This window comes from Protopterus annectens, chromosome 5.part0, assembly GCF_019279795.1.
Source record: "Protopterus annectens isolate FY-2018-M chromosome 5.part0, PAN1.0, whole genome shotgun sequence".
NCBI classification, from domain to species: Eukaryota; Metazoa; Chordata; order Ceratodontiformes; family Protopteridae; genus Protopterus; species Protopterus annectens.
The window spans coordinates 1,070,737,012-1,070,881,190 of NC_056735.1; positions in this window are offsets into that span (position 1 = coordinate 1,070,737,012).

The window sequence follows — 144,179 nt, forward strand, 5'->3', positions numbered from 1 at the left end:
CTATATCACATATCTCCCCCCCTGAAAACTCAAGCTAGTTTTTCAAGTAACTCTTGAGAAATGTTGCTTGAGAGGGTTGAGCCTATCTGGGAATACCTTACCCCATTCCCTGTCTTGAGACCCCATTTGCAGAAGTTTCTGCAGTGCCCACACTATGGCTATACATTTGTTTTCTACAGCTGCATAGCATTCCTCCCTGGGTTGGAGCCTATGACTATATAACTGGGTGCTCTTTTCCCTCCAAGTAAATCTGGCTAAGAACAGCCCCCACCCCAGGGTTTGAAGCATCCACTTGCACAACAAATGTTTTTCTGTAATCTGGACTGGCTAACACAGGGGGCTCCTCCCAAAGCTCCTTTAAGCTTCTGGAATGCCTGCACACATGCTGGGGTCCATACTACCTTATCCGGCTTGATTTTCCTTGTCAGGTCTGTGAGGGGAGCATCTATGGTACTATAATTGGGGAAAAACTTTCTGTAGTACCCTGCTGTCCTTAAGAATGCCTTCACCTGTTTTTTTGGTAACAGTGGCAGGCCATGTCTAAATGGCTTCCACTTTGGCAGGTTCTGGCCTGATCTTACCACTCCCCACTCTATGTCCCAGGTAGGAGACCTCTGCCATACCCACCTGATATTTTCTGGGCTTAATGGTCAACCCTGCCCTCTGTAGTCTGCCCAGCACCTCCCTGGCATGCTGAAGGTGCTCTTGCCAGGAATAGCTGCTGTAGATGGAAATATCATCTAGGTAAGCAAGGGAAAAATCTCCTGCTCCTGCTAGGATATGCTCTACCAGCCTCTGGAAAGATGCTGAGGCATTTTTCATCCCAAAGGGCATCTTTGTGAACTCATACAAGCAAATGTGAGTCATAAAGACCTCTCTCTCTCTCTCTAGCACTGGGAGTCAAGGGCACCTGCCAGTAACCCTTGGTAAGATCAATAATGGTAAGATACTTAGCCCCACTCAGCTGCTCTAGGGCTTCATCTGTCCTAGGCATGGGGTAAGCATCTGACTCTGTGTGACTATTTAATTTCCTGTAGTCCACACAGAACCTGGTACTGCCATTATTCTTTGGTACCAGCACCACTGGAGAGGCCCAGGGACTGCTGGACTCCTGGATTTCACCTAGTTTCAACATTTCATTTATCTCCTCCCTCGGAGAATGTTTGATTCTCAAAAGCACCCTGTAAGGGGTCTGCTTAATAGACCTTTGGGGTCCTGTATCCACATGGTGCTGCACCAGGTGGGTGCATCCTGGTTTCCCAGTGAACATGTCCCCAAACTCCTGTAACACTGCTCAGACTTCTCGAACCTAGGTAGGGGATAGCTGCTAGCACATTGCTACCCCTTCCAATGAGGTGTCAGTCCGAGCCTCACTGAGGAGATCAGTCACCAGATCACCCTCAGATTCCTCCTGCCATTCACTGCAAATACTCAGCACAAGGGCTTTCTTATCATGGTAAGGTTTCATCATGTTAACAAGGTACAATTTGTGCCACTGCCTCCTGCCTAACAGTTCTGCTATGTCATTAATATAATTTACCTTCCTTACTACCTTGTAGGGTCCCTCCCAGGCTGCCTGCAGCTTGTTATGTCTGACAAGAAAGAGAACCATTACCTGCTGCCCCCCAGCATACACTCTAGCTCAAGCATTCCTGTAATACCAGACCTTTTTCCTGCTGTTGGGCTTTTGCCAGGTTCTCCTGGGCAAAGCCAATGAGCTCTCTGAGCCTCGTCCTGAAGTTTAGGACATATGCCACAACAGACTCCTTGTGGGATTCACACTCACCCTCCCACTCATCTCAAATCAAATCAAATCTAGAGGTTGGAACCTCTCTGTAAGCAAACAATAGGTGGGGCAAATATTTGCCCCACTCCCTCTTGAATTGGTCTGCAAATGCCCATAGCATGGTACTGAGTGTAGAGTTAAACATCTCAAAATGACCATTAGTCTGGGGATGATAGGGGGTGATTTTTAGGTGCTTCACCCCACAGTGCTTCCACAGACAAGCCAGCAGGTTTGACGTGAAATTGGCACCTCTGTCAGTCAGTATTTCTTTAGGGAAACTTACCCCACTGGAAATCTCTAACAAAGCATTTGCCACCTTTTCTGCCTCAGTGGAGGACAGAGCCACCGCTTCAGAGTATTTGGCAGAATAATCTACTATCATTAGGATATACTTTTTCCCTGTGGAACCTGGGGTACTCAGAGGCCCCACAATATCCATAGCTACCCTTTGAAATGGCTCCTCAATCACAGGCAAAGGCATCAAAGGAGCTTTCACCTTGTCTCCTGCCTTGCCTATCTTTTGGCACTGCTCAAAAGTCCTGCAGTACCCTGTTACATCTCTGGAAATCCCAGTCCAATAACAGTTCTGCATAATATGTCTCTTATTAAATGTTTTATGCCCATATGACCTGCAAACAGACATTTCTTCAAACCTGTCCAATTCCCTCAACTCTCCACTGTGGGGATTTACCCACAAGTTCTTTCTTAGTGGGTGGTACTACAACCGTAGCATCTACGGGGGGAGCCTTGCTTCAGGTGGCCTGATCCTTTGGTGTAACTAAGAATTTATAGTCTTTTGGGGATTGGCTCCACGACATCCAGATTCTTCCATGCCCGATGGGAGATGAGGTCCACCATTTCATTTTCTGGAGGAACTACCCAGGACATAGCTGACTTACTCTGAAAGCTTCAAGCAACACTGAATTATCTTGGAAATGGGGTCAAAAGAACAGCCACCTTTTTGTCTCAAAAACTCAAGTATTTCACTGAAGGGCATGTCCTCAAAGGGGTGATTTGTGGACCCTTCCCCTCATTAAAGTCAGTGTCTTCTTTGAGACATTCTTTGTAGGGAATCTAAGTGCCTCCTCTTGCATGTACACTTCTGAGGTGGCTCTCTAGTGGGATGTTCCAGAGAGGATTCAGAAGTATGAGGTGAGTCCTGAATAAGGAGTTTCTCAATACTTATACAGGACAGCTGTCTCAAGACTTACTGTAGACTGGCTGGGTGCCCAAATGTAAAAAAATGTATAGGCTCCAGGACCACAGCAGACAGTTGTGAAATGGGTCAGTCTGAGGGAGGCCAGGCATGCCTTATCCACAGAGGCAAAGAAATCTCACTGAAGACATAGGAGAAGCAAGAACTGTCCTGGCAGGAGCCGAATATTGCTGCCCAGGATGGCTCAGAACATCATCATGCCTCTGCCTCATGTCAGAAAGTGGAGCCAAGCTGTCTATTGCTGAGGCTCTGAGAGGAAGAGACAGCTTCAGGGGCATTAGAGTTGACCCTAAACCCCTGGATACAGCACTGATCCTTCAGCTCTGAGATCCCTCTGCTCTGACAAGGTTGGAGGCAACTGGGTCAGAGACATCATCAGAGTCAAAGAAGGCCAAGCCTTTGGATCAACTGTAGACAGACTTAGGATTATCCAGTCCAATGACTCCAAAATCAAAGGTTGAGTAGGAGTCCGCAAATGGGTAGTGCCAATAGCAGGCTCATAAGTCCGACTGGAGATGGCAATGGTATAACTCACAACTGAATCTGGTTCCAGAGAAAATTTTTCATCATCCTGTCCACATCAGCTTTGACTATGCTCCTAGATGATCTGAGAGATGATGAGATAGAGCTGGCCTGGAACTTCTTCTCAGAGTCTCTTCGAGGAAGGGTGATTCGATCCTTGAAGTGATTAGCTCTAGGGTAAAGGATGAAGAGCAGTGAGCCAGAGACTCAGTCTTAGATGTTGTCAGATCCAATCGACTTGACAGAACTGACAGTTTGGAAATTTGGTGGAGTTGATCCCAGAACTGCAGAAAAAGAAGAATAACCAAGGGATCATTCCCTTCCTTTATTCTTGCTTGCTTAATCCCCCTTTGACCTTCTCAAGAGTTTTCATGGAAGAGAGAGCTCCAGCAGACACAGAAACAGAAATATAAGTGCTTGAAGAGATTGAAGCCAAAAGATCCTTCAAAACCAACTTATTGTCGGGCTTTCAACCAGGGTACAGTGGTTGAAACCTGCACAAATCTCACAGTCAGTATCTAAATGTGAAGAACCCAAACAGTAAACACACTCCTGGTGGACATTGTAGTTTGATATTTTGTACCCACAGGAAGTGCATTTTTTTAAAGCAGGTCAGCATCTCCTACATTATCTCTAAAATTAAGGAATAGGACAAAGAGACTAGAAAAGAAGATTACCAAAGATGGTAAAAATGAAAAATATTACCAACAATGGTAAAAAATTTGACTACCTGAAGTCAGGTAGCAGTTGGATGGAAAGTTAAAGAGATGAAGGCTTACATCAAAGAATGATACAGAAAATAAGCCATGTCTTTTTTTAATATTAGAGAGAGAAGGAAGAATCAGAAAAGAATGGAATATAAGTATATAAGCTATATAAGTAGATAATATAAATGTCAATTCCAGTGTTGAAAAATACACTTGAGTTACACTGACCCTGTCTATTCACTGAAGAAGCAAATGAGATATGAAGTTATGCTATTATTGAGGAGGATTATGGGAAAGGGAAGGATGTTGAGCTATAGATCCAGGTCTTTAGAAGTGGCTGATGTCAGATTTGAGGTTTGATCCAAGACTCATCAGTTGAGTAATGGACAAATAGACAGCATCAGATCATGTATGTGTCCCATCACATTCCTCTCCAGATTCAACCTCTTTTATCTTTTCTGGAAAAGAGGAATCACATCTCCTTTTACCAGAAGTCATCTGATAAGGAGGATCAATAGCCTGTATAGGACCCTGAGCCTGGCTCCTGTCCAGTGAAACTAGTGCATGAGAAGATACATTTTACTTTTCTGTTTCTTTTTTACAGGAATGCTTAGACAAACAGGATTATTAATAGAGGCAGCACTTTCTCCAGGGATGAACACAACATTCTGGTTAAGCAGGGACCCTTTCTCTGCTCTTTCTTCAAAATCCAATAAAAGTGTCTCTTCCTTGCCCACTGAGGGACCCCAATAGCCACAGAGGATGTGGCTAACCACCAGTCCATAGATGCTTTATGGGAAACACTGGAGGGATCCAGGGAAAAAGATGAGCAGTCTGAGAACCCAGCTTTGGCCAAAGCAGAGTAACCCATCTGTGGCTGAAGCAAAATGACAACCTGTTGTGGTGGCAAAAGCTGTTTAGTTAACTTTTTTATTTTTGTGGCTGGAAGAAAGACTGACCATGGGACTGGTAGTTTGTGCCTTGGTCTGACTGAAGATTATGCTTATTTACCAAGAAAACTAAGCAGCACAAGTTGGTAAAATATTAAAACTAGTATAAACAACCCAACACAATGCTATGCAGGTAGGTAGATGCGCGGCCGAACCAACCAAGTAAACAGCAAAAGGCCAGCAATGTGCAATCCAGAAGTAGAAAATAGAAAATAATTAGGTCAAATACATATAGATGGCTAAATAATAACCCTTTATTAGACAGACCAGTTTCGGCAACCAATGCCTTCTTCAGTGTATGAAAAATTCACCAAAAATCCCAACAATTTATAGACACACCCCACCTGTGAGACTGATGGAAAATGCAACCAGTATATATTTAAAGAGAAAGAACCCAAAATATAAACTGAAGTTATACATGATAGTAAATGCAACCATATCTTAACAATATGTGGCAAATGTAACATAAAAATAGGTAGAACATTGAAAATTGTAAAATAAAAAATAAAAAATATGTTATGAACTGACCCCAACACATTGAATTATATAACATAAAAGTAGATGCATATCACTTATGGTGTAGTTATACTGAGAACATATATCATACATGCTGTCATAACCATAAAGAACATCAGATCCAAAGCATGAAAAAAAAGGGCAATGAATGTCCCAACAGAAAACATGTGGTTAACAATTGATGATATGGCCGAATTCGAAAATCCGTGCTTAGTCCAGTGTTCCAATATAATTCCTTTTGCTATAATCGCATCTGGTATGTCCATATGCCTTTGGCTCTCCTCCATCGGACCCTATATGACACATTAAGAAGGCTATGAAAAAATATGAGAGATAGAGGCAAACAGATTACTATAAACCAATATTCATAAACATTCATGATGTAAATAAGATATACAAGTCAATATGTTTAAAAGCATAAAACATAAATTGTACCAACCTATATCCTCATATTTATAAATGGTCATTTAGTCCTGGAGGGAATAGGGCGCCCAATGTAATGATCCAATGTTGTTCCTTATGAGTAGGTATTTTATGCCATCCCTGGGGATTACTACGGTCCCCCAGAATTCTATCTATAATTATAAAAGAAAATTGTGCATCAGGATGTTTCAAATTGTGTGTTCTTGATGTTTGTATTATAGACCTACACCATAAGAGGTCATCAACCTTAAGTTCAAAGTTGAATATACTGCATATACAGTTTTCTGTTTTCTGTTTTGACATATGACATCTTTTCTTGCGGTGCTGGCTCTGCATTTTTTCCCTTTTTTTATAATAATTTTTGGATATACAGTTGGGAATCTTGATGGGATACAGGGGCTGATACCCATTATCTCTACATATTATTATTGAATATTGATTTTCTATTACAGTGTTTTATCTTGGCTTGTGGTCTCTGTTTTTTTGGTTTATATCATATATCCAGCATGGACCTGGACAGTATCCTAACTGGATTGTGTGCCGATCGGGAGGATATTGGGATATTTGGTATCCATGCCTTGCCAGGCAGCAATTCCAATGAATCAGGGGAACAATCAGCCCTGAATTGTGAATTGGCATTTAATTCCCTTTCCAAGGGTCTTAAAAACCTAAGATCAAACATATGGCACCTACGTTTGTTCTGGGCATATCTTCATAAAAATATAGCCCCTAGGGGTCTCAGAATTCGGCTACAACCATTGGTTGGCAGACAAGAAGATAGATTATCTAATGAGTGGCGTGAAGCCTTACAGAAAGGGTACATGCTTTTTGTCAACATACTGGCCCAATATTATGAGCGTATGATTGATACTAACCTCCAGGAAGTCAAAACTATGTGTTTAGATTGCAAAAGATTTGAGTCTCAATCTACATTTCAAGACTCTATTAAAAAAATATCACAGGAACTCACAAACCATGATAAAGTTACCAAAGATAGAAAAATAAAGAAGTTCAAAAGAGACTATATGGATTACCAAAGGGGATGTCCTTTTGACTTCCAGAGAACAGTGAGATTTATGGGTACCAGTTCTGGTTCTACATCTAATGTTCCCAGTAATAACTTCAACAAAAAAAGACCACAGTCCATTTTGAAAAATAGGGATCAAACCAGTGCCAGCACCTCAGGGGAGGATTCTTCATGTACCAATTATGATAGTTCCAGTAACAAGGATTCACCACATAGAAAAAAATCCAATAGAGCAATCCCTTTAGACATGGTCCCAGGCGTTGGGGTGGACGCAAACACAAAAGTGGCAAATATGCCCAATTCCCTAGAGGGATTGATCCAGAACTTCCTAACCTAAATCAGGGGTCAATCTAAATGTTTTGAATTTGTCCAAAGAAACATTGTCTGTACAGCATCTACAACTTCTCAATAAAGGTTTAGGTTTTATCCCTGGGTTTTTTTGCAATGAATATAGCATTGTCACTGATGTTATGAGCTTCTGTCGTAACCTGAATTTGAAATTGTTTTTTGCAGATCGAGACTCTCAAAGAACTGATGAGTTTAGATTCATTAAGTCTGATTTTCAACCACCTATGCACAAACATGTTTCTGTTTTCATGCAAGTGGTCCTTAGGGACCTACACTTTGAGCATAGGGAATATGACATAATGAGATCTAATCTTTCTACACAGGAAACTACTGCTCTAAATGAGCTAAGGGAGAATCAAAATATTGCCATCCTTCCAGCTGATAAGGGTGGTGCAGTGGTTGTGATGGATATGAGTTCATATTTGAATGAGGGCCAATCTCAACTGTCTGACAAAATATGTTATATGTATATGACCTATGATCCTACCACTCATTTTAAACAGGAAATAGACACTTTTCTCAATCCTGCCCTTGAGGAGGGCATCATAACCAAAAAATGTGTTTTTCAGTTAACTGTCAAGGATCCTCAGAAGCAAATCTTGTATTTACTTCCAGAAATACATAAGTCCATTACAAATCCTCCAGGCAGACCGATTGTATCAGGAATTGGGTCCTTGACTGAGCCTTTATCTGCCTTTCTTACTCATTATCTCAAACAACTGTTGTGTTTTGTTAGGGCTAGACTGCAGGATATGACCCAATTTCTACAGATCATACAGGATTGTCAACTTGAGCCTGGTTGGCTCATGTGCTCATTGGATGTTAAGGCCCTATACACTAGCATTCCACACTGGGCTGGCCTACAGGCCTTACAATATTGGTTAGACAGGGCTGCTCTATACTCCCCTGGGTTCAATACACTGCTTATCTGCATGACGGAACATGTCCTCAATAAGAATGTCTTTTATTTTCAAGGGCAATGCTATTGGCAATTGCAGGGTACGGCGATGGGAGCATCTTTTGCTCCCATTTATGCTGATTTGTTCATGGCATTCTTTGAGGAATGCATGATCTATGATCCACTGCACAATATCTATCTGGTGGAAATAGACATTTGGTGCAGGTACTTGGATGATTGCTGGATGGTGTGGCGGGCAGATGTCAGGTATTTACAGGAATTCATCGAATACCTCAATCAAAATGTATGGGGAATTGAGTTTACGGTAACATACGATCTTCAAAGCATCAATTTTTTGGATGTTACCGTTACCAGAAATACAGATCATACGTTGAATACGAGATCTTATCACAAATACCCCCAATACAACACTTTGTTGCATGCTTCCAGCATGCACCCAGGCCACACCATCCGCAACATCCCTAAGTCCCAATTTATGTGTATCAAACGCCTGAGCTCGACACAGGGTGATTTTGATAGGGATGGCTTGGATCTTTATCATAGGTTTGCCAATAGGGGTTACAGACATCAATACATTCTTAATGCCTGGAACTGGACTAATAACATTGAGAGAAACACTTTGTTACGATATCAATCTCAAACCAGGGATTGTTCTACGAATATCATCCGGTTTGTCACTACCTTTGGCAGAAATTCCAGTGTTATCAAGGGTATTAGTAATAGACATTGGAATATTCTCATGGCCAATGAATATTTGAGCTCAATATTGGATCAACAGTGCCATTTCTCATATAGGAGAGGCAGAACTCTTGGCTCTCTCTTTTCACATTTCAAACACATAGAAAGTGGGGGAGCGATATATCAACAATTGACTATGTCAGGGGATGTATTAGTGGGTACATTCCCTTGTGGCCATTGTGGTTCATGTAAACAAGTCAACAAAAGTAAGGAATTTACAAGTCGTAATACCAGTAAGGTGTATCAATGCAGAATATTTGGTAACTATAGCAGCAGTTGGGTGGTCTATCTGGCAACTTGTCGGTGTCAAGCTTTTTATGTAGGCCAAACTTCTAGACCACTCAGCACACGCATCAATGAACACAGATCAGACATCAAAACTAGGAAGGAAACCAATGCCTTATATAGGCACAATTTGAAACATCCTGATGCACAATTTTCTTTTATAATTATAGATAGAATTCTGGGGGACCGTAGTAATCCCCAGGGATGGCATAAAATACTTACTCATAAGGAACAACATTGGATCATTACATTGGGCGCCCTATTCCCTCCAGGACTAAATGACCATTTATAAATATGAGGATATAGGTTGGTACAATTTATGTTTTATGCTTTTAAACATATTGATTTGTATATCTTATTTACATCATGAATGTTTATGAATATTGGTTTATAGTAATCTGTTTGCCTCTATCTCTCATATTTTTTCATAGCCTTCTTAATGTGTCATATAGGGTCTGATGGAGGAGAGCCAAAGGCATATGGACATACCAGATGCGATTATAGCAAAAAGAATTATATTGGAACACTGGACTAAGCACGGATTTTCGAATTCGGCCATATCATCAATTGTTAACCACATGTTTCTGTTGGAACATTCATTGCCCTTTTTTTTCATGCTTTGGATGTGATGTTCTTTATGGTTATGACAGCATGTATGATATATGTTCTCAGTATAACTACACCATAAGTGATATGCATCTACTTTTATGTTATATAATTCAATGTGTTGGGGTCAGTTCATAACATATTTTTTATTTTTTATTTTACAATTTTCAATGTTCTACCTATTTTTATGTTACATTTGCCACATATTGTCAAGATATGGTTGCGTTTACTATCATGTATAACTTCAGTTTATATTTTGGGTTCTTTCTCTTTAAATATATACTGGTTGCATTTTCCATCAGTCTCACAGGTGGGGTGTGTCTATAAATTGTTGGGATTTTTGGTGAATTTTTCATACACTGAAGAAGGCATTGGTTGCCAAAACCGGTCTGTCTAATAAAGGGTTATTATTTAGCCATCTATATGTATGTGACCTAATTATTTTCTATTTTCTACTTCTGGATCGCACATTGCTGGCCTTTTGTTGAAAACTAGTATAAAGTCATTCTTCCCAATACAAACATAGTAAAAGTACTCTAATATACTTTTCCAGCCCCAAGAAGTAATTTAAATGGAATTGCTTCACAGAAAAATCAAATTTTAATATGTTAATAAAAAATGTGTTTTTTTAAAGTAAAGCAAAGTTGCATGACAGTCAATAAAAACACATATTCCTAGTTAAAATCACCAAACCTCCTCCTTCTTTTACCCACCATCTAAGCTCTCACCATCTCAACTTGCAATGACAGCAAGTCAATTGCTATTGCTTTGTATACTTACAACACTAGATCACTACACTGACTACCATAATATTCCCACATCATATCCCAGTGCCATCACAAACACACATACATTACATCGCAAAGCCCTCTTTCTCTCCTAGTCTCTCTCCTTTTCTGTACCAACATACATACTTAGAAATAACTCTAGCTCATCTAACTATCCCAAAATTTATTAGTGCTGGAGTTCTGGTTACATACTTAAAAATCAATCAAAAGAAAACTATGTCCTCATATTTCAAACAAATGTTCATATCTCTGGAACCACAGAGGTTACTAAAGAAATGTAAAGGGCAAACTCTTCAGCAAAAACTATTTTACAATGGTAGTATCCTTTAGGTTCTAAGTCTTAAACTGGATTTTATAAGTCAGAGTAAACCCAATAACTATTAACTTTTTTATATTTTATGAACAACTTGCAATATCTCAGCAACAACTCAAGGTACATACATTTTGTCAGCAGCATTGTGTTCATCCCACTGAGAACTTTAAAGTGAATCTAAGCAGTCTGTCTGTGCTACTTGTTTGCTGTGATATTTAAAAATATGAGCAAGAAATAGTTGATACCTACAGGCATCTGTAGGATTTAACTGCAGAAACACCTGGAGGCATCACTTAGCTATAATGAGTTAAAAAGCACTTACACCAAAGCTGACTCTGTTATCCTACTCATCTACCTAGCTTAAGCAGATTACTTTTCTTCAACTCTTACGGCCACTTTGCTTCCCAATCTTTTTGTAGCTTATGGCTTCTCCTCATAGGTTCATAGGTTCATAGGTTCATAGGTGTGTACTAGGCTAATTGCCCTGGGCCTTTACAAGCCTAGCCATATGATTACCTTGGCATTGTGCCATCTGACAGTTCCCAGTGCCTTTGTCGAGTAAAGCCACTGGAGTTAACCATGGGGTGAATTTTCTATTTCCCATCCACTCATAGAGATTTATCTTAGAGGGTCAGCAAGGTGCTCTGCTTGACATGTATGGGAAGTCTATTCCATAGAATGGGCGGTCTCTGGATTATGAACCTGTCCCTCCAGTACATTCTGTTGATTGTCTCTGGAGCATGTGTTGAACATGGATTGGGATTTCATTAGATGTAACATTTCTAACAGAGCTGGGTCAGACATGGCTTTGTAAGTCAAGCATAGATCGCCTCTAAGTAGGTGATATGAGACTGAGAATAGTTATAGTTTTTTGGATCTGTCCATATAGGACAAGTGTTTAAGGCCTAGGATCCTCTTTGTGAGGTACTTTTGCAGCCTCTCTAGTTGTTGCAGGTGTCTGGTGAGGTACATCCCAAATGGGTCATTGTACTCAATGACTGGCCTAATGAGGGAAGAGTAGAGGGAAACTATGACTGTTTTCTTCCTGGATGCAAAACCCATAGTAATGAGATATGCCACATAGAAGGACTTTCTGACCACAGTGGCAACGTGGTAATCAAAAGAGAGGTTGCTGTCAACCTGTGTTTCCAGATATCTTATAATGCCTTCTGTGTTCAGTGGACTACCAACAATGTGATAATTCATGGGAACTGGGTTTTTCCCAAAGGGGATGATGACACATTTTTGGCATTGAGTTAAGGCCAAGGTTCTGACACCACTCATTGGTCTCAGTGAGTCCATTCTGTAGGATGTCAACATCACTTGGGGAGTTAATCATAGCTCCCAACTTGCAATCGTCTGCAAACTTTGTCAGCCAAAATCACTTTGTGTTGGCCTGGACTTCACACAAGTAGATACCAAACAGGAGAGGACCCAGGACTAAACCCTGTGGGACTCCACTAGTGACTAGTCAGCAGTCTGACTTGGAGTCAGCTACTTTCACACTGTGGGTTCTGTGAGCCAGTTTGCAACCCACCTAGTGATATAGGGGTTGATGCCTAACTTAGTGAGTTTTGATATGATTCCTGAGTGGGAAATGGTATTACAGGCTTTGGCCAAATCAAGGTAGGCTGCATGAACCACCTTGCCTTCATCGACAGCTCTGTTGACTGACTCAAAGAAGTCAACCAAGTTGAGCAGGCATGATCTACCCTTCACAAAACTAAACTGTGTGGGATTCAGAGTTTGGAGATTCCCTATATCCTTGTTTATTAGGTCCATGATTATGCATTCTATAACTTTGCGTATCAGACTCATCAGGCTAATGGGCTGATAGTTCCCAGGGTCTGTACTTGTTCCTTCTTTGTGGAAAATGATGACTGTAGCAGTGCACCATTCGGTAGGGACAAAGCCTAAGGTGAGGCTGTGATTGAACAGGGCACACAGGTGAGGTGCCAGTTCATTCTGTAGTTCATGTAGAACACAGCCAGGGATATTATCAGGTCCCACAGAAGCTGTATTCTTGGCATTGGACAGTGCTGTATTAACCTGTGCAGCAGTAATACTGGGTGTCTGACAATCTACTGATATTGTGATTGGTCCTTGGGGGGGGGTGAGACGGGTAAAGTTGGCACTGTATCTGTCGGTCAATATATTGGCAATATCTGTTGACTCGATATAGAGGGTACCATTGTGCAGTAGCTCAGAGCAAATCTGGATATTGCCATGGAGATTCTTTACATAACTATAGAAGGCCTTGTGGTTGTCTTTACTATCTGCTGCAATTCTGTTTTCATAGCTAACTTTAGAGGATTTGATGAGGGATTGCAACTTTTTCTTGAGGCTGATAAGGGAGTTTTTCCAGTCTTGGGACTACACCTTATTCTGCATCAGTTTCCTCCTTCTGTTGTTGAGTTTGCTTATGGCAGGGGACCACCATATTCGCTTTCTTTTTTTGGAGGATAGCATCTTGGTTCTATTGGGTATGATGAGATCCATGCATTTCTGTATGTGTTCGTACAGTGCATTGGTGTATGATTTGGTGGTCATGCAACTATTCTCCATTTGCATGGGTGCCGTGAAGTTAGCCACCTCTGTTTTTAGGAGCCCAAAGTTAGCTTTGGAGAAGTTTTTCATGCTGGTTACCTTTGTGGGGTGGGTGGGAGGGATGTAGATTTCCAAGGTGATTCATTTGTGGTCAGATCTAACTAGGGAGGAGTTGACTATTGGTGTAGAGCAATGGTCACCCATGTTGGTAATGACCAGGTCAAGGATGTTGCTACATCTAATGGGGGTAAGAATGAGCTGGTCCAGGGCATTGCAATTAATGAATTCCAGGAAACGGGCAAGTGTATTGGTACATGAGTAGTTTTCTCAGTTAATAGAGGAGTAGTTGAAGTCACCCAGTAAGAGAGTGTTAGGTTGGACCCTAATATTCTCCAGGGTGCTTAGCAATGTGGAGTGTGAGTCTTGGGACATAGTTGGGGACCTATAGCAGGCTATGACCTGAATCGCTGTCTTACCCAATGTTAGCTTCACCTGAATTATCTCTGATGCGTTAGGTTGGGCTACCATTCTGGAGGTGTGTGCATCCTTTATGAATATGGAAACACCACCACCTTTGGAGCTTTGTTCCAAGTTCTGGGGCTGAAAGGTCTGGAATGAGTTATAGCCTGGTAGTGCAGGGGTGCTTTCTGCTGCCTTAAACCAGGTCTCTGTTGCAGCACAAATGTAGATGTTCTCCATTTTATGGAGTGCTTTGAGCGAGTGCATTTTGAGATTTAGAATTCTAGCATTGAGTAGCATGATCGTCAGTTTGGATTTATTTCTAGCTGTTACGGTGGAAATTTGGTCTTTGGAGCACTGCCTAAAAAAGGAACTATAGGGGTGGCAAGAGCCTTGGCCAATATCCAGAAGCTCAGTCATGACAGATGCAGGTGATCTCTGGCAAAGCATCGAGGTCTGTCATCCCAGGCAGACAGATACTGGATCCCCTTAGAATGACACCAGAAACTTTTCTGCTTGTACTGTGGTATCATTCTGGGTGATGGTAGGATGCTGCTCGGGGCTACGGTAATATCCCCTGTGCTACATAATCCAAGAGCTCCTCCATGTCTCTTTTCATGTAGTCCAGGGAGGTATGTCTCAGGTCATTCACACCCACATGTACAATGACAGAGTCATATTTGTACCTGTTGTTGAGGGACCAGAGTGCATGCATTATGTGGTGGATCCTGGCACCTGACAGGCAGCTGACTGTTACTTTCTCCATATTCAACCTATTAAGTGAGGCACCTATACCTAGTGTGTTAGGCATGCTGTTTTGCCTTAGGGGCTTTGGTTGAATGGCCCTCTATTTAGGAGAGTTATGTGTCTCATGATTAGTTTTGTGGCGGTTGAGTGTGTTTCTACCTTGGAGGTCTCTGCTTTTCGGTAGATTTTTATTGAGAGCCTCTGTGAAGGTGGGTGTGTGGTTTGTGTTTTATGTGAAGGCAGTGCTGGTATGTGTTCTGGAGGGCTATGTGTTCCATCTGGTGTGATGCAAGTGTTGACCTTCTCCTCTTGACCAGCTATTCAGGTCTTGGCTGGAGAGTACACGACATCCAATTTGGATATATAAATGCATCTCCCGCAAGTCTGAGTGTTGGGAGATAAAAACTAAAAATTACTAAATATTAAAAGCACTGCACCCTCACTCCCCACTGGCCCTTGTTTTCAATTATTAAGGAATTCCCAATATTATTCTAGCATGTCCAAAGGTCAGTTGTCAATCTCCTCTCCGGTCCAGCTGGTGAATCTGGGAATCTTGAGGCAATGTTACAACTGCCTCATGTACACAGACAACCCTCTCCTCCTCCCAACAAATTCCAACACATGTGAGAGATGCAACCATATAGCCAAACTGGAGGCTAAGCTCTCTCAACTCAGTACTGGCATAACCAGTCAGGAGGAGAAGGAAACCACACTCACTACAATTCCAGTCTCACATAGACCTACCACGACAGCAAACCAAACACATAATCACACAAAAACATACTTGGAGGCTCTAAATAAAGATCTGCCTAAGCAGCAGAGACCTCCAAAGTAGACACCCAAGCAACCGCTACCCCAAAACAAAACACGTGCAACACATATCTCACTAAGCCAGTGTGCCGAACAGTCACAGCCCTTAAGACTAAACAACACACCTGATACACTTGTAATAGGTGACTCTATCGTCAGGCACACTGACGTCCCGCTCACCAGGCTGAACAAGGAGAGGGTCACGGTGAGCAGCCCATCGGGCGCTAGGATCCGCCACATAACACAAGCACTCAGGTCTCTCCAAGGCAAGTACAAATATGACTCAGTCATTGTCCATGCTGGTGTAAATGACCTGAGACGTACCTCCCTGGACTACATGAAAAGAGACATAAAGGAACTCTCTGAGCATGTAGCCTAGGCCGGTATGACCCTGACCTTGAGTAGCAGCTTACCCTCACCAAGAATGATGCCACAATATGAAGACAAGATGATCAATTTCAACAATTGGCTTAAGTACTGGTGTCATTCAAAGGGGATCCAATGCCTGTCAGCTTGGGATAATATGCTCGACAAGCCACGATGCTTTGCTAGGAACGGCTTGCTCCTGTCACCCCTGGGCTTTCGGATATTGGCAAAGGCTCTTGCTAACCCCATAGTGCCTTTTTTAGGCAAGGCTCAAAAGACAAACCCACCTCCATAGGTATCACAAGGGATAAGAAACTAAGAGTAATGCTACTCAACGCCAGAAGTCTAAACCTCAAATGCATGCACTCGAAACTCTCCTTAGCATGGAGAACATCGATATCTGTGCAGTAACAGAAACCTGGTTCAGGGCTCCCGAGAGCACCCCAGCACTACCAGGTTATACCTCATACCGAGCTTTTCGGCCCCAAAACTTGGACCGAACCACAAAAGGAGGGGGAGTATTGATATTCATCAAAGATACCCACACCTCCAGGTTAGTGGCAAAGCACGAAGCATCAGAGACTATCCATGTGCAACTAACAGTGGGTAAAACTGCCTTCCAGTTTATAGCCTGCTACAGACAACCCTCCCAAACCCAGGAACCCCACTCGGCCTTTCTGAGAACACTGGAAAATATGAAGGCCTCTCCAAACACCATTATATTGGGTGACTTCAACTACCCAAACATAGACTGGGAGCATTACTCTAGCTCCAACACCCTAGCCCAAAGGTTCCTAGAATTTATAAACTCAAATGCTATGGAACAACTTGTTACCACTCCCACAAGAGGGGAAAACATACTGGACCTGATCATCACCAACATGGGGACTCTATGCTCCAGACCAGAAGTGTATCCCTCACTGGTAAGATCAGACCATAAACTAATCTCACTGGATATTCACATCCCGACCCCACCCCCTGCCCAGAAAACCACAGTGAAAAACTTCTCTAAAGCAAATTTCACACTCCTCAAAACCGAGGTGGAATCCTTCAAAGCCTCTGGGCCTGTGAAAAATATGGCCCAGACCGCAGAATCCTTTATAAACGCATTCTATGAACACCTTCAGGAATGCATGGATCATGCGATCCCAAATAAAACCAAGAAAAAATAAATAAAAATATTCTAAAATTTTATAAAAATAAAGAATAAAACCCGGCATTTGCAACAGCTGGAGAGACCACAAAAGTACCTCACCAAAAGGATCAAGGGTCTCCAACATATGTCTTATTCTGCCAGACTAAAGAAACTTCAGCTCTATTCAGTAGCATACCGCCTGCTCAGAGGTGATCTCTGCCTGACGTACAAGGCCATGTCCAATCAGGATCTGATGGACATGCTCCACCTCAAAAAATCCAAATCCATCAGGACCATGAGAGCTAAAGACTTAAACCTCGGCACAAGTATGAATAGGACATGCTGGAGGGATAGATTCATAACCCAGAGGCTTCCCATGCTTTGGAACAGGATCCCAGTTCATATTAGGCAGAGCCCCTCATTGACTCTCTTCAAGAGAAATCTTGATGAGTGGATGGGAGATCGTAAGTTTACCCCAGGGGTCACATCTGTGTCACTGCTAGACAGGGGCACAGTAAACTAATTCTATTATATAAGGGGACCTTCATTGTGTCACTACTAGACAGAGGCACAGTATTCTAGATTTATTCTGTACATTTTTGTACCATTTCATGGGGTGGCAAAAGCCACATCACTATGGCTAGGCTTACAAATGCCCCAGGGCAGATAGCCTAGTACTATACTATGAAACTATGAAACTATAAGACCCAATCCTCCAAAGGCAGATGTCCTGTCTGGTGGACCCCAGCCATAAACAAACTATACAATAGAAGGAGGAAGCTACTAAATGATAGAGCAAAATCCCAAAAAGGGAAGGCATCACTGATCAGTATTAGCAAAAAACTACAGGCACTCATAAAATTGTCTAAGGCCAGCTTCGAGAGAAAAATTGCACAGGACACTAAGGATAATCACAAGGCTTTCTTTAGTTATGTTAGGAACCTGGGTGGTAATTCCGAGATATGCTCAGAATTAGTGCAAAATGACAAAAAATACACTGAACCCACAGACATTGCCAACATCCTAGCTGACAGGTTCAGCGCAAACTTCTCCCCCCCCACCAAAAGGGCAAATATCTATCCCAGCAGAGTGCTGCCCCCCTGACATCTCAGATGCTCAGGTTAGAGCCACCCTCTCCAAAGCAAAAAACACAGCATCAATGGGACCAGATGGTGTCCCGGGCTGCATCCTACATGAACTCCAAGAACAGCTAAACCCAAACATAAAACTACTGTTCAATCTCAGCCATACTACAGGATATGTGCCCAAAGAGTGGCATACAGCAACAGTGGTCCCTCTCCATAAAGGTGGTGCCTCAACAGATCCTGGAAACTATCGCTCCATGAGCCTGACTAGCTTGGTCTGCAAAGCTATGGAAAGGATCATCATGGACCTCATAAATAAAGATATTGGGGACCTACAGACACTGGATCCTACCCAGTTTGGCTTTGTTAAGGGCAGATCCTGCCTCTTAAACCTGGTTGATTTCTTTGAAACAGTCACCAAGGCCAATGATGAGGGGAAGGTGGTCCACACAGCCTACCTGGATCTCGCAAAAGCCTTCGATAGAATACCCCACTCAGGCATTATAGATAAGCTCACCAGCTTAAATATAAACCCCTATATCACTAGATGGATTGCAAACTGGCTCAAGGACAGAACCCACATAGTTAGAATTGCTGGAGACATGTCAGACTCCAAACCAGTTACAAGCGGTGTCCCACAAGGCTCAGTCCTGGGACCTCTCTTGTTCGGTATATATTTCTCAGAGGTAAAGGCCAACATGGAAGGATTGTGGCTGACCAAGTTCGCAGATGACTGCAAACTGGGTGCCATAATCAACTCTCCAGCCGACACAAGTATCCTCCAAAAGGGCCTCATAGAAACAGACAACTGGTGCCAGAGCCATGGCCTCAAGCTAAATGCCAAAAAGTGTATAGTCATCCCCTTTGGCAAAAACAAAGTGCCCACAAATTACCACATAGGTGGTAATCCATTAAGTACAGAAGAAGTAATTAGGGACCTGGGGACCCAAGTTGATAGCAATCTCTCATTTGACAACCATGTGGCCAAAGTGGTTAGAAAAACATTTTATATAGCCCACCTAATCATGAAAGGATTCACATCTAGATCAGGGGAGGTCATCGTGCCTCTTTACTCATCCCTCATCAGGCCCATAATTGAGTACAATACCCCTTTTGGATGTACCTTACCAGACACCTGCAGCAACTGGAAAGACCCCAAAAGTACCTCACCAAGAGGATCAAAGGGCTCAAACAGATGCCATATGCTGCCCGGTTAAAGAAACTCCAGCTTTACTCAGTGGCATACCGCCTGTTCAGAGGCGATCTGTGCCTGACATATAAAGCCACGTCCAACCCGGAATTAATGGACATGCTGCACCTCAGAAAATCCAAATCCCATCGAGCTACGCGCTCGAGAGACTTGAACCTCAGCACTGAAATAAATAGGACATGCTGGAGGGACAGATTCATAACCCAGAGGCTCCCTTCACTCTGGAATAAAATCCTAGTCCAGGTTAGGCAGAGTCCCTCATTGACTCTCTTCAAGAGGAATCTTGATGAGTGGACGGGAGATCATAGGTTTACCCCGGGTATCACTTCTGTGTCACTGTTAGACAGAGGCACAGTATACTAACCTTGAAAAAGGGCATAGCAAAATAAATTGAAAATGGGTGGCGAAAGCCAAACACATTCTGGCTAGGCTTATAAATGCCGTAGGGCAGATAGCCTAGTATGAACCTATGAACCTATGAACCTATGAACCTAAGTGGAGAGGGTTGTTGGTGTACATGAGGCAGTTGCTACATTGGCTCAGGATGCCCAAGTTCAACAGGTTAATAGGAAATAGGTTAATGGGAAAAAGTACAGGGACCTGACCTTTAGACATGCCTGGAGGGGTAGGCATTAATAATAAGTACTGGAGCTGTTTCCTTATAGAATGATTAGTGCTGTTAGCACTTTTGTGTGCTACAACAATTGTTACAAGAAGTCCGGTAAAGTGCTAGACTAATAATCTAGTAAAAGTGCAGGAGAGGAGAGATCTAGCAGATCTAAGAGAAAAATTGAAGAGCAGACTTTGGCACCACTCGCAAGCTTACAAACAGTCCTGGATAGAGCAAGTCTGTATCTGGACTAGACTAGTTACAGGAAAGGTGGGAAACAAGCACAAAAGTGGGCTTTTAAACCAGAAAGTTGAAAGAGATGCCAAAACTGCCCAAATGGCCAATAAACTACAATTTCTCAGCCAGAAACCACTCCTCATGTGATAAATAGGCTACCTAGTGCTTACCACTCCTACTGATAAGCTAGAATGCTTCCCTTCAACACAGAAAGGCTTGGTGAGCTCAGAAGCTTACATACAGTACAGTCCTAGATACAACAAATCTGTATCTTGACTAGATTAATTACAGGAAAGGTGAGAAAATTGCAAACATGGGCTTTTAAACAAGAAAAGTTGATAGAGATGGAAAAACTGCCCAAATGACAAATAACTACAATTTTTGGGCCAGAAACTATTCCTTTTGTGGTAGATAGGCTACCTAGTGCTTACCACTCTCACTGATAAGCTAGAAGGCTTCCATTCAACTAAGAAAGGGTTGGGGGGCTCAGAAGCTTACAAACAGTTCTGGATAGAGCAATTCTAGGCTAGTTACAGGAAAGGCAGGAAACATGCTTAGAATATATATATATATATATATATATTTTTTTTTCCTACAGAAAAGCAGCTAAACAGCACTAAAAACAATTGCAGTGAAGAGCAAGCTAACACACTTGAGTGTGTACCAATATTACAGCAAATACAGTTTAAATAAATGTAATTTATTCAAACTGTGTTATGAACTAAATTCAATTATTGTTTTATTCAAATCTAAACATTTAAAAAGTGCCAGAAAAGATACTTATCAGCTGAGAAGTACACTCAGTCAGAATACAAGGAGATTCTAGCAAAATATATATATTTTTCTTTTTTTTTTTTTGTAAAGTGGAAAGGGAGAAAGCAGGAACAGAAGATAACTCAAGGTTAAGAGCCTGTGTGGGTTGGCCTTCTCAAATTTTCTCTCTGTATTACTTAGAATGAGTTAATGACACTAGACTGGACGGAGTGTCCCAGATCAAATTTATAGTATGGGAAGGCAACTGCAAAACCACCAAGTAAAAGAACAAGATACCAAAAGAGAGGGTGGGAGGGAAACTATTACAGCAACTAGCTCTAGCTACTAAATGAAAGTTTTAAACAGATAAAAGAGCAAGGAGACTCACTCATGCTAAGAGAAGGGCAGAAAACCACTCTAAATAACAAAGATGACAAGACATGATCAGCAGAAGATGGTTGCCAGAAACACAGGAAAATCAACAAACAAAACTACCAGGCCTGGATAACAGCAGGCCTCTATCCAGATTATGCTACCTGAGTAGAACACAGAAACCTCACAATAAATGCACAGAAAAGCACAGGCAGAGCACTCACAAACAGAAAATACAAGTCTCAGTATGAAAAAGCATTTTACAGTTTAATAATTCAGTAAAAATGCAATTACAGTAATGAACACTATTACACCTACTAGCTCTAGTCACTAAATGAAAGTTTTAAACAGATAAAAGAGCAAGGAGACTATAGAGAATGATTTTAAATGCAAACAAATCAGTTATATGATACTCGACTAGAACAAAGAAACCTCACAAAAGATGCACTGAAAAGTACAGATAGAGCACTCACAAACAGAAAATACAACACTCAGTATAAAATAGCAGTTTACAGTTAAGGAATGCCATAAAAAGGCAATTACAGCAATGAAAAATACAGTTAAAACATTATAAAACAGTACATAAATGCAGTGAAACAGTAAAAAAAGATTTTAAACAGTGCAAAATGTAAAAGATTAGCTGTTTAGGGCAATTATACATGTTAAAGAAGTGCAATTCAATGAAACAAATGTAAGAAATAACTTATTCTGCTCTTGAAATCTTAAGAAATTTCTGTTTTGTCCCAGTGATGAATCACCATTCCACAACTTGGTAAATAAAAGCACAGCCCCTGCAGACACAGGATTTATATACTGGAAAGGATGGAAGACTCTAGAAGCTCAAATTACTATCCAGTCTTGCTAGCCTCAACTCTTAAAACCAATTACTCAGGCTAGAGAATGTCAGGAAACCTTATTACTCTCAATACAAAGAAGACAGGACACTATCAGCAGAAAACGGCTGCCAAAAACACAGGAAATTCAAGAAACAAAACTAACAGACCTGGATAACAGCAGGCATCTATCTAGATTATGCTCCCTAAATAGAACACAAAAATCTAACAATAAATGCACAGAAAAGCACAGATTGAGCACTCACAAAAGAAAATGCAAGTCTCCGTATGTAAAAGTTTATAACTTAGTAACTCAGTAAAAATGCAATTAATGTAATGAACACTATTATAGATACTAGCTCTAGCCACAAAATGAAAGTTTTAAAGAGATAAAGGAAGCAGGAGACTATAGAGAATTCTTTTAACTGCAAACAAATCAGTTATATGATACCTGACTAGAACACAGAAACCTCACAAAACATGCACAGAGAAGCACAGATAGAGTACTCACAAACAGGAAATACAACTCGCAGTATGAAAAAGCAGTTTTCAGTTAAGTAATTCAGTAAAAATACAATTACAGCAAAGAAAAATACAGTTAAAACATAAAACAGACACAAATACAGTGAAACAGTTATAACAAGATTTATAACAGTGCAAAATGTAGTAAATTAGCTGTATAGCACAATATAAGTGTTAAAGAAGTGCAATTCAATGAAAGAAATATAAGCAGCAACTTATTCTGCTCTTGGAATTAAAAATAATTTCTTCTTTGTCCTAGTGATGAATCACCATTACACAGCCTGGAAAATGCAAACACAGCCCCCTGTACCACAGGGTTTATACACCAGAAAGGATGGAAGAATCTAGAAGCTTGAATTACTAACCAGTCCTGCTAGCCCCTGCTTCTAGAACCAATCACTTGTGCTAGACAAAGTCATGAAACCCTGTTACTCTCACTAACAAAGAAGACAGGACACTATCAGCAGAAGATAACTGCCAGAAACACACGAAAATCACCAAACAAAACTACCAGGCCTGGATAACAGCAGGCCTCTATACAGATTTTGCTACCTGAATAGAACACAGAAACATTACAAGAAATGCCAGGAAAGCACAGCTAGAGCACTCATAAACAGAAAATACAGGTCTCAGTATGTTAAATCAGTTACAATTTAGTAATTCAGTAGAAATGCAATTAAAATAATGAACACTATTACAGCTAGTAGCTCTAGCCACTAAATTAGTTTTAAACAGATAAAGGAGCAAGGAACCTCTAAAGAATGCTTTTGAATGCAAGCAAATCAGGTATATGATACCAAACTAGAACACAGAAACCTCACAACAAATGAACAGACAAGCACAGATAAAGCACTCACAAACAGAAAGTACAACTCTAAGTACAAAAAATCAGTTTACAGTAAAGTAATTCAGTAAAAATGCAATTACAGCAATGAAAAATACAGTAAAATGTTATACAACAGTACACAAATGCAGAGAAACATCAAAAAAACCTTTATAACAGTCATAATGTAGATTAGCTGTATAAAACAATTATGAGTGTTAAAGGAGTGCAATTCAATGCAATAAATGAAATAAATAACTTATTCTGCTCTTGGAATCTTAAGTAATTTCTGCATTGTCTCACTGATGAATCACCATTCCACAGCCTGGTAAATACAAGGAGAGCCACCTGCAGACACAGGGTTTATATACCAGAAAGGATGAAAGAATCAAGAAGCTCAAATTGCTACCAGGTGCTATTAGCCACTGGTCTCACAACTAATGACTCATGCTAGAGTAGGTCAGGAAACCCTGTTACTCTCAATAACAAAAAAGACAAGACCCTATCAGCATAATTTGTCTGCCAGAAACACAGGAAACTCAACAAACAAAACTACCAGGCCTGAATAACAGCAAGTCTCTATACAGATTATGCTCATGAATAGAACACAGAAATGTCACAAGAAAGGCACAGAAAAGCACAGCTAGAGCACACACAAACAGAAAATACAAGTCTCAGTATGTAAAAGCAGTTTACAATTTAATAATTCAGTAAAAATGCAATTACAGTAATGAACACTATTATAGCTACTAGCTCTAGCCAAATAAATTAAAGTTTTAGACAGATAAAAGAGAAAGGAAACTGTAGAGAATGCTTTTAACTGCAAACAAATCAGTTATATGATACCTGACTGGAACACAGAAACCTCACAAAAAATACACTTAAAAAAATAGATAGAGCACTCACAATCAGAAAATACAACTCTTAGTATGAAAAAACAGTTTAACATTGTAATTCAGAATAAATGCAATTACAGCAATGAAAAATACAATCAAAACATTATAAAACAATACACAAATGGGGTAAAACAGTACAAAAAGCTTTAAAACAGTGCAAATGTGGTAGAGTAGCTGTATAGGACATTATAAGTGTTAAAGAAGTTCAATTCAATGAAATAAGTGTAAGAAATAACTTATTCCGCTCTTGGAATCTTAAGGAATTTCTGCTTTGTCCCAGTAATGAATCATCATTCCACAGCCTGTTAATTACAAGCACAGCCCCCTGCAGACACAGGATTTATATACCAGAAAGAATGGAAGAATCTAGAAGCTCAAATTACTATCCAGTCTTGCTAGCCCCAACTATTAGAACCAATCACTCATGCTAGAGAAGGTCAGGAAACCATGTTACTCTCAATACAAAGAAGACAGGACACTATCACCAGGTGGGAGGATGGCTTAATTGCTAAAGTGTTTGCCTTACAAACACAAGGTGCAGGGTTTGAGTCTCACAAGGGATAATTGGCTAGGCTTAAAATGGCTCACAAGGGCAGTTAGCTTAGTAATGAACTATGAACTATGAACTATAAGACAACTGCCAGAAACACAGGAAACTCAACAAACAAAACAACCAGGCCTGGATAACAGCAGGCCTCTATCCAGATTATGCTACCTGAATAGAACACAGAAACCTCACAATAAATGCACAGAAAAGCAGAGATTGAGCACTCACAAAAGAAAATGCAAGTCTCAGTATGTAAAAGCAGTTTACAATTTAGTAACTCAGTAAATATGCAATTAATGTAATGAACACTATTACAGATAGTAACTCTAGCCACTAAATGGAATTTTTGACTAGAACACAGAAACATCACAAAAAATGCACAGAAAGAGCACTCACAGAAGAAAATACAACTCTCAATATGGAAAAAAACAGTTTACAGTTAAGTAATTCAGTAAAAATGCAATTGCAGCAATGAAAAATACAGTTTAAACATTATAAAATAGTACACAAATGCAGTGAAACAGCACAAAAAAGATTTATAACAGTGCAAAATATAGTAGATTAGCTGTATAGGACAATTATAAGTGTTAAAGAAGTGCAATTAAATAAATGTAAGAAATAACTTATTCTGCTCTTGGAATCTTAAGGAATTTTTGCTTTGTCCCAGTGATGAATCACCATTCCACAGCCTGGAAATACAAGCACAGCCCACTGGAGACATTGGGTTTATATACCAGAAATGATGGAAGGCTTAAAAAGCTCGAATTACTATTCAGTCTTGCTAGCCCCAACTCTTAGAACCAATCACTCCTGCTAGAGAAAGTCAGGAAAGAAAAGCACAGATAGAGCACTCACAAACAGAAAATGCAAGTCTGAGTATGTAAAAGCACTTTACAAGTTAGTGACTCAGTAAAAATGCAATTAATGTAATGTTCACTATTACAGATACTAGCTCTAGCCACTAAATGAAAGTTTTAAACAGATAAAGGAGCAAGGAGACTCTAGAAAATGTTATTAACTGCAAATAAATCAGTTATATGATACCTAACTAGAACACATAAACATCTCAAAAAATGCACAGAAAAGCACACAGAGAGCACTCACAAACAGATAATACAACTCTCAGTATGGAAAAAGCAGTTTACAGTTAAGTTATTTGGTAGAAATGCAATTACAGCAATGAAAAATACAGTTAAAACATTATATAACAGTACACAAATACGGTGAAACAGTACAAAAAGCTTTATAACATTGCAAAATGTAGTAGATTAGCTATATAGGACAATTATAGGTTCATAGGTTCATAGGCTGGTACTAGGCTATTGGCCCTAGGGCCTATACAAGCCTAGCCATAACAATTCCATGGCTATTTCTTCCCACACTATTTACTTCCCAGGACCCCTGTCTAGCAGGGTGATTGACTTGATCCCTGGGGTGAATTTCCTTTCTCCCATTCAGTCATCAAGGTTCCTTTTGAAGAGGGCCAAAGAGGTGCTCTGCTTGACATGTATGGGCAGTCTATTCCAGAGTCTGGGGAGTCTCTGGGTCAGGAACCTATCCCTCCAGCATGTTTTGTTTATTGTGATGACAAGGTTTAGATCCCTGGACCATGTGGCTCTTAGGGATTGGGATATCTTTAAGTGTAGCATGTCCAACAGCTCTGGGTTTGACATGGCCTTGTATGTTAAGCAGAGATCGCCTCAGAGAAGACGATATGCAACAGAATATAGCTGGAGTTTTTTTAAGGCAGTCAGCATAGTGCATCTGCTTTAGGCCTGTGATTCTTTTAATGAGGAATTTCTGCTGCCTTTCCAGTTGTTGCAGATGTCTTGAGAGGTACATACCAAATGTGGCATTGTATTCTATAATGGGTTCAATGAGGGATGAGTACAGTTGGACAATGACCTATTTTTTTCTGGATGAAAAGCCCTTAGTGATGAGGTGTGCCACATAGAAGGATTTCCTGACTGTTGTGGCGATGTGGTTATTGAAGGTGAGACCACTGTCCACCTGTGTCCCTAAGTCTCTTATCACACTTTCGGTGTTTAGTGTACTGCCACCTATGTGATAATTCACGTGTACATGTTTTTTCCCAAAGGGGATAACTATACATTTCTTGGCATTGAGCTTGAGTCCATGGCTCTGGCACCAAGCATTTGTTTCTGTAAGGCCCTTTTGTACAGTATCGACATCATTTGGGGATTCAATAATGGCTCCCAGTTTGCAGTCATCTGCAAACTTTGCTAGCCAGAGTCCCTTAGTGTTGGCCTGCACTTCAGAGAAGTAGATGCCAAACAAGAGAGGTCCCAGGACTGAACCCTGAGGTACTCCACTTGTCACTTGTCTGGAGCTGGATTTGGAGTCAGCTACTTTTACAGTGTGGGTTCTGTCAGTAAGCCAATTGGCAACCCATCAAGTGATGTAGGGATTAATGCCCAGCTTAGTAAGTTTATCTATGATTCTAGAGTGGGGAAAGGTGTCAAAGGCCTTGGCGAGGTCCAGATAAGTTGTGTGGACTGCCTTACCCTCATCCACGGCTCTGGAGACTGATTCAAAGAAGTCAATCAGGTTCAGGAGACAAGATTGGCACTTCACAAACCCAAACTGGGTGGTGTCCAGTGTTTTAAGGTTGCCAATGTCTTTGTTTATAAGTTCCATAATAATACATTCCATGGTCTTGCAGATCAGGCTCATCAGACTGATGGGGCGGTAGTTCCTGGGATCCAAGGTGGATCCCCCCTTGTGGAGTGGGATAACTGTAGGTGTGCACCACTCAGTGGGCATGAAGTCTGAGGTGAGGGTATGATTAAACATGACACTTAGGTGAGGTGCCAGGTCATTTTGTAGTTCATGAAGTACACAGCCTGGGATGTCATCTGGTCCCACGGATGCTGTATTCTTAGCTTCGGAGAGTGCATTTTTTACCTGTGTGGCCGTTATTACCGGAATTTGGTGATCTTCCAGTATTGAGATGGGCCATTTAGGGGGTGAAAGGGGGCTGAAGTTGGCATTGAATCGATCTGCCAGGATATTGGCAATATCCTTGGGATCAGTATATTTAATGCCATTCTGTTGTAGCTCAGAGCATCTCTGAGCATTGCCATTTAGATTCTTGACATAGTTATAGAATGCCTTGTAATTGTCTTTGGAATCTTTGGCAATTTTATTTTTGTAACTAGCTTTGGAGTATTTTATGAGGAATTTGGCTTCTTACTGAGGCTGGTAAGGGAGGTTTTGCATCATGGAATTTTCCTCTTTTCTGCAACAGTTTCTTCCTTTTGTTGTAAAGTTTGTCTATGGCAGGGACCACCAGAATGGCTTACTTTTTTTGGAGAAGTGCATCTTGGTTCTATTTGGGATGGCACAATTCATGCATGAGTGGATTTGCTCATACAGTGCCTTAGTATAGGACTCAGCAGTCAAACTTTCAGTTCCTGTCTGCATGGGTGTCACGAAGTTTGTAACTTCTGACTTGAGTAGCATGGAGTTGGCTTTGGAGAAGTTTTTTATAGATGTTTCCTTACTGGGGGGTGGGGTGGGATGTGGATGTTGAGGTTGATTAGCTTATGGTCTGACCTGACCAACGAGGGGGTGACCATAGGTGTGGAGCATCGATTTCCCATGTTGGTAATGACTAGGTCGTGGATATTGGAGCCCCTGGTGGGACTATGGATTAGTTGATCCAGGGCATTGGAATTTATGAATAACAAGAACCGTTGGGCAAAGGTGTTGGTACATGAGTAGTTTAACCAGTTAATGGCAGGGTAGTTGAATTCACCCAGCATAAGGGTGTTTGGTTGTATATTAATATTTTCCAGTATGTTTAGAAAGGTGTAGTGAGAATCTTGGGGCATGGTGGGGGATCTGTAGCAAGCTACAATATGGATTGCAGTCTTACCTATTGTTAGTTGCACCTGGAGAATTTCAGAGGCATTGTGTTGGGCAACTAACCTGGTGGTGTGAATATCCTCGGTGAATATGGACACTTCTCCACATTTAGTGTTTCAATCCTGGTTTTGTGGCCAAAATGTGTGGTAAGAGTTGTAGCCTGGTATTCCAGGGGTGCTCTCTAGAGCCTTGAACCAGGTCGCAGATACTGCACAGATATTATAAGTGTTAAAGTAGTGCAATTCAATGAAATAAATGTAAGAAATAATTTATTCTGCTCTTGGAATCTTAAGGAATTTCTGCTTTGTCCCAGTAATGAATCACCATTCCACAGCCTGATAAATACAAGCACAGCCCCCTGCAGACACAGGATTTATATACCAGAAAGGATGGAAGAATCTAGAAGCTCAAATTACTATTCAGTCTTGGTATCCCCAACTCTTAGAACCAAACACTCATGCTAGAGAAGGTCAGGAAACCCTGTTACTCTCAATACAAAGAAGACAGGACACTATCACTGGAAGACAGCTGCCAGAAACACAGGAAACTCAACAAACAAAATGACCAGGCCTGGATAACAGCAGGCCTCTATCCAGTTTATGCTACCTGAATAGAACACAAAAAACTCACAATAAATGCACAGAAAAGCACAGATTGAGCACTCACAAAAGAAAATGCAAGTCTCAGTATGTAAAAGCAGTTTACAATTTAGTAGCACAGTAAAAATTCAATTAATGTAATAAACACTATATCAGATAGTAGCTCTAGCCACTAAATGAAAGTTTTTAAGAGATAAAGGAGCAAGGAGACTCAAGAGAATGCTTTTAATGCAAACAAATCAGTTATATGATACCTGAGTAAAACACAGAAACATCACAAAAAAATGCACAGAAAAGCACAGATACAGCAGTCACAGACAGAAAATACAATGCTCAGTACAGAAAAAAACAGTTTACAGTTAAGTAATACAGTAAAAATGCAATTGCAGCAATGAAAAATACGGTTAAAACATTATAAACCAGTACACAAATGCAGTGAAACAGTACAAAAAAGCTTTATAAAAGTGCAACATGTAGTAGATTAGGTGTATAGGACAATTATAAGTGTTAAAGAAGTGCAATTCAATGAAATAAATGTACGAAATAACTTATTCTGCTCTTGGAATCTTAAGGAATTTCTGCTTTGTCCCAGTGATGAATCACCATTCCACAGCCTGGTGAATATACACACAGCCCCCTGTGGACACTGGGTTTATATAACAGAAATGATGGAAGAATCTAAAAGCTCAAATTACTATCCAGTCTTGCTAGCACCAACTCTTAGAACCAATCACTCCTGCTAGAGAAAGTCAGGAAAGAAAAGCACAGATAGAGCACTCACAAACAGAAAATGCAAGTCTGAGTATGTAAAAGCACTTTACAAGTTAGTGATTCAGTAAAAATACAACAAATGTAATGTTCACTATTACAGATACTAGCTCTAGCCACTAAATGAATGTTTTAAACAGATAAAGGAGCAAGGAGACTCTAGAAAATGTTATTAACTGCAAATAAATCAGTTATATGATACCTAACTAGAACACATAAACATCTCAAAAACTGCACAGAAAAGCACACAGAGAGCACTCACAAACAGATAATACAACTCTCAGTATGGAAAAAGCAGTTTACAGTTAAGTTATTCGGTAAAAATGCAATTACGGCAATGAAAAATACAGTTAAAACATTATATAACAGTACACAAATACAGTGAAACAGTACAAAAAGCTTTATAACAGTGCAAAATGTAGCAGATTAGCTATATAGGACAATTATAGGTTCATAGGTTCATAGGCTGGTACTAGGCTATTGACCCTAGGGCCTATACAAGCCTAGCCATAACAATTCCATGGCTATTTCCTCCCACACTATTTACTTCTCAGGACCCCTGTCTAGCAGGGCGATTGACTTGATCCCTGGGGTGAATTTCATTTCTCCCATCCAGTCATCAAGGTTCCTTTTGAAGAGGACCAAAGAGGTGCTCTGCTTGACATGTATGGGCAGTCTATTCCAGAGTCTGGGGAGTCTCTGGGTCAGGAACCTATCCCTCCAGCATGTTTTGTTTATTGTGATGACAAGGTTTAGATCCCTGGAGCGTGTGGCTCTGAGGGATTGCGATTTCTTTAAGTGTAGCATGTCTAACAGCTCTGAGGTTGACATGGCCTTGTATGTTAAGCAGAGATCGCCTCAGAGAAGACGATATGCGACAGAATATAGCTGGAGTTTTTTAAGGCAGTCAGCATAGGGCATCTGCTTTAGGCCTGTGATTCTTTTAATGAGGGATTTTTGCTGCCTTTCCAGTTGTTGCAGATGTCTTGAGAGGTACATACCAAATGCGGCATTGTATTCTATAATGGGTTTAATGAGGGATGAGTACAGTGGGACAATGACCTCATTTTTTCTGGATGAAAAGCCCTTAGTGATGAGGTGTGCCACATAGAAGGATTTCCTGACTGTTGTGGCGATGTGGTTATTGAAGTTGAGACCACTGTCCACCTGTGTCCTTAAGTCTCTTATCACACTTTCGGTGTTTAGTGTACTACCACCTATGTGGTAATTCACGTGTATATGTTTTTTCCCAAAGGGGATAACTATACATTTCTTGGCAATGAGCTTGAGTCCATGGCTCTGGCACCAAGCATCTGTTTTTGTAAGGCCCTTTTGTACAGTATCGACATCATTTGGGGATTCAATAATGGCTCCCAGTTTGCAGTCATCTGCAAACTTTGCTAGCCAGTGTCCCTTAGTGTTGGCCTGCACTTCAGAGAAGTAGATGCCAAACAAGAGAGTACCCAGGACTGAACCCTGAGGTACTCCACTTGTCACTTGTCTGGAGCTGGGTTTGGAGTCAGCTACTTTTACAGTGTGGGTTCTGTCAGTAAGCCAATTGGCAACCCATCAAGTGATATAGGGATTAATGCCCAGCTTAGTAAGTTTATCTATGATTCTAGAGTGGGGAAAGGCATCAAAGGCCTTGGCGAGGTCCAGATAAGTTGTGTGGACTGCCTTACCCTCGTCCACGGCTCTGGAGACTGATTCAAAGAAGTCAGTCAGGTTCAGGAGACAAGACTGGCCCTTCACAAACCCAAACTGGGTGGGGTCCAGTGTTTTAAGGTTGCCAATGTCTTTGTTTATAAGTTCCATGATAATACGTTCCATGGTCTTGCAGATCAGGCTCATCAGACTGATGGGGCGGTAGTTCCTGGGATCCAAGGTGGATCCTCCCTTGTGGAGTGGGATAACTGTAGCTGTGCACCACTCAGTGGGCATGAAGCCTGAGGTGAGGGTATGATTAAACATGACACTTAGGTGAGGTGCCAGGTCATTTTGTAGTTCATGTATTACACAGCCTGGGATGTCATCTGGTCCCATGAATGCTGTATTCTTAGCTTTGGAGAGTGCGCTTTTTACCTGTGTGGCTGTTATTACCAGAATTTGGTGATCTTCCAGTATTGAGATGGGCCATTTAGGGGGTGAGAGGGGGCTGAAGTTGGCACTGAATCGATCTGCAAGGATATTGGCAATATCCTTGGGATCAGTATATTTAATGCCATTCTGTTGTAGCTCAGAGCATCCCTGAGCATTGCCATTTAGATTCTTGACATAGTTATAGAATGCCTTGTATATGTCTTTAGAATATTTGGCAATTTTAGTTTTGTAACTAGCTTTGGAGTATTTTATGAGGAATCTCGGCTTCTTACAGAGGCTGGTAAGGGAGTTTTTTGCATCATGGGATTTTCCTCTTTTCTGCAACAGTTTCTTCCTTTTGTTGTAAAGTTTGTCTATGGCAGGGACCACCAGAATGGCTTACTTTTTTTGGAGAAGTGCATCTTGGTTCTGTTTGGGATGGCACAATTCATGCATGAGTGGATTTGCTCATACAGTGCCTTAGTATAGGACTCAGCAGTCAAACTTTCAGTTCCTGTCTGCATGGGTGTCACGAAGTTTGTAACTTCTGACTTGAGTAGCATGGAGTTGGCTTTGTAGAAGTTTTTTATGGATGTTTCCTTACTGGGGGTAGGGTGGGATGTGGATGTTGAGGGTCATTAGCTTATGGTCTGACCTGACCAACGAGGGGGTGACCATAGGTGTGGAGCATCGATTTCCCATGTTGGTAATTACCAGGTCATGGATATTGGAGCCCCTGGTGGGACTACGGATTAGTTGATCCAGGGCATTGGAATTTATGAATAACAAGAACCGTTGGGCAAAGGTGTTGGTACATGAGTAGTTTAACCAGTTAATGGCAGGGTAGTTGATTTCACCCAGTATTAGGGTGTTTGGTTGTATATTAATATTTTCCAGTATGTTCAGAAAGGTATAGTGAGAATCCTGGGGCATGGTGGGGGATCTGTAACAAGCTACAATATGGATTGCAGTCTTACCTAGTGTTAGTTGCACCTGGAGAATTTCAGATGCATTGCGTTGGGCAACTAACCTGGTGGTGTGAATATCCTTAGTGAATATGGACACTTCTCCACATTTAGTGTTTCAATCCTGGTTTTGTGGCCAAAATGTGTGGTAAGAATTGTAGCCTGGTATTGCAGGGGTGCTCTCTAGAGCCTTGAACCAGGTCTCAGATACTGCACAGATATTATAAGTGTTAAAGTAGTGCAATTCAATGAAATAAATGTAAGAAATAATTTATTCTGCTCTTGGAATCTTAAGGAATTTCTGCTTTGTCCCAGTAATGAATCACCATTCCACAGCCTGATAAATACAAGCACAGCCCCCTGCAGACACAGGATTTATATACCAGAAAGGATGGAAGAATCTAGAAGCTCAAATTACTATCCAGTCTTGGTATCCCCAACTCTTAGAACCAAACACTCATGCTAGAGAAGGTCAGGAAACCCTGTTGCTCTCAATACAATGAAGACAGGACACTATCACTGGAAGACAGCTGCCAGAAACACAGGAAACTCAACAAACAAAATGACCAGGCCTGGATAACAGCAGGCCTCTATCCAGTTTATGCTACCTGAATAGAACACAAAAAACTCTCAATAAATGCACAGAAAAGCACAGATTGAGCACTCACAAAAGAAAATGCAAGTCTCAGTATGTAAAAGCAGTTTACAATTTAGTAACACAGTAAAAATTCAATTAATGTAATGAACACTATATCAGATAGTAGCTCTAGCCACTAAATGAAAGTTTTTAAGAGATAAAGGAGCAAGGAGACTCAAGAGAATGCTTTTAATGCAAACAAATCAGTTATATGATACCTGAGTAAAACACAGAAACATCACAAAAAAATGCACAGAAAAGCACAGATACAGCAGTCACAGACAGAAAATACAATGCTCAGTACAGAAAAAAAACAGTTTACAGTTAAGTAATACAGTAAAAATGCAATTGCAGCAATGAAAAATACGGTTAAAACATTATAAACCAGTACACAAATGCAGTGAAACAGTACAAAAAAGCTTTATAAAAGTGCAACATGTAGTAGATTAGGTGTATAGGACAATTATAAGTGTTAAAGAAGTGCAATTCAATGAAATAAATGTACGAAATAACTTATTCTGCTCTTGGAATCTTAAGGAATTTCTGCTTTGTCCCAGTGATGAATCACCATTCCACAGCCTGGTGAATATACACACAGCCCCCTGTAGACACTGGGTTTATATAACAGAAATGATGGAAGAATCTAAAAGCTCAAATTACTATCCAGTCTTGCTAGCACCAACTCTTAGAACCAATCACTCCTGCTAGAGAAAGTCAGGAAAGAAAAGCACAGATAGAGCACTCACAAACAGAAAATGCAAGTCTGAGTATGTAAAAGCACTTTACAAGTTAGTGATTCAGTAAAAATACAACAAATGTAATGTTCACTATTACAGATACTAGCTCTAGCCACTAAATGAATGTTTTAAACAGATAAAGGAGCAAGGAGACTCTAGAAAATGATATTAACTGCAAATAAATCAGTTATATGATACCTAACTAGAACACATAAACATCTCAAAAACTGCACAGAAAAGCACACAGAGAGCACTCACAAACAGATAATACAACTCTCAGTATGGAAAAAGCAGTTTACAGTTAAGTTATTCGGTAAAAATGCAATTACGGCAATGAAAAATACAGTTAAAACATTATATAACAGTACACAAATACAGTGAAACAGTACAAAAAGCTTTATAACAGTGCAAAATGTAGCAGATTAGCTATATAGGACAATTATAGGTTCATAGGTTCATAGGCTGGTACTAGGCTATTGGCCCTAGGGCCTATACAAGCCTAGCCATAACAATTCCATGGCTATTTCCTCCCACACTATTTACTTCTCAGGACCCCTGTCTAGCAGGGCGATTGACTTGATCCCTGGGGTGAATTTCATTTCTCCCATCCAGTCATCAAGTTTCCTTTTGAAGAGGGCCAAAGAGGTGCTCTGCTTGACATGTATGGGCAGTCTATTCCAGAGTCTGTGGAGTCTCTGGGTCAGGAACCTATCCCTCCAGCATGTTTTGTTTATTGTGATGACAAGGTTTAGATCCCTGGAGCGTGTGGCTCTGAGGGATTGCGATTTCTTTAAGTGTAGCATGTCTAACAGCTCTGAGGTTGACATGGCCTTGTATGTTAAGCAGAGATCGCCTCAGAGAAGACGATATGCGACAGAATATAGCTGGAGTTTTTTAAGGCAGTCAGCATAGGGCATCTGCTTTAGGCCTGTGATTCTTTTAATGAGGGATTTTTGCTGCCTTTCCAGTTGTTGCAGATGTCTTGAGAGGTACATACCAAATGCGGCATTGTATTCTATAATGGGTTTAATGAGGGATGAGTACAGTGGGACAATGACCTCATTTTTTCTGGATGAAAAGCCCTTAGTGATGAGGTGTGCCACATAGAAGGATTTCCTGACTGTTGTGGTGATGTGGTTATTGAAGTTGAGACCACTGTCCACCTGTGTCCTTAAGTCTCTTATCACACTTTCGGTGTTTAGTGTACTGCCACCTATGTGGTAATTCACGTGTATATGTTTTTTCCCAAAGGGGATAACTATACATTTCTTGGCAATGAGCTTGAGTCCATGGCTCTGGCACCAAGCATCTGTTTTTGTAAGGCCCTTTTGTACAGTATCGACATCATTTGGGGATTCAATAATGGCTCCCAGTTTGCAGTCATCTGCAAACTTTGCTAGCCAGTGTCCCTTAGTGTTGGCCTGCACTTCAGAGAAGTAGATGCCAAACAAGAGAGTACCCAGGACTGAACCCTGAGGTACTCCACTTGTCACTTGTCTGGAGCTGGGTTTGGAGTCAGCTACTTTTACAGTGTGGGTTCTGTCAGTAAGCCAATTGGCAACCCATCAAGTGATATAGGGATTAATGCCCAGCTTAGTAAGTTTATCTATGATTCTAGAGTGGGGAAAGGCGTCAAAGGCCTTGGCGAGGTCCAGATAAGTTGTGTGGACTGCCTTACCCTCGTTCACGGCTCTGGAGACTGATTCAAAGAAGTCAGTCAGGTTCAGGAGACAAGACTGGCCCTTCACAAACCCAAACTGGGTGGGGTCCAGTGTTTTAAGGTTGCCAATGTCTTTGTTTATAAGTTCCATGATAATACGTTCCATGGTCTTGCAGATCAGGCTCATCAGACTGATGGGGCGGTAGTTCCTGGGATCCAAGGTGGATCCTCCCTTGTGGAGTGGGATAACTGTAGCTGTGCACCACTCAGTGGGCATGAAGCCTGAGGTGAGGGTATGATTAAACATGACACTTAGGTGAGGTGCCAGGTCATTTTGTAGTTCATGTATTACACAGCCTGGGATGTCATCTGGTCCCATGAATGCTGTATTCTTAGCTTTGGAGAGTGCGCTTTTTACCTGTGTGGCTGTTATTACCAGAATTTGGTGATCTTCCAGTATTGAGATGGGCCATTTAGGGGGTGAGAGGGGGCTGAAGTTGGCACTGAATCGATCTGCAAGGATATTGGCAATATCCTTGGGATCAGTATATTTAATGCCATTCTGTTGTAGCTCAGAGCATCCCTGAGCATTGCCATTTAGATTCTTGACATAGTTATAGAATGCCTTGTATATGTCTTTAGAATATTTGGCAATTTTATTTTTGTAACTAGCTTTGGAGTATTTTATGAGGAATCTCGGCTTCTTACAGAGGCTGGTAAGGGAGTTTTTTGCATCATGGGATTTTCCTCTTTTCTGCAACAGTTTCTTCCTTTTGTTGTAAAGTTTGTCTATGGCAGGGACCACCAGAATGGCTTACTTTTTTGGAGAAGTGCATCTTGGTTCTGTTTGGGATGGCACAATTCATGCATGAGTGGATTTGCTCATACAGTGCCTTAGTATAGGACTCAGCAGTCAAACTTTCAGTTCCTGTCTGCATGGGTGTCACGAAGTTTGTAACTTCTGACTTGAGTAGCATGGAGTTGGCTTTGTAGAAGTTTTTTATGGATGTTTCCTTACTGGGGGTAGGGTGGGATGTGGATGTTGAGGGTCATTAGCTTATGGTCTGACCTGACCAACGAGGGGGTGACCATAGGTGTGGAGCATCGATTTCCCATGTTGGTAATTACCAGGTCATGGATATTGGAGCCCCTGGTGGGACTACGGATTAGTTGATCCAGGGCATTGGAATTTATGAATAACAAGAACCGTTGGGCAAAGGTGTTGGTACATGAGTAGTTTAACCAGTTAATGGCAGGGTAGTTGATTTCACCCAGTATTAGGGTGTTTGGTTGTATATTAATATTTTCCAGTATGTTCAGAAAGGTATAGTGAGAATCCTGGGGCATGGTGGGGGATCTGTAACAAGCTACAATATGGATTGCAGTCTTACCTAGTGTTAGTTGCACCTGGAGAATTTCAGATGCATTGCGTTGGGCAACTAACCTGGTGGTGTGAATATCCTTAGTGAATATGGACACTTCTCCACATTTAGTGTTTCAATCCTGGTTTTGTGGCCAAAATGTGTGGTAAGAATTGTAGCCTGGTATTGCAGGGGTGCTCTCTAGAGCCTTGAACCAGGTCTCAGATACTGCACAGATATTATAAGTGTTAAAGTAGTGCAATTCAATGAAATAAATGTAAAAAATAATTTATTCTGCTCTTGGAATCTTAAGGAATTTCTGCTTTGTCCCAGTAATGAATTACCATTCCACAGCCTGATAAATACAAGCACAGCCCCCTGCAGACACAGGATTTATATACCAGAAAGGATGGAAGAATCTAGAAGCTCAAATTACTATCCAGTCTTGCTAGCCCCAACTCTTAGAACCAATCACTCATGCTAGAGAAGGTCAGGAAACCATGTTACTCTCAATACAAAGAAGACAGGACACTATCACCAGGTGGGAGGATGGCTTAATTGCTAAAGTGTTTGCCTTACAAACACAAGGTGCAGGGTTTGAGTCTCACAAGGGATAATTGGCTAGGCTTAAAATGGCTCACAAGGGCAGTTAGCTTAGCAATGAACTATGAACTATGAACTATAAGACAACTGCCAGAAACACAGGAAACTCAACAAACAAAACAACCAGGCCTGGATAACAGCAGGCCTCTATCCAGATTATGCTACCTGAATAGAACACAGAAACCTCACAATAAATGCACAGAAAAGCATAGATTGAGCACTCACAAAAGAAAATGCAAGTCTCAGTATGTAAAAGCAGTTTACAATTTAGTAACTCAGTAAATATGCAATTAATGTAATGAACACTATTACAGATAGTAACTCTAGCCACTAAATGGAATTTTTGACTAGAACACAGAAACATCACAAAAAATGCACAGAAAGAGCACTCACTGAAGAAAATACAACTCTCAGTATGGAAAAAAACAGTTTACAGTTAAGTAATTCAGTAAAAATGCAATTGCAGCAATGAAAAATACAGTTTAAACATTATAAAATAGTACACAAATGCAGTGAAACAGCACAAAAAAGATTTATAACAGTGCAAAATATAGTAGATTAGCTGTATAGGACAATTATAAGTGTTAAAGAAGTGCAATTAAATAAATGTAAGAAATAACTTATTCTGCTCTTGGAATCTTAAGGAATTTTTGCTTTGCCCCAGTGATGAATCACCATTCCACAGCCTGGAAATACAAGCACAGCCCACTGGAGACATTGGGTTTATATACCAGAAATGATGGAAGGCTTAAAAAGCTCGAATTACTATTCAGTCTTGCTAGCCCCAACTCTTAGAACCAATCACTCCTGCTAGAGAAAGTCAGGAAAGAAAAGCACAGATAGAGCACTCACAAACAGAAAATGCAAGTCTGAGTATGTAAAAGCACTTTACAAGTTAGTGACTCAGTAAAATGCAATTAATGTAATGTTCACTATTACAGATACTAGCTCTAGCCACTAAATGAAAGTTTTAAACAGATAAAGGAGCAAGGAGACTCTAGAAAATGTTATTAACTGCAAATAAATCAGTTATATGATACCTAACTAGAACACATAAACATCTCAAAAAATGCACAGAAAAGCACACAGAGAGCACTCACAAACAGATAATACAACTCTCAGTATGGAAAAAGCAGTTTACAGTTAAGTTATTTGGTAGAAATGCAATTACAGCAATGAAAAATACAGTTAAAACATTATATAACAGTACACAAATACGGTGAAACAGTACAAAAAGTTTTATAACATTGCAAAATGTAGTAGATTAGCTATATAGGACAATTATAGGTTCATAGGTTCATAGGCTGGTACTAGGCTATTGGCCCTAGGGCCTATACAAGCCTAGCCATAACAATTCCATGGCTATTTCTTCCCACACTATTTACTTCCCAGGACCCCTGTCTAGCAGGGTGATTGACTTGATCCCTGGGGTGAATTTCCTTTCTCCCATTCAGTCATCAAGGTTCCTTTTGAAGAGGGCCAAAGAGGTGCTCTGCTTGACATGTATGGGCAGTCTATTCCAGAGTCTGGGAGTCTCTGGGTCAGGAACCTATCCCTCCAGCATGTTTTGTTTATTGTGATGACAAGGTTTAGATCCCTGGAGCATGTGGCTCTTAGGGATTGGGATATCTTTAAGTGTAGCATTTCCAACAGCTCTGGGTTTGACATGGCCTTGTATGTTAAACAGAGATCGCCAGAGAAGATGATATGCAACAGAATATAGCTGGAGTTTTTTTAAGGCAGTCAGCATAGGGCATCTGCTTTAGGCCTGTGATTTTTTTAATGAGGAATTTCTGCTGCCTTTCCAGTTGTTGCAGATGTCTTGAGAGGTACATACCAAATGTGGCATTGTATTCTATAATGGGTTCAATGAGGGATGAGTACAGTTGGACAATGACCTATTTTTTTCTGGATGAAAAGCCCTTAGTGATGAGGTGTGCCACATAGAAGGATGTCCTGACTGTTGTGGCGATGTGGTTATTGAAGGTGAGACCACTGTCCACCTGTGTCCCTAAGTCTCTTATCACACTTTCGTGTTTAGTGTACTGCCACCTATGTGATAATTCACGTACATGTTTTTTCCCAAAGGGGATAACTATACATTTCTTGGCATTGAGCTTGAGTCCATGGCTCTGGCACCAAGCATTTGTTTCTGTAAGGCCCTTTTGTACAGTATCGACATCATTTGGGGATTCAATAATGGCTCCCAGTTTGCAGTCATCTGCAAACTTTGCTAGCCAGAGTCCCTTAGTGTTGGCCTGCACTTCAGAGAAGTAGATGCCAAACAAGAGAGGTCCCAGGACTGAACCCTGAGGTACTCCACTTGTCACTTGTCTGGAGCTGGATTTGGAGTCAGCTACTTTTACAGTGTGGGTTCTGTCAGTAAGCCAATTGGCAACCCATCAAGTGATGTAGGGATTAATGCCCAGCTTAGTAAGTTTATCTATGATTCTAGAGTGGGGAAAGGTGTCAAAGGCCTTGGCGAGGTCCAGATAAGTTGTGTGGACTGCCTTACCCTCATCCACGGCTCTGGAGACTGATTCAAAGAAGTCAATCAGGTTCAGGAGACAAGATTGGCACTTCACAAACCCAAACTGGGTGGTGTCCAGTGTTTTAAGGTTGCCAATGTCTTTGTTTATAAGTTCCATAATAATACGTTCCATGGTCTTGCAGATCAGGCTCATCAGACTGATGGGGCGGTAGTTCCTGGGATCCAAGGTGGATCCCCCCTTGTGGAGTGGGATAACTGTAGGTGTGCACCACTCAGTGGGCATGAAGTCTGAGGTGAGGGTATGATTAAACATGACACTTAGGTGAGGTGCCAGGTCATTTTGTAGTTCATGTAGTACACAGCCTGGGATGTCATCTGGTCCCACGGATGCTGTATTCTTAGCTTTGGAGAGTGCATTTTTTACCTGTGTGGCCGTTATTACCGGAATTTGGTAATCTTCCAGTATTGAGATGGGCCATTTAGGGGGTGAAAGGGGGCTGAAGTTGGCATTGAATCGATCTGCCAGGATATTGGCAATATCCTTGGGATCAGTATATTTAATGCCATTCTGTTGTAGCTCAGAGCATCTCTGAGCATTGCCATTTAGATTCTTGACATAGTTATAGAATGCCTTGTAATTGTCTTTGGAATCTTTGGCAATTTTATTTTTGTAACTAGCTTTGGAGTATTTTATGAGGAATTTGGCTTCTTACTGAGGCTGGTAAGGGAGGTTTTGCATCATGGAATTTTCCTCTTTTCTGCAACAGTTTCTTCCTTTTGTTGTAAAGTTTGTCTATGGCAGGGACCACCAGAATGGCTTAATTTTTTTGGAGAAGTGCATCTTGGTTCTATTTGGGATGGCACAATTCATGCATGAGTGGATTTGCTCATACAGTGCCTTAGTATAGGACTCAGCAGTCAAACTTTCAGTTCCTGTCTGCATGGGTGTCACGAAGTTTGTAACTTCTGACTTGAGTAGCATGGAGTTGGCTTTGGAGAAGTTTTTTATAGATGTTTCCTTACTGGGGGTGGGTGGGATGTGGATGTTGAGGTTGATTAGCTTATGGTCTGACCTGACCAACGAGGGGGTGACCATAGGTGTGGAGCATCGATTTCCCATGTTGGTAATGACTAGGTCGTGGATATTGGAGCCCCTGGTGGACCTACGGATTAGTTGATCCAGGGCATTGGAATTTATGAATAACAAGAACCGTTGGGCAAAGGTGTTGGTACATGAGTAGTTTAACCAGTTAATGGCAGGGTAGTTGAATTCACCCAGCATAAGGGTGTTTGGTTGTATATTAATATTTTCCAGTATGTTTAGAAAGGTGTAGTGAGAATCTTGGGGCATGGTGGGGGATCTGTAGCAAGCTACAATATGGATTGCAGTCTTACCTATTGTTAGTTGCACCTGGAGAATTTCAGAGGCATTGTGTTGGGCAACTAACCTGGTGGTGTGAATATCCTCGGTGAATATGGACACTTCTCCACATTTAGTGTTTCAATCCTGGTTTTGTGGCCAAAATGTGTGGTAAGAGTTGTAGCCTGGTATTCCAGGGGTGCTCTCTAGAGCCTTGAACCAGGTCGCAGATACTGCACAGATATTATAAGTGTTAAAGTAGTGCAATTCAATGAAATAAATGTAAGAAATAATTTATTCTGCTCTTGGAATCTTAAGGAATTTCTGCTTTGTCCCAGTAATGAATCACCATTCCACAGCCTGATAAATACAAGCACAGCCCCCTGCAGACACAGGATTTATATACCAGAAAGGATGGAAGAATCTAGAAGCTCAAATTACTATCCAGTCTTGGTATCCCCAACTCTTAGAACCAAACACTCATGCTAGAGAAGGTCAGGAAACCCTGTTACTCTCAATACAAAGAAGACAGGACACTATCACTGGAAGACAGCTGCCAGAAACACAGGAAACTCAACAAACAAAATGACCAGGCCTGGATAACAGCAGGCCTCTATCCAGTTTATGCTACCTGAATAGAACACAAAAAACTCACAATAAATGCACAGAAAAGCATAGATTGAGCACTCACAAAAGAAAATGCAAGTCTCAGTATGTAAAAGCAGTTTACAATTTAGTAACTCAGTAAATATGCAATTAATGTAATGAACACTATTACAGATAGTAACTCTAGCCACTAAATGGAATTTTTGACTAGAACACAGAAACATCACAAAAAATGCACAGAAAGAGCACTCACTGAAGAAAATACAACTCTCAGTATGGAAAAAAACAGTTTACAGTTAAGTAATTCAGTAAAAATGCAATTGCAGCAATGAAAAATACAGTTTAAACATTATTAAATAGTACACAAATGCAGTGAAACAGCACAAAAAAGATTTATAACAGTGCAAAATATAGTAGATTAGCTGTATAGGACAATTATAAGTGTTAAAGAAGTGCAATTAAATAAATGTAAGAAATAACTTATTCTGCTCTTGGAATCTTAAGGAATTTTTGCTTTGCCCCAGTGATGAATCACCATTCCACAGCCTGGAAATACAAGCACAGCCCACTGGAGACATTGGGTTTATATACCAGAAATGATGGAAGGCTTAAAAAGCTCGAATTACTATTCAGTCTTGCTAGCCCCAACTCTTAGAACCAATCACTCCTGCTAGAGAAAGTCAGGAAAGAAAAGCACAGATAGAGCACTCACAAACAGAAAATGCAAGTCTGAGTATGTAAAAGCACTTTACAAGTTAGTGACTCAGTAAAAATGCAATTAATGTAATGTTCACTATTACAGATACTAGCTCTAGCCACTAAATGAAAGTTTTAAACAGATAAAGGAGCAAGGAGACTCTAGAAAATGTTATTAACTGCAAATAAATCAGTTATATGATACCTAACTAGAACACATAAACATCTCAAAAAATGCACAGAAAAGCACACAGAGAGCACTCACAAACAGATAATACAACTCTCAGTATGGAAAAAGCAGTTTACAGTTAAGTTATTTGGTAGAAATGCAATTACAGCAATGAAAAATACAGTTAAAACATTATATAACAGTACACAAATACGGTGAAACAGTACAAAAAGTTTTATAACATTGCAAAATGTAGTAGATTAGCTATATAGGACAATTATAGGTTCATAGGTTCATAGGCTGGTACTAGGCTATTGGCCCTAGGGCCTATACAAGCCTAGCCTAACCATAACAATTCCATGGCTATTTCTTCCCACACTATTTACTTCCCAGGACCCCTGTCTAGCAGGGTGATTGACTTGATCCCTGGGGTGAATTTCCTTTCTCCCATTCAGTCATCAAGGTTCCTTTTGAAGAGGGCCAAAGAGGTGCTCTGCTTGACATGTATGGGCAGTCTATTCCAGAGTCTGGGGAGTCTCTGGGTCAGGAACCTATCCCTCCAGCATGTTTTGTTTATTGTGATGACAAGGTTTAGATCCCTGGAGCATGTGGCTCTTAGGGATTGGGATATCTTTAAGTGTAGCATTTCCAACAGCTCTGGGTTTGACATGGCCTTGTATGTTAAACAGAGATCGCCTCAGAGAAGATGATATGCAACAGAATATAGCTGGAGTTTTTTTAAGGCAGTCAGCATAGGGCATCTGCTTTAGGCCTGTGATTTTTTTAATGAGGAATTTCTGCTGCCTTTCCAGTTGTTGCAGATGTCTTGAGAGGTACATACCAAATGTGGCATTGTATTCTATAATGGGTTCAATGAGGGATGAGTACAGTTGGACAATGACCTATTTTTTTCTGGATGAAAAGCCCTTAGTGATGAGGTGTGCCACATAGAAGGATGTCCTGACTGTTGTGGCGATGTGGTTATTGAAGGTGAGACCACTGTCCACCTGTGTCCCTAAGTCTCTTATCACACTTTCGGTGTTTAGTGTACTGCCACCTATGTGATAATTCACGTGTACATGTTTTTCCCAAAGGGGATAACTATACATTTCTTGGCATTGAGCTTGAGTCCATGGCTCTGGCACCAAGCATTTGTTTCTGTAAGGCCCTTTTGTACAGTATCGACATCATTTGGGGATTCAATAATGGCTCCCAGTTTGCAGTCATCTGCAAACTTTGCTAGCCAGAGTCCCTTAGTGTTGGCCTGCACTTCAGAGAAGTAGATGCCAAACAAGAGAGGTCCCAGGACTGAACCCTGAGGTACTCCACTTGTCACTTGTCTGGAGCTGGATTTGGAGTCAGCTACTTTTACAGTGTGGGTTCTGTCAGTAAGCCAATTGGCAACCCATCAAGTGATGTAGGGATTAATGCCCAGCTTAGTAAGTTTATCTATGATTCTAGAGTGGGGAAAGGTGTCAAAGGCCTTGGCGAGGTCCAGATAAGTTGTGTGGACTGCCTTACCCTCATCCACGGCTCTGGAGACTGATTCAAAGAAGTCAATCAGGTTCAGGAGACAAGATTGGCACTTCACAAACCCAAACTGGGTGGTGTCCAGTGTTTTAAGGTTGCCAATGTCTTTGTTTATAAGTTCCATAATAATACGTTCCATGGTCTTGCAGATCAGGCTCATCAGACTGATGGGCGGTAGTTCCTGGGATCCAAGGTGGATCCCCCTTGTGGAGTGGGATAACTGTAGGTGTGCACCACTCAGTGGGCATGAAGTCTGAGGTGAGGGTATGATTAAACATGACACTTAGGTGAGGTGCCAGGTCATTTTGTAGTTCATGTAGTACACAGCCTGGGATGTCATCTGGTCCCACGGATGCTGTATTCTTAGCTTTGGAGAGTGCATTTTTTACCTGTGTGGCCGTTATTACCGGAATTTGGTAATCTTCCAGTATTGAGATGGGCCATTTAGGGGGTGAAAGGGGGCTGAAGTTGGCATTGAATCGATCTGCCAGGATATTGGCAATATCCTTGGGATCAGTATATTTAATGCCATTCTGTTGTAGCTCAGAGCATCTCTGAGCATTGCCATTTAGATTCTTGACATAGTTATAGAATGCCTTGTAATTGTCTTTGGAATCTTTGGCAATTTTATTTTTGTAACTAGCTTTGGAGTATTTTATGAGGAATTTGGCTTCTTACTGAGGCTGGTAAGGGAGGTTTTGCATCATGGAATTTTCCTCTTTTCTGCAACAGTTTCTTCCTTTTGTTGTAAAGTTTGTCTATGGCAGGGACCACCAGAATGGCTTACTTTTTTTGGAGAAGTGCATCTTGGTTCTATTTGGGATGGCACAATTCATGCATGAGTGGATTTGCTCATACAGTGCCTTAGTATAGGACTCAGCAGTCAAACTTTCAGTTCCTGTCTGCATGGGTGTCACGAAGTTTGTAACTTCTGACTTGAGTAGCATGGAGTTGGCTTTGGAGAAGTTTTTTATAGATGTTTCCTTACTGGGGGGTGGGGTGGGATGTGGATGTTGAGGTTGATTAGCTTATGGTCTGACCTGACCAACGAGGGGGTGACCATAGGTGTGGAGCATCGATTTCCCATGTTGGTAATGACTAGGTCGTGGATATTGGAGCCCCTGGTGGGACTACGGATTAGTTGATCCAGGGCATTGGAATTTATGAATAACAAGAACCGTTGGGCAAAGGTGTTGGTACATGAGTAGTTTAACCAGTTAATGGCAGGGTAGTTGAATTCACCCAGCATAAGGGTGTTTGGTTGTATATTAATATTTTCCAGTATGTTTAGAAAGGTGTAGTGAGAATCTTGGGGCATGGTGGGGGATCTGTAGCAAGCTACAATATGGATTGCAGTCTTACCTATTGTTAGTTGCACCTGGAGAATTTCAGAGGCATTGTGTTGGGCAACTAACCTGGTGGTGTGAATATCCTCGGTGAATATGGACACTTCTCCACATTTAGTGTTTCAATCCTGGTTTTGTGGCCAAAATGTGTGGTAAGAGTTGTAGCCTGGTATTCCAGGGGTGCTCTAGAGCCTTGAACCAGGTCGCAGATACTGCACAGATATTATAAGTGTTAAAGTAGTGCAATTCAATGAAATAAATGTAAGAAATAATTTATTCTGCTCTTGGAATCTTAAGGAATTTCTGCTTTGTCCCAGTAATGAATCACCATTCCACAGCCTGATAAATACAAGCACAGCCCCCTGCAGACACAGGATTTATATACCAGAAAGGATGGAAGAATCTAGAAGCTCAAATTACTATCCAGTCTTGGTATCCCCAACTCTTAGAACCAAACACTCATGCTAGAGAAGGTCAGGAAACCCTGTTACTCTCAATACAAAGAAGACAGGACACTATCACTGGAAGACAGCTGCCAGAAACACAGGAAACTCAACAAACAAAATGACCAGGCCTGGATAACAGCAGGCCTCTATCCAGTTTATGCTACCTGAATAGAACACAAAAAACTCACAATAAATGCACAGAAAAGCACAGATTGAGCACTCACAAAAGAAAATGCAAGTCTCAGTATGTAAAAGCAGTTTACAATTTAGTAACACAGTAAAAATTCAATTAATGTAATGAACACTATATCAGATAGTAGCTCTAGCCACTAAATGAAAGTTTTTAAGAGATAAAGGAGCAAGGAGACTCAAGAGAATGCTTTTAATGCAAACAAATCAGTTATATGATACCTGAGTAAAACACAGAAACATCACAAAAAAATGCACAGAAAAGCACAGATACAGCAGTCACAGACAGAAAATACAATGCTCAGTACGGAAAAAAACAGTTTACAGTTAAGTAATACAGTAAAAATGCAATTGCAGCAATGAAAAATACGGTTAAAACATTATAAACCAGTACACAAATGCAGTGAAACAGTACAAAAAAGCTTTATAAAAGTGCAACATGTAGTAGATTAGGTGTATAGGACAATTATAAGTGTTAAAGAAGTGCAATTCAATGAAATAAATGTACGAAATAACTTATTCTGCTCTTGGAATCTTAAGGAATTTCTGCTTTGTCCCAGTGATGAATCACCATTCCACAGCCTGGTGAATATACACACAGCCCCCTGTAGACACTGGGTTTATATAACAGAAATGATGGAAGAATCTAAAAGCTCAAATTACTATCCAGTCTTGCTAGCACCAACTCTTAGAACCAATCACTCCTGCTAGAGAAAGTCAGGAAAGAAAAGCACAGATAGAGCACTCACAAACAGAAAATGCAAGTCTGAGTATGTAAAAGCACTTTACAAGTTAGTGATTCAGTAAAAATACAATAAATGTAATGTTCACTATTACAGATACTAGCTCTAGCCACTAAATGAATGTTTTAAACTGATAAAGGAGCAAGGAGACTCTAGAAAATGTTATTAACTGCAAATAAATCAGTTATATGATACCTAAGTAGAACACATAAACATCTCAAAAACTGCACAGAAAAGCACACAGAGAGCACTCACAAACAGATAATACAACTCTCAGTATGGAAAAAGCAGTTTACAGTTAAGTTATTCGGTAAAAATGCAATTACGGCAATGAAAAATACAGTTAAAACATTATATAACAGTACACAAATACAGTGAAACAATACAAAAAGCTTTATAACAGTGCAAAATGTAGCAGATTAGCTATATAGGACAATTATAGGTTCATAGGTTCATAGGCTGGTACTAGGCTATTGGCCCTAGGGCCTATACAAGCCTAGCCATAACAATTCCATGGCTATTTCCTCCCACACTATTTACTTCTCAGGACCCCTGTCTAGCAGGGCGATTGACTTGATCCCTGGGGTGAATTTCATTTCTCCCATCCAGTCATCAAGGTTCCTTTTGAAGAGGGCCAAAGAGGTGCTCTGCTTGACATGTATGGGCAGTCTATTCCAGAGTCTGGGGAGTCTCTGGGTCAGGAACCTATCCCTCCAGCATGTTTTGTTTATTGTGATGACAAGGTTTAGATCCCTGGAGCATGTGGCTCTGAGGGATTGGGATTTCTTTAAGTGTAGCATGTCTAACAGCTCTGAGTTTGACATGGCCTTGTATGTTAAGCAGAGATCGCCTCAGAGAAGACGATATGCGACAGAATATAGCTGGAGTTTTTAAGGCAGTCAGCATAGGGCATCTGCTTTAGGCCTGTGATTCTTTTAATGAGGGATTTTTGCTGCCTTTCCAGTTGTTGCAGATGTCTTGAGAGGTACATACCAAATGCGCATTGTATTCTATAATGGGTTTAATGAGGGATGAGTACAGTGGGACAATGACCTCATTTTTTCTGGATGAAAAGCCCTTAGTGATGAGGTGTGCCACATAGAAGGATTTCCTGACTGTTGTGGCGATGTGGTTATTGAAGTTGAGACCACTGTCCACCTGTGTCCTTAAGTCTCTTATCACACTTTCGGTGTTTAGTGTACTGCCACCTATGTGGTAATTCACGTGTATATGTTTTTTCCCAAAGGGGATAACTATACATTTCTTGACAATGAGCTTGAGTCCATGGCTCTGGCACCAAGCATCTGTTTTTGTAAGGCCCTTTTGTACAGTATCGACATCATTTGGGGATTCAATAATGGCTCCCAGTTTGCAGTCATCTGCAAACTTTGCTAGCCAGAGTCCCTTAGTGTTGGCTTGCACTTCAGAGAAGTAGATGCCAAACAAGAGAGTACCCAGGACTGAACCCTGAGGTACTCCACTTGTCACTTGTCTGGAGCTGGGTTTGGAGTCAGCTACTTTTACAGTGTGGGTTCTGTCAGTAAGCCAATTGGCAACCCATCAAGTGATATAGGGATTAATGTCCAGCTTAGTAAGTTTATCTATGATTCTAGAGTGGGGAAAGGCGTCAAAGGCCTTGGCGAGGTCCAGATAAGTTGTGTGGACTGCCTTACCCTCGTCCACGGCTCTGGAGACTGATTCAAAGAAGTCAGTCAGGTTCAGGAGACAAGACTGGCCCTTCACAAACCCAAACTGGGTGGGGTCCAGTGTTTTAAGGTTGCCAATGTCTTTGTTTATAAGTTCCATGATAATACGTTCCATGGTCTTGCAGATCAGGCTCATCAGACTGATGGGGCGGTAGTTCCTGGGATCCAAGGTGGATCCTCCCTTGTGGAGTGGGATAACTGTAGCTGTGCACCACTCAGTGGGCATGAAGCCTGAGGTGAGGGTATGATTAAACATGACACTTAGGTGAGGTGCCAGGTCATTTTGTAGTTCATGTATTACACAGCCTGGGATGTCATCTGGTCCCATGAATGCTGTATTCTTAGCTTTGGAGAGTGCGTTTTTTACCTGTGTGGCTGTTATTACCAGAATTTGGTGAACTTCCAGTATTGAGATGGGCCATTTAGGGGGTGAGAGGGGGCTGAAGTTGGCACTGAATCGATCTGCAAGGATATTGGCAATATCCTTGGGATCAGTATATTTAATGCCATTCTGTTGTAGCTCAGAGCATCTCTGAGCATTGCCATTTAGATTCTTGACATAGTTATAGAATGCCTTGTATATGTCTTTAGAATATTTGGCAATTTTATTTTTGTAACTAGCTTTGGAGTATTTTATGAGGAATCTCGGCTTCTTACAGAGGCTGGTAAGGGAGTTTTTTGCATCATGGGATTTTCCTCTTTTCTGCAACAGTTTCTTCCTTTTGTTGTAAAGTTTGTCTATGGCAGGGACCACCAGAATGGCTTACTTTTTTGGAGAAGTGCATCTTGGTTCTGTTTGGGATGGCACAATTCATGCATGAGTGGATTTGCTCATACAGTGCCTTAGTATAGGACTCAGCAGTCAAACTTTCAGTTCCTGTCTGCATGGGTGTCACGAAGTTTGTAACTTCTGACTTGAGTAGCATGGAGTTGGCTTTGTAGAAGTTTTTTATGGATGTTTCCTTACTGGGGGTAGGGTGGGATGTGGATGTTGAGGGTCATTAGCTTATGGTCTGACCTGACCAACGAGGGGGTGACCATAGGTGTGGAGCATCGATTTCCCATGTTGGTAATTACCAGGTCATGGATATTGGAGCCCCTGGTGGGACTACGGATTAGTTGATCCAGGGCATTGGAATTTATGAATAACAAGAACCGTTGGGCAAAGGTGTTGGTACATGAGTAGTTTAACCAGTTAATGGCAGGGTAGTTGATTTCACCCAGTATTAGGGTGTTTGGTTGTATATTAATATTTTCCAGTATGTTCAGAAAGGTATAGTGAGAATCCTGGGGCATGGTGGGGGATCTTTAACAAGCTACAATATGGATTGCAGTCTTACCTAGTGTTAGTTGCACCTGGAGAATTTCAGATGCATTATGGGCAACTAACCTGGTGGTGTGAATATCCTTGGTGAATATGGACACTTCTCCACATTTAGTGTTTCAATCCTGGTTTTGTGGCCAAAATGTGTGGTAAGAATTGTAGCCTGGTATTGCAGGGGTGCTCTCTAGAGCCTTGAACCAGGTCTCAGATACTGCACAGATATTATAAGTGTTAAAGTAGTGCAATTCAATGAAATAAATGTAAGAAATAATTTATTCTGCTCTTGGAATCTTAAGGAATTTCTGCTTTGTCCCAGTAATGAATCACCATTCCACAGCCTGATAAATACAAGCACAGCCCCCTGCAGACACAGGATTTATATACAAGAAAGGATGGAAGAATCTAGAAGCTCAAATTACTATCCAGTCTTGCTAGCCCCAACTCTTAGAACCAAGCACTTGTGCTAGAGAAGGTCAGGAAACCCTGTTACTCTCAATACAAAGAAAACAGGACACTATCACCAGAAGACGTCTGCCAGAAACACAGGAAACTCAACAAACAAAATGACCAGGCCTGGATAACAGCAGGCCTCTATCCAGTTTATGATACCTGAATAGAACACAAACAACTCACAATAAATGCAAAGGAAAGCACAGATTGAGCACTCACAAAAGAAAATGCAAGTCTCAGTATGTAAAAGCAGTTTACAATTTAGTAACACAGTAAAAATGCAATTAATGTAATGAACACTATTTCAGATAGTAGCTCTAGCCACTAAATGAAAGTTTTTAAGAGATAAAGGAGTAAGGAGACTCAAGAGAATGCTTTTAATGCAAACAAATCAGTTATATGATACCTGAGTAAAACACAGAAACATCACAAAAAATGCACAGAAAAGCACAGATACAGCAGTCACAGACAGAAAATACAATGCTCAGTATGGAAAAAAGCAGTTTACAGTTAAGTAGTTCAGTAAAATGCAATTGCAGCAATGAAAAATACAGTTAAAACATTATAAACCAGTACACAAATGCAGTGAAACAGCACAAAAAAGCTTTATAAAAGTGCAGCATGTAGTAGATTAGGTATATAGGACAATTATAAGTGTTAAAGAAGTGCAATTCAATTAAATAAATGTACGAAATAACTTATTCTGCTCTTGGAATCTTAAGGAATTTCTGCTTTGTCCCAGTGATGAATCACCATTCCACAGCCTGGTAAATATAAACACAGTCCCCTGTAGACACTGGGTTTATATAACAGAAATGATGGAAGAATCTAAAAGCTCAAATTACTATCCAGCCTTGCTAGCACCAACTCTTAGAACCAATCACTCCTGCTAGGGAAGGTCATGAAACCCTGTTACTCTCAATACAAAGAAGACAGGACACTATCAGCAAAAGATGGCTGCCAGAAATACAGGAAACTCAAAAAACAAAACTAACAGGCCTTGATAACAGCAGGCATCTATCCAAATTATGCTACATGAATAGAACACAGAAACCGCACAACAAATGCACACAAAACCACAGGCAGCGCACTCACAAAGATAAAATGCAAGTCTGAGTATGTAAAAGCAGTTTACAATTTAGTAGCTCGGTAAAAATGCAATTAATGTAATGAACACTATTACAGATACTATCTCTGGCCACTAAATGAAAGCGTTAAACAGATAAAGGAGCAAGGAGATTCTAGAGAATGCTTTTAACTGCAAACAAATCAGTTAAATGATACCTGACTAGAACACAGAAACCTCACAAAAATGCACCGAAAAGCACAGATAGAGCACTCACAAACAGAAAATACAACTCTCAGTATGAAAAAGCAGTTTCCAGTTAAGTAATTCAGTAAAAATGCAAATACAGCAATGAAAAATACAGTCAAACCATTATAAAACAGTACACAAATGCAGTAAAACAGTTAGAAAAGTTTTATAACAGTGTAAAATGTACTAGATTAGCTATATAACACATGTATAAGTGTTAAAGAAATGCAATTCAATAAAAGAAATATAAGAAATAACTTATTCTGCTCTTGGAATCTAAAATAATTTCTGCTTTGTCCCAGTGATGAATCAGCATTACACATCCTGATAAATACAAGCACAGCCCCCTGCACCACAGGGTTTATATACCAGAAACGATGGAAGAATCTAGAAGCTTGAATTACTACGTTGTCCTGCTAGCCCCTGCTCTTAGAAACAATCACTTGTACTAGAGAAGGTCAGGAAACCCTGTTACTCTCAATAAGACAAAAGAAAAGACACTATCAGCAGAAGATGACTTCCAGAAACACAGAAAACCCAACAAAAAAAAAAAAAAACTACCAGGCTTGGATAACAGCAGGCCTCTATCCAGATTATGCTAGCTGAATAGACCATAGAAACCTCACAAGAAATGCACTGAAAAGTACAGCCAGAGCACTCACAAACAGAAAATACAAGTCTTGGTATGTAAAAGCAGTTACAATTTAGTAATTCAGTAGAAATGCAATTAAAGTAATGAACAGTATTACAGCTACTAGCTCTAGCCCCTGAGTTTTAAACAGATAAAGAAGCAAGAAGACTCTACAGAATGCTTTTAACTGCAAACAAATCAGTTATATGATACCTGACTACAAAAAAGAAATCTCAAAAAATGCATAGGAAAGCACACATAGAGCACTCACAAATAGAAGATACAACTCTTATTATGAAAAAGCAGTTTACAGTTAAGTAATTCAGTAAAAATGTAATTACAGCAATGAAAAATACAGTTAAAACATTATAAAACAGTACACAAATGCAGTGAAACAGTAAAAAAAAGCTTTATATCAGTACAAAATGTAGTAGATTAGCTGTATACCACAATTATAAGAGTTAAAGAAGTGCAATTCAATGAAATAAATGTAAGAAATAACTTATTCTGTCCTTGGTATCTTAAGGAACTTCTTTGTCACAAAGAAGAATCACCATTTCACAACCTGGTAAATATAAGCACAGTCCCCTGCAGACACAGGGTTTATATACCAGAAAGGATGGAAGAATCTAGAATCTTGAATTACTACCTAGTTCTGCTAGCCACTGCTCTTACAACCAATCACTTGTGCTAGAGAAGGACCCTGTTACTCTCAATAACAAAAAATACAAGACAATATAAGCAGAAGATGGCTGCAAGAAGCACAAGAAACTCAACAAATACAACTACCAAGCCTGAACAACAGCAGACCTCTATCCAGATTGTGCTACCTGATTAGAAGACAGAAACCTCACAATAAATGCACAGCAGAAAAGCACCAATGGAGTACTCAGAAACAGAAAATACAAGTCTTAGTATGTAAAAGCAGTTTGCAGTTTAATAATTCAGTAAAAAATGGAATTACAGTAATGAACACTATTACAGCTACTAGCTCTAGTCACCAAAAACATGTTTAAACAGATAAAGGAGCAAGGAAACTGTAAATAATACTTTAAACTGCAAACAAATCAGTTATATGATACCTGACTTGAACACAGAAACTTCACAAAAAATACACAGAAAAAAACAGATAGAGCACTCACAATCATAAAATGCAACTCTTAGTATAGTATAAAAAAGCAGTTTAAAGTTGTTATTCAAGATAAATGCAATTACAGCAATGAGATATACAGTTAAAACATTATAAAACAGTACACGAATGTAGTGAAAGAGTAAAAAAATCTCAAAAAGAGTGCAAAATGTAAACGATTAGTTGTATAGCACAACTATAAGTGTTAAATAATGACATTTCAATGAAATAAATGTAAAAATTAACTTATTCTGCTCTTGGAATATTAAGGAATATCTGCTTTGTTCCTGTGATGTATCACCATTCTACAGCCTGGTAAATACAAGCACAGCCCTCTGCAGACACAGGGTTTATTTACCAGAAAGGATGGAAGAATCTAGAAACTCGAATTACTACCCAGTCCTGCCACCTCTGTTCTTACAACATATCACTCATGCTAGAGAAGGGCTTGAAACCACTCTCAATAACAAAGAAGACAAGACACTATCAGAAGAAGATGGCTGCCAGAAACACAGAAAACTCAAAAAACAAATTTACCAGGCCTGGATAACAGCAGGCCTCTATCCAGGTTATGCTACCTGAACAGAACACATAAACCTCACAATAAATGCACAGAAAAGCACAGATAGAGCACTCACAAACAGAAAATACAAGTCTCAGTATGCAAAAGCAGTAACAATTCTATAATTCAGTAGAAATGCAATTAAAGTAATGAACACTATTACAGCTACTAGCTCTAGCCAATAAATGAGATTTAAACAGGTAAAGGAGCAAGGAGACTCTAGGGAATGCTTTTAACTGCAAACACATCAGTTACATGATACTTGACTAGAACAAAAAACCTCAAAATATCCACAGAGAAGAACAAATAGAGCACTCACAAACAAAACATACAACTCTTAGTTTGAAAAAGCAGTTTACAGTTAAGTAATTCAGTAAAAATGCAATTACAGCAATGAAAAACACAGTTAAAACATTATAAAACAGTACACAAATGCAGTGAAACAGTAACAAAAAAGATGTATGTTAGTGCAAAATGTAGTAGATTGGCTGCATAGCACAATTATAAGTGTTAAAGAAGTGTAATTCAATGAAATTAATGTAAGAATTAACTTATTCTGCCCTTGGAATCTTAAGGAATTTCTTTGTCCCAGTCATGAATCACCACATACAAGCACAACCCCTTACAGACACAGGGTTTATATACCAGGAAGGATGGAAGAATCTAGAAGCTCAGATTACAGGCCAGTCCTGCTATCCCCTGCTCTTACAACCGATCACTCATGCTAGAGAAGGACCTTGTTACTCTCAATAACAAAGAAGACAATACACTATCAGCAGAAGATGGCTTCCAGAAACACAGGAAACTCAACAAACGAAACTACCAGGCTTGGATAACAGCGGCATCTATCCAGATTCTGCTACCTGAGTTAACTACAGAAACCTCACAATAAATGCACAGAAAAACACAGGCAGAGCACTCACAAAGAGAAAATATATGTCTCAGTATGAAACAGCATTTTACACTTTATCAATTCAGTAAAAATGCAATTACAGTTATGAACACTATTACACCTACTAGCACTAGCCACTAAATGAAAGTTTTAAACAGTTAAAGGAGCAAGGAACCTCTATAGAATGCTTTTAAATGCAAACATATCACTTATATGATACCTGACTAGAACACAGAAACCTCACAAAAATGCACAGAAAAGCAAAGATGGAGCACTCACAAAAAGAAAAGAAAACTCTCAGTATGAAAAAGCAGTTTACAGTAAAGGAATTCAGTAAAAATGCAATGACAGCTATGAAAAACAGGGTTAAAACATTATAAAACAGTACATAAATGCAGAGAAACAGTAAAAAAAGGTTTGTAACAGTCAAAATGTAGTTGATTAGCTGTATAGCACAATTATGAGTGTTAATGAAGTGCAATTCAATTCAATAAATGTAAGAAATAACTTTTTCTGCTCTTGGAATCTTAGGGAATTCCTGCTTTGTCTCAGTGATGAATCACCATTACTTAGCCTGGTAAATAAAAGCACAGCCCCCTGCAGACACAGGGTTTAAATACCAGAAAGGATGAAATAATTTAGAAGCTCAGTATACTGCACAGTCCTGCTAACCACTGGTCTTACAACTAATCTCTCATGCTAGAGGAGGTCAAGAAACCCTGTTACTCTCAATAACAAAGAAGACAAGATGCTATCAGCAGAAGATGGCTGCCAGAAATACAGGAAACTAAAAAAAAAAAAAAAAACTACCTGGCCTGGATAACAGGAAGACTCTATCCAGATTATGCTACCTGATTAGAACACAGAAACCTCACAATAAATGCACAGAAAAGAACGGAGTACTCACAAACAGAAAATACAAGACTCAGTATGTAAAAGCAGTTTACAGTTTAATAATTCAGTAAAAATGCAATTACAGTAATAAATACAATTACAGCTACTAGCTCTAGCCACTAAATGAAAGTTTTAAACAGATAAAGGAGCAAGAAAACTCCAGGGGAATTATTTTAACTGCAAACAAATCAGTTATACTACACCTGACTTGAACAGAGAAACCTCATAAAAAATACACACAAAAAAAAAAACAGATAGAGAGCTCACAATCAGAAAATCTAACTCTTAGTAGGAAAAAGCAGTTTAAAGTTGTAATTCAGAAAAAAATAAAATTACAGCAATGAAAAATACAGTTAAAACATTATAAAACAGTATTCAAATGCAGTGAAACAGTAAAGCAATCTCTATAAGAGTGCAAAATGTAGTCAATTAATCGTATAGCAGTATAAGTGTTAAAGAACAGCATTTCAATGATATAAAAGTAAGAAATAACTTATTCTGGTCTTGGAATCTTAAGGAATTTCTGCTTTGTTCCTGTGATGAATCACCATTCCACAACCTGCAGCCCCCTGCAGACACAGGGTTTATATACCAGAAAGGCTAGAAGAATCTGGAAGCTCAAATTACTACCCAGTCTTGCCAGTTCCTACTCTTGGAACTAATCACTCATGCTAGAGAAGGTCAGGAAACCCTGTTACTCTGAATATAAAGAAGACAGAACACTATCCGCAGAAGATGGCTGCCAGAAACACAGGAAACTCAAAAAACAAAACTAACAGGCCTGGATAATAGCAGGTCTCTATCCAGATTATGCTACCTGAATATAACACAGAAACCTCACAATAAATGCACAGAAAAGCATGTATAGAGCACTCCCAAACAAAAAATGTAAGTATCAATATGTAAAAGCAGTTTACAATTTAGTAATTCAGAAAAATGCAATTAATGTAATGAACACTAATACAGCTACTAGCTCTAGCCATGAAATGAAAGTCTTAAACAGATAAAGGAACAAGGAAATTTTAGAGAATGATTTTAACTGCAAGAAAATCAGTTATATGATACCTGTATTGAACACAGAAACCTCACAAAAAATACACAGAAAAAAAAACACATAGAGCATTCACAATCAGAAAATAAAACTCTTAGTTTGAAAAAGCAGTTTAAAGTTGTAATTCAGAAAAAATGCAATTACAACAATGAAAAATACAGTTAAAGCATTATAAAACAATACACAAATGCAGCTAAACAGTAAAAAAATATCTATAAGAGTGCAAAATGTAGTCGATTAGTTGTATAGCAGAACTATAAGTGTTAAAGAACAGTATTTCAATGAAATAAATTTAAGAATTAACTTATTATGCTCTTGAAATCCTAAGGAATTTCTGCTTTGTTCCTGTGATTAATCACCATTCCACAACCTGGTAATTACAAGCACATCCCCTTGCAGACACAGGGTTCATATACCAGAAAGGATGGAAGAATCAAAATGCTCAAATTACAACCCAGTCCTGCTAGCCCATGTTCTTACAACCAATCACTCATGCTAGAGAAGGACCCTGTTACTCTCAATAACAAAAAAGACAAGACACTATCAGCAGAAGACGGCAGCCAGAAACACAGAAAACTCAACAGACAAAGCTACCAGGCCTGGATAACAGTAGGTCTCTTTTGAGGTTATGCTACCTGAGTTAACTACAGAAACCTCACAATAAATGCACAGAAAAGCACAGACAGAGCACTCACAAACAGAAAATACAAGTCTCAGTATGAAACAGCATTTTACCGTTTAACAGTTCAGTAAAAATGCAATTACAGCAATGAACACTATTACACCTGCTAGCTCTAGCCAATAAATGAAAGTTTTAAACAGTTAAAGGAGCAAGGAACCTCTACAGAATGCTTTGAAATGCAAACATATCAGTTATATGATACCTGACTAGAACACAGAAACCTCACAAAAAATGCACAGAAAAGCAGAGATGGAGCACTCACAAAAAGAAAATAAAACTCTCAGTATGACAAAGCAGTTTACAGTAAAGGAATTCAGTAAAAATGCAATTACAACTATGAAACACACAGTTAAAACATAAAACAGTACACAAATGCAGAGAAACAGTAAAAAAGGTTTATAACAGTCAAAATGTAGTTGATTAGCTGTATAGCACAGTTATGAGTATTAAAGAAGTGCAATTCAATTCAATAAATGTAACAAATAACTTTTTCTGCTCTTGGAACCTTAGGGATTTTTTTGCTTTGTCTCAGTGATGAATCACCATTCCTTAGCCTGGTAAATACAAGCACAGCCCCCTGCAGATACATGGTTTATATATCAGAAAGTTTGAAAGAATTTAGAAGCTCAAATTACTACCTAGTCCTGCTAGCCCCTGGTCTTACAAATAATCTCTCATGCTAGAGGAGGTCAGGAAACCCTGTTATTCTAAATAACAAAGAAGACAAGACACTATCAGCAGAAGATGGCTGCCAGAAACACGGGAAACTAAAAAAAAAAAAAAAAACTACCTGGCCTGGATAACAGGAAGCCTCTATCCAGATTATGCTACATGATTAGAACACAGAAACCTCACAAGTCAAGGCACTAACAGCAGAAGATGGCAGCGAGAAACACAGTAAACTCAACAAACAAAACTACCAGGCCTGGATAACAGCAGGTCTCTATCGAGGTTATGCTACCTTAGTAGAACACAGAAACCTCACAATAAAAAATTCTCTTCTCTTTGTGAATTTGATTCGCCTAGTCTATTATTAGCAATTTGTACTCATTCTTGTTTTTTACGATTGTTGTCTTACTTGTATTCTTTGTGTTTATTAAAAGTATGTCTCACTGTTATGTTCTATGTGGAGCTTTTCTCCCCGGGCCTCTACTGAAAATGGAGATATATCCAGCTAGACTAGCCCGGTTAACAAATGTAAAATAAATAAAATAAAATAAATAAAATAAATGCACAGAAAAGCATAGACAGAGCACTACTAGCTCTAGCCACTAAGTCAGTTTTAAACAGATAAAGGAGAAATGAGACTCTAGAGAATGCTTTTAACTGCAAAACAAATCAGTTATATGATACCTAACTTGAACAAACAAACCTCACAAAAATGCAAAGAAAACCACAGCTAGAGCACTCACAAACAGAAAATACAACTCTCAGTATGAAAAAGTAGTTTACAGTTAAGTAATTCAGTAAAAATGCAATTACAGCAATCAAAAATAAAGTTAAAACATTATAAATCAGTACACAATGAATGCAAAATGTAGTCAATTTGTTGTATTCCACAACTATAAGTGTTAAAGAACTGCATTTCAATGAAATAAAGTATGAGCTTATTCTGCTCTTGGAATCTCAAGGAATGTCTGCTTTGTTCCTATGACAAATCACCATTCCAAAACCTGGTAAATACAAGCACAGCCCTCTGCAGACACAGGGTTTATATTCAGAAAGGATGGAAGAATCTAGAAGCTTGAATTATTACCCAGTACTGGTAGCCTCTGTTCTTACAACCAATCACTCATGTCAGAGAAGGGCAGGAAACCACTTTCAAAAACAAATACAAGACACTATCAGCAGAAGATGGCTTTCAGAAACACAGGAAACTCACCAAACACAACTACCAGGCCTGGATAACAGCAGGCCTCTATCCACATTATGCTACCTGATTTGAACACAGAAACCTTACAATAAATGCACAGAAAAGGACAGATAGAGTACTCACAAACAGAAAATACAAGTATCAGTATGTTAAAACAGTTTACAGATTAATAATTCAGTAGAAATGCAATTACAGTAATGAACATTATTACTTGCTCTAGCCAATAATGAAATTTTTAAATAGATAAAGGAGCAAGGAAACTCTAGAGAATGCTTTTAACTGCAAACAAATCAGTTGATACCTGACTTGAACACAGATATCTTACAAAAATACACAGAAAAAAATAGATAGAGCACTCAGAATCAGAAAGTACAACTCTTAGTATGAAAAAGCAGTTTAAAGTTGTAATTCAGAAAAAATGCAATTACAGCAATGAAAAATACAGTTAAAACATTATAAATAGAAATGCAGTGATACAGTAAAATAAATCCTTATAAAAGTGCAAAATGCAGTCGATTAGCTGTATAGCTCAACTATAAGTGTTAAATAACGGCATTTCAATGAAATAAATGTAAGAATTAACTTATTCTGCTCTTGGAATCTTAAGGAATTTCTTCTTTGTTCCTCTGATGAATAAATACAAGCACAGCCTCCTGCAGACACAGAAAGGATGAAGGAATCTAGAAGTTCAAATTACTACCCAATCCTGCAAGCTCCTGTTCTTACAACCAATCACTCATGCTAGAAAAGAACCCTGTTGCTCTCAGTAACAAAGAAGACAAGACACTATCAGGAGAAGATGGCAGCCAGAAACATGGGAAACTCAACAAACAAAACTACCCAGGCTTTATAACAGCAGGCCTCTATTGAGGTTATGCTACCAGAGTAGAACACAGAAACTTCACAATAAATGCACAGAAAAACACAGAGCACTCACAAATAGAAAATACAAGTCTCAGTATGAAAAAGCAATTTACAATTTAACAATTCAGCAAAAATGCAATTACAGTAATGAAAGCTATTATACCTACTAGCTATAGCCACTAAATGAAAGTTTCAAACAGATAAAGGAGTAAGGATACTCTAGAGAATACTTTTAACTTCAAACAAATCAGTTATATGATACTTGACTAGTACACAGAAACTTCACAAAAATGCACAGAAAAGTACCGATTTAACCCTCACAAAAAATACAACTCTCAGTATGAAAAAGTAGTTTACAGTTAAGTAATTAAGTAAAAATGCAATTACAGCAATGAAAAATACAGTTAAACAGTATAAAACAGTACACAAATGCAGTGAAAAGGTAAAGAAAAGCTTTATATCAGTGCAAAATAAAGTAAATTAGCTGTATAACACAATTATAAGGTTAAAGAAGTGCAATCCAATGAAATAAATGTAAGCAATAACTTATTCTTCCATTGGAATCTTAAGGAATTTATTTGCCAAAGTGATGAATCACCATTCCACAGCCAGGTAAATACTAGCACATTCCCCTGCAGACACAGGGTTTATATACCAGAAAGGATGGAAGAATTTAAAAGCTCGAATTTCTACACAGTCCTGCTAGCCCCTGTTCTTACAACCAATCATTTGTGCTAGAGAAGGACCCTGTTGCTCTCAATAACAAAGAAGACAGGACACTATCAGCAGAATTTATTTATTTATTTATTGCAGTTGGTTTACCAGGATAGTCCATTGGGCCATTTAAGAACCCGTTTTCAATGGAGTCCTGGGGAGAAAAGCTCCAAAAAAGAAAATCAATTTACAAAAACATTGACAGTAAATATATAGGTACATACTATAAGAGAACATAAGCAAAAACATAAGCAAAAACATAAATGTACTTAACATTTGTCAGTGACAATCTTGGTACATGCAACGAAGGAATAAAAGCAAAACATAAAAGCATTTTAATGAATGAGCATAGTAGATGAATAGAGTAGAATGTTAGTACAGGGAAAGGTAGAGGAGAAGATGGCTGCCAGAAACACAGGAAACTCAACAAACAAAACTACCAGTCCTGGATAACAGCAGGCCTCTATCCAGATTATGCTCATGGTGTAGAACACAGAACCCTCACAATAAATGCACAGAAAAGCAGAGACAGAGCACTCACAAACAGAAAATATAAGTCTCAGTATGAAAAAGCATTTTACAATTTATCAGTTCAGTACAAATGCAATTACAGTATTGAACACTATTACAGCTACTAGCTCTAGCCACCAAATGAAAATTTTAAACAGATACAGGAGCAAGGAGCCTCTAGAAAATTATTTTAAATGCAAACATATCAGTTATATGATACCTGACTAGAACAAAGAAACCTTACAAAAATGCACAGAAAAGCAAAGACAGCATCCACAAACAGAAAATATGTCTCAGTATGAAAAAGCATTTTAGAATTTAGCAATTCAGTACAAATGCAATTACAGTATGAACACTATTACAGTTACTAGCTCTAGCTACTAAATGAAAGTTTTAAACAGATACAGGAGCATGGAGTCTCTAGAAAATGCTTTTAAATGCAAACATATTAGTTATATGACAACTGACTAGAACAAAGAAACCTCACAAAAATGCACAGAAAAGCACAGATAGAGCACTCACAAACAAAAAATGCAACTCGGTATGACAAAACAGTTTACAGTTAAGTAATTCAGTAAAAATCCAATTACAGCAATGAAAAATACAGTTACAACATTATAAAACAGTACATAAATGCAGTGAGACAGTAAAAAAAGCTTTATAACAGGGCAAAATGTAGTAGATTAGCTGTATAGCACAATTATAAGCATTAAAGAAGTGCAATTCAATGAAATAAATATAAGAAATAACTTATGCTGCTCTTGGAATCTTAAGGGATTCCTGCTTTGTCCCAGTGATGATCACCATTCCACATCCTGGTAAATACAAGCACAGCCCCCTACAGACACAGGGTTTATATACCAGAAAGGATAGAAGAATCTAGAAACTCACATTACTACCCAGTCCTGCTAGCCCTTGCTTTTACAACCAATCACTCATGTATGCTAGAAAAGGACCCTGTTACTTTCAATCACAAAGAAGACAAGACAGTATAAGCAGAAGATGGCTGCCAGAAACACAGGAAACTCAAAAACAAAACTATCAGGCCTGGATAGCAGCAGGTCTCTGTTGAGATTATGTTACATAAGTAGAACACAGAAACCTCACAATAAATGGACAGAAAAGCACAGACAGAGCACTCCAGAACAGAAAATACAAGTCTCAGTATGAGAAAGTAGTTTAATGTTTAGTAATTCAGTAAAAATGCAGTTACAGTAATGAACACTATTACAACTACTAGCTCTAGCCACTAAATGAAAATTTTAAACAGTTAAAGGAGCAAGGAAACTCTAGAGAATTCTTATAACTACAAACAAATCAGTTATATGATACCTGACTTGAGCACAGAAACCTCACAAAAAATACACACACACAAAAAAAAAAAAAGATAGAGCACTCACAATCAGAAAATACAACTCTTAGTATGAAAAAGCAGTTCATAAGGTCATAGGTAGGTACTAGGCTATTGGCCCTAGGGCCTATACAAACCTAGCCAAAAAGGTACCGTGGCTTTTGCCACCCAAGAAAATTATTTTCCTGTGCCCCTGTCAAGTAGAGCCAAAGAAGTGATCCCCAGGGTGAATTTCCTATTTCCCATCCAATCATCAAGATTTTTCTTGAAGAGTGCTAATGAGGAGCTCTGTTTGACATAGATAGGTAGTCTGTTCCAGAGTATGGGAAGTATCTTGGACAGGAATCTATCCCTCCAGCATGTTCTGTTTATTGTGGTGATAAGGTTTATGTCCCTAGAGCATGTAGCTCAGAGGGATTGGGATTTCTTTAAGTGGAGCATGTCCAACAGATCTGGGTTTGACATAGCTTTGTATGTTAGGCAGAGATCGCCTCTGAGCAGGAGATATGCGATGGACTAAAGCTGGAGTTTTTTGAGATGGTCTGCATAGTGCATCTGTTTGAGGCCAGTAATCCTCTTTGTGAGGTATTTCTGTGGCCTTTCCAGTTGTTGTAGATGTCTTGTTTGGTACATACCAAAAGGGGCATTGTATCCTATAATGGGTCTAATGAGTGATGAGTAAAGGGGAACAATGACCTCTTTTTTTTTCTGGATGAAAAATCTTTTGTGATGAGGTGTACCACATAGAAGGATTTCCTGATCACTGTTGGGATGTGATTATCAAAGGAGAGACTACTGTCCACCTGTGTCCCAAGGTCTCTTATCACACGTTCGGTGTTAAGTAGACTACCGCCTATGTGGTAGTTCATGGGTACAGAGTTTTTACCAAAGTGGATGACAATGCACTTTTTGGCATTGAGCTTGAGGCCATGGCTTTGACGCCAGGCATCTGTCTCAGTGAGGCTCTTTTGTAGGATGTCTACATCATTAGGAGTTTTGATTATGGCTCCTAGTTTGCAGTCATCTGCGAACTTAGCTAGACAAAGACCTTCTGTGTTAGCCTGTACTTCAGAGAAGTAGATACCAAACAGGAGAGGACCCAGGACTCAACCCTGTGCTACTCTACTTGTCACTGGTCTGAAGTCTGATTTGGAGTCTGCTACTTTCACAGTGTGGCTTCTGTCAGTAAGCCAGTTGGCAACCCATCTTGTGACATAGGGATTTATACCTAGTTTAGTAAGTTTATCTATAACACCAGAGTAGGGGATGGTGTTGAATGCCTTGGCGAGGTCTAGATAGGCTGTGTGAGCCACCTTAACCTCATCTATGGCTTTGGTGACTGCTTCAAAGAAGTCCATCAGGTTTAGGAGACACGATCTGCCTTTTAAAAACCCAGACTGTGTGAGGTCCAGAGTTTGGAGATCTCCAATGTCTTTGTTTATGAGTTCCATGATGATACATTCCATGGCCTTGCAGACCAGGCTTGTCAGGCTAATGGGGTGGTAGTTTCCAGGCTCTGTCATGGCTCCCCCTTTGTGGAGAGGGATAACCATCGTGGTGCACCATTCAATGGCCGCAAAGCCTGAGGTGTGGCTATGACTGAACATGGTACTTAGGTAGGGGTACCAGTTCATTCTGTAGTTCATGTAGAAGGCAGCCTGGGATGTTGCCAGGTCTCATGGATGCTGTTTTCTTGGCTTTGGAGAGTGAGGATTTTACCTATGCAGCCATGATTACAGGAACTTTGCATTACTCCAGTATAGAGATTGTCCCTTTAGCAGGTGAGAGAGGGGTAAAGTTAGCAATGAACCTATCTGCCAGGATGTTGGCAAGATCAGTTGGTTCTGTATATTTAGTGCCATTGTGCTGTAACACAGAGCAGATCTGAGTGTTGCCATTGGGATTCTTGACATAGCTATATAATGCTTTGTGGTTGTTTTTAGAATCAGTGGCAATTTTGTTTTCATAATTAGCTTTGGAGGATTTTATGAGGGATCTCAGATTCTTACTGAGGCTGATCAGGGAGTTCATCCAATCATGGGATTTTACCCTTTTTTGCAACAGTTTCTTTCTTCTGTTGTAGAGTTTGTTTATGGCAGAAGACCATCAGATTGACTTCCTTTTTTTGGAGGATAGCATCTTGGTTCTGTTAGGGATAACATGATCCATGCACCTGTGTAAGTGCTTCTAAAGTGCATTTGTGTAGGATCCAGCAGTCATACCTCTATTGTCCATCTGCATGGGTGTTGTGAAGTTTGCCACTTCTGTCTTAAGAAGTGTGAAGTTGGCTTTGGAGAAATATTTTACGGTTGTTTCCCTAATGGGGGGTGGGGGTGGGATGTGGATGTCTAGAGTGATTAGCTTGTGGTCGGATCTGACCGATGAGGAATTGACCTCTGGTGTGGAACATTGGTTGCCCATGTTGGTGATGACCAGGTCTAGGGTATTGCTACCCCTGGTGGGAGTGTGGATAAGTTGATCCAAGGCATAGGAATTTATGAATTCCAGAAAACATTGAGCAAAAGAGTTGGTACATGAGTAGTTTTCCCAGTTAATGGTGGAGTAGTTGAAATCACCCATTATTAGGGTGTTGGGTTGTACCCTAATATTTTCCAGTGTATCAAGAAAAGAGGAGTGGGAATCCTGGGCATGGTGGGGGGTCTGTAGCAAGCTACAATCTGGATTGTGGTCTTGCCCAGAGTTAGCTGAACTTGGATAATCTCGGATGCATTATGCTGAGCAACTAGCTTGGAGGTGTGGATATACTTAATGAATATGGACACACCTCCACCTTTAGTGTTTCGGTCTGGGTTAGGTGGCCGAAAGGTGTGGTATGAATTATAGCCTGGTAATGCAGCGCTGCTCCCTGAGCTTTGAGCCAAGTGTCTGTCACTGCACAGATGTCGATGTTCTCTATTTTAAGAAGTGCCTCGAGTGACTGCATTTTGAGGTTTAGACTTCTAGCATTGATTAGCATTACCCTCAGATTTTGCTTGCTTGTACCTATTACAGTGGTGAATTTGTCATTTGAACCTTGCCTAAAAAAAGGCACTATGGGGGTGGCAAGAACCTTTGCCAGTATCTGGAATCCCAAGGGTGAAAGGTGCAGGCTATCTCTGGCAAAGGATTGTGGTCTGTCGACCATGTCATCCCTGGCAGATACTGGATTCCCTTAGAATGACACCAGGTGCTTAGCCAATTGTTGAAGTCAATAATTTTGTCGTTGTACTGTGGTATCATTCTATGTGATGGCAGGATGCTACTCAGGGCTAGGGTCATACCTGCCTGGACTACAAGATCAGAGAGCTCCTCCATGTCTCTTTTCATGTTGTCCAGGGAGGTACGTCTCATGTCATTCACACCAACATGGACAATGACAGAGTCATATTTGTACTTGTTGTGGAGTGACCTGAGTGCATGTGTTATGTGGCGGATCCTGGCATCCAAGAGGCAGCTGACAGTAACTTTCTCCTTGTTTAGCCTGGTGAGTGGAACATCAGTGTGCCTGACTATAGAGTCACCTATGACTAGAGTGTTGGGTACATTATGCTTTATGGGTTGTAGTTGAGTGGCACACTGAGTTTGTGGGCTATGTGTCATTTTGGGTTGTTTTGGGAAGGTGGAGATTGCTTGCATTTCTGTTTTGGAGGTCTTGTTTGTTTGGGCAGATTTTTATTTAGAGCTTCTGTGAATGTAGGTGTGTGTTTTGTGCTTCTATGTGTGTGTTTTGGTGGTGTAGGTTTTGAGGGACTATGTGATGAGTGTGGAGTGGAGCAAGTGTTTACCTTCTCCTCTTGACTGTCTAGTCTAGTCTTCGGTGAAGAGAGCTTTGCTTCCAGTTTGGCTATATAAGTGCATCTCTCACAGGTTGTAGTGTTGGGTGGTAGGAGGAGAGGGTTGTCTGTGCACATTTAACTTTAAACTACGTTTTGCACTCATAAAGATTTAAAGATTTAAAGTTGTAATTCAGAAAAAAATACAATTAAAGCAATGAAAAATACAGTTAAAACATTATAAAATAGTACACAAATGCAGTGAAACAGTAAAAAAATAATCTTTATGAGTGCAAAATGTAGTCGATTAGTTGTATAGCACAACTATACGTGTTAACGAATGGTATTTCAATGAAATAAATGTAAGAATTAACTTATTCTGTTCTTGGAATCTTAAGGAATGTCTCATTTGTTCATGTGATGAATTGGTAAACACAAGCACAGCCCCCTGCAGACACAAAGTTTATATACCAGAAAGGATGTAAGAATCTAAAAGCTCAAATTACTACCCAGTCCTGCTAGCCTCTGTTCTTGCAACCAATCACTCATGCTAGAGAAGGACCCTTTTACTCTCAATAACAAAGAAGACAAGACACTATCAGCAGAAGAGGGCAGCAAGAAACACAGGAAACTCTAAAAACAAAACTACCAGGCCTGGATAACAGCAGGCCTCTATCGAGGTTATGCTACCTGGGAAGAACACAGAAACCTCATAATAAATGCACAGAAAAGCACAGACAGAGCACTCACAAACAGAAAATACAAGTCTCAGTATGAAAAAGCTGTTTACAGTTAAGCAATTCAATAAAAATGCAATTACAGCAATGAAAATACAGTTAAAACATTATAAAACAGTACAGAAATGCAGTGAAACAGTTAAAAAAAGCTTTATAACAGTGCACAATGTAGTAGATAAGCTGTATAGCATAATTATAAGCTTTAAAGAAGTGCAATTTAATGAAAAAAAGAAATCACTTATTCTACTCTTGGAATCTTAAGAAATTTTGGTACTTACGTATTATCACAACCAGATTGCAACTGTGCCTTGACACTCCACTGGTATCATAAACACTAAATTTGCTGGTCCAAAAAGATTGAAATTTATGTTATTAAACAAGTCAGTACAAATATGAAAAGGAAAACAGTGAAACGGAATATCGTTAAAATGCTTCTTGTGTGACTATCACAAGCAGATTCCCAGCGTGTGCCACAACAGCAATTTTATCATGTGCTGTACATTATGTGGTCGAAATACATACAAATGTACATTATTACACGTTTCATAAACATATATATATATATATATATATATATATATATATATATATATATATATATATATTAGCACAGCACGCAGAATCTGAGACCATCCGAGTGCAATTGACAGCGGGTAAATTGACTGTTCAATTTATAGCTTGCTACAGATCTCCCACCTTGTCTCAGGACCCTCATGCAGCATTCCTGCGAACATTAGAAAGTATGAAGATTCTACCCAACACCATGCTACTGGGTGACTTCAAGTATCCAAACATTGACTGGGAAAACTACTCAAGCTCAAACGCCCTAGCCCAATGCTTCCTTGAGTTTATAAACTCAAACGCCCTGGAACAGCTGATCACCACTCCCACAAGAGGTGACAACATACTGGACATGGTCATCACCAACATGGGGAACCTATGTTCCACACCTGAGGTAAACTCATCACTGGTAAGATCAGATCACAAACTAATCACACTGGATATCCACATCCCGACCCCCCCCCCCCACAGTCAAGGAAATAAAGGTAAAAAACTTCTCTAAAGCCAACTTCACACTCCTCAAGACCGAGGTGGGAAGTTTCAAAGCTCCCAATCAAATGGAAAATGATGACCCATCGGCAGAATCCTTTACAAGCGCATTCTATGAACACCTTCAAGAATGCATGGACTGAGCCATCCCAAGTAAAACCAAGACCAACTCCTCAAAAAAGAGGAAGCCAGTCTGGTTGACCCCAGCCATAATAAACTTTACAACAGAAGGAGGAAACTCCTGCAAGATAGAACAAAATCCTAAAATACGAAGGCACCTCTGATTAACATCAGTAAAAAAACTGTGCTCCCTCATTAAATCATCCAAGGCCAACTTCGAAAGAAAAATAGCCAATGACTCTAAGGATAACCACAAGGCCTTCTTTAACTATGTCAAGAGTCTAGGGGCAAACTCTCAGATATGCTCCGAGCTAGTGCATAACGGCCATAAATACACTGAAGCAACCGACATTGCCAACATCCTGGCTGACAAGTTAAGTGCAAACTTCACCCCCTCTCCACCAAAGGGGCTAGCACCCATCCCAGTAGAATGTGGCACTCCAGATATCTCAGACACACAAGTAAAGACAGCCCTTGCAAAGGCCAAAAACACAGCATCAATGGGACCAAATGATATCCCAGGTTGTGTCTTACACGAACTTCAAAATGAACTAACCCCCCATCTCAAAACACTATTCAAACTCAGCCTCTCTACAGGCTATGTACCCAAAGAATGGCGTACAGCAACAGTCGCACCACTCCACAAATGTGGTGCCACAACTGACCCTGGGAACTATCGCCCTATAAGCTTGACTAGCTTGGTCTGAAAAAGCCATGGAGCACATTGTCATGGAGCTCATTAACAGGGATGTTGGGAACATCCAGACACTGGACCTCACTCAGTTCGGCTTTGTTAAAGGCAGATCTTGCCTCCTGAACTTGGTCGACTTCTTCGAAACAGTCACCAAGGCCATAGATAAAAGGAAGGCGGTCCACACAGCATATCTGGACCTCGCTAAGGCATTCAACACCATCCCACACTCAGGAATCATAGACAAACTCACCAGCTTAAATATCAACCCCCATGTCACGAGATGGGTTGCCAATTGGCTCTCAGGTAGAACCCACATGGTAAGAGTGGCAGGCGCCATGACTGACTCTAAACCAGTCACAAGCGGAGTCCCACAGGGGTCAGTCCTGGGATCCGTCCTGTTCGGTATATATTTCTCCAAAGTACAGGCAAATGCGGAGGGACTGTGGCTAACCAAGTTCGCAGATGACTGTAAATTGGGTGCAATAATTGACTCTCCGGCTGACACAGACATCCTGCAAAAGGGTCTCTCAGAGACAAACACCTGGTGTCAAAGTCACGGCCTCAAGCTAAATGCCAAAAAATGCATAGTAATCCCATTTGGGAAAAACAAAGTACCTATAAAGGTACCCAAGTAGATAGCATGCTCTCCTTTGAGAACCACATAGCCAAAAACGGTCAGGAAATCCTTCTATGTGGCACACCTGATCACAAAGGGTTTCTCATCCAGATCCAAGGAGGTGATTGTGCCCCTTTGCTCCTCACTCATTAGGCCCATAATAGAGTACAATGCCCCATTTGGGATGTAACTCACTAGACACCTGCAACAACTAGAAAGACCACAGAAGTACCTCAGTAAGAGGATTAAGGGCATTAAACAATTACCCTATGAAGCATGACTAAAAAAGCTCCAGCTCTTCTCAGTCACTTACCATCTGCTCAGAGGTGACCTATGCCTGACCTATAGGGCCATGTCAAACCTTGAACTAATGGATATGCTTCACCTTAAAAAAACGAGATTCCTCAGAACCACTCATTCTAGTGACTTGAACATAGGCACAACAATAAACAGGACATACTGGAGGGATAGATTCCTGTCCCAGCGACTCCCCTCACTCTGGAATAGAATCCCAATTCATATTCGACAGAGCTCCTCTCTGACCCTCTTCAAGAGAAATCTTGATGAGTGGATGGGTAATCGTAAGTTCTACCCTGGGATCACTTCAGGAGCCCTGTTAAACAGAGGCCCAGGTTACTAATCTAATGGGGAGGCAAAAGGCATCACTCTGTGGCTAGGCTTATAAATGCCCCTGGGCAGATAGCCTAGTACTTACCTATGAACCTATATATATATATATATATATATATATATATATATATATATATATATATATATATATACCTATACATACATACATATATATATATATATATATATATATATATATATATATATATATATACCTATACATACATATACATATATATATATATATATACATATATATATATATATATATATATATATATATATATATATATATATATATAGATAGATAGATAGATATAGATAGATATAGATATAGTTATATATATAAAAGGAAAGCAGTGAAATGGTTTGTCATTACAATACTTCTTGTAGAGATGTCTGGTGTCATTTCCAGGGGGATCCACAGCCCGAACGGTCATGCTGAACACATTTGTGAATGGCAGAAAAATAGCCAGCAGTCAGCTCCTGAAAGGAGATTGGCATGCCTACAGGGGTCTCACTCATATGTCAGCAGTTAAAATCAAGGGACAATTTACTAAATATGAATACAGTTCACTTGCAAATTGAACCAAACCACCTATTGTGTATAGGCATGCATTGTCGGAACACCAGTAATGAAATACAAGATCACCTAAACTTGAACGGCATGACAGACAGTCCTTCTTTCCTTTTCCAGGGGAAAAAAGTAATTTGTCACATGTATATCTGAACTTCTTTTACAAACCTTGTCGAATGATATATAACATTTCTCGATATGACAAAGGGTTGACACTGAGCCGCTTTTCCAGCTCAGAATCTGGTTACGATAAATTCTGCTTTGTCCCAGTGATGAATCACAATTCCACTGTCTGGTATATACAAGGAATAGCCAAGAACAACTGCCAAAAACACCAAGCAAAAAGCAGACGAAAGGAAAAACCACTTTAATACAAAACACAGCAGAGCTTTCGGATACAATCCTTCATCAATACAAGTATATACAAGCACAGCCCCCTGCAGATTTAGGGTTTATATACCAGAACGGATGGAAGAATCCAGAAGCTCGAATTACTACCCAGCCCTGCTAGCCCCTGTTCTTACAACCAATCACTTGTGCTAGAGATGGACTCTGTTACTCTCAATAACAAAGAAGACAAGACACTATCAGCAGAAGATGGCAGCCATAAACACAAAAAAACGAACAAACAAAACTATCAGGCCTGGATAACAGCAGGCCACTATCGAATTTATGCTACCTGAGTAGAATATGGAAACCTCACAATAAATGCACAGAAAAGCACAGACAGAGCACTCACAAACAGAAAATACAAGTCTCTAATTCAATAAAAATGCAATTACAGTAATAAACACTATTACAGCTATTATCTCTAGCCTCTAAATGAAAGTTTTAAACAGATAAAGGAGCAAGGAGACTCCAGAGAATGATTTTTAACTGCAAACAAATCAGTTATATGATACCTGACTAGAACACAGAAACCTCACAAAAATGCACAGAAAAACACAGATGGACACTCACAAACAGAAAATAAAACTCTCAGTATGAAAAAGCAGTTTACAGTTAAGTAATTCAGTAAAAATACAATTACAGCAATGCAAAATACAGTTAAACATTATAAAACAGTACACAAATGCAGGGAATCTGTAAAGAAAGAGCTTTATATCAGTGCAAAATGTAGTAGATTAGCTGTATATCTCAATTATAAGCTTAAAGAAGTGCAATTCAATGAAATAAATGTAAGAAATAACTTATTCTGCCCTTGGAATCTTAAGCAATTTCTTTGTCTCAGTGATGAATCACCATTCCACAGCCTGGTAAATACAAGCACAACCCCCTGCAGACACAGGGTTTATACACCAGAAAGGATGGATGAATCTAGAAGCTTGAATTAATACCCAGTCCTGCTAGCCCCTGCTTTTACAACCAATCACTCATGTATGCTAGAGAAGGAACCTATTACTCTCAGTCACAAAGAAGACAAGACACTATCAATAAAAGATGGCTGCCAGAAACACAGGAAACTCAACAAACAAAACTACCAGGCCTGGATACCAGCAGGCCACTATCCAGACTATGCTACCTGAGTAGAACACAGAAACCTCACAATAAATGCAAAGAAAGCACAGACAGAGCACTCGCAAACATAAAATACAACTCTCACTATGAAAAAGCATTTTACAGTTTAGCAATTCTGTAAAAATGCAATTACAGTAATGAAAATTGTTACACCTACTAGCTCTAGCCACTAAATGAAAGTTTTAAACAGATAAAGGAGTAATGAGACTCTAGAGAATGCTTTTAACTGTAAAGAAGACAGTTGTATGATATGTGACTAGAACACATAAACCTCACAAAAAAGCACAGATAGAGCACTTACAAACAGAAAATAAAACTCTCAGTAAGAAAAAGTAGTTTACAGTTAAGTAATTCAGTAAAAATGCAATTACAGCAATGAAAAATACAGTTAAAACACTATAAAATAGTACATAAGTAATTCAGTAAAAATGCAATTACAGCAATGAAAAATACAGTTAAAACACTATAAAATAGTACATAAATGCAGCGAAACAGTAAAAAGAAAGCTTTACAACAGTGCAACATGTAGTACATTAGAAGTATAGCACAACTATAAGCATTGAAGAAGTGCAATTCAATGAAATAAATATAAGAAATAACTTATTCTGCTCTTGGAATATTAAGGAATTTATGCTTTGTCCCAGTGATGAATCACCATTGCACAGCCTGGTAAATACTAGCACAGTCCCGTACACCACACCATTTATACACCAGAAAGGATGGAAAAATCTAGAAGCTCAAATTACTACCCGATCCTGCTAGACCCTGCTCTTAGAACCATTCAGGAAACCCTGTTACTCTCAATAAAAAAGAAGACTGGACACTATCAGCAGAAGATGGCTGCCAAAAACACATGAAACTCAACAAACAAATCTAACAGGACTGGATAACATCAGGCCTCAATTCAGATTATGCTACCTGAGTAATGAACACTATTACACCTACTAGCTCTAGCCACTAAATTACAGTTTTAAACAGATAAAGGAGCATGGAGACTCAAGAGAATGCTTTTAACTGCAAACAAATCAGTTATATGATAGCAGACAAGAACACAGAAACCTCACAAAAAATGCACAGATAGACCACTCACAAACAGAAAATATAACCCTCAGTATGAAAAAGCAGTTTACAGTTTAGTAATTCAGTAAAAATGCAATTACAGTAATGAACAGCATTACAGCTACTAGCCCCAGCCACTAAATGTAAGTTTTAAACAGATAAAGAAGTAAGGATAATCTAGAGAATGCTTTTAACTACAAACAGATCAGTTATATCATACCTGACTAGAACAGTGAATCCTCACAAAAAATGCACAGAAAAGCACAGATAGAGCCCTCACAAACAGAAAATAAAACTCTCTTTATGAAAAAGCTGTTTACAGTTAAGTAATTCAGTAAAAATGGATTTACAGCAAAGGAAAATATAGTAAAAACATTATAAAACAGAACACAAATGCAGTGAAACAATAAAAAAAGCTTTATAACAGTGCAAAATGTAGTAGATTAGCTGTGTAGCACAACTATAAGCATTAAAGAAGTGCAATTCAATTAAACAAATGTAAGAAATAACTTATTCTGCTATCGGAATCTTAAAGAACTTCTGCTTTGTCCCACTAATGAATCATCAGTTCACAGCCTGGTAAATACAAGCACAGCCCCCTGCAGACACAGAGTTTATACACCAGAAAGGATGGAAGAATCTAGAAGCATGACTTACTACCCAGTCCTTCTAGCCCCTGCCCCTACAACTAATTATCCATGCAAGAGATGGTCAGAAAACCCTGTTATTCTCAAAAACAAAGATGACAAGACACTATCAGCAGAAGATGCCTGCCAGAAACACAGGAAACTCCCCAAACAAAACTACCAGGCCTGGATAAAAGCAGACCTCTACCCAGATTATGCTACCTGAGAAGAACACAGAAACCTCACAATAAATGCACAGAAAAGCATGGGCAGAGCACTCACAAACAGAAAATACAAGTCTCATTATGTAAAAGCAGTTTACAACTTAGTAATTCAGTAAAAATGCAATTACAGTAATGAATACTATTACAACTACAAGCTCTAGCCACTAAATGAGATTTATACAGATAAAGGAGCAAGGAGACTCTAGAGAATGAAACCAAGCAACACTTCAAATGAAGCAAAATCCAAGAACTTAAAATAAAAAATCCAAACTTGTACGTGGAAACACCAGTTTAATAGGACACAACACAGAATCCCAACAACTAAGCACTTTCACCATAGCAATGGCTTCATCAGAGTACTGTTGGGTTGTACAAACAAAATTTTAATAACATGAAATTCTATTACCCAGCCAATCAACATTCAATGACATCATCACACCACATTTAAATTTAAACAAACAGGTGACAAACTGTAGTACAAAATATTATCTACTCAAAATCTAAAATATATAATATGTAAAAAATACGTTTTGCTAAAAGGTATTGAAAAATTAAAACTGTACCTGAATTAAACTCCAATACAGATCTTGAAAATGCATAAGATCTTTTTATGTACAAAAATGTGAAACACGCTCATATCTTAGTTGCTTTGGTCTTAAGCATAGGGAGAATGGCAATACTGTCATTAAGTCCCAATGGATGAGTGGAATTTAATCTAAGCTTCCACATAGTCTCCAACTTTTCCACCTTGAGCTTTAAATCACCCCCTCTTTCATTGCATTTCACCCTGTCTATAACAAAAACAAAATTAATTTTTTGAAATTGGCACAGTTTAAACTATGCCTATGCAATGCATTGTGGACATCTTTAATTCTGATGGCCCTGGCATGTTCAGCTATTCTCTCCCTCCATTTACATACAGTTTTATCAATGTAAAAATTTGTGCAACTAGTGCAGGTTGCCACATACACTAACATATTAGTGTTGCAACAACACCTACCCGAGCAAGCTAATGTATGATTGTACCCAGTGACAGACACATAAGGGCCATCATTAATGTACTTACATGCCCTACACACTCCACATTTGTACATTCTAGAAATCAAGGATTTACTGGAGGGATTTTCCATAATATCTTTTACATTCCTCCCTCAACTGTACACTATCCTTGGTTTGGGTCCTAAGATCTCCTTACGTGTGTCTGTGAGACCCAAATGCCATGCATTGTTGAACACTGAAACAATGTTCTGAGCAAGATGATTATACCTAAGAACCATTACAGCAGAAACATCAATTGAATCATGAAGAGACTTCACAGGAAGCCCTGCACCAAGAATGGGTTAGTAAAGGGTGTTCCTTTTCTTCAAAATTTCATGCTTAATCCTTAGAATTAATTTTATGGGATAACCGCTATCTAGGAGCATACCCACAAGTTAGAACAGCTCTTGTTTGAATATGTCAGGGTTACTCACCAACCTGGACAGCCTAACCATCTGCCCCTTGATGATACTCTTCTTCTGATGGTGAGGGTGACAGCTGCTATAATGAAGTATTGAATTGGAAAAGGTTTTCTTCCTGTGGATACTAATTTCCAAAACTGTACCATTGAATTTAAGATTAATGTCCAAGTAGTTAATTTCACTTGGATGCCAGGAGTGAGTAAGCCTGAAAAAATAGTGGTACTGTTGACAAATTCAAGGAACCCGTTGGCTTCCTGTTAATTTCCCTTCCATAGAATGAGAATATCATCCACAAATCTGTTATATAAAGAATTTTGGACATAAACCTAGAGGTGAAGACACAGCTTTCTTCCCAAAACAGGAATACTAAATTGGCAAAAACTGGGGCACATTTTGCTCCCATAGCTACTCCCGCTGTTTGTTGGTAACTTTCTCCTTTGAAGAGCAAGAAATTATTCCTTAGGACAATTTCCATTAAATCAACCAATAAACTGATTTTAGTCCTGTTACAGGATTTACTGTTTAACAGACCTTCCCTAAAGAAGTCTAAACCCTCTTCGTGGGGTATTGTAGTAAAAAGATTGATCACATCAACAGCGAGGAAAGAAAATGGCACTGATAAGTCCACACCCGTAAGTCTTTCCAAGCAATGCCAAGAGTCTCTTAAAAAGTGCCCAAATTCACCCAACACTCTTTTAGTACATGAGTTAACAAAGGCTACCAACGATTCAGTTTTGGGCCCTCTGGCTGCCACAATAAGCCTAAAGGGAGGGTTAGAAATAGACTTATGTGTCTTGGGTATACCGAACATAACTGGTATAACCAGATGTGGAACAGATAGATACTTGTATTCATCCTCATCCAAAGTGCCTTGAAATAATGCATCTAACAAGAATAAATCTATCTTTGAATAAGCCTTATTAACCTCATTGATATTAACTCTAGTATAGGTTAATTGATCATTTAATATTTCACACACCCTGAAGACATAGTCATATTGAGACATAATGACCATGCCGCCACCTTTGTCTAGTTTCATCAACTGCAATTCATGATTTTTAGTTAAACTCAAAAGTGCATTCCTCTCCTCAATAGCCAAATTATCATGTACTTTTTACTGTTGTCACTATTCAAAATTCTTCTTATTTCAACCTCACATAGCCTTTCGAATACTGACAAATCCACATTCTGAGGTGCAATATACAAACTGCTTCTGTGCATCAAAACATTTTCTTTAGTTAAAACATTCTCCTTAAAAAAACAACTTTGAATTAATCTGTATAATGTACCATTTTAAATTAATCAATACATCAGCAATATCCAAGGAAAATTCAGACACAAAGGTAGTACCCTTACTTAACAAACTGTGATGAAAATTGGTTAAAGTCAGTGAGGTGTAGTTATACACCATAAATTTGCTCTTCATAAATATATCACAACGCAGAGCTTCATTCATTAGAGCATGCTCAACAAAAGAATTACAGTTGACCTCCTCATCACCAGAATACATATTTGCACTACCGGAAGATATATCTAATTCGGCCATCATCCCCTGTTGCTTTGGTAGTGGTATACCTAGTTGTACTTGTTTCCACTGTTGCAGAATCTGTTGTTGCAATGTGGGCCCCCCTTCCCCCTGTTCTTTAATCTCTCAGACCTTCTTGGCCCATCATTTTACTCCATAAAATGGTCATTATTAAGGTCAGAAACCTCAAAATTGTCAAAGGTCTCTGTAAGTGTGGGTCCCCCAGTAGCACCAAAACCATTTAGTACCCTTCACATCAATGGGATAAGCATAATCATTTTTATAGAAATTGAGGTCTCTTATGATTTTTTTACGTTTGGTATTTATATTGTTTGTCACAAAATTTTCAAATTTTTTTAATATTTGATTGTACTTGTTTGAATAATCATTAAATAAGTTGTTGACAATGTTATGATGAATGGTGTTTAATTCATCTTCTAATAATCTTAAGCATGTCAAACCCCGTGTTATTAAATAATTCAATAAGTTCATTGTAGGCAGGAGAACTAACCTCTATACCCATTGACAGTTTCCAAATATGGAGACCCTTCGGAACCTGCTTCAAGGCCAAAGATGTGTTGAGAAAAGCATTGTCCAACTGCAAACTTCTGAACTTCCTCACCAACTTTTCAAATATTTCTATCTGTTTGTTCAAAGAGGGCTGTTCGTTTCTCTCCTCATTCAAGTCCGAGAAACTTGCTGCTGGCAGACGTAACCACTCACCAAAATCCCACCCTCGACAAAGTTGCTGCTGATTTGATTGGCTGGATGTCCTCTTTCCATCCAACAGAGGCATGTGCAGAGTGTACAGCTCAGCTTGTGTACTGGTAAGAGTGACGTTGCTAGGGCTCACAGATGGATCCACTCCTCCCACTCCTCCTTTAGAAATAAGTGCTGTCAGCTTCTGCACCAAGGAAGGTAGTTCAGCAATGATAACTTCCATAATAAAAAATATATATGTTCCAAAATTAATAAAGCACTGAAAAGTGATCTGTAAGTGTCCGATAAAGAGGCAAGCCACGCAAGTCAGGAATAAACAAAAATAAAACCAAGCAACACTTCAAATGAAGCAAAAATCAAGAATATAAAATAAAAATTCCAAACTTATACGTGGAAACACTGGTTTAATAGGACACAACACAGAATCCCAATGACTAAGCACTTTCGCAATTGCAATGGCTTCATCAGAGTACTGTTGGGTGGTACAAACAACATGTAAATAACATGAAATTCTGTTACCCAGCCAATAAACATTCAATTACATCATCGCAGCACAATTAAATTTAAATAAACAGGTGGCAAACTGTAGTACAATACTGTCATAGTCACTCTAGAGAACGCTTTTAACTGCCAACAAATGAGTTATATGATACCTGACAAGAACAAAGAAACCTCACAAAAAATGCACAGAAAAGCACACATAGAGCTCTCTCAAAGAGAAAATACACCTCCTAGTGTGAAAAAGCAGTTTACATTTAAGCATTTCAGTAAAAAGGGTATTACAGCAATGAAAAATACAGTAAAAACATTATAAAACAGTACACAAATGCAGTGAAACAGAAAAAAATCTTTATAAGAGGGCAAAATGTAGTCGATTGGCTGTATAGCACAACTATAAGTGTTAAAGAACTGCATTTCAATGAAATAAATGTAAGAATTAAGTTATTCTGCTCTTGGAATCTTGAAGAATTTTTTCTTTGTTCTTGTGATGAATCACCATTCCACAACCAGGTAAATACAAGCACAGCCCCCTGCAGACACAGGGTTTATATACCTGAAAGGATGGAAGAAGGTAAAAGCTTGAATTACTACCCAGTCCTGCTATCCCCTGTTCATACAACCAATCACTCATGCTAGAGAAAGGCAGGAAACCTTGCTACTCTCAATAACAAAGAAGACAAGACACTATCAGCAGAAGATGGCTGCCAGAATCACAGGAAACTCACAAACAAAAAAATTCCCAGCCTGGATATTAGCAGGCCTTTTTCCAGATTATGCTACCAGAGTACAACACAGAAACCTCACAATAAATGCACAGAAAAGCAGAGATAGAGCACTCATAAACAGAAAATGCAACTCTCAGCATGAAAAAGCAGTTTACAGTTAAGTAATTCAGTAAAAGTGCAATTATATAAATGAAAATACAGTTAAAACATTATAAAACAGTACAGAAAATGCAGTGAAATAGTAAAAAAGCTTTACAGCAGTTCAAAATGTAGTACATTAGCTGTATAGCATAATTATAAGCTTTAAAAAGTGCAATTCAATGAAATAAAATATGAAATAACTTATTCTGCTCTTGTAATCTCAAGGAGTTTCTGTTTTGTTCCTGTGATGAATCACTATTCCACAACCTGGTAAATACAAGCACAGCCCCCTGCAGACACAGGGTTTATATACCTGAAAGGATGGAAGAATCTCAAAGCTATAATTACTACCCAGTCCTGCAAGCTCCTGCTCTTACAACAATTCACTTGTGCTAGAAAAGGTCAGTAAACCCTGTTGGCCTCAAAAACAAAGAGGTCAAGACACTATCAGAAGAAGATGGCTACCAGAAACACAGGAAACTCAACAAACAAAACTACCAGGCCCGGATAACAGCAGGCCTCTTTCTAGATTATGCTACCTGAGTCGAACACAGAGACCTTACAATAAATGCACAGAAAAGTAAAGATAGAGCACTCACAAACAGAAAATACAAGTCTCAGTATTAAAAAGAACTTTACAATTTAGTAATTCAGTAAAAATTACAGTATTGAACACGATAACAGCTACTTGCTCTGGACACTAAATGAAAGCTTTAAACAGATAAAGGAACAAGGATACTCTAGAGAATACTTTTAACTGCAAACAAATCAGTTATATGATACCTGACTAGAACACAGAACCCATCCACAAAATGCACAGAAAAGCACAGATAGAGCACTCACAAACAGAAAATAAAATTCTTAGCATGAAAAAGCAGTTTACAGTTAAGTAATTCAGTAGAAATGCAATTACAGCAATGGAAAATACAGATAATACATTATAAAATAGTACATAAGTGCAGTGAAACAATAAAAAAGCTTAATAGTGCAAGATGTAGTAGATTAGCTGTATAGCACAATTATGAGAGTGAAAGAAGTGCAATTCAAAGAAATAAACGTAAGAAATAACTTATTCTGCTCTTTGAATGCTAAGGAATTTCTGCTTTGTCTCAGTGATGAATCACTATTCCACAGCCTGGTAAACACAAGCACAGCCCCCTGCACCACCGGGTTTATATACCAGAAAGGATGGAAGAATCTAGACGCTCAAATTACTACACAGTCCTGCTAGCCCCTGCTATTACAACCAATCTCTCATGCTGGGCAATGTCAGGAAACCCTGTTACTCTGAATAACAAAGAAGACAAGATTATGCTACCTGAGTAGAACAAAAAAACCTGACAATAAATGCGCAAAAAAGCACAGAGTACTCACAAACAGAAAATAAAACTCTCGGTATTTAAAAAAAAAACAGATTACATTTTAGTAATTCAGTAAAAATGCATTTACCGTAATGAACACTATTACAGCTACTAGCTCTAGCCACTAAATGAAAGTTTTAAACAAATAAAGGAGCAAGGCGGCTCTAGAGAATGCTTTTAACTGCAGCCAAGTCAGTTATATGATACCAGACTAAAACACAGAAACCTCACAAAAAATGCACAGACAAGCACAGATAGAACACTCAAAAACAGCAGATACAGCTCTTAATATGAAAAAGCAGTTTACAGTTAAGTAATTCAGTAAAAATGCATTTACAGCAATGAAAAATATCATTACAAACATTATAAAACAGTGCACAAATGCAGTGAAACAGTAAAAATAAACAGTGCAAAATGTAGTAGATTATTTGTATAGCACAATTATAAGCATTAAAAAACTGCAATTCAATGAAATAAATTTAAGAAATACCTTATTCTGCTCTTGGAATGTTAAGAAATGTTTGCTTTGTCCCAGTGATGAATCATCACTCCACAGTTTGGTAAATACAAGCACAGCCCCCTACAGATGCAGTGCTTATATACCAGAAAGGATGGAAGAATCTAGAAGCTCGAATTATTACCCAGTTTTGCTATATCCTGGTCTTAAAACCAATCACTCATGCTAGAGAAGGGCAGGAAACTGTGCTGCTCTCAATAACAAAGAAGACAAGATACTATCAACATAGGATGGCTGCCAGAAACACAGGAAATTCAACAAAAAAACTACTAGGCCAGGATAACAGCAGGCCTCTACACAGATTATGCTACCTGAGTAGAACACAGAATCCACACAATAAATTTACAGAAAAGCCCAGACCGATTACTCACAAACTCCCAGTATGAAAAAGCAATTTACAGTTAAGTAATTGAGTAAAAATGCAACTAAAGCAATGAAAAATACAGTTAAAACAATTTAAAACAGTACACAAATGTAGTGAAACAATAAAAAAAGCTTTATAACACTGCAAAATTTAATTGATTAGCTGTATAGCACAATTATAGGTGTTAAAGAAGAGTAATTCAATGAAATAAATGTAAGAAATAACTCATTCTGCTCTTGGAATCTTAAAAAAGTTTCTGCTTTGTCCCAGTGATGAATCACCATTCCACAGCCTGAAAAATGCAAACACAGCCCCGTGCGGACACAGGGTTTACAAACCATAAAGGCTGGAAGAATCTAGAAGCACGAATTACTACCCAGTCCTACTAGCCTCTGGTCTTACAACCAATCACTCGTGCTAGTGAAGGGCAGGAAACTCTATTGCTCTCAATAACAAAGAAGACAAGATGCTATCAGCAGAAGATGGCTGCCAGAAATGGGTCTATATCATATATTCAAACTTTCAAAATATCGAACACCATACGTTTGAACTTGGAATTTTGAATAATGATAACATCAAACACTCAGAATAGTGAATTTTTTCCCTGGGAAAAAATTCACTGTTCCGAGAAACATACACACAACACAAGCACACCAAAATAAATAAACCACACACATACAGTTAACAAAAACCCAACCCAACACTAAACCATACATGCATTACTAACTATCCACTTACCTTAAACTGCACCCTAACCCTAAGGTCTGTAACTATCGCACACATACCTACGAAACTATACACAAACAAACTAATTAATACACAAACATACAGTTAACAAAACCCAACCTTACACTACACCATACATACATTATTATCTATCCACTTACCTTAACCCGCACCCTAACCCTAAAGTCCATAGCTCTCGCACCACAGTGGAGGAAATAGCGAAGCCACGGAATGGCCCACCAAAATCTTGCCCTAGGTAAGATTTTGATGTTCTGGGGCTACGCTATTTTCATCCTTCAAAGCAGTGGATTCGATATTATAACTTTCGAAGTTTTACATCTTTGAAGTTATAATATAGACCTGCCGGAAACACATGAAACTCAACAAATAAAACTACCAGGCCCGTATAACAGCAGGCCTCTTTCCAGATTATGCTACCTGAGTAGAACAAAAAAAAATTACAATAAATGCACAGAAAAGCAGTAAAAAAAAGCTTTATAACAGTGCAAAATGTAGTCGATTCGCTGTATAGCACAATTATAAGCATTAAATAAGTGCAATTCAATGAAATAAATTTAAGAAATACTTTATTCTGCTCTTGGAATGTTAAGACATTTCTGCTTTGTCCAAGTGATGAATCACAATGCCACAGTTTGGTAAATACAAGCACAAGCCCCTGCAGATGCAGTATTTATATACAAGAAAGGATGGAAGAATCAGGAAGCTCAAATTACTACCCAGTTTTGCTAGCACCTGCTTATAGAACCAATCACTCATGCTAGAAAAGGTCAGAAAACCCTGTTACTATCAATAACAAAGAAGACAGGACACTATCAGCAGAAGATGGCTGCCTGAAACTCAGGAAACTCAACAAAAAAAAACTACCAGGCCTGGATAACAGCAGACCTCTGTCCGGATTATGCTACCTGAGTAGGACACAGAAACCTCACAATAAATGAACAGAAAAACTCAGATATAGCAATCACAAAGAGAAAATGCAAGTTTCAATATGTAAAAGTAGTTTACAGTTTAGTAATTCAGTAAAAATACAATCACGCTATTGAACACTATAATAGCTACTAGCTCTAGCCACTAAATGAAAGTTTTAAACAGATAAAGGACAAAGAGACTCTAGAGAATGCTTTTAACTGCAAAGCAGTCAATTATATCATACCTGACTAGAACACAGAAACCTCGCAAAAAATGCACAGAATTGCACAGATAGAGCACTCACAAACAGAAAATACCACTCTTAGTATGAAAAAGCAGTTTACAGTTAAGTAAATCAGTAAAAATGTAATTAGTGCACTGAAAAATACAATTAAAACATTATAAAATAGTGGACAAATGCAGTGAAATAGCAAAAAAAAAAGCTTTATAAGAGTGCAAAATGTAGTAAATTTGCTGTATAGCACAATTATAAGTGTTAAAGAAGTGCAATTCAATGAAATAAATTTGAGAAATAACTTATTCTGTGCTTGGAATCTTAAGGAATTTCTGCTTTGTCCTGGTGATGAATCACCATTCCACTGCCTGCTAAATACAAGCACAGTCCCCTGCAGACACAGGGATTATATACCAATAAGGATGGAAGAATCTAGAAGCTTGTATTACTACCCAGTCCTGCTAGCCCCTACTGTGACAACCAATCACTCTTACTAGAGAAGGGAAGGAAGCCATGTTACTCTCAATAACAAGGAAGACAAGACACTATCAGCTAGAAGATGGCTGCCAGAAAAACAGCAAACTCAACAAACAAAACTATCAGGCCTGGATAACAGCAAGCCTCTATCCAGATTATGCTACCTGAGTAGGACACAGAAACCTCACAATAAATGCACAGCAAGGAAACAGATAGAGCACTCACAATCAGAAAGTACATGCTCTCAATAAGTGAAAACAGTTTACACTTTAGTAATTCAGTAAAAATGCAATTACAGTAATGAACACTATTATAGCTACTAGCTCTAGTCACTAAATGGAAGTTTTAAACAGATAAAAGAGCAAGGAGCCTCTAGAGAATGTTTTTAACTGCAAACAAATCAGTTATATGATACCTGACTAGAACACAGAAACAATAAAAAATATCAGAGAGCCAGCAAACACTGATGAAGGCTATGTACTTTGTATAACCAAACCTGATCTGTTTATGTTTCCTTTTTCATGGTGCAAGGCTATTTAGCCATTTACATGAATAAATAATCAAACACTACAATTTGCTGGCTCTCTGATATTTTTTATTGCAACTTGGATTTTTTGAGCAGTGCAATTGCTAAACCTGCAGTGGCTGCCATTTCTTCACTAGAACACAGAAACCTCACAAAAATGCACAGAAAAGCACAGATGGAGCACTCACAAACAGAAAATAAAACTCTCTGTATAAAAAAGCAGTTTACAGTTAAGTAATTCAGGAAAAATAATTACAACAATGAAAAATACAGTTAAAACATTATAAAACAGTACACAAATACAGTGAAAAAAATAAATCTTTATAACAGTGCAAAATGTAGTAGATTAGCTGTATAGCACAATTATAAGTGTTAAAGAAATGCAATTCAATGAAATAAATGTAACAAATAATTTATTCTGCTTTTGGAATCTTAAGGAATTTCTGCATTGTCCTAGTGATGAATAACCATTCCACAGCCTGGTAAATACAAAATGCTTATTTCCTAAACTCTTATTTTTCCTTCTTCTCTCACACCACACAACTAACTGCAGTTTTTCCTCTGCCAATTTATTTTCCTGCTCATTTCTTTAACTTCTCCTTTCATAGCTCTCTTATCATTTTTAAGCCACAGTCTAGACGTCTGTCTTACTAAACGTAAAAGCATCCTAGTTTGATCTTTTCCCTGCAGCCATCATTCTATAAATACATTAATTGTTACTGCAGGTTATTGTTCTATTCAGTAATCAACCACTTTATGTTAATTTCTCTCTTTTTTGTGATAAAATGTTATATTCATGAAATAAATATTTAATAATATTTAAAAATCATGTAAATAAGCTCATGTACCATTATTTTTACCCTGCAATTTTAAATGTACCTCATGTGTAACTTAAATGTGGAACTTTTCTCCCCCAAGGCCTCAATTGAAAATGAGTTTTGATCAGTCGGACTTTTCCCAGTCAACAAAGACAAATAAACAAATATGTAATTAAAAATATGTGGAAGATTCTTTTTCCCAAAAAGAGTTTATCTGCCCAGGAATGGAAAAGCACAAGCCAACAGTCAATTCTTAAAAGCTCACAAGAGAGCACACTCTTCAATGTCAGGAAAGCTCAGAAGGACTTGTCACCCAGACTTCTCTTTTAGTTAGCTCAGCTCAAGATGGCTAATACTTTTGTGAGCATGGAAGGTGCCCTGAAGCTTTGGAAGGTGGTTGACTGTTATGTCCTATGCAGAGTATAACCCATATAGCTTAGGCTATTGCAGTAGTGATAAATATAAAGAATATCTGCAACTCAATGCCTTAACACTCTGTGCCAACTGAAAGACATAAAAGATTCACACTCTGTATCTTCAGCACTCACACAATGCTCTTTAGCATTCTGCCACATGACTTTGCAAAAGATATCAGTTAATATTTCATCTCATATTCATAACATTCTTAAATGCTTACTTTCCATAAAACATTCAACTTTAAAATATCATTTTTCACAAAATCATTGTTTAAAGTAATATTACTTGAATATCTCAGCATATTATGCAAGCCTGGTGTTTAAATATCCACCAGGTCCTTCAGGTGAATAAAATGTCAGCTTAATTTGCCAATAAAATTTCCTTCTATTTAACTGTAATTTACTATCTCTATTGTTAGGACTCATTATAATTATTGGAAACAGTAAGGGAGCAAACTGTGGTTTCTATGCATGCAAAAAAGAGGAATTTGCCAGTGATATGCATTGTTCATTCAGGTTTAATGTAACAAACCCCATTATTTGGAAGAAAGATGCGGTATAAGCTCATGAAGTGATGACCACTTCAACTGAAATTCTGAATTTGTTACATGCTTTGCTAATTGCTCAATGTGTTATTTTGTCTACATAGGAAAATGGGTAGAAAGCTGAATCAGAAAATAAAAAAAAAAACAGATTAATGATATAAAATAAAAACATGAATGTATGGTTTAATAAATATACATATATATATATATATATATTTTTTTTTTTTTTTTAGAAAGTGCTCAGAAGAAAGATCAGGAGCCTACTGCCAAAGTGTGTTTATGTGTGTGTGTGTGTATGTGTGTGTGTGTGTGTGTGTGTGTGTGTGTGTGTGTGTGTGTGTGTGTGTGTGTGTGTGTGTGTGGGTGTGTGTGTGTGTGTGTGTGTGTGTGTGTGTGTGTGTGTGTGTGTGTGTGTGTGTGTGTGTGTGGGTGTGTGTGGGTGTGTGTGTGTGTGTGTGTGTGTGTGATTCTGTAAAATTTCATAGAGGGTAGATTTCACTGGAGGGAAAAATAGTAAGCACAAATGACTGAAAATATATTTGATTAAAAAGCCATTTCATCAAAAACATTCTATGCAACATATATACCAAGTGGGGACTCTGCTCCCTTCCATCCTTAGTTATATATTCTAAGTTTACTGTTAAATAGCCATGGAAGAAAGAAAAAAAACACCACAGAGAGTGAATCAGTTGTGGTGAACAAACAAATATCTACAAATCTGGGGGTACAGCATGATGTTGTGCATTGCCAATCCATACAAAAGCTGATAATTTACATGCCTATCAACTTCCAGGATCAAAAACAACATTTGAAATACCATCTACAGACTACTAATGTTTCTGATAAAATGTTTTTTTTCACTCAAAGGCCTTTTCAGTCAAAAGTACTTTCAGTCATTCTTCAACCATTTGTGGTTCGTTCAAACCTACCTTCAATGAAATGTTATAGAGACATATGTGTGTGTGTGTGTGTGTGTGTGTGTGTGTGTGTGTGTGTGTGTGTGTGTGTGTATGTGCGCGTGTGTGTGTGTGTCACTCTATTTGCATGTATGGCATTGTGATGAGCTTAATAAAAACAGAAGAAAGACATGCTCATTACACTGTCAGGCTTACCATCCAAAAATAAGTTGGTGAGGTTGATATACATATTCATACATATGATATGCTGGTGTTTCTCCTAATGAGCATTTGCTAGTAATCTAACAATTAAATTAAGTCTCTGTTCAAAAAGAATGGTTGCAATTAATCTCACACCAGTGTTCTTAGCATGCTATCAAACATTTGCAGTGTAATGTTTCTGCACTTTCAGTTGAACTTAAAATACTACTGTAGCCCAAGGCAGAATTAACTGAATTAGTCTATGAGATAAATAGCTTTAATGCCACGAAACGTACTGTTTGATAAAAAGTATATAGTTTACTAAAACAATACTTCATTGCTTTACACGTTACATGTATTGGCATGTTCACTAGTTTCTTCCACTTTTCCAACTTGGCATATCAAAAGCTGTGTATATTGACATGGATGTATCCTAAATATATAAATCTACATTCCACATGTTCTGGTTGCAAACTGTATCCTCTTATCAGAAATCAAACTGTATTTAAATATTTCACAGAAATGGTCACCCCAATTGATGTCTGTTTTGAATGCCTGTATTGATTTAGTCACTAAAAATGGACATATTTTGATTTTTAAAAATGAGTATAACTATTGTCTCAAATACTATTCACATGAAAACCCAGAGGCCTGCATAATTTTCTTTATATCTAAACAAACCTGTGCAAACAGCAGTGCATTTAAATGTTGTGGTTAATGAGATATTCAAATGATGGCAGGTAGAACTTCTTTTTCTCTTTATTGTTTTGCAAATACCTGTCTGCATGAACACATACTTGGCACAAAAAGGCCTGAATAGTAAACAAGTAGTTGTGGGTTTTCTAATTGGATATATAAAGATGATATTATACTAAAGCTTATAAGTGGTGTAATATTTGATTTTTTTAACAAAACATAAATATTTAAAATGACTGTAATGAAAAACAAAAATGGGGTGCATTTTCCTTTAAAATTATATTCATTATATTATATGAAGGTAAATACTGTTTGCTATTTTTAGATAAAAAACAAAGAAAAACATTTACTTTCTTTTCTTTTAAGGTATAGTTATGGATAGAGAATGTGTATTTATTCTTGGACGGGGTCTGTAAGCCACCATATAAAATATGACTTTACTTTAAAAACTTCTGAACATGTTATGAGTAATTTGTTTTAAGAAGCCTTATAGATGGTTAAATAAATTGTGTGGGGCACTCTTCAAGAAACCTATGTTTCTGCAGTTTTTTTTATTTGAACTTAATGCATTTCAAATAAAATACAAGACACTGACATTATATTTTCATATTGTTAATGAAGCAATTTGTTAATAGACATAGTACATCATTCTGCATTAAAATGAGCACGTCAGATTCCTAAAATAAACAGTATATATGGACTAACTGTACAGAAATGTATGATACTTATATATGTAATGTATGATCTGGAAAACAAATAGAGCACTATAAACAAAATTAAAAGAAATATTCTCTGTACTTTTCTTATGTAGTCTGCTACATTTAGCCTTACATGCCTGCATTCTGTTTTGGTAATGAAACCTGCATAAAATTAAGCAGTTGTGTAAGCTGTGTCACTTTCAGGTTGTATAACTGTTATAAGGCTTCTGATTTGATAATTTGCAAGCTGTACTTAAACTGCTTCATGACAGATTCTGCCCTACAATTAGACTGAGTTTCAGATCCCTGACAGCAGCAAATATAAATTGTACCAGCCTCCCAAAAATTGTTGGGGCTAATTTTAATATTAATGAATTCTTTACAACCTCAGTTCAGCGGTTTCGATTAAGCTTTAATTAGTAGCCAGAGGGGCATCCAAAACAAAAATAAGGAGCTGAATAGCTAATTAAGGTAGTTTGATTAGAACATTGCTGGTGAATGTCTGGTTGTTGTTGAATATGTAGTTTAGTGAATCAAAGATGGCAAACATTTTACCTTTATAGCAATAGAATAAAAAAATAGAACAGTGTAGAAATTAAGCACTTCTTTAAAGTGAATATTCACTCAGTTATGATAGTAGTCTTACTGTTCAAACTTATATTTAACATGCAATATATTAATAGCACTACAAATATTTGACTTTAAATAATAGCTGTTAATACAGGTTTCATTTTTTTTAAATAAATAAGTATTCTATTAAAAAATCTCTCACCAACTTGAATGTCAATTGGCCTGATTTTTTTTTTAAATTGAGATTTGTAATCATATAAATGTCACCATTATAAGAAAAAGAACTGTACTTAAAAAGAAAAGGAAAGGTTACAAAGCTCAAACTTAATTATTACTGAAATATTTTCAGAGTGTGCATAACATTTAAATTACTTTATTTCCTTAACTTTTGTGCCGTATTATAGGAAAGAAGTTAAAACTGTTGAACGCTAACAGTTCACAGGTTCAACCCTGAATGCAGTTAAATATGTACAATATTACAGGCAGATTGTCTGCATAGGTTTAGAGGATTTATAACATAAACTGATTAAGGGAGTCAAACGTACAATTTTCAGTGGCAGGAGCCCCACCAGGGCCAATAATATCAGGAAGTTCCATGAGATAAAATGAATGCATGTAGTATACACAATGATTAACACATTCAAATGACAGCCAGCTAGATAAAAACAATGATGGACTTGTGGACAACAGTTTGCAGCATCACACTATTATCTGAATAGAAATGACAAAAATCCCCAGTACACTGAAAGGGATCTTGGACTCCATCCATATGATTCATAGAATTAATATTGTTATTCACAGGATTATTAATTCAAGGAGGGCATAAATGTATTGTCATAACTGAGGCCGAAGTTGGTACAAAGTGAGATTAAAGGGGAAAGGGACCTATATCACAATCATCTGAGAGTGGGGGCTATATAAGTAGATGTATACAGTTAACCTTGCAAAAAGATTATAATTTATTAATCCTGCAGCATGGTATTAAAATGGGTAGCAGCTTCACTTAACAAAGCTAGCAGACTTCATTTAGGTTAGCTGTCATGGAATTCACATGAGACAGCCTGAAACAACACTTGCATGATGTTGAAGTCTGACTTTTTCACATCCACATGGACTACCAATTTTAATGAATGCTGTCACACGTTGAACTTGTTTTTCAGAACAACTAGACACCTGTTTGAACTTGAAGGGGCAGGTATAGACAAAATTACAGCAGGGTTAATCATGTATGACTCTGTTCAGTTTGGAAGATGAGCACCATTAAGTACTTGAATAATGTGCTAGGAATTTGTAAGTGTACATACTTAAAGCTGTATATGGCTAGGCATTTCATAGTACCCATGATTGCTTGCTTAATATTATTTTCATGGTCTCATGCCTACCTCTCCACTGTCCACATTGGAAAAGGTTGCCTCTAATTTTTTTCTGAAACTTTTCCTCCATTCCTCTGAAAACTGGAAACAATTTGTACAAGCATTTTTAAAGTGCCTCTAGTTTGGGATCTTTTCTCCAAATTATTTTTGCTTTGTTCAGAAATCTGGAGGTAAAAGTTAAAAGGGGTGGTCACTGTGTAGGTCCCTGAATGTGGTAGTGCTCATGTTGGTGAAAAACTGTTCATCCCATCAATCAGGTATCCTCTAAGTTCTTACTGCATACAGTCTTTTATTGCTTCAAGTATAAGTCTGACAAAATGAAAGGATAGTAAAACTTAATCTTGCTAGGGATTGATTAAACACACCATTCTATGACTACAGGTTTCAGAAATGCCTAACATAAGGAAGCAAACAATATGCATATTGCATATACAGAAATTGATAGCTATTTGAAGCTTAATAAACTAAATTAAATGCATTCAGGAAATGTAATCTGAAATTTGTTCTGAATGCCCTCTTCTGTGACACAGAAACTGGCTAAAAATCTTAACTGGAGAATCACACAAAAGGAGCATTTTCCGAAAAGGGCAAATTCTCCCATATGCAATTTAAGGCATATATCCTCTTACCTACCAACTATTACATTCCAATGCAAAGGTCATTTTTGCCATCATAATTGAGGCAAGAGGCATGACAACCCTCAGAAAATTCTTCCATCAACCAGTTTTCTTGTCAAGAAAGTGCCTTCAGAACTCATTTCTCATTTAATTGTTTTCAGTAAATCAAGCCTCAAACAACATTTGAGTTAATAGTTCAGACCGAAGTCTATAAAGATACAATCCAATTCTGGTGAACATCTGATTGTAGTCACAGATGGACTATTTTGTTTGAATAAATTAACTGCAGGAAAGAGTAAGCTACAATACCAACCATCACAAGAAATGTATCTCCAGAGATACATGCTAGAATATTATCCTTATAAAAACAGAAGGACTGAGGATATGAATATTATATCAACAAGTGCCATTGATGGTAACATTTACTACACAGTTTCTTGTTGCTAAGAACTCTGAAATATTCTGCTGCTCTTGAACATCAATGTAACCGTTATGTGGACTAAACAACAGAAAATATTTTCTTTAGAATAACAAAGTTGCGTTTTTACCAAGAGCTAAACTATAATGTGTATTCTGTGTATATTTGCCACCTTTTGTTTTGTTTTGTTTTTTTTTAAACAAAACACACTATTTTTATAAGATGACACTGTGCAAGAATAATGTATTTAGCAGCAAGTGAAGCGTGCTTGCATTTATGGAATATATATGACACATGTAAGGCTAGCTTAAGAAGTAATTTGATTTCTCAGTTTTCTAGTGTTTGCAGTAATTTGTATTTTATCCTTTCACTGAGGGTTTTAAAGTCTACAAATGCAATAAGTAAGGGATAACAGAAGAAAAATAAATAAATGATATTGTTTCCAGGGTATTAGCTGTAAGCCTGGCTATCACACCTACACAATGCTAGTGAATTATAATCAGATACTTTGACTTAACAGTGTTTGGATTTATAAAAGAAGTGGCTGCCATCTGTCAAAAATCATGTCTGACTGAGGCTTAGAGGATTCCTACTTTTACTGAAAATTCAGACCATAGTCATAATTGTCAAATCTTCACATTGTAATGTAACTGCTCAGGGATAAATCTAGATCAAATATTGTCTGGGAATGCTAGGATAAAATAAGATAAAATGTAATACATTCAAAATAAGTAAAAAAAAAAATAATAATGCAATTGATATAAATGAAACATTCTCAAAGAATTTCATTATATTGTTCTGTCCAGCAAGTACAGTACTCTTTAATTTATTGTGTTAGTTCCCTTAGTATGTACGTGACAGCACAAAGTAGAAGGCTCTGTGAAATGCTTTGGCATACACTATGTATTTTAATATAATGCAGACGATATAGTATTTAGTATTAGTGGAATTGTTCCAATGTATTAGTTAGAAGGAATTGCTCCATTTGTTGCCTGTTTCCTAGAGCAGCATCTCAAAATCTGTTTTTCATATCATATTAAGATTATGCTATAGTCAATTGTACATCAATTCCACATACATGTTTTGTTTGCATTACTTTGCTTTCTTTAAGCTACAATGCTAGCAATAATGAAACACCTGGTATTCAGATTTTAAATGCTGCCTCTTACTTAATTTTTGATTTGTTTCTGTATCCAGAGAATGCAGATGTTATCTCTGTCATTGCACAGAAGAAGCACAATGTTTTATGACATAGGCTTCAAAAGAATCTGGATTCAGAGATAATTAGAGGTGGCTTTCTGATGTACTTGATAGCATGGCTAGTGCTCCTAGTTGCAGCTGTGGGTACTGATGTGTGAAAGGGTGAGCTCCCATGCATTGATCATAGGTTATTTCCTTCACCCTGTGCACAATGTGGCAGTCAAAACTTAGATTCTTCACCTGCTGCAATACACGCTGTAGTGAATCAGATAACCTTATTTCATTACTCTGTTTTGTTTCAAAAGTAGAAGCTAAAACAGCTCCACATGTGTGCAGTATCACTTGACTACCTCACTTAATAAGATAACAGAAAATCCAGGATGTCACTGGCAAAGAAACATTTAGAACTGACATTCATACTTCAGTACAGAAATTTCTTAAGATTTCTGAAGGAAATGCTGCAAAGCAACCTGAGTTCATTTGTGATTCTAGAAAACTCTACTTAAATGTATAGTTCATGGCAGTATATTTCATCTTAAAATGGTTGTGTTGCTATATATTTAACAATATACTGCTTGTCATTTATTTAAAAAAAAAACAGTCTTTAAAAGAGCATGAAAAGTACAACTAGGTCTAGTTCAGTATGAATCTTTCTGTAAAATGGTGTAATGAATTTTATTAAATTTTCTTTTTGTGGACCCTAGGAATGCTTTGCTTTGACAAAGTATGTCCATCAGCTTAACTGGTAACAAATAATAGCTGATTCAGCCATATCATTACCTGATATATATTTACTTTATTATGTTGAGAAAATAGATTTCACTAGGTCTGTGATTGTTTTTTTTTTTTTCAAAACATTCTCTGAATACAGAAACAAATCAAAAAATATTATTTTTTGCTGGCAATCAATTGTTTACTCATGTAATTATTCTCGTATTTAACTTTTTTCTTGGGGACTATGCAATTATTTTTTTTTGTAAATTGCTATTTTTTGCAGATTATTTGTATAAATGTTTCTTTTTTCTGTCCTTGTTATTGTCTCGGAGCTTTTCTCCTCGGGCCTCTACTGAAAATGGACATATATCCAGTTAGACTAGCCCGGTCAACAAATGTAAAATAAATAAAATAAATAAATAAATAAATAAATGTGACAGGCATAACAACTAAGATAAATTTTGCAAATACACTAGAGAACTCATGTTCTACTAGTGTGGGGACCCTGGAGCCTCCACATATGGGAAAATAATAGGTTTGTCAACCGATAATAGAAATGGTTACATTTTTGAAATGATTAGGTTTATGTGAAGAAGGTGTCCTTGTGTTTTTTCAAATAACATTTCCAGTGAATAATATGTATATATTTGTAGAGTTAAAGAAATTCTGCATATTAGCATATTCAATCAACAGAAGGAATGTGGCCTTCTTGTAATCCAGTTTTTATTAAACTCAACCTTTACAGCAACATATCTTTGTCATGTTTGATATGGAGTTTATCTCACAGGTATACTGTTTATAACACTTCTCATTTTTAACCTGCAGTACATCCAAATACATATTTCCTGTACTGACATAACAGCAGTTGCTTTCAGAGTTCTACTACTGACAGCATTGTGTCAGTCATTTATCATTTATTTCCTTGTGATTAGACTGAATTTCCCCAGCTTGCTGTAAATTCCATCAAATGTTAGACTGAAAAGACAGTACATCTTTGACTTTACTTAGTAAGCAATGTATTGTGGCTTTTCTGTTAGGGGTCACCACAGCAGATCACCTGTCCACAGATTGATTGGCAGTGGTGTTTTTTATGGTGTCAAGTTGCCAGTCCAGTGCTCAACCTTCATAGAAGGCACACATATACACCTATCTTCGTGTTCTTAAAACTGAGTCAACTGCAGAGAAGGCATGCAGACTCCACACAGAAGGAGCTCTAGCCGAGAATCGAACTGGAGGACTTCATGCGGTGAGGCAGCAACCTTAACTGCTGCCCCACCACAGCAGTTGTTCTTTGACTTTACTTAGTCATGCTTTTTATTGCTAAGATTTATCTGAAAAGGCTTCTTGAAGACCCTAATTTACTCACCTGCCTAATAAACAAATAAACTAACTTAAACAGTGACCTCAGTATCATCTAAAGGAATACATTTAGTTCATTACTTTGACTTTACTTAGTAATGAACTAAATGTATTCACTTAGATTATATGCTAACTGAGGTCACTGTGTTTACGTTAATTTGTTTATTAGCCAGGTGAGTGAATCCGGGTCTTCAAGAAACCTTTTCAGCTAAATCTTAGTAATAAAAACAAGGGTAAATGTGGCATATAGACAGTTTGCAGTAGCAAGACAATAAGTATGTTTTTGAAGATAAAAGTGACAAATGTAACTGAGGAAAGGCAATGCAAACATAGGGAGAACATATAAACTCCACACAGACAATGGGTAGGTTAGGAGTGACCCTAGACCATCAAGATGTGAAACAACAACCTTAACCACTGATCCACTGTGCTGGCCAAATTTTTCTCATTTGTATGCTTGTACACTACTTTCCAGTCTTCTCTGACAGAGACATTAAAGTGATAAGAAATTGCTTCAAAGTGTTTTAAAATCTGTGATTTAATGGCAAAGTAGTAAAAGCTGCAGGAACTAAATAAAACTTTAATGTGCTGCCTCACTGACCATCTAGAGAACATGCATTAATTTAATTACTAATATCAAATCAACCTTGTAAACAGCTGTACACATATTGTAAAATAAATCATAATTTAGAGATTTTGTTTCTGAATCTTAAGATTAACTTTCGGCATATATTCAACATAAGGATTTACAGTATGTGCATCAGTCTTTTTTTTATATCACACCGTTATCTAAGTTGTCATTTTGACATTATCTTCCTGCGTAAGAGAAAAAGTTGTCTATGGCTCTATTATTGTCTGAAGACTTTAGAAAATTGGGCATGGAAATGGAATTCTCAGGTCCCATTCTGGACAATAGTCAATTGCAACAGGCACCTGAATATTTAGAGTACATTTATGGTGAGCAAATTATAATGCACAACTATTGTATAGGTTTGTGTGCATAAGCAGAAATAAGCATTCTATGCTACACAAAGTGTTGTCATAAATATGAAAATACAAAGAGCTTTCCAACAGAACAATGTGAAAACTGTCAGCAACAAGTGGCAAATCAATTCAGTACACACACACACACACACACACACACACACACACACACACACACACACACACACACACACACACACACGTCTTCCCTAACTATATACATAGGAAAGACATTTTACTTATCCTGGTCAACAGTGTTTGAAAATGGAGAATATCTAACTTGGAACAAAATGAATAACAAAAGAGGATTAAATTATTTTAATTTTTTTCCACTTCTACTTTAATATTTGAGTTGCACTTAATGAGCTGTGTGGTAATACTACTTTGTGATTGTCTGCTCTGTTTCACCTGTTTGCATTATAAGTATGTTATGGGACCTTAGTCTTGTATTTTACGTAACAATTGTGGAAAGTTTGTGTTCCTGTGCTATTCTGCACTTTTATTTCCACAAATAGAATTACTTGTAAAAGCTATCTATCCATTTATATTTTAAACCCTGCTGTCCCATTGTAGTTTAATTCACAGTTATGGCAGAACTGTGTACTCCTGTCATATTTCAAGCCTTAGTAAGTTATTATATATTTAGTAATTTATTTTTGCATTTTCCCATAAAAAGTATTTCTTTCGGCTTTTCCCGGTTAGGGGTCGCCACAGCGGAACTCCGGTCCGCTAATGATTGGTAGTGGATTTTTACGTACCGGCTTACCAACCCTCACTCACAACCTTCAACAAAGGCATGCCCCATTCACATATGTCTCCACAGAGAAGACGCTCTAGCTGAGAATTGAACGGGACGTCCTGCTATGAGGCAACAACGCTACCGCAGCACCACCACCGCAGTATTTTCCCATAAAAAGTATTACTGGTAAATGTCTGCATAGTCTGGTATCTAGTAGAAAGTCAATAGTGAGATAATTGTCTCTACTCCAGTTTGTGCTTCAGTGCTTTTATATCCTTCTTATCATTCACCTTCTTAAAGTTGCATTCTGTTTTTGCCCCATCCCCCACTAACACATTAAGATAAAGTTCCTGAAAGAGCTCCAGTATTGCCTTTATTTAATTGCATGCCTCTCTAGCTAGCCTGCCTGATCTTCACAACCTTCCCACCCTTTTTCTGTTCTTGTTTTATAAGCCTGTGTCTCTGGCATCCACCCCTTATGATAGCCTAATTTCCAAAGTCCTTCACACCATCTTTCATTGCTGTTGACTTAACTGTTGTGTAAGTTATTTACATACTCTTCCCAACCATCATTTTCTATAGATCCATGATAGTGTCCACCCAGCAAACCAGTATTGCTGTTGAGTAAACCTCCTTTACGACATATTGTCTCCTGGCCATTTTCCTAGAGCTCAGCAAAGCTTAAAGTCCTAACCTGTCTTCTACTTGTATCCAGTGCCATCCAGGCAAAGTTAGGTGCCTTTGATTGCTGAATCACACCTAAGTTATTTTGAGTGATCAATACTGTTTAGTGCTTTTATGTGTGCATTTCACTGTTTTTCCCCCAACTGTGATAGCATTGCACTAGTGGGTTTCTTCTACTGTGTTTTTACATTAGGAAGACTGGGATTATTCATCTTGTGGCAGGAGATTTGTGCCTGGTCTGAGTTGGGAAATACACAAAAGGCCTCATAATGTAGTTATTTTATTGCCCAGAAGTCTCATTAGATAGTTTTCTGAGTTTTCTTTGTCTGTGCTGCTATAAATTGCACACACTTGTATGGATTAGCAGTGCCCTGTAGAGAATGGTTCATAAAACTATCCTGTAAAGCATCAATATACCGCAAATACCTTGTGCCCCAACAAGGATAGAGCAGCTAGTTGGGAGTCAAGTGACAATTCCTACAGATTTAGTTGATTATAATATTGTATAAACATTAAAGTTAATGAAGTTAGCAATGTTTAGCATAATTTGATCCAATAAAGCACCCTTAATAGCCTTCTAATCCCAAATATACCACACCTTTGCAGTTCACAAATCAAAGGACAGGACAGTATGGATATGCAATTTCATAGCATCTCTGTAACTTGGTGGATATGGGCATCTTGCAACAGTGTAGCATGTGTCTCATGTTTACTGACAGTCATTTAATCCTTAAAGAAGCAGACACAGTATGCAAGAGTTGAGCCTACACAGTGACACTTGAGGCTTAACTCTTGCATACAAGTGTCAATCAGGTTGTCAAAACTACACACACAACACCCATCTCACATAGTATACAACACACACAGACTAACATATGCTGAGGGACATCAAAGAAGTCTTCCTAACCAACAAATATCACGTAGACCACCCATTGTCAAAGCTATGTTTGAACAAGTGCAAAGGCACATAGAAAAAAAGCAGCACCCAATGCCACAGGGACTATCACTTTCAGTAGAGCCACAAACACGAAGCTCTTAAGGTAAACAAGCACACTTCCCAGGACTCTTGTCATAGGGGACGTCATTGAAAGATATACTGATGCCTTTCTAATCAGACTGAACAAAGAGAAGAAAGCTGTTAGCCACAAAATCACACACACACACACACACACACACACACACACACACACACACACACACACACACACACACACACACACACAAGTCATTGCATGACAGGTGCCAATATGATTCCATCATAGTCCATGCAGATGTAAATGACCAGCAATATACCTCCCTGGACTATATGAAGAGAGACATTATGGAGCTTTCAGGCTATGTGTCTCAGGCTGATATGAACCTGGCATTGAGAAGCATATTACCATCACTGAGGGTGATGCCACAGCATGAGAAAAAAATGATTGATTTCAACAGTTGTCTATCCTTCTGGTGTCATTCTATGGGGGATCCAATATTTGTCAGCTTGGGAGGTCATGGTTGACAGACAATGTTGCTTTGACAAGCATGTTTTGTACCTCTCCCCTCTAGACTTTTAAATACTGGGTAAAACTTTATCCAACCCCGTAGTGCCTTTTAGGCAATGCCAAATTGACAGTCCTACTGAGATAACAAAATCAACTCATCTGAACCTCAAGGTGTTACTTCTCAATGCCAGGAGCTTAAAAAAATGCACTCCCTCCAAGCCCTCCTCACACTCAATAATATAAACATCTGTACAGTTACCAAGACATGGTTTTAAGTTATAGAGAGTACCCTGGATTTCAAGGTTTCAGTGCCTTCAACACTGTTAGGGCAGTAACTGTACAGACAAGGGCTAAAGGTGGAGGTGCCTCATACTTCTATGGTGTTCAAACACAATGACACACTAGCCGGCTATAGCTCACCTTCCATGTACCAAGAAGCTCACAATGCATAACTGGACCTACTGAAAACACTATCCAACATAACACACTAATCAGGGAACACTTTAATTACACCAGAATAGACAGGGACTCACACATGGCCTCATGTCTGCAGGCCCAGAGGTTACTGTACTTCATAAATATAAAAACCCTTGATCAAACTGAGGCTCCAACATACTGGACCTCGGGCTTGCAAATATGGGAGAACGCTGTATCCCACAATGTCTAATTCTCCCTGGTAAGGTCCAACCATAAAGCTGTTTCCTTCAAAATCAAAATGAACTCCATAATCAAATTAAAACCTGTAACAGTTAGGAACTATTTCATGGCAAAATACCTTTATTAAGTGACAGATTGTCAAAATGAAATGCCCCTCCAAACCCAGGGAACACAGTAGCCTATGCTGAATTTCTCTCAGAAACTCTGTACAACCATGCCAATGGCTGCATAAATACTGCTGTACTTACCTACCTACCAGAAGTAAGCCCAGGACTAGCCTTAGAAACAAACTCCCTGGTGGCTTCCCATATTAAACAGGATGTACAAAAAAAGGAAAAAAAAATATGACAAATATCAGGAAGGGTACTTCCCATAAAGATAGAAACTCTCTCATCAAAGTAAATAGGCAACTAAGAGGGCCAGTTAGGTAAAGAAAAGCCAGCTTTGAGGTTAAGATAGCCTCTCAGGTGGAAGATAACCATAAGACCTTCCACAGTTATGTCAGAAACATCAAGGGCAGCTCACAAAAATGTGCTGAACTGGTGGATAATGGTACCACATTCACTGAGCTTGGCAATGTAGCAAACCTGTTAGCAGACAATTTCAGTTCCGACTTTACCCCCTTCTCACCTCCAACTATCCCCTTAAAAATACCCTCAAACATATTCCGTCCAACTACAACTAGGGAGCATGTACTGTCTGCACTCACCTAAGCTTCAGTGGTCCCCAGTAACATCCCAGGATGCATCCTGAATAGTCTAAAATATGACTTATCAGGATTCCTGAATGCATTATTTAACTGTAGTCTTAAAACAGGGTTTAGTTTCATAGGTTCATAGGTTTATACTAGGCTATCTGCCCTAAGGCATTTATAAGCCTAGCCCAAATTTTTGTGGCTTACGCCACCCCTTATATGAAAAAATACTGTGCCCATTAGTTTGTTGTGCCTCTGTCCAGCAGTGACACAGAGATGATTCCCGGGATAAACCTACGATCTCCCATCCACAGGTCAAGATTTCTCTTGAACAGAGCCAGCGAGGTGCTCTGCCTCACATGGATAGGGATTTTATTCCACAGCATAGGGAGTCTCTGAGTGATAGATCTATCCCTCCAGCACGTCCTATTTATATCCGTGCTAAGGTTTAAGTCGCTTGCTCTAGTGGTTTTGGTGGATTTGGATTTTTTGAGGTGGAGCATGTCCATTAATTCCGGGTTGGACATGGCCTTGTATGTCAGGCACATGTCACCTCTAAGCAGATGGTATGCAACTGAATAGAGCTGGAGTTTCTTCAATCTGGCAGCATATGACAGATTTTGGAGTCCCTTTATCCTTTTGGTGAGGAACTTTTGGGGTCTCTCCAATTGCTGCAGATGTCGGGTGAGATACATCCCGAATGGGGCATTGTACTCGATCACTGGTCTGATAAGTGAAGAGTACAGGGGAACAATGACCTCACTAGATCTGGATGTGAATCCCTTCATGATCAGGTGGGCAATGTAGAAGGTCTTTCTAACCACTTTAGCAATGTGAGTGTCAAAAGAAAGGCCACTGTCAACCTGAGTCCCCAGGTCCCTGATAACCTCTTCTGTGCTTAGTGGATTGCCACCTATATGGTAGCTTGGGGTTACCTTGTTTTTCCCAAAGGGTATGACTATACATTTTTTGGCGTTTAACTTCAGGCCATGGCTCTGGCACCAGCTATCTGTTTCCGTGAGTCCCTTCTGAAGGATATCCGTGTCCGATGCACTTTCCACTATGGCACCCAGTTTGCTGTCGTCTGCAAACTTTGTCAGTCAAAGTCCTCCCATGTTGGCCTGTACTTCTGAGAAGTAGATGCCGAACAATAGGGGGCCAAGGACCGAGCCCTGTGGGACACCACTTGTGACTGGTTTGGAGTCTGACATAGCGCCAGCAACTCTAACCCTGTGGGTTCTGTCCTTAAGCCAGTTTGCAACCCATCTTGTGACATATGGGTTTACATTTAAGCTGGTAAGTTTTTCTACAATACCCGAGTGGGGTATTGTGTCGAAGGCCTTTGCAAGGTCAAGGTAGGCTGTATGGACTGCCTTTCCTCATCAATGGCCTTGGTGACTGTTTCGTAGAAGTCGACCAAGTTCAAAAGGCATGATCTGCCCTTGACGAAGCCAAACTGGGTTGGGTCCAATGTCTGCAAGTCCCCTATATCTTTGTTTATGAGCTCCATTATGATCCTCTCCATAGCTTTGCAGACTAGACTTGTTAAGCTTATGGGGCGGTAATTACCAGGGTCCGTAGAGGCACCGCCTTTGTGGAGTGGGACCACAGTTGCCGTACGCCACTCCTTGGGCATGAATCCTGTGGTAAGGCTGAGATTAAACAGCTGCCTTATGTGCGGGTTTAATTCCTCATTTAGCTCGTGTAGCACACAGCCGGGGACACCATCCGGTCCCATTGATGCTGTGTTTTTAGCTTTAGAGAGAGCAGCTTTCACCTGCGCATTTGAGATGTCTGGGAGGCTACACTCTGCTGGGATAGTTATCTCTCCTTTAGGGGGGGAGAGGGGTGTGAAGTTTGCACTGAACCTGTCTGCCAGTATGTTGGCAATGTCTGTGGGTTCAGTGATTTTTGTATCATTTTGGACTAATTCTGAGCATATCTGGGAGTTTCCACCCAGGTTCCTAACATAGCTGAAAAAGGCCTTATGATTGTCCTTTGAATCCATGGCAATTTTTCTCTCAAAATTGGCCTTAGTTGATTTTATGAGTGCTCGTATTTTTTACTAATAATGATCAGGGGTGACTTCCCTTTTATGGATTTTGTTCTATCATGTAATAGCTTTCTCCTCTTATTGTAAAGTTTGTTAATGGCTGGGGTCCACCAGACTGGACGTTTGCCCTTTGTGGAAAGAGTCTTGGTTTTATTTGGGATTGCCTGATCCATGCAGTCCTGGAGGTGTTCATAGAAGGCATTTGTAAGGGCTTCCGCAGCTTGGGTTGTGGTTTCCACTGGCTCAAGGGCCTTGAAGGATACCACACCAGTCTTGAGTAGTGTGAAGTTTGCTTTAGAGAAGTTCTTCACTGTGGTCTTTTTTGTTTGGGGTGGGGGCGGGATGTGGATTTCCAGTGAGATTAGTTTATGATCAGATCTCACCAATGAGGGATATACTTCCGGTATGGAGCATTTTGTCCCCATGTTTGTAATAATGAGATCTAGTATATTTTCTCCTATCATGGGAATAGTGACTAGCTGTTCCATGGCATTTGAATTTATGAACTCCAGGAACCATTGGGCTAGAAAGTTAGGGCTTGAGTAATGTTCCCAGTCTATATTCGGGTAGTTGAAGTCACCCAATATGATGGTGTTTGGAGATACATTTATACCCTCCAGTGCCTTCAGGAAGGCTGTGTGGGGTTCCTGAGTTTGAGAGGGTGGCCTGTAGCATGCTACAATTTGTAGAGCAGTTTTGCCTATGGTTAGTTGCACCTGGATGGTTTCCGAGCTTCGCATTGCCACCAACCTGGAGGTGTGGGTATCCTTTATGAATATGGATACACCCTCCTTTTGTGGTGTGGTCCGGGTTTTGGGGCCGAACGCATGATATGAGGTAAAACCTAATAGTGCCGGGTGCTCTCAGGAGCCTTGAACCAGGTTTCAGTTACAGCACAGACATCGATGTTCTCCATACTGAGAAGGGCCTTGAGTGCGTGCATTTTGAGATTTAGACTTCTGGCATTGAGCAGCATTACCCTCAGTTTCTTCCCATTTTTGTTTTCTAGGGTGGTAGGTTTAGAATTTGAGCCTTGCCTAAAAAGGCACTATGGGGTGGCAAGAGCCTTAGCCAATATCTGGAATCCCAGGGGTGACAGGTGCAAGACGTCCCTTGCGAAGCAGCGTGGCTTGTCAAGCATGTCATCCCAGGCAGACAGACACTGGATCCCCTTTGAATGACACCAGACAGTAAGCCAATTGTTAAAGCTGATCATCTTGTCTCTATATTGTGGCATCATTCTTGGTGAAGGAAGGATACTGCTCAGGGTCAGGGTCATACCTGTCTGGGCTACATAATCAGAGAGCTCCTCTATGTCTCTTTTCATGTAGTCCAGGGAGGTATGTCTCAGGTCGTTCACACCAGCATGGACAATGACTGTGTCATATTTGTACTTGCCATGGAGTGACCAGAGTGCTTGTGTTATGTGGCGGATTCTAGCCCGATAGGCAGCTTACTGTGACCCTCTCCTTGTTCAGCCTGGTGAGTGGGATGTCAGTGTGTCTGACTATGGAGTCACCTATGACAAGTATGTTTGGTGTTGTATTTGGCCTTAAGGGCTGTGACTGCTTTGCACACTGCTTTTGTGGTTTATGTGTTGCTTGTGGGATGTCTTGAGGTAGCAGTTGTTTGGGTGTCTGCTTTGGAGGCCTCTGCTGTTTAGGTAAATTTTTACTCAGAGCCTCCAGTATGTCTTTGTGTGTTTATGTGTTTGATTCAGTGGTGTGGTAGCATTATGTGAGGCTGGTTTTGTGGTGTGTGTAGTTGCCTTCTCCTCCTGTCTGGTCTTGCCAGTCCTGAGTTGAGAGAGCTCAGCCTCCAGTTTGGCTAAATAGCTGCATCTCTCGCAAGTATTTGTGTTATGTGGGAGGAGGAGAGGGTTGTCTGTGTACATGAGGCAGTTATAACATTGCCTCAAGATTCCCAGATTCACCAGCTGGACCGGAGAGGAGATTGACAACTGACCTTTGGACATGCTAGAATAATATTGGGAATTCCTTAATAATTGAAAACAAGGGCCAGTGGGGAGTGAGGGTGTAGTGCTTTTAATTTTTAGTGCCGACTTATATAATTGCTATAGTGAGCAAGTGCCAATTAACTTGAGTGCAATGTGTTACAAGTAACTAAATGCAAAAACGACAAACAGTAACTTTCTTTCAAGTGAAACAAGGAACTAGTACAGTAAGCAATGCAGATATCACTAGTGATCCACAGAAGCGCTGAGAAGCCGCGTATTAGGTGGAATTAGCTTCCAGGGAAATAACAAGCAAACAAATAACAAGCATATAAACAAACCTAGATTCAGCAGGCCTGGATCTAGTCTATGCTAGAGCAAACAAGGTGTACCAATTTCAGTAAGATACAGTTCAAATATTCAGGCACTATAAACCTTTAACCAGAAATTCCCAGCACAGAAGGGCAGAGTCCAGCCTCTTCTCCCACAAGAGTGCAGACCACTTGAATGGAGGACTGCAATGGTCATCTACCTTCATAAGGGAGGACCTTCAATAAATCCTGCAAACTACAGACTCATTAGTCTTGACTAGTCTTATTTGTAAAGCCGTGGAAATAATTATTATGGAAATTATCAACAAGGACATAGGAGACCTCCAGATACTGGATGCATCCCAGCCTGGCTTTGTCAAAGGAAGATCATACTTATTGAATCTGATGGACTTCTTTGAAAAGGTCACTAAGGCAATGGATGAGGGCAAATGGTACATACTGATTATCTAGATCTGGTTAAGGCATTTGATACAGTACACTGCTTAGACATTGTCAACCAACTTAAACAACAAGGTATAAACCCCATTTATAACATGCTGGTTCACTAATAGGACCCAGGAGGTTAGAATCAATGACACCACCTCCACAAAGACGCCAGTCACCAGTGGAGTCCCACAGTGCTCTGTGCTGGGCCCACTACTTCTTGGATGTCAAAGCCAATGTCAAATGCCTTTGACTGACCAAGTTTGCAGATAATTGCAATGTGGAAGCAGTCATTAAAACACTACCAAGATGAGAAAACCCTTCAGGTAGATTTAATAAAGACAAAGCTTGATTACAAAGCCTTTGCTTAATATTCAATCCCAAGAAATGCATTATAGTACCTTTTAGGAAGTCTAACATGCTGGGTAACTATATCATCAATAAAATTCCCTTAAAAGTCGATTCACTACTCAGGGATCTGGGAACTCATTTATATAGTAACCTAGCCTTCGACTGACATGTGTCCAAGGTAGTGAGAACATCCCTCTGTGTTGCTCAGTTTACAAACAAGAGCACTTGTCACTTATCAGATCCATCACAGAGTATAATTCTCACTTCAGTATGTACCTGACTAGACACATGTAGCAACTGGAACATCCACAAATGTTCCTTACAAAAAGAATACAGGGAATACGCACAATTTCCTAAGCTGATTGCCTCAAAGTCCTGTTTCTTTATTCAGTGTCATGGTCACATTTGGGTTGCATGGCTAGGCTTCTAAGGGTCCTAGAAGTCATCAGATTAATATACACCTATGAACCTAGGAAAACACATAAACAGGAAAGGTAGAGTGAACTCTAAGGAAAGACACTGGGTAGAAAGATATAAATGGCAGCTGTAATGGTGGGAAAAGAGGGAATAAGAAATGAGGGAGTACAAATATTTCAAAAATGAAGGTGTACATAATTCAGAGAAAGAATATCATAAAAGACCAAGGCAATGTGTTCAATAATACAAAAAAGAAAATGGTTAGTAATAATAATGAGAAAGTTAGACAGCAGAATTATGAGGAAACTCTCATTCTATGGCCAGAAACTGAAGTAACACTATAAACATGCTCAGCAGTGAGAGGGTTACAAATATTGCTGTCAGTGATATGCATTCTTAAAGCAGGAGCGACAACCATGTACAAATACAAACATTTGATAATGGTGCCAATTTTTAAGAAACCATGTTACAAAAAACAGTATCAAGTATCAGTATAACAAACATACAGAGTGATTCAGAGTCATGAAGAAGAAGAGCAGGAGACAGCCAGTGAAATAGCAGAAGTCAGAACAAATAATTGGAGAAGAAATGAAAATTTGCAGATAAAATTAATTGAGGTGAGTTTAATAAAGGCAAAAAGAAAGAGATAAGCAAGAATAAGTGGGGCAAGAAAAATGAGCATATGTTCCTCAAATCTTTATTTTCATCAATTTGGATAAGTAGCTTGCCTAAGTATTAACTGCCAGTGTCAAAGGAATAGGACAGACATGAATTTAGATAACTTGACATATATTTAAATGCAACCATCATACAGAGTGCAAGAGTTTCTCATACAAATTAACATAGACCCCAGAATTTAATAAAATCCATGTAGGCATAGTGTAGAACCTACATTTTATTTTTAGTTATTTTATTTTACATTTGTTAACCGGGGGTGTCTGACTGAGCCGAAAAGGCCCTTTTTCAGCAGAGGCCCGGGGAGAAAAGCTCCACATAGAAAAATTACAGATACATTTAGACATGATCAGTATACACACAAATTACAAAAGACATGTTTTTACAGTGGTATGCAGCACATCAACAGTTAGAGAGAACAAACAAAAAATAATTTAAAAAATAAAGGTACTTAATAGATTTGTGGTGTACAGTTGAAATTTGGAACATAGGCAGAATACATACATAGTACACAGGTACAGTACATACATTGTAGATTAGCCAGTGTTTGTGAGAATAGTTTTCAACCTTAATCAAGTACTCTAGGTTTAGTATGTGTACCTTATCAGCTTTAACTAGTCTGGGGAGCAATCATGGCACTGCCAACTTTGCCTGAGATTTTGCCTGATGAGGTCTTTAAAGGAGGCTTTGGATGATGTGTTTTGAATGCTAGTGGGGACAGCGTTCCATTTTTTAGCCACTGAACTACTATATAGTGCATCTCCAAAGCTATTGTAGCTGTTGGTGACTTCTAGTAGTAGTTTGCTTGGTGATCTAAGAGGCCTTTTGGCTGAGTGATGTTGGACTAGGTTTTTGAGGGCAGGACACTTATTGGGGAGGTAATAGATAGAATGACAGAGGCAGAGCTGATTGTAGGTTAGGAGGTTGGGCAGTTCAAGCCAGTGGAGCTGTCTCAGAGCAGTACAATGATGAGTTCTATATGAGCAATTTACAGCAAAGCGGGAAATTCTGTTATAGCAGACTTCCATTTTGCTTAGTTCAGTTTTGTTGAGATTAGTCAGAATGGGAGATGCATAGAGTAGGGTGGACAGAAGTTGAGAGCGAGCAATGGCTGATCTTTTGTTGTTGGTAAGAAATGGTTTGATATGGTAGAGTGATCCCAGTTTGGCATGTACTTTTTTAATAGGTAAGTTGAGATGACTATCAAATTTTAGGTGGGAGTCCATGGTTATTCCCAATAGCTTAGCCTGTGCCACTGCAGCGATTGGAGTAGCATTTGTGGAGTAGATAGTGAACTGACTTTATCAGTGTTTTTGTTAGAACTGGTTATAATCATAAGCTGAGTTTTCTTTGAATTGAGGATAAGTTGGGCTTTGGTTAGGTAGTTTTCAACATCAGAGAATGCTAGTTGAGTTGTTTGCAGGAGGGTGGGAATGTTTTGTGAAGCACAGATTAAGGTAGTGTCATCTGCATACTGAATGATAGATGCATGCTTTGTGGAGGTATAAAGGTCATTTGTGAAGATTGTGAATAGTAGTGGTCCTAAGACAGAACCCTGTGGGACTCCTATAGTTATGGGAAGCTGAGGAGAGAGAGAATTTCCCAGTTCACAGCTTGGTACCTGTCAGTTAAGTAGATTTGGAACCAGGTAAGGGGAATTTGATAGGTGATATTGGTTTGGTTTGTTTAGCAGGATTTGGTGCGAGACTGTGTCAAATGCTTTGGACATATCCAAGAAAGGAGTTGACACCTGCAGGCCTTCATTTTTGAGACGGTTTACTGTGTCTGTGAAGCAGATGAAGGCTGTAGTGGTACTATGGGCAGGTCTGAAACCATGCTGAGTAGGTGACAGGATGTTGCTGTCTAGGAGATATTTTAGCATCTGGGTATGGATGCATTTTTCTAGGATTTTGGCTGGGGGGGGTAAAGCAATGGGTCTGTAGTTATTAAGTTCAGTGGAGGTCCCACCTTTATGTATGGGTGTAACATAGGATATTTTTCAGAGTTTGGGCACATAGTTTAAAACAATTGATCTGTTTATGAGATTGGAGATTGGGATAGCAATAGCAAATGCTGTGAGTTTCAAGAAATAGCTGGGGAGTAGGTTGGCTGCTGTCGATGAGGTTTTTAGTTTGAAGAGCATGCTTTTGATTGAAGTGGTGGAAACTGTTTTGAGGGTAAAGCTTGTATTAGTGTTATTTGTGTTGGGGGGATAGTGAGGAAGGAACTGTCCTGTGATACTAAGGATAGAATTGAGTTCACAAAGTGGGAGTTGAATTGTGTTTCAATGGGAACTTTAGTGTCAGGGGTGGTTGGTTTGGGGGTAGCCTTTTGGGTGGATTTTAGTAGCTGGTTTACATTTTTCCAAAATTTGTGGGGGTTGTGTTGGTATTTAGTTTGTAATGTTGTGTAGTAGGATTTTTTGTCCTGCCTAAGCATTTTTTTTTCACGGTTACGCAGTTCTTGGCACTTCGTTAGGCTTTGTGTTTCTTTGTTTTTTTTATAGTAAAGCCAGGCAGTGTCTCTGGACTTGAGGATTTGTTTGGTTTCTTTACTGAGCCAGAGGTTTGTAGAGGTTCTAACCTTGATTTTGCGCAATGGAGTGACAGTGTCTAGGTGTTGTAGAAATGTTTTGTTGAAATATGCTACAGCCTGGTCAAGTGGGAGGGTTTTAGGGGGGTCCAGTCAAAGTTACAGAGTAAAGTATTGAGGACCTCAGGAGATATTTTTTTTGTGTTTCTAGTGGATATGTAGTTAGTAGTTTTGCATATGCTTGTTCTACTATGTATAAAGTATATTATGTTGTGGTCACTTAAGTTGTCTGAGAGACTGCCTGTGTGGGGGTACAATGTGGGGTTGTTAGTTAGGACCCAGTCAAGGATGGATTCCCTTTTAGATTTTTTATCACATCTAGTTGGAATTTGGACTAGTTGCTGGTAGCCATGGAGATTTATTAGATTACTTGGTAGTTCTGATATGCAAGTGAACCAATCTAGGTTGAAATCCCCCAGAATAAGGGTTTCTTGTGAGTATGTGGAAGAACACCAGGATAAGAAGTCTTCAAGGCTAGCAGGTGTATTATCAGGTGGAATATAGATCACAATTGTGGTGATGAACTTTTTAGGGTGAGTTGAAGTTGTGAGATAGGTATGTCCCAATTATTGGGGGAGGGGTAGGAGTTTGGTAATTAACGTACAGTTAAGTTGGACTTTTACAGCAAGGCAGTTCCACCCCCTTTACGAAGTGGTCTGTCTTGTCTAATGATATTGTAGCCAGTAGGGAGAACTTCTGAGTTAGCTATGTTTTTATTTAGCCAGGTTTCTGTTAAAGCAACTATGTCTGGGGAGTAGTGTGCTTTTGTAGCCTGGAGTTCAAGTATTTTATTTTTGGTACTTCTAATATTAATATTTAGCATTAACAGATGGTTGCTTTTGCTGCTGTTGTTGATTTGCCCAGGGATGAAGATAGTGGGGGTGTTATGTTCTGACATTTGTGTTGGAGCAGTTTGTGTTGGACAGGATGGATTTGGGCCTGGGTTGGGGTGGATATCCCCACTTATGGTGAGCCTGGTGGTAAATGGTGATACAGATGTTGGAGTTTGGTGAGGAGTGTGAGAAAGTATTGTGTTTTTTTGGAGTAGGAATGAGAGCATATGTGTTTAGTTCAGAATTGGTCCGTTATGTGGTTCTTGAACAATTGTGGGCAGATATTATTATAAAGTGTGGTGTCTGTATATGAGAGTGCATAATGTAGTATTGTGCTAATATGTTTAGGGATATTGCTAGAGTGATAACTTGTGGTGTTATAAAGAATTATGAGAAGACAGACTAGACTTAGTTTTGTGATAGTCATGGTTATAAAGTTTAAGATGGTATTAGGTGGGGGTCTGATTAGGAATTATAGAGTTGCACAATATGTGGATGGGTAAGTAGTGTGGGTGATGTATTTTGTGTGGAGCAAGTTGGTGTGGTATAATGTGATCTGACTTGAGGAGTCGCGATTGGTGGAGGTGATGTGACAGTGAGCTGTGGGTGTGGCTGTGATTACTAAAAATGTTGAGGTAGTGGGGGTGGGAGGGAATAGGGGGCAGGGCAAGGGAGCAGAGAGAACCTGAGCGTTACCGAGGGCGAATGGAGTGGGGCAGAGCCCACCAAGACAACAGTAAAATGTAAGTATTACTTTACAAATCTGAACACTTTAAACAAATTCCTCAGGTCAAATGGCTTACCAGCAAGCAGAATGTAATTGCTGAACAGCACTTGTGTCCTAGTGGGAGACTAGAAATTTAAAGATGGCTCCATGCTCAGCAGGATTCTAATATAGGCTTAGTATTGGGGGAGGGAGGTAGCACAAGGGGTGTAAACCAGGTGGAATGCAAAGAAACCAGAGAGGCAATTAGTGGAAAACTGTCAGTGAAGCCCTCAGAAGGGACCGTGGCTGTGTATGCAGTTCCCCATAGCTAGCGTGCCATGTATATTAATAAAAGCAGATTTCTGAGGGAAAGTCATGTAATACGGTTACTGAATAAGTGTAGGGAGTGTATTACTGTGTCCAGAGATGAGTAGCACACCCCCTGTACTGTCAAATTGCAGCAAATCAATATATGGTGGAACTGCCTCAGGGGACGGGGCCCATCCCCCCCGTTAGCGAGGGTGGAGAGCTGTCAACTACCAGCCATGGTGCACTGGATTGTCCATAGGAGTTATGAACAATGCCTGCACTGGAATGAGGGCAGACTCGACAACCTGGTGGGGCCTGAGGTTCCCAGCACACAACCTCCAGTACAGCCACCTTCGGGGCAGTGAAGAAGCAGTGTTGACTGCTCATGGGTGGGGATTTCATTCATGCTACTGCTGCCTGGAGGCAAATGCACCTCTAATTCCACAACACCCTCCCCTTCCAAGTTGTTTACCCCCTCACGTGCCACACACCATCCCTGTGTGCTGTCTTGTCTGTCTGCAAATGCAGCCTCTTCTACTGAACATACCTCTCCACACATACCTATATCCCTTCCCCAACATTCCACTCTCTCCTTAAAAAAAAAGGGCATCTGTCCCACAAAAAAATATCTCCACATACATAGTACTCAATTTCGCACACATGTCCACTGGACACAACTAATTATTACATTACTTAATCAACACATTTATGTTGCCCTCAGCCCTCTGTCTGGGCTGTGAGGCTACAAATTCTGTAAAACCTGCTCAGCTTTTGTTGTACAAGAAATGGAAAGCTATGTCCCTTTCCTACACCCTTCCTGCACAACCATACCTGCCTTTCAGTATGTTTTTCCTCCTGCTTGCCCCCATTTCACCACTTTCTTATCACCCAGTTCTTCTTTTCTTTTCTTAAATTTAGCATGGGTTTAAGCAGAGCTCCATGCAAACCCACTTAATACTGCTTAAAAGTGCCTTAATCATCTTATGTGTTTCTCACAGTGTTAGGCACAGCTGCAAAATAACCATCCTTGTCACATCTCAAACCCAGGTCCCTGTCTACTACAACACAGTGCATTAGTCCACTAGGCTACTCTACTCAGCGCTGAGTTGAAGCAGGTGATTCCAGCAACATATACTGATTGCCACTGACACACTGCAAACACATATAATGGGAAAAATGAGAGTGTACTTGCAACTGTGATGCAGACACTACACCAGTACATAGCCAAGTAAATACAAAAATGGATGCATGTGAGGCCTGGGACAGCAGATATATCTGTTGTGAAGGCTGCCAGCCTAGCTAGATAGAATTTTGCAGATAATCCTGTCACTTGTAAATATTAATATAAACTACAGGCTTGTTCTTTTAAATGTAAGAAAATTATATAAATGTTGAACGTCAAAAACATAACAACAGTGCACTCTGCTAGAAGAAAGCTGATAAGTCAAGCATTGCATGACTGTTTGATCTCAAACTCAGATCTGTGATGTCTGGACCAGCAGATTCTTTCAATTGTTTTGAGACCAGAGTTAATTGCTAGATTTTACATATATAATGTATTTAATTGCTGTGGTTTCCTGACCAGGTGCAAGATCAAATATATGTTAAACTCTAAGTTTCTGTTAGCCTGGGAACATGAGAAAAATAATGTAATCTAAAATGAGTCAGCAGTGACGTATTATCAATTTAAAAGACTGTCTCAGAGAGAGAGAGAGAGAGAGAATTTTGGATTTTGTCTACAGCTGACAACTACTCACCAGTACTCTGCTTTTGCTCTATATGTAAGTTTATTTAGAACTGTGATTGCTCTTTGGAAAATATAGTAAATAGTAAGTTTAGTCTAGCTGTTTTCTATATTTATGTCAGAACTATTCTACAGTATTATTTTAAGAATTTTCCTGTGATGTCTGAGCTCTTGACTAGCAATGTGTAGTAAGACGAGTTGTCTTGTGTTTTTATTATTTATTATTAAATATTTTGAAACCTTTCAAATGTGGCTGCTTTGTGTAGAGATAATTTAAGCTCTAGAGTACATTGCATGCATATTGTGATATTGTACAAAGTCACTCCAATAAGCCTTAAAAGTTCTGGTCACAATTACTAACTGGATAATAATATTGCACAGTAATAATTGGGCACCCTTTGGTAAGGGCCTTTTTAGTAGCTGATATTAGGGTTTCTGGTGGCAGTGGATTACTACCTTATAGCCTGGGCAGAAGGGGCATAGTTAGTGAACCTGTGCCAGCCTTCCCCTTGAATGTCTGTGTATTTGTATATAAATTATATCTCAAAGTGTGTGTGTATGTCAGCTACTTTGGTAGGGACACAAAGCACTGGTTGGACAGAGGGAGGGCTGAAAGGACTTGGCTTGGAACCCTGGCTAAGGATTACACTCTTTAGCTGTGCCAGTGGGGAATCTTATTGGGGATCTGGAGAGAAAGAGAAAAAACAGCCCCAGATTGGCTGTGATCTCTGTGTGCTCTTAAGGGGAATTGTACTTTACTGTGTGTGCAAGTGTTATGCTCCCCAGTGTGGACACCCCTCACTGGTGCTAGTGGTGAGGATTGAGACTCCTTGATTACTAGGCCAGTGCAGAGGCATCACATCAAAGACTGAGATTAGAAAATCATGACAGACATTTGAGTGTCACACTTCATACCCTTCACAAAACACATGCTAATGCGAATCTTGTGTTACACACTGTATGCATGCACATATATCTTGCAAATACACCTCCTGCAGAAGTTACTCAGTAGCTCAGTATGTTAAATGCCTTGTATGTAGTACATTTTGCCACCCACAGTCCTGGGTTTGAATCCAGTGCATTGCAGTTCAATTACATTCTTGTGAATAAATAATGACTGAGTCATACAATTTTAACCAAAACAGGTTGCTACTACTGAGTTAACTGCTACCCATGTTTGCAAGTCAAAGGCCTGTAGGTAGGGACACACTGCACATAATCATATATCCTACCTACATGTTACCTATTAGTCTCAGATTGGCACTATTATATAACAGATGTACCTTAAGCATATGCCTCAACTGGACTGTTATGGGGACCCTCAACCTGGCTCTGCAGTAATGACAGAGCTGACATTGCTACCTCAGTGACACATACAGCTTGCTGTCCTCCAAAGTGTTTGCAACCCCCCATGTGTCCTAGTCTGCAGCAGTAGCTGTAGCCTGCAACACATGCAGCTGTATGTTAAGCTACCTGTTACAGACCTACTATACCTCACAACCTCCTAGAACAAGGGTTCCAGACAACAGCCATACATAAAGGGGTGGGTGAAAAGGTAGAGCACCAAGGACATGTTTCACAGTTTGCCCCTACAAACACAGTGAGCTGATAGACTAGCCGCTACTGCAGCAGCATGCATATTCTAATGGGTATGGTGTGGGACACTCACATGTCTCTTCCCCCTTACTGACCTCAAACCACAGTGTTTAACACTGAACTGCCAGATAATCACAATGTCATTTGAAAATGGCCAAGCATAGCATGCAAAACTATGGACATACCTCATAAATCTCAACAGTGGACAGTATTTGTACATATCCTCTGTGATACTGTAGTCTCTACACCTCACTAATGTCTATCACAAAGACTAAGAAAGGAGCCAAGGCTACATGAAGGCCTTAACTCATCATATTTAAGTGACGCCTCCAGGTGTATCCACAGTTAAATCCTACTAATGCCTCTAGGCATCAAACATTGCTCATTCATATTTGCATCAATAATTCCAAAACCATGCTATGTACAAGGTTTTAAAAGATTTAATCTTACACAATAACAAACTCAACTGCATTAATATTCGACCCCTGTCTAGTGCAGCAAAATAGATATTAACTGTTCTTATGATTTTAATTTATATAGAATATAATTTTCACATTTTTCTAAATATCTCAACAGCCATGTAACACAGTCAGAACTGCTTAGCCTCATATGAAAGCTCTTAGCTAGATGAATAAAATATGACTGACAGTATATATGTAACTTGAGTGGTTGCTACGGTATTGTAAGAGGTTTATAAAATATTACAGATGCAATAGTTACTGTATTTACTGTGACTTATAAAATCAGTTTAAGACCTAGAACCTAAAGAATACTACAACTATCAGAATAGTTTGTGTTGAAGAGTTTGCCATTTATACTTCTTTCATAATCCCTATAGTTCCAGAGATATGAACATTTATTTAAAACGTGAGGACATAATTTGATTCTGTCAAGAGGCTGAGGCTCTGCCATTGGAAGTTACAGTGCAAACTTCCTAAGCTCTAATGGAGAGAATGAGCTAAATATTGTACTTTGGTGCCATGTCATTGGCTAATGAAAGTGCAACTCAGTTGTTTTGGATGCAGTTATTAAGTCTGAGCCATGGATTGGTGCACAGTCAATTACCTGTTAATGAGCATGACCTACAAAATGCAAGTGACTGTCTATGGGAAACAGGTCTGTCAGTTGCTTTACCAAGGCAGAGTATAATTGAGCAAGCTTTTTTCTTAAGGATTTCTTCACCAAAGGATTACGTCACTCTACCAGGTATATCATACAAGTCCACATATAATGGGATGCAGATGGGAGGATGCAGGTATGGGGAATAGGGATTACAACAGTAGGCCTGTAGTAAATCTCTAGGAATGACATGTTGGTGATAGTCTGTTGTCCAACAGCTACAGCCATGCCTCTCAACTGTAACTGCTGTGAATCAAATCACAGCTTTGGGCCTCTCACTCCCTCCTACAACAGTCGGCTCCTGTATGAAAGCTAATGGATTCTGAGTTAGGCATATTGACAGTAAGTATGGGTGGACACAACTGTCATATCACGTAATGTGCTATCATTCAACTCCTATCAGTCTGTGAATGTGACACAGGAATAGCAGACTGCATAGACCTTCTCAACAATAAGTGAAAATGTGTTACTGCTCCTGCAAATACACAACTGTGATTACCCATTCAATGCACGTCAGTTAACCCCTCTGAAATGGAACATACAAGTATTATATGCTAAGCATAACAGTTGTGCCTAGGTCAAAATGGCAGCACTTAACATTCTTAGGATATATATATATATATATATATATATGATCTGTAACACAACAGTATCACACTTAACCAGATGCAGGACCTTGGACTCCAGCCACACCTGATATACCTATGGAAATATGAGGAAGATGTTTTGTTAGCAATACCAAATGTGGCATTGTTACAGGGTAATATGTGCGTATATCAACATGTACAGTAGCTAACATGATACTGCCTACGCTGCTGACATTCTGAGTGTGTCTGCACAACTGTGTATTAAACTCCCCTCCCCCCCAAAGCAGATAGATCTGACACCTGTGTACTGGTATGTGCCTCACAGCAAGAGGTTCTCCAGTTTGAATCTTGGCTGGGGTGCCTTCTGTGCAGAGTTTGTATGTTCTCCCTGTGTTTGCTTGGGTTTCCTCTGGGTACTCTGGTTTCCTCCCACATTCTAAAGATATGTGTCTGGAGTGTTTCTCCATGGACCTCCACTAAAAATAGCCTTTGTCCTAGTCAGACTTTCCTGGTCAGCAAATGTTAAATAAAATAATAATAGCGCAGGTACTAATGTACTTATTTTGTCTTTTTCCTCACAGGTGAACATGGGGGTTGGAGTCTGTCCCCCTCACAACCTGATGTCAGTATTTCATCAGACTCTGATGATGATGGTGGTCATACTAAGGCTCAGGTCGGGCTGTTGGGGGCTGAATCTCTCCCACGGGTTGACATACCATTTCTTCCCCCATTGTACCAGCACACAGTCAGTATGCCCACACATATCGAGTTCCCTGAGGCCACAGATATCGGACAGCCAGAGTATGGTGACATCGAACAGGAGAGTGTGGCAACTATGGCATCAGTGAGTGTAGACACTGGCCATAGCCAGAGATCGTGATGTCCCACAGAGGAAGATTGACAGGGGTGCTCGAAGAAGGACTGCTGCCCATCCACCATCTGTCACATGTGCCACATCACAGGTCACTTAACGCATATTTTGGTCTGTCATGGAGGCACATTCCAAATGCAACACTTGATGGATGCTCCGAATTATGGATGCAGCACCATGTGACATCCATGACTTCCTCCACCACATTAGTGATGTCATGGATCTTTTGACTGATGTAGTGGACAGATGGTGGGGTGAGACATTGTCAGTCCTTGACTGCATGATGTCTGTGCTGGAACATCTGGTTGGAGTTGGACATTGGACACATGGCCATAGGTCAGCAACACCATCTGCTGAGAGTCCACCTGGCTGTGCACACTCATACTCCCATAGTGGCAGTACCTCCAGCATTACAGAAGGGAGTGTGCTGTCCATACCACTACAGGCCAGGCCAAGGGCATTTGGTCCTGGGTAGTCCCATGGTTGACAGGGGCCCAGCAGACAACAGTCACCATCAGCTACTAGCACCGCATCTGATCCTGGGCATGGTGGTGCCAGTGCCACTCCTGGCAGAGCCAGTTCCTGTGTTCATAACCTGAGATGGTGAACTGTTCATTCTGCCATGTACGGTCCACAGCTGTCCAACATACACACTTGTAGGGTTAGCAATGGGCTTGACCATGTACAAGCACACACTCAGACATTACTGTCACATGTAGGTCACCAACAGACACACACGGTACATATCCATGTCTCAGCTAGCCAGTGCCCCTTCCTGACTCACACTCATGCTCTCAGCTGTTTGGCACAGCCTAAGCCTCTGGCACTCCAACACCACACCCTGTGCATGTGATGATATCTTTGCCACACCCCTGCCATCCATACCATTGATGCAGGGACATGCAAATATGTGTCTGATGCACAGGGTGATTATAATACACTACATGTAGTTTTGTAGTGTGGTAATGTTATGCTATAACAGGTGCTGTATGTTGGCATGTGTCATGAGTACACATCAAAGTCTGTGTACCTTTGTTGCATGCTGTTAGATTGGCAGTAATGTTGCAGCATGATAGGTGTCTCACAGAACTGTGTATGTTTCTGTTCCAGGGGACTGAGTGGCTAAGCTATGGAGAGTTGGTAACAGTACAGCGGCACCAGATAGCATGGCAGCACAGCAGACATATGACATCAGCAAGGTACGGCTGTATACATGCATGGTTACCTAGGTGCATATGTGTAGAACAGTGTGTCAGTGACAATGGAGGCAGTCAGCTTAATCATGCATGCATACCTTGTGACAGACCTGCTACCCTTGATATGTGTCACCTGGGTGTTCTGTACATACAAATGTAGGCGGTGGCAGATAGTTCATGTCTAGGTAGATGTGGGTTATTTAGGGTCTGCAGCTACTGACAGGGCAGTAAAATGCATGACAATTGCACACCCATATGGCCATATGTGTACTGCTGCATGGAAATATATTTGTACATTCACATACACACACAGTTGCCTTTATTGAGATTATCACCCCTACCTATCTATTAGTATTCACTAGAGCCACTAAGTACTTATTACATGCACCACAGAGCTTATCTGTTTTGAGATTGTCAGTCAGTGTTGTTAAGGTGGATGACATCAGCAAGCCTTGTAAAGGAGGCCAATGGAGAGGCTGGCAGGTAGTCACAGAGCCTTACAATGTATAACCTTTGCACAGAGATAGGTATGTATACACTGCTGCAAGGGGATATATTTACACACACATACACTCACACACCCTCTCAGCTGCCTGATGTGAGATTATAACCCCTACCTATCAGTATACACTAGAACATTATGTACTTATTGCATACACCACAGAACTTTCCCATTTTGACATTGTCAGCCAGCACTATTGAGGTGGAAGACATCAGCAGGCCTTGTAAAGGAGGCCAATGTTGAGGAGGATGTTAGTCACAGGGCCATAAAAATATTGACCATTAGACAGACATAGGCCAGCTCGGCACATCTGTACTGTTGTAAGGGAAATATCTACACACACACAAGATGGCTGGTGGGAGATGATAACGCCTACCTAGCTACTATTACACACTATAGCTCACAGTACTTATTGCACGCACCACCAGTTACATCTGGTGTACATGTGGATGCAGAGACAGTATTTGTGGCCTATGCAAAGTGGCCTTGTATTATACAGCATGTGTGCCCTGCAGAGTGAACCTGCTTTATGTTTTTATTGAATCTACTGTCCTAGCAGTGGAGTACCTGTTAATACCCCTGCTATGTGTGTACAGTTAACAGTACTGACATTTCTGGCCAGTTTCAGGTTGCTAGGTGGACAATTGGCCAGTGACAATATGGTCCGTCCAAGTCCTGCATTGGAGTCATTGCAAATTACACCACCTGCTCACCATTGTCTGTCTACAGGGTGACATTCCACAGGCACAGGGTTCTGTGATTGGGTGGATTTTGTTTTTATGCGACCTTGGTGTGTTCAACAAAGTATTAGTTTAAGGTTGTGCACACTTATCCAACCAGCTTATTGTACATTTTTTATTTTTTATATTTTTCCTCCAACAGATTTGTTTGTTTTTCAATTGAATTGTACAGGTAATAGGTCACATTAAAGGTGGGAAACGTTTTGAAACTATTTATTGTGGTCTCATGTTTTTATATCACAAAAACCTGGCATTTTAACAGGGGTGTGTAAACTTTTTATATCCACTATATATATATATATATATATATATATATATATATATATATATATATATATATATATATATATATATATATATCTATAAACAAGGACGTCAACCTAAGTGTAGCTGTGTGTTAGCTAAGTGTAGGAGCATGCCCACTGTGACTGTCAGTACTTTCAAAGTGACTCCAGTCCAGACCTACCTGTCCTCCAGTCTGGGATTTTGTGTGGTACAGCCTGCTGGCTGCTGCACCTGATTCAACAGTCCATCACCTCCCTGATATTTTGTCCAATGGATTCCCCAGCTGTGTGCTGAATGTAATATATGATTCATACCTATTGACTGCACAGATTGTAATAGAATGTACAGAGTGTTGCATCATATGTATGGCATCTTTTACATAGCATTGTGATTTTCCGGTACATCAGTGGCAAATCATTATAAAATGATGTTAGGAAATGATGCCACACATTTGAGTTAATGACTCCATACTCACCAGGAACCCCATGCTACTGCACCTGTTATTCTCTGCACCTTCTACATTTGTCTGGCCAGTAGTTAATCCACCTTATATTTGGGCTTTTGCCCTACTACTGTTCATGGCTTTGTCTAGATTTCCTGCTCTAAGTGGTTTTAGGTATGATGTGACTGGGTACATGATGTCACACCTCTCACTGTACATGTTTTAGCACGATGTCCAGCATTCCGCCCCATATGTCTGCTCTGTTCTTCATACAATTATGTTTTCCAGTACTATACTACTAAATGGAGCCTACTCAATTGTTGTTAGTACTGACACAGTTAAGTGATGGCCTTTACATTCTGCTGCAACTCTGACCTGTTGCAACCTGCTGTGATACTAGCCACCTTCTAGGTTACTCTGAGCATGTATAATATCTGTAGGTTTGGCCCTCTGTCCCTCCATGGTCCCTGGCTTTGTCCAGCTGTCTTGCAGTAACAGATTGGGGCATATTGGCAGTCTGTGGGACTCCTACCATAGGAGTACCTCACATGCAAAAGTTGTAGGTGCAGCCAGCTTTGAACCATAAACACCATTGATCATACTACTGTACTTAGTCCACTGAGCCACACCAGCCATTAAAACATGAAGTTTAATTTCTCACACTATCAGCAGTAGACAGACTTAACACTTTCAGCCCTGCATATTGTGGAAATTAGAACATGTAGCCAGGTTGTTTGGGACAGCCCTGGGATTGTGTGATCTGCTGATATATCCATGCAAGCATACTGTTACTGCAGTTGTATGGGAACACTGATGTGTTGGTGGTAGGGGACTCTAGCATTGACAGTTGTGTGTCTATCCTATGACCAAGCTGTTTGCCATTTCCCTTGCATACTGCAGTGGGTTTTGCTGCCTTGTGGCGTAATGCATATTATTGGGGAGTCAGTATTGGACAAAGTGCCTATTGTCCCAGGTAGCTGTAAGTTCTCTGCAAGCAGCCCAGTAGCCCACTCTATTCCCTTGCGTACATGCAGCACATCCATACATATGCTACCATAGTCTAGTACTCCATACATTTGTTGTAAAGGAGAGTGATGTACCTTGTGAATGCAGCAGTTGAGATTCCTGTGTTGCAGGGCTGACTCTGTCTGATGCACACAGTACACAGCCAATACATGGTGAGGTACAGGTTGCTTTGTGTGGCTGGCATCCTTTTTACTGTGTATGTGAGTCAGAGTAAGGTGTCACTCCCTAGGACCCTAGGTTGTCAGTGCATGTGCTATGCATTTCCTCTTTGCCAAGGCCAGGGCATACTGAACACTCCTACATCTGCCTACATGGACAGCCTCAGGGGGTTCTTCCTCTGAGTTCCCCTGTAGAAGTGGCTGTGGGGACCTTTGCAGTAGTGGGGGGCTGTGTGACCGTTCCCTGTGCTGATCCTGCTGCAGCTGTTTCTGCAGGATCATATTGTGTAGCATGGCACATACTGTGAACATCTGTACACATGTAGCTGGAGAGTACTGCAGGGCTGCACCAAATATATCGAGGCACTGGAACCATGACTTGAGCAGCCCAAACACATGCTCTATGATATTCCTAGTTTGTGTGTGGGCCTCATTATGGTGTGCACAGTTTTGATGGGTGTCATCTACTGTTCCAGAGCGTAGCCAGCATCCCCCAGTAGATGGCCATATGGGATGTCCTCCCTGGCAAACATCTGGTACAGCTGTGCTGTGTGCCAGATATGTGAGTCTTGATAACTGCTAGGGCTGCCAGCACACACATTCATGATAATGCCCTAGGCATTGCACATGACCTGGCAGTTGATAGAGTGATACCCCTTGTGGTTGACATAGTCTCTACCCTCTTCACCGGGTGGTGACTTGATGTGTACCTGAGTACAATATATGGCTCCCATTACTTCAGGGTAGTGTGCTACATGGTAGAAGAGATGCATACTGCTGGCCCTCTCCTCAGGGGTGCATGGTAAATAAATATGTTAATTGACATGTGTTTGTATTGCAGCCAGGAAATGGTGGAGTACCCTGGATGCTAATACATGTGAGACCCCCATCACGTCCCCAGTTGGTCTTTGGAAGGTACCTGTAGCTAGTATCCTAAGGGCTACACATACCTTTTTCCCCACTGGGATGGGTTCCCCTCTGTTGTCTCTGGGTCTGAGTTGAGGATGGTAGAGCTTGGTGAGTTCTTGTAGTATGTCCCTGTCCACCCTGTAGTGCTCTACAATCTCTGGCTCATGTAGCTCCTGGAAGGTTACCCTGGGCCTGAACACTCTTCTCCTTCTCAGTCTAGACCTATTATCAGCAGCAGCATTATCACTGACCTCAGCATCTAGCACATACAAATGTAGCAGAGCAGCAGCAGCTGCTAGCATTCTGTCAATTAAAATTCCCAGGTCTGTATTCCAATTTTGCAGAGTATGTGGGAAAAATCAGACTGTAGGGTGTGTGCACACTTTAAAGTGGTATGCTTAGATGCAGGCTGTGTGATTGGCTAACCATGATGTATTCCACCTGTCAGATATATCACTGAGGGGTTTGAATAGCCAGTATAAGTGGAACAGGGTTTATTAGTAATTTATAATGATTGGCTTTTACAGGCTATTTCATTTTTTTTTAACTGACTTCCCTGCTAATCTCAGAGTCACAGCATGCAAACAGCTAAAACAAGCTCCCAGAAACTAAACAAAGATTAGCAGCACTGGACACATCCCTTGCTTAGTTGAGAGGTGCCCCGCGCAATCCAATTCACTTAAACATATAGTGACACATATCCTTTTGATGTCAGCTAGCTCTTCTGTGGACACCAACACAGTTCTGGGGCTACACAGATTTTATCTGCCAACACAGTAGCCCATTTTGCTATTTAGTAATCCCAGCTCATTTGCATACATATTTGTGCACACAACCTGGATTCTACACTATTCTAGGGCTTGACTCCTTAGCAACCACAGAAATCTACCATTGTACATATTCCATGCAAGGCTCTATAAAGCATTATTCTCACATATTTCTTATTTTCCATTTTTAAACTTTTAAATATTTTATTTATTTATTTATTTTTGCAGGACGGCATGTTTGTGCACTGCTGCATGCACCGCAAACATAATATGGGTATTGAAAAACATATTAAGTTATTTTGCATTACTTTGTGGACACATAGGGCATAGTTTTGTACATATATGTGCTTACTAAACAATTTCTGACCTTCTAAATGGGCTTTTACAGACCCTGTTCTGTTTTTATTTTCTTATACATGGAAATTTTCCGTGTACACTATACCAACATGGGGTCTGCAGGACTGCCTGTCTGCTTGCTGGATCACTGCAGCACCCTCATTTGCATGAAATTCACCTGCATATGAGGTGATTTGCATGCCATGGACACTTCTGTGTCCGCGCGCTTATGCACTCCCCTTTGCTCTGTTTACTGTATCACACGGATGCTTACTTTCATGTAAGCTCCATGCCACTATGCCTACATGGAAAATCGCTCTGTGTTGGGCTTTACTGAATTCTCCCCAGAATGTTTTTTTTTGGAACTACATATTGGTTATCCACAGATATATGTTAAATGGAAGGTAAGTGCTAAATAAGGAAAGAGTCAAACAAACAGCAGATGGGGACAATGAAGGAATTTTATGAGATTTTAGGGTCAACTTTAAGAAGATTAAGACCAGACAGCTGCAAATATACTTTAGAAAAGCATTGAACATAATAAAACAATAGTATATGTCAAAAAACATATTCTTGCTCTTTGGAGATGTCAAGTGGGGGAAATAAGTGAGAAAATTAAAAGACTGTATGGAAATAAGTGAATGAATATTGTGTGTAGGTATGGATAATTTGAAACAAGAGTTCTTTATTACTTTGAAATTTAGTTCAGATATTTGACTGTAGCTATAGTAAAATGCATAAAGCTGAAAATGAGGACAAGAGTCAGTGAGATAACACAGACTTTTTTTATAAACGGCAGAACTTATATATTAAAAGTGTAAGGATTCATAATTTAGGCTTTATTATAACAGAGTCCTAGACTAAAAGTCTTGGTTGTAATATATTACCTAATTATATGGTTCTATTTGAAATGAATGAATCTAACTTTAAGAAATGCCACATTTCTGGTGAGTTATCAGTCCTGTCTATTTCATGCACGAGAGAACCGGAAAGTATGTAAAACTATAAAGAAAGATGTAATGGTTTCCTGTATCACCATGAGCAAAAGGAACAGAATGAACTCCTGTTTTTTGTAAGGAACAATCATGTCCCCTACTTTCTCTCCATGTTACACTTAAGAATAATAATGTCAAGATCGCATAGCCTTGTAGAAGTTAGATATTCTTCTGCTCTTTGATTATGTGCACTCACTTGTGTAAATGTGTATTGTTCTTCATTTTTTTTATTCAGAAGTTTGCAGGTTGTTTGAATATTTCTGTTAAATTATAAACAAGATATTCAGTGATTCATGGTCATTCAGCTAGCAATCATTAGATTCAGTTTGAATTCCAACTTCAAGTTTGAGTTCAGTTTGAGTTAATTTTGATTTCAGTTTGATGCATGAGCTCTAAGCTCCATTAGATACCCTATTCAATCAAAGCCTGAGCTTCATCCTAACTGAATACAGGACAGCCACTGTCATCCCTCTACACAAAGGTGGAGCATCCACTGACCCAGACAATTATAGGCCCATCAGCCTAACTAGCCTGTTCTGCAATGCCATGGAACGCATTATCATGGACCTTATAAAAAAGGACATTGGCAACCTCCAAATGCTTGACCCCACACAGTTTAGTTTTGCCTAAGGGAGATCATGCCTGTTAAACTTGTTTGACTTCTTCAAAACAGTCACCGAGCCATGGATGAGGGAAAGATGGTGCATACCACCTACCTTGACCTAGCCAAAGCCTTTGACACTTTTCCCCACTCGGGCATAATAGATAGACTCTCCCAACTAGGCATCAACTCATATTTTAACAGATGGGTAGCTAACTGGCTCACTGATAGAACCCACTCAGTCAAACTAGGGGAAGCCACATCTAGTAGTAGACTTGTAATAAGCAGTGAACCCCAAGGATCAGTCTTAGGGCCTCAACTGTTTGGGATATACTTTTCTGAGGTGCAAGCCAAAACCAGTGATCTGTGGCTGACCAAGTTTGCAGATGACTGCAAGCTGAGCAGTCTTAAATTCCCCTAGTGATGTGAACATCCTCCAAGAGGGCCTTATCCAAACTAATGACTGGTGCCAGAAGCATGGCCTCAAACTGAATGCCAAGAAATGCATCATTATCCACCTTTGGGGAAAATGTCACCCCCACTAATTATCACATTAATAACAGTGTACTAAGCATGCAATCAGTCGTGAGGGACTTGGACACCGTGGTTGTTAGCAACCTGACTTTTGACCACCACATTGCCTCCATTGTATGGAAGGCTTTCTACATGTCTCACCTCATAAATAAGGGTATTTCATCCAGGAACAAGGAGGTCATAACATCCGTGTACTCCTCCATTATCAGACCCATTATTGAGTAGAATGCCCCCTTCGGCATGTACCTTGCCAAGTACATGCAGCATTTGGAGAGACCACAGAGGTTCCTGACCAGGAAAATCCAGGGTCTCAAATACCTATCCTATACAGATAGGCTACAAGCTCTGTCCCTCTACTCAGTCTCACACAGACTGATCAGAGGTCACCTGTGTCTGGCATCCAAGGCCATTTCAGACCCACCCTTGATGGAGTTGCTGCATATTGGTAAAACAAATTCCATTCACGCAACCTGCATGCAAGGCCTTAACCTGGTCTATGACATTAATAAAACTTGTTGGCAGGCTAGATTTGTGTCGCAAAGACTCCCCCATCTGTGGAATAGTCTCCCTCTCCCTGTCAAGCAGAGTACCTCTCTAGCTGACTTTAAGGGAACATGAGTGGAATTCTCGGCTAGGCTTATAAGGGCCTCCGGGCCAGTAGCCTAGTATCATCCTATGAACCTATGAACCTATAATAACATCAAGCAGACTCATATTATTTCAATAGCAGAAGTGGCTAAGATTATTTATTGATCAGAAATGGAACAACAGTACAGCTGGAATTTGTAAACATGTCTAGATACCGTGGACATGATGTTAGCTGTAATTTTAATCTACGCTGTATAAACCTAAACATTTAAATATAGGCACACCTGTCATAATTTATGGTGGCACAAAGGTGCAATGAGCAGCATTGTCACATCATAGCAATAGGTACAGCTGGACTGCCTTTCTTATGGGGCTTGCATGTCTTCCTCACGTCTGTGTGACTTTTTTTCTGGAATTCCAGTTTCCTCCATCCCCCAAACACATGCAGTATGTGGACTGACAAATCTAAATTGTTTCTAAATGTGCATGCAGTGTGGGTATGTGAAATTGAATAAAGGCCTGGCTATCTACGTCTCTTCCTATCTTGCCTAGTAAATCTTGCTGGTGGTAGTGGCTTTTCACAGGGTCAGCTGCACCTCATAAGCATGGCTTGTAAATTATATACAGAAAAAAGTGTGCAGGGAATGCATAACTTCATAGTTTTGGATCAACTGAATGACATGATCCTTTAAGAACTTATTCAGCAATCAGGTCTATCTTCTAAAAGTCACACAGTTAATATTTTCTTTTAATTTGCACTTTTGTATGAGAGCACCTTATTTGTTTTGGAATAACAAGTCATTGCCAAATGGAAGTCATTAGGCCTTTTAATTTCTGATTGCAACAATCCATCCAGAATTTTGACCTGGCTTATATCATGGTTTCTGAGGCTTCCCTACTTTTGGTTGAGAGTGAAGTAGATGAGGCTGTAGGTCATTGATTGTGTGAACTGCAGCTTGTTGACTGGGATTTCTCATAGAACATCATTGTAGCACAACGTCTATTTATGCATTTATTTGATATTTGTTAACTGGGAAAGTCTGACTGGGATGTTATCCCATTTTCAGTGGATGCCTGGGGAGAAAAGTTCCACATTGACATAATATGGTTACAGTTAAATAAAGGTATTAGAGAAGCCTAATACAGAAGAATGACATTAACTAAGTAAAAATTCAGCATCATTTCATACAGCATGACCCTACAGGTTCATAGGTTCATAGGTAGGTACTAGGCTATTGGCCCAAGGGCCTACGTAAGCCTAGTCAACAGGGTTCCCTGGCTTACGCCACCTAAGAACGTTGTTTTCCTGTGCCACTGTTGAGCAGAGACACAGAAGTGATCCCGGGATGTATTTCCTATTTCCCATCCATTCATCAAGATTTTTCTTGAAGAGTGCTAATGAAGAACTTCGCTTGACATAGATGGGTTGCCTGTTTCAGAGTATGTATGTATGTATACATACATACATAATGGAAATATTTGGGCAGCTATAACAAGATGACAAAGAGCATTGTCAATAAATAAAGTATTCTCACAAACTGCAGTTCTTAAAGATGATAATAAATACACTGAGTAACAGTGTATTATAGCAGTGGCACTCACTCACTGTTATTTTTGTGTATGCTACCTCTCAGTGTGATTGTATGAATTTATAGCTAGCACAGATATAAGTTAGGGGTGTAAAGGGCCAAAGTCTCCTATGTGGCCATGCAGTAGTGCTTCTATTTTTCTTCTATATAAAGCTCCAACCAGTTGTGTTTGTGCAGCTGAATTTTTGTTCAAATGCAATCCAGTGATCTACAGTAGAACCGCATATGATTTATATGGCACACCATTAATAATATCCAGTTATAATAAAGACATACCTCTGATTATTTATTAGCAGTCTTACATTTTTTGGTAATAAAACAGCTGGGAAATTTAATAACTATGAATTATGTGATATCAGATATTGGTGATTATAAATGGAGGGCAGGATTTAAAAGTAATAAAAAAGGTGAAAGCGCTGCTTCTTATGTCATGAGCTACAAAGGATCTATGCAGTTTTGTTGATAATTCCTTATATTTTGATCATCGTGTCTCCACAATAGTTTAGAAGTATTGTATTTTGCTCATCTAATTTCCAAAGGCTTATCCTCTAAATTCAAGACTGTCTTAATTCCTCTTTTAGTTGTATCTTGTCAGACCAATTATTGAACATAATGCCCCTTTTGGTAAGCATTTCTCTAAACATATCACTCAACTTGCAATTCCCTAGAGATTCTAAAGTTCTGTCTGTCTTTTGGCTTTTCCTGGTTAGGGGTCGCCACAGCGGAACTCCGGTCTGCTAATGATTGACAGTAGATTTTTACGTGCTGGCTTGCCAGACCTAATGCACAACCTTCAACGAAGGAACGCCCATTCATGCATGTCGACACACAGAAGACCCTCTAACTGAGAATCGAACATGCAATGTCTAACTGTGAGTAAAGATTCTTAAATATAAAGGATTATTAGTAAAAAATCCTAGTTATCAGGGCAGACTGGGCACCCTCTTTCTCTATTTGGTTTCTTATAGACTACTCTGCAGAAATCTGTTTCTAATTTTTTGGGCCATGAAAGAGGCAAACTTCTTTAATATTCACAGAGCAAATGGATCCTCAAATACTCAATTCAAGTATCAGAACCTTCATCAACAGATAAATGAAACCTTTTGGCATGATAAAGTCATACTGCAATATATCCTCCACCAATGGAACAAACTTACACAGCTTGTCAAGCAGAACATTACTCATGCCACCCTCAAGATAAACCTAGATAATCTGATGTGTAGCTTCAAATTCTTCCCTAGTCTATCTTGTATTGCTCTGCAATTGGAGGGAACTTTTGAATGCAGGTTGCTGTCCATGCATGTCTGCAGATTGGTTGCATAATACACCTATGAACTTTTGAATCCATAAATATGCATTTTTAAGCCATCTGTTGAGAAAAGTGTAGACATGGTTAAACATATCAGTTACATAAGTCTGTGCTGCTGATTAGAAGGGAGAGAAAATTGTTAAACACCTTTTACTTAAACAGATGGTTAAATGTCTGCTAGATCATGTGATGGGCATAGCTGAAAATGCTTTGGCCAGTTCATATGGTCATTTCTTTGGATTTTTGTGCTGAAATTTATTAGATAATCTCAGTCCTCTAAACTGGAAAATGCCTTCAACATTAATTGGAACTTATAGTAACTCAGGCATTTAGTACTTCAGTCTGAAGGATCATTTGAATGACTGAGGTATGCAGCACTTTGCCTTGTTCACACTCTAGTCAGTTTTGGAACATAAACCACATGGCAGGGGGACTGGCATCAAAGACAAGCATGCTACCTTATATATCATGGCCAATACCTGCTCTTCAATGAGCAATGTACAGCAAGCAAAAATCAGATAAACCACCTTGCCCTGGGCCAGGCAAAAGGTTTAAGATGAATAATCAAACAATAAAAAGACTGCTCTGCTCATGAACTTTCAAATAGTTATTACTGCTTTACTAATGGCTTGCAATGTACCCTAAGTATATGTTGTTCTGGCGGTTGTGTAAACACATCTTAAAGGATACCACAATTACTGTAGTGAATAACAATGCAAATTAAAACACACTCATACAGACATAACATGTAGAGCATTATTCTACCAGGGTGGTGTCAGTTTGAGTATCCTCCTCCCCAGACTTACCCATAATGGCAAATGACATCATTCTTATTGACTGTCTTTTCCTTATTAATGCACAATGTACCATATGAGGTGACAGCATTCAACGTCCTCTGCAGCTATACAACCAGTAACATTATAGTCACAGTCTCAGGCCTAGACATTTTGTGCTCCACGTCCAAGTGCAATGCAGAGGTAGGTCTCCCAAGTTCCCTAGCCTAGTCACACACTTAGCAGTGACTAAGGACTTTGCACAGCTTCTCCCACATCTGATAATCAGTTAATGTGTCCTTCTCACTTCATCACCCATCTTTTAATTGCTGAAGTGACAACCTGATACACCTGCTGGAGAGACTGTGCATCTCCTTCCTGGCTAGCCTATCTTATAAGAAGTCAAATCTTTTTTCCATGAGAACCAGGCTTGTTTGTGGAACACCAGTTATCAATACTCATTTGTGGGAACTAGTACGTGACTGGCTTGCTTTTCCCCAGAAAGATGAATTGCTGGTGTACTGAAGATTTTCCCTTTTCCAACTGTGATGCAACCTTGTCATTGGTAGATATAATTTTTAGGGGTGAGGGGGGTTCAACCTTATCCTTGGGGTGCAGGAAGGAGGGTCTTCCATCCTGCAAAAACACTTGTTAAGGAGTGATATATATTACTTCAGAATGCTGTTCACACTTAGGAAGTCTTACTCATTTGTGATCAGGGAGCCCTCATTCTCTTATAGTGTGCTTGAAACTGTGAATTAACAGCATCCCTGCAATCTCACTAGAAGAGTTGTTTCCTCACACAATCACCAGTTATATAGTCAGCTGTCCCATCATCCATAAAATGGCATGCTGCTCCTGTGTAATTGTATGCATAATGATTCTGAACAGGAATCATACCTCTCAGCACATATCTGGGAAGGCATATCATGTTAGCAACCATCTATGATATTCTCCCTATTTGCAAACCTCCTACCTCCATCCCTGGGTAGAACAGCTAGAATTTTACATCTGTTTGCCCACCCTGCTAAGAAGTATGGCTCTATACTGCCTAATGTTTCACTTCTTGTATCTCATCAAAAAGCTTTCTTGTGGAAAAGCAAAAGTACTAGTATTAACAATAAGTAAATAAATAAATAAATAAATATCTCATCCTACATTCGAAATGTAGTACAGAGAGGAAGTTGATGCTGTGGAGTGACAAGCCAGTGAACATATGATAGAGTAATGGATGCTGAAGCATGCAACTGAAGAGAATATGTCACAGGAATATCTTCTGGAACTTTCAGTAGAATGCCCACAGGAAACAGAGGACAAAGAGTGCACCTTCAGTTTAAAAGAAAATGATCTAAGGGAAGAGATGCTTGATTTAATAAAGATGGATAGACATATTAAGATAGATGAAAGTAACAGATCTGCAGAAAGTGAATGAGACCCAAAATGACATAAGTCTGATAATACAAATAAACACAGTAATCAAGATTATTTCCAGAAATCCATGTGATGTAACAGAAGTAAACAGGGTATATTACTGTGCAGCTACATTAATAACAGATAAAGTCTTACAAGAAAAATATAGGGCAATAAGGAAAAGAAGGGAAGAAATCAAATACCATCATGAAGTATCAAATAGAGAAATCTATAAAGCAATTAGGATAAGAAGTGTCACTGTGAGAAGAGTATAGACGAGGGAATAGATCAACAAAAATACTTAGAAAGATAGATGTGATAACAGCAATGCGCAGCATTAGAAGAGACCAGGATCTATGGTACATGATTGCAAATAATAAACTAAAGATATCAGTACAGGCAGAAGATATGCAGATAAATATAAATGAAAAGTACAAAATAAGCAGTTTCATAGAGAACTGGGAAACAAAGCAAAAGGAATAGAAACACCACCAAAAAAGAAGAAATAGACACATTTTGGAGAGATATCTTTGAAGACCCTGTGGAACATAATAACGATGCTGAATGGATAGAAGAAGTAAAATAAACAGTTGTTGTTGTTGTCTTTTGGCTTTTCACGGTTAGGGGTCACCACAGTGGAACTCTGGTCCACTAATGATTGGTAGTAGATTTTGACAAATGCTGAGGTGCCAGCTCTACGTTCAACCTTCAACGAAGGCATGCAAAGAAACAGTAAGAAGTTCAAATGTACATGATATTAAATGGGATGAAGTAACGGCCAGAGAAATGAAAACAAAAATTAAGAAAATCTCCTAATCAGTAAACCCCAGGCCCAGATGCAGTACCTAACTTCTGGCTATAAGTATTAACATCTTTACTTGAAGATTTCGTTCTGAGTAAGAACTACGTACGGATTAACCCTGAGCAGACACCAACCTGGTCAACAACAGGAAAAATGATGCTACCCCTTAGAGGGAACCTGCAAGCTATCCTAAAAACTATAGACTGATAATTTCCATTCTAATGATGTATAAACTGTACACTGGAATTGATGCAATACTAATTTTGAAGAAAACTCAATCATGGCAATTGAATAAAAGGCTTAAAAAGAAAGTCATATGGAACAAAGCATCATTTGTTGTTAAATAAATCATAATGGAAAATTGTAAAAAAAAAGGAAGAATCTAAGTATGGCATGGATAGATTATAAAAAAGCAGATCACAGCATTCCAAATTCAAAGATAAAGGAGTGCTTACAGATATATAAGCTGCACCCTACAATGATCAGTTATATTGCAGTGATCATGAAATGGTGCCCAACCTCTTTGCAGCTAAGCCATGATAAAAGACAAATTATTATCTCAGAGATAAAAATTCAAAGGGGGATATTCCAGGGTGATTCTTTGTCAACAATACTCTTTTGCATTGCCCTTAACCCATTAAGATGTTTACTTAACAGATTAGGTCATGGTTACAATTTGGCACCCAGAAAACAACAAAGTGTAAAGACTTCTCTGTGTGTGTGTGTGTGTGTGTGTGTGTGTGTGTGTGTGTGTGTGTGTGTGTGTGTGTGTGTGTGTGTGTGTGTGTGTGTGTGCATGTGAAACCTGTATACTTCATCAGGTGAGGAGGAGAAAGCACAACTTGAACTGGTCAAAACGTTCTTGGATGATATAAGAATTAATTTGTTCTTGATAAATGTGCCAGTGTATCATTTAAAGTAAGAAAGCTGTAGCACAAAGAAAATATCTGTCTGGGGGTTTAATGTGATATAAAGGAGCTTGAGCAAAAGATAGTGTCCAAATATTTGGGAAATGGGAATTGATGAAGGATCGACAATAAAACATGAACAAATGCAAACAAAGCTCAGTAAGGAAATTTTTAGAAGACTAAAATTAATACTAAAAGCCATGACTACATGTATAGATCTGCAATTGCAGGACTACATACACATCTGCTGACCTCATCAGAAACAAACATAGTGAAAGTTTTGAAACACGAAGAGAACAAATCTAAAATAACTTCCCCGCTTAGTTTAGCAGAAGTATATTGGTATCAAGTAGGAATGAAAACCAAACCGAAGTAGACAAAAAACAGGCAGCGAGTGAATGTGCTAAAGCACAAACAAAAGAATATAAGAAGGGTCAGATGAGATATCAAGAAATGTCCAAAAGGCATAAATATAGTTGCAAATGCAGACAACTCCTGGAACATTATCATGTCATTCAGGATCTGATGCAGGAATGGTTAAAGAGAAGTGAATTTAAACCAAAAGATAAAATGTTAATATTGACAGCCCAGGATAGTGGACTATGTACACATTGGTTTATGAAGTCCATTGAGTGCATGGGAATAACAGACAAATGCAGGTTCTGTAAAATAGAACTGGAAAGAGTCACACATCTTGTGGCTGGATGTGATAAACTAACAGCAGAGAGCCTGTATATTCAAAGGTATGATAATGTGGCAAGACTGGGGATTCTGCAAACATTACAACATTGAAGTAGTTGAGAAGCATTGGAAACATGAGCCACAAAGCATTAGAGAGAATGATAAAGTTTATATCACATGGAAACACCCATTACCAACAGTTCAAAAAGTAGATATGAGAAAACAAGATACAGTGATCCATGAAAGAAGAAAAAAATAGCATTGATCATTGAAATGATAACAGTGTCTTACATGCAGAAAGACACAAAGTAATAAATTACCAAGATATCCAGGCATAAATGAGGGAAATGTGGAAGAAGGAGATATAGACAGCACCAACAGTAGTAGGAGCAATGGGTCTCATAAAAAGGAATGTATAGTCTTATTTAGATATGCTGCCACTACATGTAATTAAGTATGAATTGCAGAAGGAGTCAGTTCTGGGCACATTGTAGATGTTGTGAAGAGCACCTCTGGCTAACATCAAAGATTGAAACAAAACTAATTTCAAGGAGTTTAATCATTCTTTCACTTAGGAATGGGATTAATTCCTGCTATGGTATTAGAAACCCAAAAAGACTTGGAGAAATTAAACAAAGAGAGGCAGCACTATTTTTTATGTCTTTAAAGATAGTGGTATAATAGTTGCACTTTACAGTGTCTTGCATACCACTTATGGGATGTAAAACATCGAAGGGCAAGACTTTAATGATCATCACTGAAAACAATGGGCCATATGGACACTTTGATAATAAAGCACACTACATTTTTGGAGATGCAAAGCCCACAACAGGCATAGCCACTGAATCTGCCTCCTGCTTCCCTGATCTCTAAATAACCAACTCCTAGTTGCCATGATAATGTGGAAAAAGCAGCCATCTTCTGAAATTAGTGAACTTAGTTTGGCAGTGTGTTCTTTTAATAAATGGCCTTTGGAGTTTCCTATGACTCCCATTGTATACTAATCCTTAGAAGCAATGTTGCAATTTTTTAAACACCTTTATTAAATTCTCTTATTTTAAATAATGACAATGGTACACATGCATTAACGGAAAAGAAAACAAACCACAAATTTTTTTTTCATGCATTTTACATGTCTTTTTAACAATCATTCACTATTACATAAATTGCTCAATTCCTGCCTTTCTTTAAACCTCACTCCTCCTTCACCTTCTGAACATTATTTTTCATATATTCTTCCACCAATTCCATTTATTTCTATTTAATTTTCTCCTTCCTTTTACTTGCCTCCTTGCTGCCCCAAATGTATTTGGGTCTGTCCTTATGGTGGTGTTCATATTTTTATTCTCAAAGGTGTCTCAAGCTTTGTTGACTAAAACTTTAGAAGGAGGTAACTGCTGCATTTACCATCTGTACGGAACATCCCACAACCCTGACCGAACCTGAGAGCCACTTCCTTTCCAGCCACACATTACTTCAAGTATCTACATCCTCAGCTCTATGAGGTAATTGCTGCTTGTACCTTCTGTAAAATACATTCCACAACTCTGACTGAACCTGAGAACCACCTCCTTTCCAGCCAAACATTGCCTCAAGTATCTACCTCATTGGCTCTATGAGGTAAATACTGCATGTACCATCTGTATGGATCATCCTGCAACCCTGACTGAACCTGAGAACCACCTCCTTTCCAGCCACACATTGCCTCAAGTATCTACCTCCTCAGCTCTATGAAGTAAATGCTGCATGTACCATCTGTACAGAACATCTTGCAACCCTGACCAAACCTGAGAACCACTTCCTTTCCAGCCACACATTGCCTCAAATATCTACCTCCTCAGCTCTATGAGGTAACTGCTGCATGTACCATCTCTACAGAACATCGCACAACCCTGAACGAACCTGTCAATTCTGTCAATTAAAATTCCCAGGTCTGTATTCCAATGGTGCAGAGTATGTGGGAAAAATCAGACTGTAGGGTGTGTGCATACTTTAAAGTGGTATGCTTAGATGCAGGCTGTGTGATTGGCTAACCATGATGTATTCCACCTGTCAGATATATCACTGAGGGGTTTGAACAGCCAGTATAAGTGGAACAGGGTTTATTAGTAATTTATACATGATTGGCTTTTACAGGCTATTTCATTTTTTTTTTTAACTGACTTCCCTGCTAATCTCAGAGTCACAGCATGCAAACAGCTAAAACAAGCTCCCAGAAACTAAACAAAGATTAGCAGCACTGGACACATCCCTTGCTTAGTTGAGAGGTGCCCCGCGCAATCCAGTTCGCTTAAACATATAGTGACACATATCCTTTTGATGTCAGCTAGCTCTTCTGTGGACACCAACACAGTTCCGGGGCTACACAGATTTTATCTGCCAACACAGTAGCCCATTTTGCTATTTAGTAATCCCAGCTCATTTGCATACATATCTGTGCACACAACCTGGATTCTACACTATTCTAGGGCTTGCCTCCTTAGCAACCACAGAAATCTACCATTGTACATATTCCATGCAAGGCTCTATAAAGCATTATTCTCACATATTTCTTATTTTCCACTTTTAAACTTTTAAATATTTTATTTATTTATTTATTTTTGCAGGACGGCATGTTTGTGCACTGCTGCATGCACTGCAAACATAATATGGGTATTGAAAAACATATTAAGTTATTTTGCATTACTTTGTGGACACATAGGGCATAGTTTTGTACATATATATGCTTACTATGCAATTTCTGACCTTCTAAATGGGCTTTTACAGACCCTGTTCTGTTTTTATTTTCTTATACATGGAAATTGTCTGTGTACACTATACCAACATGGGGTCTGCAGGACTGCCTGTCTGCTTGCTGGATCACTGCAGCACCCTCATTTGCGTGAAATTCACCTGCATATGAGGTAATTTGCATGCCATGGACACTTCTGTGTCCGCGCGCTCATGCACTCCCCTTTGCTATGTTTACTGTATCATACGGATGCTTACTTTCATGTAAGCTCCATGCCACTATGCCTACATGGAAAATCGCTCTGTGTTGGGCTTTATTGAATTCTCCCCAGAATGTTTTTTTTTGGAACTACATATTGGTTATCCACAGATATATGTTAAATGAAGGTAAGTGCTAAATAAGGAAAGAGTCGAACAAACGGGAGATGGGGACAATGAAGGAATTTTATGAGATTTTAGGGTCAACTTTAAGAAGATTAAGACCAGACAGCTGCAAATAAACTTTAGAAAAGCATTGAACATAATAAAACAATATTATATGTCAAAAAAACATATTCTTGCTCTTTAGAGATGTCAAGTGGGGGAAATTAGTGAGAAAATTAAAAGACTGTATGGAAATAAGTGAATGAATATTGTGTGTAGGTATGGATAATTTGAAACAAGAGTTCTTTATTACTTTGAAATTTAGTTCAGATATTTGACTGTAGCTATAGTAAAATGCATAAAGCTGAAAATGAGGACAAGAGTCAGTGAGATAACATAGACTTTTTTTATAAATGGCAGAACTTATCTATTAAAAGTGTAAGGATTCATAATTTAGCCTTTATTGTAACAGAGTCTTAGACTAAAAGTCTTGGTTGTAATATATTACCTAATTATATGGTTCTATTTGAAATGAATGAATCTAACTTTAAGAAATGCCACATTTCTGGTGTGTTATCAGTCCTGTCTATTTCATGCAAGAGACTACCGGAAAGTATGTAAAACTATAAAGAAAGATGCAATGGTTTCCTGTATCACCATGAGCAAAAGGAGCAGAATGAACTCCTGTTTTTGTAAGGAACAATCATGTCCCCTACTTTCTCTCCATGTCACACTTAAGAATAATAATGTCAAGATCACATAGCCTTGTAGAAGTTAAATATTCTTCTGCTCTTTGATTATGTGCACTCACTTGTGTAAATGTGTATTGTTCTTCATTTTTTTATTCAGAAGTTTGCAGGTTGTTTGAATATTTCTGTTAAATTATAAACAAGATATTCAGTGATTCATGGTCATTCAGCTAGCAATCATTAGAATCAGTTTGAATTCCAACTTCAACTTTGAGTTCAGTTTGAGTTAATATTGATTTCAGTTTGATGCATGAGCTCTCAGCTCCATTAGATACCCTATTCAACCAAAGCCCGAGCTTCATCCTAACTGAATGCAGGACAGCCACTGTCATCCCTCTACACAAAGGTGGAGCATCCACTGACCCAGACAATTATAGGCCCATCAGCCTAACTAGCCTGTTCTGCAATGCCATGGAACGCATTATCATGGACCTTATAAAAAAGGACATTGGCAACCTCCAAATGCTTGACCCCACACAGTTTAGTTTTGCCTAAGGGAGATCATGCCTGTTAAACTTGTTCGACTTCTTCAAAACAGTCACCGAGCCATGGATGAGGGGAAGATGGTGCATACCACCTACCTTGACCTAGCCAAAGCCTTTGACACTTTTCCCCACTCGGGCATAATAGGTAGACTCTCCCAACTAGGCATCAACTCGTATGTTAACAGATGGGTAGCTAACTGGCTCACTGATAGAACCCACTCAGTCAAACTAGGGAAAGCCACATCTAGTAGTAGACTTGTAATGAGCAGTGAACCCCAAGGATCAGTCTTAGGGCCTCAACTGTTTGGGATATACTTTTCTGAGGTGCAAGCCAAAACCAGTGACCTGTGGCTGACCAAGTTTGCAGATGACTGCAAGCTGAGCAGTCTTAAATTCCCCTAGTGATGTGAACATCCACCAAGAGGGCCTTATCCAAACTAATGACTGGTGCCAGAAGCATGGCCACAAACTGAATGCCAAGAAATGCATCATTATCCCCCTTTGGGGAAAATGTCATCCCCACTAATTATCACATTAATAACAGTGTACTAAGCATGCAATCAGTCGTGAGGGACTTGGACACCGTGGTTGTTAGCAACCTGACTTTTGACCACCACATTGCCTCCATTGTATGGAAGGCTTTCTACATGTCTCACCTCATAAATAAGGGTATTTCATCCAGGAACAAGGAGGTCATAACATCCGTGTACTCCTCCATTATCAGACCCATTATTGAGTAGAATGCCCCCTTCAGCATGTACCTTGCCAAGTACATGCAGCATTTGGAGAGACCACAGAGGTTCCTGACCAGGAAAATCCAGGGTCTCAAATACCTATCCTATACAGATAGGCTACAAGCTCTGTCCCTCTACTCAGTCTCACACAGACTGCTCAGAGGTCACCTGTGTCTGGCATCCAAGGCCATTTCAGACCCACCCTTGATGGAGTTGCTGCATATCGGTAAAACAAATTCCATTCACGCAACCTGCATGCAAGGCCTTAACCTGGTCTATGACATTAATAAAACTTGTTGGCAGGCTAGAATTGTGTTGCAAAGACTCCCCCGTCTGTGGAATAGTCTCCCTCTCCCTGTCAAGCAGAGTACCTCTCTAGCTGACTTTAAGGGAACATGGGTGGAATTCTCAGCTAGGCTTATAAGGGCCTCCGGGCCAGTAGCCTAGTATCATCCTATGAACCTATGAACCTATAATAACATCAAGCAGACTCATATTATTTCAATAGCAGAAGTGACTAAGATTATTTATTGATCAGAAAGGGAACAACAGTACAGCTGGAATTTGTAAACATGTCTAGATACCGTGGACATGATGTTAGCTGTAATTTTAATCTACGCTGTATAAACCTAAACATTTAAATATAGGCACACCTGTTATAATTTATGGTGGCACAAAGGTGCAATGAGCAGCATTGTCACATCATAGCAATAGGTACAGCTGGACTGCCTTTCTTATGGGGCTTGCATGTCTTCCTCACGTCTGTGTGACTTTTTTTTTGGAATTCCAGTTTCCTCCATCCCCCAAACACATGCAGTATGTGGACTGACAAATCTAAATTGTTTCTAAATGTGCATGCAGTGTGGGTATGTGATATTGAATAAAGGCCTGGCTATCTACGTCTCTTCCTATCTTGCCTAGTAAATCTTGTTGGTGGTAGTGGCTTTTCACAGGGTCAGCTGCACCTCATAAGCATGGCTTGTAAATTATATACAGAAAAAAGTGTGCAGGGAATGCATAACTTCATAGTTTTGGATCAACTGAATGACATGATCCTTTAAGAACTTATTCAGCAATCAGGTCTATCTTCTAAAAGTCACACAGTTAATATTTTCTTTTAATTTGCACTTTTGTATGAGAGCACCTTATTTGTTTTGGAATAACAAGTCATTGCCAAATGGAAGTCATTAGGCCTTTTAATTTCTGATTGCAACAATCCATCCAGAATTTTGACCTGGCTTATATCATGGTTTCTGAGGCTTCCCTACTTTTGGTTGAGAGCGAAGGAGATGAGGCTGTAGGTCACTGATTGTGTGAACTGCAGCTTGTTGACTGGGATTTCTCATAGAACATCATTGTAGCACAACGTCTATTTATGTATTTATTTGACATTTGTTAACTGGGAAAGTCTGACTGGGATGTTATCCCATTTTCAGTGGATGCCTGGGGAGAAAAGTTCCACATTGACATAATATGGTTACAGTTAAATAAAGGTATTAGAGAAGCCTAATACAGAAGAATGACATTAACTAAGTAAAAATTCAGCATCATTTCATACAGCATGACCCTACAGGTTCATAGGTTCATAGGTAGGTACTAGGCTATCGGCCCAAGGGCCTACGTAAGCCTAGTCAACAGGGTTCCCTGGCTTATACCACCTAAGAACGTTGTTTTCCTGTGCCACTGTTGAGCAGAGACACAGAAGTGATCCCTGGGGTGTATTTCCTATTTCCCATCCATTCATCAAGATTTTTCTTGAAGAGTGCTAATGAAGAACTTTGCTTGACATAGATGGGTTGCCTGTTTCAGAGTATGTATGTATGTATACATACATAATGGAAATATTTGGACAGCTATAACAAGATGACAAAGAGCATTGTCAATAAATAAAGTATTCTCACAAACTGCAGTTCTTAAAGATGATAATAAATACACTGAGTAACAGTGTATTATAGCAGTGGCACTCACTCACTGTTATTTTTGTTGTACGCTACCTCTCAGTGTGATTGTATGAATTTATAGCTAGCACAGATATAAGTTAGGGGTGTGAAGGGCCAAAGTCTCCTATGTGGCCATGCAGTAGTGCTTCTATTTTTCTTCTATATAAAGCTCCAACCAGTTGTGTTTGTGCAGCTGAATTTTTGTTCAAATGCAATCCAGTGATCTACAGTAGAACCACGTATGATTTATATGGCACATCATTAATAATATCCAGTTATAATAAAGACATACATCTGATTATTTATTAGCAGTCTTACATTTTTTGGTAATAAAACAGCTGGGAAATTTAATAACTATGAATTATGTGATATCAGATATTGGTGATTATAAATGGAGGGCAGGATTTAAAAGTAATAAAAAAGGTGAAAGCGCTGCTTCTTATGTCATGAGCTACAAAGGATCTTTGCAGTTTTGTTGATAATTCCTTATATTTTGATCATCGTGTCTCCACAATAGTTTAGAAGTATTGTATTTTGCTCATCTAATTTCCAAAGGCTTATCCTCTAAATTCAAGGCTGTCTTAATTCCTCTTTTAGTTGTATCTTGTCAGACCCATTAATGAACGTAATGCCCCTTTTGGTAAGCATTTCTCTAAACATATCACTCAACTTGCAATTCCCTAGAGATTCTTAAATTCTGTCTGTCTTTCGGCTTTACCTGGTTAGGGGTCGCCACAGCGGAACTCCGGTCTGCTAATGATTGACAGTAGATTTTTACGTGCTGGCTTGCCAGACCTAATGCACAACCTTCAACGAAGGAACGCCCATTCATGCATGTCGACACACAGAAGACCCTCTAACTGAGAATCGGACATGCAATGTCTAACTGTGAGTAAAGATTCTTAAATATAAAGGATTATTAGTAAAACATCCTAGTTATCAGGGCAGACTGGGCACCCTCTTTCTCTATTTGGTTTCTTATAGACTACTCTGCAGAAATCTGTTTCTAATTTTTTGGGCCATGAAAGAGGCAAACTTCTTTAATATTCACAGAGCAAATGGTTCCTCAAATACTCAATTCAAGTATCAGAACCTTCATCAACAGATAAATAAAACCTTTTGGCATGATAAAGTCATACTGCAATATATCCTCCACCAATGGAACAAACTTACACAGCTTGTCAAGCAGAACATTACTCATGCCACCCTCAAGATAAACCTAGATAATCTGATGTGTAGCTTCAAATTCTTCCCTAGTCTATCTTGTATTGCTCTGCAATTGGAGGGAACTTTTGAATGCAGGTTGCTGTCCATGCATGTCTGCAGATTGGTTGCATAATACACCTATGAACTTTTGAATCCATAAATATGCATTTTTAAGCCATCTGTTGAGAAAAGTGTAGACATGGTTAAACATATCAGTTACATAAGTCTGTGCTGCTGATTAGAAGGGAGAGAAAATTGTTAAACACCTTTTACTTAAACAGATGGTTAAATGTCTGCTAGATCATGTGATGGGCATAGCTGAAAATGCTTTGGCCAGTTCATATGGTCATTTCTTTGGATTTTTGTGCTGAAATTTATTAGATAATCTCAGTCCTCTAAACTGGAAAATGCCTTCAACATTAATTGGAACTTATAGTAACTCAGGCATTTAGTACTTCAGTCTGAAGGATCATTTGAATGACTGAAGTATACAGCACTTTGCCTTGTTCACACTCTAGTCAGTTTTGGAACATAAACCACATGGCAGGGGGAATGGCATCAAAGACAAGCATGCTACCTTATATATCATGGCCAATACCTGCTCTTCAATGAGCAATGTACAGCAAGCAAAAATCAGATAAACCACCTTGCCCTGGGCCAGGCAAAAGGTTTAAGATGAATAATCAAACAATAAAAAGACTGCTCTGCTCATGAACTTTCAAATAGTTATTACTGCTTTACTAATGGCTTGCAATGTACCCTTAAGTATATGTTGTTCTGGCGGTTGTGTAAACACATCTTAAAGGATACCACAATTACTGTAGTGAATAACAATACAAATTAAAACACACTCATACAGACATAACATGTAGAGCATTATTCTACCAGGGTGGTGTCAGTTTGAGTATCCTCCTCCCCAGACTTACCCATAATGGCAAATGACATCATTCTTATTGACTGTCTTTTCCTTATTAATGCACAATGTACCATATGAGGTGACAGCATTCAAAGTCCTCTGCAGCTATACAACCAGTAACATTATAGTCACAGTCTCAGGCCTAGGCATTTTGTGCTCCACGTCCAAGTGCAATGCAGAGGTAGGTCTCCCAAGTTCCCTAGCCTAGTCACACACTTAGCAGTGAATAAGGACTTTGCACAACTTCTCCCACATCTGATAATCAGTTAATGTGTCCTTCTCACTTCATCACCCATCTTTTAATTTCTGAAGTGACAACCTGGTACACCTGCTGGAGAGACTGTGCATCTCCTTCCTGGCTAGCATATCTTATAAGAAGTCAAATATTTTTTCCATGAGAACCAGGCTTGTTTGTGGAAAACCAGTTATCA